This window comes from Osmia bicornis, chromosome 9, assembly GCF_907164935.1.
Source record: "Osmia bicornis bicornis chromosome 9, iOsmBic2.1, whole genome shotgun sequence".
NCBI lineage: Eukaryota > Metazoa > Arthropoda > Insecta > Hymenoptera > Megachilidae > Osmia > Osmia bicornis.
In genome coordinates this window covers 3,874,351-3,997,254 of record NC_060224.1, presented here as the reverse complement: position 1 = coordinate 3,997,254, position 122,904 = coordinate 3,874,351, and the positions used below count along the sequence as shown (strand labels likewise).

Here is a 122,904-nt window from a genome sequence, read left to right as displayed (position 1 = left end):
ACGAAAATTGGAATTTGGCAAATTGGAAAATTAAGAAATTGGAAATTTGAAAATTTTCCAATAGAAAAATGATTTTAGCAAGAGAATACCGTCGAAGATGATTATGTTTCAAAATCTGGAGCACAAATGCGACCTACCCGATAGCTTTGCCCTTATTCCATCGTTCTGATCACAGGTAGGAGATCTTTTACCGATTTACGAGTTAGATGCTGAGCTCGTAGGATCATCGAGCCCTTCACGATGGGCGGTCGTGTTTTTCCTTGCATTCACCAGGATCGACCACACCATCTACCTGCGTTTATAATCCGAAAGCATTCGCGAGAGCACGCACCAACGCTTGAAACATTAAAAAGATACTGTATCGACACCTTTGAAGAACACGCGAGAAAGGTTTCAGTATGGTTCTTCCTTTTGGAACCGCCCTGCTTAGCGGATTTCCGGTTGGCCTATGAATTTAATGACGCGCATCAGTAAAACTCCACTGGCGAACCACGTATAGTTAACCATGGAACCAGTGAAAGAATGATAATTTAACTTGAATTAATTCTTTCTGAAATAATCCACTCCTTCAATTTTAAAAAAGGCACCCAGTATACATTCTACATCAAGATGATACTAAATAATGTTATTCTATATATTCTCTTCCTGTCTCATTCGATTAATTTTCTTTTTCTGTCAGTTCCTTTATTTACTTCTTCTTATTTTTTATTTACCATCTAAATTCACATGCACCATTACTCCTTTTTTTAGGTCGATGAATATTTTGATTCAAGCTGGTAGAGAAGGCCGGTCTGCTGAATAAATCATGCAACCACAGCTTTAAACTTGAACGTATGGACTGAATTGCGTGAGTTTGTCACGTGAATGAGTTGAGACGAATATCGCTGACAGTACACGATTGATTTACGTCCACCGGTTTACGTGCAGAGTAATTTCGGCATAGCGAATTGCATAAGTAGCCATGTGCTTCTTTCTGCGGGACTTGCAACTTTTACCGACGTTACATTTCAATTCCTATAACGTATTGATATATTGTCAATTTATATCGATAAGAAATATTAATAATTGTCAATTTGTAATAAATAGAGAAAAAAGGTGGTATTCTGATATTACGACCCTTTGTTAAAATTGCCTAATTGTATTACAAGAAATTAACTCTAAACATAAACGAATGATATGTATGTACCTACCAAACAACCACAATGAGATCGGTAACAATCAATCTTGATGCAAAAAAATGCACAGGTGCAACCGAGATGTTCCTACACCGACAAATTTCAACGGGGCCGATAATATTTATCGCCTGATTCCAGTCGGCAGATTACATTATTTCGATGCTTAATGCGTTACGCCTCTGTCTGTTCGGTGGATCGAAGGGTTTCGTGTATGCGGTAGCAGAGAAGATACAAAATATTCGGTAGGGTTTGCCGAGATCTCTGCGCTAAATGTGCTGAAATAAAGCAATCTCCACGATCAGACAACGACAATGCGGCGGCATTTGTCTTTTATCCTCCCCTTCCATTTCCCGATTTCACTGTCCCCAACCCCTTCGAGTATTTTGACGACAGTGGCCACTGGTCACTGCCGGCGGGTCCAACTTCCTCTTCTTTGTCAATGCGAACCCTCCTGACAAGGCGAAGGTGGTAGTCCGCCGGAGAATTAATTGCTTCAAACAATATTTACGTTCTCTCGTCTATGAGATTCCTTCCTTTCTTTCAGCTTCATTTTTTATTTTTTATTTTCTTACGGACAACCGATTCACCGTCTCTGAAACGGAAAGGAAGATGTCGCGAGATTTTTATCGATTCGAAAAGATTCTCGTGTCTTACCTTCTTCAAGGGAATTCGCGATGGGAACGTAGAATCTTTGCCACGCGACTGCCATTGAAATTTTTTTGCCACCTAATTAAATTGTTTAGTGACCGAAGCTGCCATAATTGTTCCTAGTCATTTCAAAAATTTTAGTAAGAAAATTTAACTGAATATAATATTTGATAAATAAAATTATAATACGTAAGGGTTGAAAAGGATACGTTTGTTTAGAAGCTTCTCAAGGTTCTTCCGAGTTAGGGTGTTTTTCAACAAACTACTGCATCCCCCTACGTTTTGTGTAACGAATAAGGGTTGTTTGTTCGCTCATCTTCGATAAATATTGCACAACCGTGGCTAACACCGTGATGCTGTAAGTTTAATATTTACTGTAACTATGTAGCGCTAATCACGAGAGAATGGAAGGAAAATTTTCTTCTTTTCTTGTCAATGATCATGCTAATCATAGCTTGTGTAGGTACCTTAAAAAATTTTGGACAGAGTTTATTTTGGCATTGATGTTTTATGTTTTATACAGAAATGTACCTAATATTTGTTTATCCTTAGTTTCTGCTATAATCTTTTCTTTAGTTACAAGAAAGTATTTTAATAAACAATATGCTAGTAATGAAGGAATCCCTCAAAAACTAAAATGATTCTAGATATTCATGTTTATAATTTAATTCATTTGTAAAGAGTAATAAAAGGTAACAACCTAACCGAAATTATCATACATACTTCCTTATACCTAAATTTAATGTTATTGTGTAATATATGCTTTATGAAAGTTTTATGAAGTAATTATACAGACATCATTCAAGGCTAACACTGCTCGTATGTCATCTGCATAAAAATTTAACACACTTCATAATTATTACTCTTTAATTACTTTCACGTACACATATCTTCAAAAAAATTAAACAAAAAGATTCTTTTAATTTTTTTATTTCACCTGAGCATTTCTTGAAGGAATATCATTATCTACATGTCCGAATGGAGAACCTACAGATTTAATTTCGACAAATTCAAATTTAACTCTACCATGCTGCTTAAGGGTTAAACATTACTTCGCGAAGGGTGAATTTGCTTTTCTTGAAGATTGCAACGATCTAATTAAATTTTTCTTAATGAAAGAAAGTGTGATTCAGTGGCAATAATGAATAATCGAAGGAGGAACGAGAAAGAGAAAGAAAGAAGAGTCATCGTCGAAGAAAGGAGGCTGCAGGTTCTCAAATTGCAATGAAACCGGGCACCGACGCGTCGCGTGGGTTTCGTATGACGACCAGACCACCGATGACGATGCTGTTTTTCTTTCGCCCCGAATATACTTCATCCCTTATGATCTAACTTTGCATTTGACAGGTCACCGATCAACATAACGTAACCAATTACAAGGTAATTTCATTCGAAATGCTCAAGTAGAAATCATTAAAAGAAGAGAACACAAAATATTTGTATCAACAGTTTTGCAATACAATGTTGGAACGGGAAGGATAAACAATGAAGAGTTTATAAAATAATTATATTTCTCAACACATATTTCAGTCTCAAAGAAGAGCGCATTAATAAATTATAGGTACCTGACTTGCTTCACCTTATAATACAATCCTAAATTTAAAGAAACTTACTAATTAAAATACTACTATTTTACAAAATTTACAATCTTCCTATTATTTACAAGAATTTCTTAAAACTGTCTCTGTATGATCACCATCACATACGATAAATACAAAAGAAGAAGAAAAAGAAGCTAATGTTTTAATTGGAAGCATATTTTTGTTGAAACGAAATTCTATAACTATAGCTTATGAAACTGTCCATTCGTCACAATAAACGGTAAACAATATCAATCTGAGAATCACAAAAGAACCTAATACCTCAATTTTTCATTAATTTCATTAACACAGTTCGGAATATCTTAAAAATATATTTTCACGTGGGAAAATAATTCATTCTCATTGCAACAAATCGTACAGAGCTGTGATATAAGACTGTGCCATTTGAAGAGTTTCGTATTTGGACAATTGTCTATCGTTGCCCAAGGACGGAAGATAAGCCCTCAGTCTGTCGAAGGCTTTATTCAAATTCTGCATTCGTCTTCTTTCCCTTGCGTTTGCCGCCAGTCTGCGTTTCCTAACGATCGTCGAGTTGACGTATTTACCTCTTCTTCTGACACCACTGCCTCCGTTTCCGGATCCTACGTGATCTGGACTGTCGCTCATTTCAGCCTCGTCTTCGCTATCAGCGTCCACGATTCTATCTGAGAAACTACTAGAATTGCTGATCACACTACCTCGACACGATTGTGCCTTCTCGTGATCCGTTTCGATCTCGACATCCCCGGTTCCATCGGTGTCCGCGTCCATACTATTTACTTCCTCCGTTAGATCCACCATGTTCGTATTATGCTTCGTCTCGGTGCCCATTGCGGATTGATTCCTCTTCGTGGTGTACCTCTTGTTCAATTCATCCACCGAGCCTAGGATACGGTAGGTAACCGAAGTGGTGATCGTGTCAGGTTCAGATAGGGTGGTCGCAGGACTAACCGATCTGAGACTGGCGGTTGGACTTGGCGTGTGCCAGCCGTCACTGTGATTCCCGTCATAGACGATGCACTGGGGTACCGTGATCGTGCTTACCGGAGGGAGATCAGTCTTGCTCTTCGAATAAGGATAACTCGGTAAGTCCAGGTAGGTGCAGGATACAACTTCGTCTTCTCTAGGTGGGAACATGTATCCGTAACGAAACATCTCCTGCAATTCCATGGTACGTTCACTTGAACAGGTATGTGAACCTTCTTCGTCGATTCCTTCACTGTATTTCCACTGTGCCGTCACGGAATCACGATTAGATTATTCTGTTCGAACGTAGTCTTCTTAGATAGAATTCGCGATAGAGGTAGAATTCTCTTGATCGTTTCACGATGATTTTCTTCAGGTTCTCTGTGTGCACATACCGACTCGGCTGTCGGGGTGTTTCTGAAGTCGGCAGGCACAGTGGCGGGGAATTTATGCGTTTTCGGAGCGAGGCACCCTCGTGCAGCACGTGCCGTCTGACCAATGAACACTCGTCTGATGTCCCCACCACTTTTACCATGAAGTAGGGCCAACCAGGTCGGAGTATGCGAATGGCTAGTGCAACAGGTGGCATCGGCGCCTCCAACCTACACGATCATGTACACAGCCATTACGTTAGGCCCTTTCGAATGCATGTGTATGGACATGTGCGAGCTCTGTTCACTGCACATTATGCACACCTATACGTTCCACGCGAAGTTGGCCCAACCGTGACCAACTACCTGTTGGTTGATATACTTCATCGGTAATTCGTTGAAGATTATATTGAAAAATGGTATTCTTCAAGAAGCAAATTGTAGTACTTTGTTCGTTCAGAGAAAGTTTACTGGATAAATGTAACAATTTGAAGCACACTATGCATTTCAATTGAGGATTTAAATGGAATATCGAGATTAGTTGATTAAATTGTATGAAGATTTTTAATATATGGAATGTTTCATGGGCCACTTGAGATTCTTATCAAAGGCACATTTTTAATTAATTAGGAAAATTTCATTTCATTATTATTAGGCAAATTTGAATAATAATATTGAGAAAAATTGAATGGATGGATACCTTTAAGCAATAAGTATTGAAGGGATGATGGAATGGAACCGGCTGCAATGAGGAACGCGGTCCAACGCAAATTTACCTTGGGAAAAGAACGGATCGTATCTTGAAAAGGGTGCAAATACCTCAGGGGCGTAAGGTCCAGTTACATTTTTACTCGCTCAATTAGCGAAAACAGGTAGGATAAAGTTTGCGGCGAGCACGACGGTGGTCCGAAGCAACCCGATCTCTGTCATTCCCTTCGGACGCAGCCGTGTTGGATTTCGGGATCGCCCCGCCGTCGTCCTAAAATTCTTCCTAAGTAGCGACACGATAATCCCATGCTTAAAAACCTTTAGTACTTTTCATACCTTTAACGAGAACAATCGTGCGATCGGTAAATGCTGAATTTTTTGTCTCCCACGATAGATAGGATCTTCGGTACCCATTCTGTAAATTTAACGTCTTAAATGATTTGTAGATCAAGGTACAAAAAGTAATGTAAAAAATTGAATAATAATTGATAGGGATTTCTCAAAGAAATGTTTTTTGTTACATCTAAATAGTTGTGCGATTTTCACGCGAGAGTATTCGTCCGTCGAATTAGGGTGCAATTTAAAAATTGATTGCTTCCATCTATTATCTTCTTGTTTTAGAACGGAACTGGGACGGAACCAATAATTAGGACTACGAAATGCACGCTTGTCTGTGCCTATCCTTGCTCGGTTCACCTACAACATTATCTCGCTTTCGACCTTCTGTTTTCATCTTTTTGCTTACCTGCTTACCCATAGTGGTTGTAGCTGTTCAACCCACTCATCCTGTCTTTGCTCGTCAGAATCTTGCTAAAGAATTCCCAATTTTTCTCTTAATTGGTCTTAGTTAAATTTGAAATAAATAAATATCAAATTTTCTTAATAGCGTCTACTTTTCTAAATAAATAAAAAAAAAGAATTAATTATCAGTTGCATTTCTTTTCATCAGCAGTGTATTGATACCCAATACAATAAATTAATTGAAATCATTAATTAATTTCTTGTATTCCACAATTATAAGGAGTAGCATAATGAAGAAAAAAACAAGACAGAAGTTTGATAAGATGAAAAAAAAGGAAACTGAGAGAGACAAAAACTGAAGCAACAGAAGGCCTGGAGCCAAAATGGCCGAGGTAGGTCCGTGGTGAGGATGCGCCCTGGGCGTGAGTCGAGTAATTAAATACAAAATGTACTCATTTGTGAGCTCGGTGGCAAATAACATGTTACCCGGCAACTAGCGATAATTTATGAGAGCACCGTATGACGCTATCTGTCTGACCCTCCACGAAGTTAGACTACATGGCCAGGCCTATTCAATGAATATGCATTCAGCAATAGAGATGTAAGCTTTTGCAGACAAATGTAGGTCTAGAAATCGAATTATTACCATTTATTTCACCTCATCTCCTCCCATTTTCTCTTCTTTTCCTAGGATTTTCCATTTCATTAATAATTCATTAGACAGAGGTGTGTCTTCTGAAACAGTAAATTGATTTCTTGATTGATAACGAAGGTTCTGAAATTCTTTTCTTCTAATTTCTTGTAGTTATTGAATTAAATTTGTGATGCCAGCCACTGATGGCCCTTACAATAGTTGCTCCAATTTTGTTCATTAAAAAATCTCCAATCGGGGTGATCTAATTTTTCGCTATGCCATCATAACTGATTAGACGAATTGTGACAGCCATGACTCTGACACCTGTGTTCCTAAACAGAAATCACGTGCTATCAAAAACATACATCAAAAAGTTGTATACCACAACGAGCTAACCATTCATCTATGCTTTCCGAGTTGCCGTGTCTAGAACCAGACAGGAGAAGACTCATCGAAGCTTGTTAAGGGGTGCGTGCCGAACTGATTCTCAGAATACAATTACCACATTATCCGGTTCCGCTTTCAAATTCCTTATTTTGTCCTTTCTGGCTGAGCCGACATCGTTTCGTTCCTATTTATGTTTAAACACCATGGATTATTATTAACTATCGAATAACACAAGCGATTTTTATGAATTTATTTCTTGAAACAATGAAACAAAAAATTAAAAAAAAGGTCCATGTGAATTTGAAATATCACATTAAATATATTTGTTAAAATTTGGTACCTATATTCGGACATGCTATGGTGTCTGAATATTAATATAAAATAAATATAGAAGGACGACCACCAACGGGTCCGCCGATGTCTTCCGGATACAAAACCGATTATGGACAATAACTTTATTTTCCCCTGACTCCAGTTTCTCATACTTGGCGCGTTTGAACGTACCGACATGCCGCCTAGTTATTTGTGCACGCTCCGATATACCATTTCGGGAACGTAATCGCTAATCACTCGTCAGATTTCAAAGAAAGGGACAAAGTCACAAATAAGGACTAGTTTGGAAGTTACTTCGGTTTTCGGCTGCCGCTTCGACCACCTAACTATGCTTGTTGGCTGATTTTACGGTTTCTACGAAACTATGGATGGCAACTATCGTAGGGGTCACCCGTGACCGACGCCAGAAATTTCATATAATCCGATAATTGAAAGAAATTAAAGAAGGTTCAATGTACCATTAGTATCGTATTAACCTTAGAAAACCCCTTACCCTACTTGTTATTTTATAAAATATTGAAATAAACATGTTGGCGAAGTTTCTTACCAGCATCAATCGGTCAAATTTAATTCAGAAATCCCTCGCATCGTTACGGACGTAATATATGTATCGTAATATGGTAACAACCGTGTTGAACCAGCCCACAGGAAGGTAGTCTCGTAATTAACTTAAGCCTAATAGAGCGTTTAGTAGAGGATACTTTGAGGTAGGTCCATTGTATTAGCATAAATCATGGAGGCAAATCTCCGGACGGTAGATGAGCAACAGTTTATCATACTTCACAAATGAAGGGGTTACCACACTGTTATAAGTCGCTCGTAATTACGTCAGTAGATGTTCCCGAAGGATTTTCCAGCGTGACGGTCAGTCGTAAACGCGTTAAAATTTTTCTACGTTCCGTATACCTGGATATGGATCTACAAAAAGAAAGACGCTTCCTAATCGAATAAAGCCATACAACTAATGTTCAAAAGAAAATTTTTTAAAAATTACAATTTTTCTATATTTTTACTTTGAATGTATATAAAAATTAAAATATCATAAAAATCCTATGTTGAACGATGGACAACATAGATTCCATAAGTCAACTTAATAATCTTTTGCCATATTTATGGCAATGTTTCAAACTTTCCATTATACAATAGAATTTGAGTGATTTTGAAACGTCTAATACAATTTTAATTCCTTTACCGTGCCGACTTTCTTCCTTGATCTTCGGGAATAAGAACCGTGACCAGGTTCCAGTTTAATTATCTAAAGTTCTCGGCGGCCCAAAAACGAAATCAGTCGATGCAACGATTTTGATCTAAAAATGGGGGATTTTTATGGGTTTCGGGAAAGCTAGTATGGATATATGAGATCTTAGGCCCCGAATACCTATCCCTCTGCGTTTACCTATATTTGGGGTTGAAAACCCTTCCCACAGAAGAGACCTCCAAAGGAAGGGGCGGTGAAATGAAAATATATTTTTACGCCCCGAATTCACGAAAACAAAACGTTCGCTTCAAATCTGTACAAATAACATTTAGAAAAATTAAATGAAAGACAAGAGAATATTTGCAAATTTAAACGAGTGAAATTGGTGATCGCACACCTCGGGGGCACTTTTTAATAGTAACAAGAATGCAATCTTTAGAAACTACTGCAGAGTAGCGCTTTTATATTCAGGACCACACAGGTAGTCGGCGAGCATTAAGTTTTGCATACAGATACCGGCAACAATCATCGGTAACGCTATATTCAATTTTTATATTGAATATTAAAGCTGGTCCGCATCTTATTACCGGCAACTACTCCGGTGAGTGTTCAAATTTTATCCTCTCATTAGGATATAATGCATTGTAGCTAATATTTATTGATCAGAAATCATGAAGATTTAAGGAACAAGAGCATCTTGACTTTCATACGTTTCCATTGAAATCGTACGATTTTTCGTAGAAAGCATAATTTAAAAATTATCCAAGATGTGCATGCTAAATGTCTCACGCGTGACAAACGGAATTATATAGATCGAAGAAAATGATTTTGGCCACGACCGAAACCGCTCTGATTAACGTCAATGACGAGATAAATGGTTAAACGTCCTAACCTGTCCAAAATACGTAATACAATGGTGACGCGATACCAAAGATTTTTTGGCGCTACAGTAAAACGAACCGAAGCAATTCAACGCCATAGAAATGCTAACGCGCCTTAGAATTATCAAAGGAGCCGCTTTTGCCAATGATCTACCGTGTCAAATGGAACAAACGTTGCCGTATAATCTCGCGTGCCCACAAGATTCGTTCTTGCGAACTTTCAGAATGTTATAAATTAGTACATAGAACTACATCCTACGATTGTCTGCACTTTCCTTTCTTTCGACCCTCCCTTTTGTTTCTTCCCTCTTTTTTTTTGATAATTTAAGGAATCCGTTTAAAAGAAAATCTTTCAAAATTTTCTCACGAGAATTTGTCTCGAAATGTTAATTTTTTCTTTACGGAATATTAAATTACAAGTAAGAATATATTTTCATTGACTTTATAAAGCCATTCGTGACAGCGAGAAGTGGAAGCAAGTTGAAAGTTGCAAATTGCTATCATCTCTTGACTGGTTCGAAAATCACCGCGTTTACGCAAATTATTGCCGAAAGGAACAAACAATTTATCCTTCGAATTTCCATAATTCGTGGACAAGTAGCTCGAGCTTCTGTTTTCAACATCCACGAATAGTTTAAATATCAGCAATCATTTTAATTGCCCTATAACTATTCTATTATCATTTTTCCAATAGCATAGTTGATTAAATAAAAACCGTAAAATGAAATTTTCATAAACACAAGTGCATGCTCGGTTCAAGTGTTTAACCCTTTGAAGACTTTGAGAGATTCAAAAATTCATGTAATACACCCTTGGAAAATGTAAAGTAGCCAATGTGAATTTTAGAAACCTTAATAATGGCTATATTTTTTTAAAATGAAAAAATATTTATACTTTGCGAACAATACTAACCTGCAGTTTGAAATGACGTATCCGTGAGTAGACAAAAATTGTAAGAAGCAGGGAAGAAAGGAAGTAACGATGAAATTTTTCGTAGGCATAAAGGCATGAAAGGTCAGTTCGCGTGTTTAAAAAGCGTGACCATGGCTGTTGAGGTGGCGGCGGCAGTGGTGATGCTGATTATGGCAGACAACGATCGGAAGCAACTTAAGGGCGGGGAAACGGAATCGAGGACTAGCAGCACGCGCCAGCCACACGCCTCGAGTCTTCTTGGGCCTTTTGCCTTCATCCTCAGACACGTACACCTGGGACAGTTGGCAAGCGAGAGACAAAACCGGGCAATGTCTACTAGACAGTGTCTTCTTTTCTTCGGCAAAAACTGAGAGAAATAAAAAAAAGAACAAGTTAAATATAAATAATAACCAGAAACACGACTCGATGCACTTTTATTCTATTTTAAATAAATGAAGATATTTTAACTTATCTTTGTAGATCGTACAAATTGATTGGTCGCGGGGTTGATAAAATGGTACGTTCTTCGAAGAAATGGCCGACTTCGAGGTATACCTAAGTTGTTATGCAGTAAGGACACGGGGACATTAATAGCGGAAACGTAGTCACAACGATCTTTCGAGGATACATGATTTCCTTGGATGGTAGTTTGGCGGACGGTAGGTAGATTAAACCCTCGAGGCAGCGGGTGCAGCCTGCTTACCGTATGCTTCCCATATGGCTCGTCCTCCCTCGAAAAAGCGACCCGTGGAGGCTCGCGCGCCTCATTCACCCTCCCCTATTAGCTTACCTTCTCACTACCCTTTACCTTAGAATCCTCCTAGTAGGTGTAACCATACTTTCAACTAACAGATGAGATTATGCCAAATCACGCTGACATTTGCTGATCATAAGAATTATAGAATTTGGCTTAACCTGCAGGAAATCTTTAGAAGCAGATACAAAATTTAAATGTTTAATATTTCTACTGTTGAACTGTAGAAGCCATATCCATTGGGGCTGTAGGAGGAGGAAATTCTGGAAATTGGTAGTATAGAAAGAACTTCCATGACGTCTAATGATTGTCACATTTAATTAAAACTACCAAGTGTAATTTCTTGCTTCACTTTTGGACCATCTCGAGAAGCGGAAATTGATGGTAATGTGTTGAAAGGAGGAAACAGATAATTTAAATTACACCTTCGCTTCTTCACACGCTACATGACCGTCAATTTTATCTGAAATTAGTCGAATAGGATCGTGAGATTCATAAGGCTTAATTTAAGACAGAGGTTCAGATCACTCTGGATAAATGCGAGTTAAGTATATAAGTAAAACTAACAAACGCGTTATACCGATCACCGATCAAGGTGATCGCACAACCATCACTAGCAGCACCTCCTCCGGATGTGGGCGGCGCTGGTCTTCGATAGTCTCGTCAGACGTTATCGTGAATTACTCGTTAGTTCGTGAGAACTGCTTAAATTCCCTTTGTTGTCTTAAACCGGTTTATATTACAATTTATGCCGTGAAAATGAGTACGAAATTTCGTCCAGTTCCAGCCCGTAACTTCCATTCGAGTACACATTTCACCAGGAGGACCTGAAAAATGTTGACGTTAGAAACAAATTTTTGGATCGTACAGTGAAATTTTATTTATATATAATATATTTTTATCTGACCAATCTGCTAAAAACAGATTATATTGCATGTATTAAACTCCGTTGCTTTCCCAAGATCGTCTCAGTATCTGTCGTGTAGTTTCTTCTATTGGACAAATGACCCAAGATGTAAATCGGTAAAATAGCATAGGAGAACCTGTGAACTGTCATTGGTAGTTTTTGTTTGAGAAATAAATATTAGTCGATTCGATCCTCCGATAACACATCCGCGTTAAAATAGGTGCGAAGACTGTTTTTAAGACAACACTGCGAAGATCGGCGAAGGATTATAGAATTCTAGCTTCTCATCCCTTTCTGTTACACAAACCCGACATACTTTTCTATCCCTTTTCTCTCATGGGAATAGGCACGATCAGATTGTCAACAGTACCACGAGAAAAAGAAAAGGAAGTATAAGGAAATTTAGTGCTACCACTTCCTCTAGTGAGATATCCCAGTTAGCTAAAAAATGTCGCATCAAAAAACACGACCTTTCTTCGGAATGCATAGTCAATGAGAGGATTAGGTTCACGATAAGATTCGGTAAATTTCGCCTTTGGTTGCACTTTTGTTTGGTCGTCATTAGAAAATTTCTCCTTCGTCCTTGGATTACCATTTTTCAGAATAATTTCCCAAATGTTTTATAACAAATTCCTTTTAATATAATTATTTAAAAATGTATGCAATTCTCTATTGTCTCATCAGACATTACAAAATAAATTTATTTGCACTTACCAATTCGGTAAAATGGTACTAAAATAAAATATTGGTCTTAGGAAACCGTCTACCCAGAGAAGGGTTAAAAATGGTACCAAGGAAGCCAGAAAATCAGGTTCTATTAACAATAACGTGATATTTGAATGAATTTGCAAGAACGCTTACAGGTGTCAACATTTTCGATGAGACATCGGACACCGATGTCACGGTTCCTCTTGTTCTAAGTAGCCCGGGTGGTCCTCTCACCTCTTTTGATCCTATCTTTGGACGATCTCGGGATCAGCTTCAGCGACGAGCTTACTGCTACTTACTAAGGCGGTACATAGATGAGAAGCAGATGCCTGAGATGAAATCGTCTGCGTGTAACATAAAAGAATTACACGTCTCGTGAGAGTCTCGTGAGATTCTTGTAACGTACCTGACGGTGGATCAAAGGGTGAAACACGTGTTACAGAACCGTAAAGACTAATTAAAAAGTACAAGATAATTAGCAAACTAGAAGTAGCAATTACCCTCTAATTATATTATTTCAATTTTTAAAATTCATCAACTGAAGTTACTGATATGTGGCACCAGTCATCAAAGTGTTAAATGAAACCCCAAATGAGAGTCTGTAACATAAAATGAAACGGTGCGGTATGTTTAATTTCATGTACGATCACCGGTCATTCTTGTTTCCGAATTATTCTACCGCTTACCAGAATGTTTTTACAGCCTGTGCCTGTTCTCATCGCTGGTGCAGCTATAACCGTTTTTGAGGGTCGTATTGTAAAGTCATGCCGCTCTCGTGCGGTCACGTGCGCATTGAGCCATCAAGACAGATATATTGAGGAAGAGGCGGTACGCTTATTACAGACGACTCTTTCTCGGCCACAAATCAAATAACATTTTACTTCGGCTGATAGCCAGGTTACGTTGCTAAGAACGAAGACACGATTCCTTTTTTTTAGAGATATCGATATGGTTCAATCATCATTTTCATTGATAATTTAGAAAATCTGTAATAGAGCTGTAGATATAGAACTTCTACTATTTGAATTTCTTTTTAGATCTTTTGATACTCTTTAGCTCTCCTCGATTCGTGCCGATTCTTTTTTATTTTAAAATATAAATAATTAATAAAAACTTAAGTCTATACTGGTAGAATTATTTTTAATTCCGTGTTCTCTTTCATTCAGATATAAAGACTCTGCAAGAAAACAAATTTTCATAAAAAATTACCTGAAATTAGAAAATAAAATACAGTGTGCGTTAGGTGATTGGACTACCTGGTTTTATATGACGCGTGTGGTAGAGTTCCCAAATAATATGGATGCCGAGGAAGGGATAAGCCAGCAGAGAAAATTATCCCGTCAGGGTAGAAGGTGAAACGCGCGTCTCGCACTTACGTCCGCCCACGCCTGCAACTCGTTATGACTCTAAAGATATTCACAATACGCGTTTCGTGACCCTGTCAGCGTTTTACCACCTTTAGTATCTTTAAATTGTAATCTGATAATAGCAGACCGGGGCCGTGATGTTAACTGGATTGGATTTTAACAAGACACGGTTCCTTTCGCGTCGCGCGGGTAAATTAGAAAAAATGAGAAAATAATTGCTGATGATATTTTTACTGTCAGTTAAGAGAGTGGCGTAAAACAAATTTTTAATAATGTATACCTCTTGTACAACAATCTTATTTTATTCAACTTTGGTAAAATAATTGTAATTAAAATAAATTTCTATGTTACTGTATTATAATTTATGATCAATCGATTTAAAATCGAAGGATGAAAAAGATTACAGTAAATTCCCCGCCTTCCGACGCATCTTCAGCCGTTTAATCTAATAAAGCAATTAATAACTAATAACTTAATACGCTTCATCTTGGAAGAAGTCCGTAATTACATACTCTTTAATTACATGTATCCTATGTTCGATCGAATCGGCGTTATTTGATTATCGTCTGAATTAACGAAGAGGCGGAACTGTTTGTTTTTGGGACACTGATGAACCTCCGAGAAGCGAAATTTATAACACGAAATCTTGATCGACGTTTTGGTGATCCATAGAAAAAGAAATAAAACAAATTTGATTTATTTCGATTATTTCTAGTGAAATTAATTTTCTTTTAATTATATATATTTGATGATGATATTATGAATGTATATTACATTTATTCAAATGTTGAATTCAAGATTTACCAAATAAAATCACTGTTTCGTGTAATTATTTTCGCAACTGTGTTATTATAAGGCACGCGACTATAATTATCTCAAATTATGACTCGTGCCCCCTGTTTTCCATACACAAATCAAACACGTGTGCAAACATTTCAAGCTATTGAAAGAAGACAATTTTTATTAAAGAAGAAATAAATAACTATAATATTCTAATACCCAATTTTGGAAAGCAAAGATATGCTTCTAGTATCATTTAATGATACAAAATTCTGCGTTGCAATTTGACGTTCCAAAAGGCACACCAGTATAGATGAAGAAATACCTTTGAACCTTTCAACACCTCTTATATAACAATAGGTGTTAACATGATACCGACAGGTGGAATAAAGAAAAACTAAATAAACCTTTCATCGTTTTCATAACGATCAAAAATCGAAGACTCAGGGGATCGAACCGAAAAAGTAAAAGGAATCCGCGATCGATGGTCGTATTCCAAATAACATCGGTAGGTGATGGCGATGCGAATCGTCTTGTCAAAGAAGGTTCTGTATAAAAATCTTGTTCTGGAACGTGAACGTGCCGGTTCAACGTGACTCGAAGCACAACACTCGAGGATCAGGAGGAGTTCGATCGATTCTCCTTCGAATTTCTAGCCGTACCCTATATATTTAGCATATCCTCCATAACTGACAGCATGTTATTTCACCAACAAATAATACGCAAGAACCATTGTGTATCCGGCGAAAGAGCACTTGAGATTGGAGGGCACCCTTAAACGCTTTTAAACACACGCGGAACGGGACGAAAGGGTGTTGGAGGGCGGCCAACAGAGAGCCGAGGACAGAGGGTGAGCACGGCTACGTGGAAACGTGCGGTCTCGCTACCTGCTAAATTACTACAACCGACAAGCAACCAGAAAAGAATACTTTTCTCCTCGGCCTCCAATTATCGCGCATCGAAGGATCTGGCCGATGACCAAGATACACTGCATCCAACCACTTGTACGACACTCGTTTTTTTTCTTAAAATTCTTGATTTTCAGGTATCTCTATATTACAAATAAAAAATAAATGAATTTTAATTGAAGTATTGTATCTGTAATTAAAATTCGTCCATGCAACCCTGTAGGGCCATGGGGGAACCAGTAAATATACTACCATTGCTTATATTAAAAATTTTTCTCAGGTAACAAGCAATAAAAAAAAAAAAAAAAAAAATCGATAATTGATCCTAATAGTCAAATATGATAGCCATTAGTTAAGTTTCAAGTACAAAGCTCGTATTGCATCTCCGATTTCTGCTACTCGCATCGAATCACGGATCAAAGATCTCATCCCATCGTTCAAACTCTGTTCACCTTTACCTTCTTCGTGTTCTTTTCTTTCCACTTCTTTACCATCCACCGAGATTCTTCGTCTCTTTCTATCCTATCTTAACCAAAAGGTTCCCACGACTTTTCGGCTTGAACCACTATCGCTTCTTCTTTCTTCTTTTTCATGGTATTACCTTTTTCAATAAAAACAACAGAATTTATTTAATATTAAAAATGAAAGATGTGAGAGCAAATAATCACTAAAATTTAAACGATTTAAAAATAATTCTCATATATAAAACATTAACAATACATGTCAGACGAAAAGATAAATCTTTATAACTTCTCAATCCCTTTTATGCTAATTACTTATAATGGGGGACTATCATACTTAAATTATGATGTATCTGAAAACGAGCGTCACATTAGGGTATACCAGTCCAACGAAAGGGATTAGTATTAGCATTATTTACTAGGCATTAGTTTGTAGTCCGACAAGAATAATACGTTTTAATTCAACGAATCGTGGCTGTCGTCTTAAGCTCGTTATTCGCGCATATATTTTACAAGATTAGGATTCATCAAAACTTTCCTAAGTGGCCGGTATCGTGATTCAAGCTTTGTGACCTTTTCGTTTCGTCGCGACGATTAAAAGGGCCAAGAAAAAGGAAAAGAAAAATGAAAAGAGGAGTCAACAATAAACCGAGTCATCACTTTACTGGATGAGCCAACTAAACAGAGATAAGCGGATTATGCTGTTCTCGTCGTATCGAATGGAAGACCAAACTAGAAATTGCAAACTGGTCTGCAAAACTTCTGCTGTATTATAGGATTATCATTAATCACTCTGACAAAATAGTAATTTTAAATCTACAACTTCAACTCTTCAAGGTTTATGATTTTGTTAAATTGTAACATCAAAGAAGAAATGTATAATATATAGGTTTATATATTATAAATAATATGAAAAATATATGGATTACGTCTGTATTTGTGTCAGAATGTTGTATATTGATGAATCTAAGGAAGAAGAAAGGAGGAAGGAAGAAACGATTAACTTTCCCAAAGTCTGAAACCACTATACAGTGCCAGACCTACGTCGAAGTTGAGGAAAGTCCGTTAATTGACGCCAGAAGGAAAAAATTGATTTCCAGAAGCCTTAAACGACCGACATTTGAAAATAACTCTCCAAAATCATGGTGGCCTGAAACCTCTCGAGCAATTTGTATTCGACAGAACAATTCATAATCCTTGTACTCGAGAATCTCTCGAATGTAAACAAAAAATAAGTTACCATTTCGTAAATTAAATCAGCAAAAAAACGTGTTAATTCATTTAAAAAAGACAAAGACAAAAAGAAATTAATTGAAGGCAAACTAAATAGAAAATAGCTCTAGCTATTTAAATTCATTAGGCAGTTAAATCCTCAGTCTTCCTTAACTAAATATCTTTCTCGAAAATTAGTCTTGAATGGTAAAACATCAGTAGCTTAGTGATTAGGATTAAGAAAACATTCTTTTGAAATAAGAAGGTGGCGCCGAAGAAGGATTTTAGTCAAGTCCAGACAGGTAAAGATGCTTCTGTCAGCAAATTTCAAAAACACTGATGAAGCTTGTTAAAAACACCTCCAAATCATTTGGAAAATTTATTTTGCAAAATCGACTATTTTCAATTACTGCAAGTTTCAAGATGCATTTTTTAAACTTCTCAAAGATACCAGTAATAAAAGATAACGACAGAAGAGTAAGAAATTAAATTCTGAAGAATAAATAATCTCCACTAAAGTAACTTCAAGTGTAATTATTTAATTTCTTCATTCTTTCTTAATTTCTTCAATAGATGATCGTCGGTAAATTACGAGACATCAAAGTGAATAAGGCTAAAGAAGAAAAAAAGGAAGAAAGAAAATGAAACAATCGCTCTCTTTTTGAAAACAATCCGTGTATTGAAAACAACGGTAACAATAGACCTTCCGCCTAACTAAAGAGTCCTCGTAAAACAACAGTTCATCGAAACTAGAGGAAAAGACTGGTGGAGAAGAAAGAAGCAAAAAGAAGAGAGTATGGTTATAACGTAACAATGTGGCACCCTCCTGTGTGATAGAGTGGCTCTCAGATCGTGAGTAAAATTTCATTTTCTTCCTACTGTTATGTTGTTGCCGCTATTCGAACATTACTATGTTCTCATTTTTTAATTACATTATTAAAATTGTTGTAAAACATTTATTCTAAGGTGCAATGCAAATTGAATTGAAGCGAAGATGATCACGAATGTTCTTATCAGAAAACATTTGTAAATTTCAAATCGAACGGTTAAAATCTTTAGCTAATACGTGTGATGCATACACGCATGCAAGACAAATTACACGGTACGCATTGGCGACCTGGCGCCCCACATTCTGACGCTTGCCAAATTTCAGCGTTCAGCGAACAGTTCGCCAATTCCCAATGATTATCCACTTAAATTCCGAAGTCGCGAGTAATTATGCGAGGGTGCGAGGGTCAATTTGATAATTGCATTATTCCGTTACAAATAATTACCACCTTTCCTCGATGCAAATCTTCGGAGAAGAGCTTTCTACATTTTTCTACCTTTAATTGCACTGCATTCTCTTCTTACTTTCTCCGGTAACCACACAGGTTGATAATATTCTTCTGAAAAGTTCAATAATTAAATTTAAACATCAAATTTGAAAATATCAATCCTAATCCTTTATGCTCACCTTTTTTAAAATAAAATTGTTAGATTAAATATCTTGAAGTTTCATCAGTCTAAATTGGTACATTTTGTATATGTGGTAATTTTATATAGTCATTTATTAATTTTATATAAAATATAGAGAAAATGAAAGGGCAAGTAAGACCAACTGTGTTCGACTGCATGCAGAGGTGAAAGAGGGGAGAAGCACGCGTCTGCCACGCTCCCCGTGTATACACCTGGGACCAGTTGGCTAGCGAGAGGAATCTCTTCCACCCTAGGAACAAACAATGTCCAATTATTAACAAATTATGATTGCGAAATTAGAAATCTTCCGGAAATATAGAAACGAGGTGATTTTTTATTACAACCAGAAACTCCTTGCTATTGATAAGGGTGTCTAATTCGCAATATTCTACGCGAAATGGAATATTTTCTTCTCATTAAAATAATCAATAAGATATGTTAAAAACAAAAATATTATCTTATGAAAATTTTAGGTAACGGCTTAGGTTTCTTATTTGTAAATCATCAACACATTTTGTTTTTCTACTTCTGTATGTAATAAGGCTTGAAGGAACTCGTACGATATCGCGGAAGGAAGTGAAATTTATTCGGCTGCGTGTCCCTTCAGCTTCAACGAAAGACCAATCGTTCGCAGTTCCTTCCTCGCAACAAGTTTTAAGGCTTTTATACATTGTTCAAGATAAATCTCTTATGTTGTTATGAAAGGATTTAAAATACTAGTGTCGCTGGTATTAAAGAGTGCCAGAAACATAGAATCACACATAGCCGAATTACAAAGAAGAAACCTCGGCAAAAGAGCCGCTAATTAAATGTCTAAGATAAGTAAACGAGAATGCCGACAGGAAGCTGGAAACAAGCGGAAAACCTAGAATAACATTAAAATCGCATTAGCTACCGCAGCCACAGTTTCCGGTCCATTTGAAAATACGTACTATGCACGTGTATCTATTTGTAATAAATGCAATTTTTAATACTTTTGTTTTTAACATACCTTCTTTTTTATTTTAAGTGAAAAAGCTTGTTCTCTATTTTGAAACTATATAAGACACGGCAGATTAATCTGTCATAGTTTCACATAGTTTTATAGGGATATTAAAGAATCTCCTCTGAGTAAACAGCTACGCTAAAGAAGAAATAAAAATAAGCAGCAGCCTGGTGCCGGTTTTGGCGCTCTCTAAAACGCCTGAGCCGATGATCACATTCCAGATAACCCGGTTAACCCTTCTAGCCCATTATTATAATATTTGCCAAGCCAAAATATAGTAATTGCTTATTTGCTCGGGCCCAATTACCACAACATTCACACACATCCATGAGTTCTTCATACTAACAAGATATCTGCGCCACTCGTACCGTTCATAAAAATTCATCCACCACTTTCTCTCTGTAAAACCAATAACAATATTAGCACAAAAGATTTAAAGGATTCTGAATTTCTTTTTTACTTCATTTATAATACTTTCATTCAAATGAAATCTAAAAGATTGTTGCGTATAATATACTTTTATTATACTGTATAAAGTTTATAAAACAGGATTCTGGTTGTTTAAAATGTTTTATTTTATAAAGTCGTAAATGAAAAATGCATAGCTATATCATAAAATAAAATATTATAGTTGGAAAAGAAATGTCCAAATTTGTATATACATATTTCTTATGGTTTCCATAATTTTAAAAGTCCATCTTCGCTATAAGAACATAGGAGATTCTGATGAGGATGATGTGTTAGACCGATAACGTCTTTTTCGTGTATCTGAAACCGAAACAGAATTTTAATGTAGCGTACATAAAGCCCGGAAGGTAACAGTACTTACATTAAGAGTTCTTTCAAGTTTTCCCGAAGACGTAGAGAAACAGTAAAGCACAAGATCTTCACCAACACAGTATATAAATTCACCACGGGGACTTACAACTGTACACACAAAATCACCCCCCTCTCGTTTACCACTGGAAAACGACCTCACTATTTGTCCTTGCATATTCATTATAACTACTGTGTTCGAACGATTACACACGACAAAATGTTCTGGATTTCGTGGAAGAAGATGTATGCTATTTACAGTTAAATCTGCAGCCCCTAAAGATTTATATGTACCTATACACTCTGTTGTTTTTAAACTCCAAACTTTAACAGTTCCATCTGATGATGCACTAAACAATATAAATAATAAGTAAATAAATATTTCTGAAAGAAAATTGTTCAATAATTGAATAAAAATTATACCTGATTGTATTATGTCCATCTGGAGAAAAAACTACTTCATTTACAAAAGAAGCGTGTCCCCGAAATTCTTTCAAAGTTTTCCCAGATTTAAGACCATGTATCCTATATAGGGTACACAATAATGTTAGAAGTAAATTTTGACCGTAATTTGTTTCTTTTTTAACAAACTTTTAATAACCTTATAGTAGTATCAAATGATGCTGACAAAATTTGACTATTATCTCTACTGAACTGAAGACATGTAACACCCTTAGAATGTGCCTTTTCAAACCTCCTTAAGCACTGTCCACTCTGTACCCTCCATACCTTTATTTTTCCATCTTGCCCACCCCCAGCTAACATTTCGCTGTCGCGGCTAAATGCCATTGATAATACTGCTTGTTCCATCATCATGAAATTATCCTGAGCTTGATATTTCAAATCTTTCCTGATTTTACCAGTTGTGAAATTCCATACTTCAATAAACCCGTCGACAGAACCAGTAACTAAATATTGACCATCGGGCGAGAAACGTGCGCATTCTACATGAGATTTTTGACCAAATTTAATCTGTTTTGAAAGTTGTGTTGGATATTTTTCGTCTTCTTGATCGCGCACCGCCGCCTTTCCTCTGAATAAATCTATGGTAGTACCAGGTGGAAGTAAACCCTGATGCTGTTGCCATTTTAGTGCCTGGCCTAGTAATGCAAGTAATCTACTTGATGGCACTACTGATACTTCACCAGCAAGAGCTGTGGCTATATAGGCTCTTCGTTTTTCTTTTGTACTTCCATCGGGATATGCTTCACGGGGGTCGAAATATGAACGCGCGAGTAAATTTTCTATGTAGAATAATATTATGTTAGGAAAAACATGAGTAATATAAATTTATTTTCTTTATTGAAACTTAGGTTACCACACCTAAATGAATATATCTTTCAGGTTCCTGTTGTTTCATCATAATCATAGGATCTGTTTGCCTCAATAATGATCTAGCTGCTCCTAATTCCCGTAGTTCAATTAACTCCAAAACAACCTATATTAAACATATCAAATATTTAAACTTCATATATTTTTTATGATTTTTAACAATAACAAACCTGTTCATATAAATCAATAAGCTTTTTATCAGGTAGTTTTAACGACTGTATAGCTTTCAGTACTGTATCCCAATGTCCATTGTTTATATCTGCTACAAAACCATCTACACTGTCCACTGTATTCAGAGATACACCAGTCTCTTCCTATAAATATTCATATTTATTTGTTTCTTAAAAGTATTATGAATATGTACTTTTATACAATACCTTTAAATTAACATACCTGTAATGTTTGTAACGTTTTGACAAGATTCGACTCTTTAAGATATTGCTGTATCAAACGAATCACGCTAAAATCAAATAAGAATTATAAGTATTTAGAATAAATATAAGGAATTTTGTTATTAAAAATAAGATAGTTACTCAGCAGATTCAATTTCAATTGACATCTTCTATAATATTATGAATACAGAGCACTGTCAGGTTATGTTATGCAGATAAACCATTGAGTTATACTGAACTATAATAAGTTATAAGCTATAGTGAATTACTGAGTTATACTATCTTTCTGATAATACTTCAACACGGTAGTTTCCTTAGGAAAAATGGCGATGTATAGCATCGAGCATAGGGGCTTCCCTGGGGAAAATGGCGATACTTCATGTTTCGAGTAAAAAGCGCCTGAAACCTGCAACCCGCCCAGCACCGACGACTGTACCGACCCCTGCTGACCTGACGTTCAGTCGTCGGTGCTGGGCGGGTTGCAGGTTTCAGGCGCTTTTTACTCGAATTTTTAAACGTTAATTTAAACTGGAAAACAAAGCCGCAAACGCTATTTCGTTATTCTTGATTTTCGTCTTATTTTGATCCCTGGAATCACCCCTTTTAAAATTTTACCCACCTGTTGTCGAACACCCAGTATATAGAGCTGTAATCGCCCACAACTTACTTTAAAAAACACCTATGCGGGAAAATTTGAATTAATATTTACTTTGTTATTCATACTTTTTAGTTATATACCGAATTTTATAATATATAATAAAAATTCATAATTATACTAATTATATTAGTTTCTTCTAAATTATGTTTTTGATATTAATATTGTCAATATTAGAGTTTTGAAAATTCTTTCTTCCACTATAACGCCATTTTACCTACAGAAACATACTGTGCTCAATGCTGTACTCTAAATTAACAAGTAATTTATGATAAAATGAGTGAAAATGTACAAGGAACATTTGTATCGGAAAAAATTTCCAAAATCAGATGGAAACACGAAGATTTTGAGGAAGCTAGCAATTTTTTAACCGGTAGTTGGGATGATCCGGTAAGGTTATTTTCCGCGGACCTAACCTATCGCTTCCTTGTGTATATATATAATAAGCTCTTTAACAATTTATAGGATTAAAACTTTTATATGCTTTAGGTAAATAAATTAACTCATTGGACATTTCAAATGAATGATGATGGTGAATCATATCCAGCAGTAGTTTCTTCATATGCTATCCTTGGAGATGTGACTGAAATAAAGGTTTTACTTATTTCATTAAGAATAAAATTATTGTTTCTATTTACTAATATCTTATCAATTTTATAGTTCATCTCAAAAGATTTCTTTGTGGTGTCAACATCTATAGGTACAGTTAGACTGTTACAAATTCATGAAAATCCATATTCCCAGTTTAAAGAACACATGTCATGGGAATTCATACATAAATTTCAGTGAGTTCCATTGACAGAGATTAAATATTATATGTGAAATGTATTACATTAATTCTCCTTTGTAGAAAAACAAGTGATTATGCATCTTGCACTGCACTATCTACCTTTGAACAAGATATAGTTTCAGTTGGAGAAGATGGGAGGATTAATCTTTTAACTGCTGGTCAAGAATTACCAGTTAGAGTTATTGGTATTATAGAATTATAATTTGTGTGTATGATATTGTAAAAGTAATTTTATTTATATTTCTATATATTTTCTAGATGAAGCTGATAGTTGCTCTATATATTGTGTTGATTTTTTAAGACACAATGAGATACTTACTGGAAATTTAAGAGGACACATGAAGGTTTGGGATTTAAGAAATGATCAAAATCTTCCTGCTACAACATTCATGCTCTCTGATCAAACAAAAGTATGATATCCTTAATCATATGTGGCATGAATTAATTATGCACTAATAAAGAAGTACACATTTTTTTTATAGACAGAAGCTACTAGTATTGCTCATCATCCTACTCAAAGACATATTGTTGTTGCTGGTGGTGGTGATGGTAGTTTAACAGTGTGGGATTTAAGACATAATACATATCCAATGTCTCAACTTAATGCTCATGCTAAAGCTGTTAGTGAAATACTCTTCCACCCTGACAGACCAGAAAATCTATTCACTTGTTCTGCTAGTGGTGAACTATGGCACTGGAACAATTCTCAGCATTCAAAACTAAGTTTAGGTAGGTTTAACATATAGAAGAAGATTGATTACATTATTGTGAGTGTAATTTATGTTGAAATATTACTAATATTTCAGATCCTACAAACACACATTGGTTAAATACAATTGGTACAAATGGTAAAGTAAATGTAACATCTCTGTGTAGCATTATGCATAAACCAATAAACAGTATTGACATTGATAGATCAACATTACTTTTTGGTTGTGATAATGAAGCAATGTATATTATCAGAGATGTAACTATTTAATACCTAGTTTATTTGAATTATATTTTTTATAATTGTAATATACTAAAAAGAAATAAATATGTTTTTTACCTTAAACGTTGTTATTTATTATTAACCATTATTATTAGCTTATACTTTAAATTTAAAATTATCTGGCTTAAAAAGTGCATTTCTTATGCATTTATAGCTCCATCTATCGTTGATTTCCGTGAACACGATTACAGGAAGCTTTTAGACGGTTAGTTTGCCATTTTGTGACGCCTTGTGTGGAAGTTCGTAAACAGATTTTGCTTTGCTTGCCTGCGGAGGGACAAGAATTATGTCAAAACGGAGGATCGAGGTCGTGGATCCGTATGTTAAACGGAAGGCGTGAGTGCTTAATCATATTTTCAATTACACTACTTCAAAAGTTGGATGAAATATTTTGCCATGTGCATTGTTACAAGTTATTTCAATCCAATCGCGCATCTCATTAAACAAATCTTGCGCTTCTTAAATAATCTTTATAAAAGCATTTAATTTATTTAATAACAATATAACGAATAAATGGAATAAAATTAATGTTGTAAATTTGTGAAATTACTCTTTTTTTCCTGTTGACTTGTTTGGTCAACTCATCTCTAAAGGTTCTCAACTAAATTTCCTTTTTACACGAATATATTATACATTAGTATCGTTGAAGGATCCTTTATAATTAAGAGAAAATAATTAAAACGTGTATATTATGATTATTTACGGGTACTTACAAAATATAGGTAAATACGTTTTATATTAGCTGTACATTTTTATTGGAGTTCCTAACCAATTAAGTGTTCTCAACTTTCTTTTTTTTTCTATGACTGTCTTGTAACTAGCAGTTAAATCATTTTTAAATTGTATAGAGTCATAATTTTATGCAATGGTATATGTTTTGCTTCACAGAGATGGATCAACAGTATCTAATAACATAAGTGTACCAACAACAGCACCAAAAAGTCAAGTTCAGCTTAATCCTTATACTGGACTACCTTACACACCACGATACCATGAATTTTATAAAAAGAGAATTACTTTACCTGTATTTGAATATCGTGCTGATTTTATGAGGTTATTGGCACAACATCAATGTATTGTACTGGTTGGAGAAACAGGGTCAGGTAAAACTACACAGATACCACAATGGTGTGTAGAATATTCAAGCTGTATTGGTAACAAAGGTGTTGCTTGCACCCAACCAAGAAGAGTAGCAGCTATGTCTGTTGCACAGAGAGTTTCAGAAGAAATGGATGTTGCATTAGGTAATATTCATTTGTATATCCAAAGAACCTGTAATTTAATGTGAATGTAATGTTAAATAACATTCATGTAATTTGTATGGTGATTTTTTTAAATAGGTCAAGAAGTAGGATATAGCATACGTTTTGAGGATTGTAGTTCTCCAAAAACTGTATTGAAATATATGACTGATGGTATGCTTCTTCGTGAAGGCATGTCTGATCCCATGCTTGATGCATATCAAGTGATATTGTTAGATGAGGCTCATGAAAGAACTTTAGCCACAGACTTACTTATGGGTGTTTTAAAAGAAGTGATTAAACAAAGACCAGATCTGAAACTTGTGATTATGAGTGCAACACTGGATGCTGGAAAATTTCAACAGTATTTTGATAATGCACCTTTAATGAATGTACCTGGCAGAACGCATCCTGTTGAGATTTTTTATACACCTGAACCTGAAAGAGATTATTTAGAAGCTGCTATCAGGACTGTTATTCAGATACACATGTGTGAAGAGGTAGCAGGAGATTTACTTTTGTTTTTAACTGGTCAAGAAGAGATTGAAGAAGCCTGTAAAAGAATCAAAAGAGAAATGGATAATTTAGGTCCAGAAGTAGGTGAACTCAAATGCATACCACTTTATTCTACACTGCCTCCAAATCTTCAACAAAGAATTTTCGAACCTGCACCACCAACAAAACCAAATGGTGCTATTGGCAGAAAAGTAGTAGTCTCAACTAACATTGCAGAAACATCATTAACTATTGATGGTGTTGTGTTTGTGATAGATCCTGGATTTGCAAAACAGAAGGTAAGAATGTACTTTCACTTTTAGCATTTCTCTGTAATATTTTGTTAATAATTTGTCTTCTATCACTTTTTATTATATTTTTTAACAGGTATATAATCCCAGAATTCGTGTAGAATCTCTTCTTGTATCACCCATCAGTAAAGCTTCTGCCCAGCAAAGAGCGGGTAGAGCCGGTCGTACCAGACCTGGGAAATGTTTCAGATTATATACTGAAAAAGCATATAAAAATGAAATGCAGGATAATACTTACCCTGAAATATTAAGGTCCAATCTTGGGAGTGTTGTATTACAATTAAAGAAACTTGGTATTGATGATTTGGTGTGTTACATGCTTAATTGAAACATTTCATCTTCTAGTACTATATGGTAAACGTGTAATTAATTTTGTATTATGTTTTTCCTTAAAGGTTCACTTTGACTTTATGGATCCACCTGCACCAGAAACTCTTATGAGAGCTTTAGAACTTCTTAATTATTTGGCTGCATTGGATGATGATGGAAATCTAACAGATTTGGGAGCTGTGATGGCAGAGTTTCCATTAGATCCTCAGTTGGCGAAAATGCTGATTGCATCGTGTAATCATAACTGTAGCAATGAGATACTAAGCATTACCGCCATGCTGTCAGGTAAAGTATTAATCAAAATGTTGTATTTTTTAAATAACGTAATTAGGTGCAAATCTCTTGCGTTTTTTATTTTTTGTACCTAAAATAATGTTAATACAATAAAAAGTTAATTAATAAAGTCAGGATCATGGTAAGGTAACGTGGTTTTATATTGATGATTGATATTGTATTAGTCCCGCAGTGTTTTGTGAGGCCAAATGAATCAAAGAAAGCCGCGGATGATGCTAAAATGCGATTTGCACATATCGATGGAGATCACTTGACATTGTTAAATGTATATCATGCTTTTAAGCAAAGTAAGTATTTGTGGATTATTTTGAATGATCTTGTTAAAGCATGTAATTTTTTGTTATATTGAAACTTCAATGCTTTCTTTCCTTCACAGATTTCGAAGATCCACAATGGTGTTATGATAATTTTGTCAATTACCGATCTTTAAAAAGTGGCGACAATGTCAGGGAACAATTGAGCAGAATAATGGACAGATTTCATTTAAAACGTACCTCAACAGATTTTACATCAAAAGATTATTATATTAATATTAGAAAGGCGCTTGTGAATGGTTTCTTCATGCAGGTACCGTTTTTAATTATGTTTAAGAATAAATTATATAATAGTCGTCTCAAACATGTACTATTAATGATTTATACAAACAGGTCGCTCATTTAGAAAGAACTGGTCATTATTTGACTATCAAAGATAATCAAATTGTACAACTTCATCCGAGTAGTTGTTTGGATCACAAACCAGAATGGGTAATTTATAATGAATTCGTACTCACGACCAAAAATTACATCAGAACAGTTACTGATATCAAACGTAAGTTGTAATTTTAATAAAATGATATATAAATAATATAAATGTTGTAAATTGTTTTAATTGTACTTGAAACTTTTTATTTTGTTCATAGCTGATTGGTTACTAAAGATAGCACCACAATACTATGATCTACAAAATTTTCCACAATGTGAAGCAAAGAGACAACTGGAAGTGATTCAAGCGAGGCTAGATTCAAAACAATATCAAGAAGGATTCTAACCTTAATATCTTTTAGATATCTTCAAAAATGGTGTCAAACAATCTGTAATATGTGGTCGAATCATTTTCGGCATTATGTCAAACACAGTTCTTTTTCAAACATAAAGCCGAGAACATACTAAATGTTGTGAGATATAATCAGAAGAGTAGTGTCGTCTACTCTGTATTTTCACGTGACATGTAAAGAAAAAGACAAATTTTACTGAACATTTATAATTTTGTACAAGCTTCAAAAACTTGTACATTTTTTAGGCTCAAGTGCCGAAAAATTTCAATGTTTGTAGACCTCATTCTATCTTAACATGAAACAAATGAAAATTGAGATTTATTGTGCTAGAAGGCATGCGGAAGGCATAGTTGATTGATAAATGATTTATTTATGTACATTAATGAAAAATTTAGCGACTAAGTAATTTTACCAGTAGAATTTGTTGATTGACGTTTGCACACTTGAAATGTAGTACTAAAGATAGATACAAATAGATTAATTTTTGTATTAAATGTTGAATAAGTATGACAGACGAAACGTATACAATGCTTGGATAATCGAAGAAAATGATTCTGCATAATCTTTGAAACACATTGTATATGTTTGATGTTTTTCCTTCAAATTAATTAATACCATTTAACGAGTTATACGTTTCACGTTTTTCAAGTACACACGTCTAAAAGGATTATATACTTATAATTTGATTATCATTATAATGTGCAAACAATGTACCACCTTATGCAATGTTTTTCTTCTTGTTTTTAATCAGTATAGTTTTGCTTTCATCATTTTACATGAAGAAAATTTATTGCAAATTGAAAAATACTTCCATTAACGAAAGAAGCAATTATTATGAAATAAAAAATAGTCATAACTTGTAATATGAACGATATTTTAAAAAAACTATGTGATAGGTTTGAAAAAAATCAAATTATTGAATACTTATTTATGTATACTAGCATAATAGAAATTGCAATCCACTATCACTGTGAAGGTTTATAGTATTTCAAGTCATCTTTACAAGCGTATAAATGAATTAAGCTTAATTATTATATGGTTAAACAATTGACGATATCTGATTTAGAACACCAAGTGCGTTAAAAAGTTTGTTAAATTGTTTAGTTTGTTTCTTTAGAACTGAAAAAACCTTTAAGTAGTTTGAAATACTATTATGCTACAAAATTGATTTTCTTAATGAAAGTGTAATCTTATTGTTTACAGTTTTTTGCTTGTTTTAACATATTAAATAATAGTTTGTTTTTGTAAATAAAAAATATGCAAATATTAAGAGAACATGTAAAATCACAAGATTTCTGATCGCGAACAGTTTTCATTGTATTGTATCACTTCATTCCAATAAAATAATGAAAATATGATACGATTGTGATAATTGTTAATGTGTACATGGCTTTAATTTTCAACCATCAAATTTATGCAACATTATTTATGAATATAAATAAATATTATACTTGTAATTTTAAATTTTAATTATTGCATCATGTTTTACGTAAGCAACTAAAAATGATTACCACGATGCTGAGACGTAAAAGAAGTTTGAGGATCACTGAGAAAGCACGAGGATCGTCGTGTTTCATCATTTGCCGATTTTTATGAAATTAAAAGAACCATGGCATCGTTTGTGGTACCGGCTGCAGTAAGATTTACTCGTGTCACGGTTGATAGTTTACACAATCTAAATAAAAATATTTTATTTAGGTGAGATTCCATGTTGAACAGTTTGTTGCAATGTTAAAATGTGTATATGTTGTACACGTTTTGTAACTTTTAAGTAGGGGTTAGATTGTTTAGTAATAGTTATTTGCAATTTTGAATATGTTGTAAGCAATAATATAACAGATAAATTATAATATCAATGAGTAATGTAGTTTGTTTAATTTTTTCCAAAAGGATAAGGATGGTGTAATCACAATATTTTTAATAATTTAAAGGTTATCTCAGCCATCCTATATTTCTTGGCAGAAACAAGAATATAGCACAATAACAGAACAGAAGAAACCTGAAACTGGAGAATCACAGTCTCCAGTAGCAGAAGGTACAGAAAATGAAAAGAAATTAAAAGCAGATCTTGAACTTCTCAATAAGGAATTAACAGACCTTAGAAATTACAAAGAACAACTAGAAGACAAATACAAAAGGGCACTAGCAGATGGAGAGAACCTTAGATTGAGATTAACAAAACAAATTGAAGATGCAAAACTATTTGGTATTCAAGGTTTTTGTAAAGATCTCTTAGATGTAGCAGATATTTTGGGTAAAGCTACAGAAAGTGTACCAAAGGATGAACTTACAGAAAAGAATCCACATTTAAAGACTTTATATGAAGGATTAAGAATGACTGAAGCACAACTACACAAAGTAAATCAGAAGTTATTATCTATTCAACTGTGTTTATGTGAAATATGTATTAAAATCTTTTGTCTTTTATAGGTGTTTAAGAAACATGGTTTAGTTTCATTAAATCCTTTGAATGAAAAATTTGATCCTAATCAACATGAGGCACTATTTCAACAGGTATGAATATATCATTTATATGAGTCATGATTCATAAATTAGGTAGTCAGTAACATGTAATATATTTTTGCAGGAAGTAGAAGGTAAAGAACCAGGAACAGTTGTAGTAGTATCAAAATTGGGATACAAACTACACGAACGAGTAGTAAGACCAGCACTAGTGGGTGTTGCTAAGGGATAAATTGCGATTTTATGCAAATTGATTCAAATTGGATTGGATGAAATCCTTCAAAGGATATCAGTGACCAATGCTGGAATACAAATACTGTAATAAAAATTGAAATGTAAAACACTTACCAAGTACATGAATGTTAAAATATTGATATTGAAACTAAGCAAAGTATACAAATTTTACTAGATGCAAATTTGTTTTCATCAGTAGACTACTTATTTTTTTTATGAAACAAAGAAAAATGTAATATATATTAAAATTTTTCTTTTATTAATGAAAATAGATGTATATGTAGTTAAACAAATCATTCCTTTTTTTCATACCATGTTTTGTATTTATTACCTTTCTATATAAAAATATAAAAAATTATGTTAGATCTCAGTAGAGCATTTGCACTACAATCAATTAAATAAATATAGTATCATATAATCAGAAATAAATATACCTTGATGAATGTCCAATCATTAAATACATCTAACATCTCTCAAAAACTTTGTACAAATCGGGCAAATTGGCTATCTGTAGTATTGTCGAATCATGTGCAAAATGTTTAGGAGGAAGTAAACTCTCTTTAATTGCAGAATATAAAACATGTTCTGTAATATACTTCCAGTCGTGAGAATTATGTACAGGATTCATTTGACTGTAATATTTTGCCGTTTCTCTGCAAACCGTTCGAAAACATGGTTGTTCTGCCGACCATTCTACCTCAGTAGCTAGACGCAATATATAAAGCGGAAGACCAGCTTCGTTTGGAAAATATTTTTCTAAATAAAGGAAAAAGAATAATGAATTTAATGATATTTGTTGAACATCAATTGTGAAAAAAATCTTACCTAGTAATACTGGCAAAGATTTTAAGTTTCCCTGCTTGTCTATAACAATAGAGAAATACTCCTTTAACATATCCACCTTTTCCAATAACAATTCCTTAACACTTGTAGCTAGTTCTTCTTTTGGTCCATCATCCTCTGTCCACCCAGCTTCTTCTGTATTTAATCCTAATATTGCTAATTCGTATAAAGGAATTGCTTCCTAAAAACGAATATAAATTGACACATAATGGTACTACCTTTATTTATTGTTTTACTTACTGAAAATTTTATGACTCCATAATTCGCAAAATCATAAAGCATAATTTCATAAAAAAGCTCCTCCCTAAAAACAGAAAAATACAATTTCTCATAATTATTATTGATGTTTTGCAAATGATATCTTGCCGATACTTACGCTAATTTTTTCGTGTCGCAGAGATATAAATTAACTCCACTTTGAATGAGAGCAGACGACTCATCTATACAACCAACAAAACTTAAGCCTGCTAAAATTTCCTTCAGCCCTTCATGACATTCATTTTCTATTTCTTTGCGTAATTTTAATACACTTGTTAACTTTACTTCTCTCCTAAAATTGTTTATAGAATACGACTTAAACTCACGTTTACTCTCAACATCATCTTTTTTATTATCAGTCTCATTTGAAGATTGTGCATCTGTGCTTTTTATTTCATCAAATTTATTTTCGTCAGTTTTGTCAACCTTTGTTTCTTCTTTACGCGTAATAGTTTCTTCCTTCTCTGATACGGTATTTTTATTTCCGAAGCATTTGTACACTTGTTTACGCGCTTTGTCCGCGATTACATCAATGCATTTTTCTTTTATAGAATCATTTTTATTTTTCATAGAATCATTTATTATATTTTCGTTAAAACTGTCATTTGTAATTTCAAAAATTTCGTCTATATTATCTAATCTGTACTCGTCTTGTTTATTGTCATTTTTAGTTGTAGAAGCTACGTTAGAAGTAGTAGGTACTATTAACTCTGACGATGCAGATGGACTTGTATCATTAATTATATGACTCCATGGTGTAGATTTTTCTGTCTCTTTCACTTCAATTGGGGTTGATATATTTTTCTGCTTTATATCACCTGCATTTGATGTTAAGCATTGTATATTATCTGTTTCTTTATCTAACATATAATCATTTGGAATTGATTCATTTTGCGCGACGTTACTTGTACGATTATCAGACGGAATAATATCAACATTCCTAGCATGTTTCATCGCCGTATGAATAGTAAAATTAAATTTGTCTAATTTCTGATCAGATGAATCAGTTCTGATCATTTCTTGAGGGCGAATTTTTTTTGTTTTATCATTATTTTCTTGCTCATATTCCGGCAAAACTTCTTTTAAAACTTCTTTAGTAATATCTGCCTTCGGTAACCGCGCTTGCACATAAAACGTTCTGGAGGCACTGTTTCCAGAAAGTCTTTCATCTAAACTTTGTTTTATTTTTTCAATAATAGCATTTTCATGAAGAAATTTAACTTCATGTTTTGTTGGATGTACATTGACATCAACATTCTGTGGTTCAATTTCTAAAGATATGTAACACCATGGATGAGTCTTTTTTGGAAGATAGAAAGTATAAAGCTCTTCTAACATTTTACGGATTGCTGGAACAAAATAACTATAAAGCTTGATGTGGACATATAAAAATAATCTGTCTTAATATAATGAAACTTACAAGAAGATTCTACTAATCTATTATTGATGAACAGCAGAAGCATCATCTTTTTATTGGTACAATTTGGGTTTGTTATTAAAGCATGCAGTTTGAATTTATGGGCTTTATCTGTAAGTTCCACTTCTAATAATTCACGAAAGACAGAGTTACCATACAATATTCTTACATTGTTCATTTTAGTTGAATTATGTGGTGTACGAACCTGCACATTAAAAAATATTAATATAATCATATATATTAATATTCAGACAAATTTAAAATTATTCTGTATGTATTAAAATACCTGAGGTGTTATTTCACCATGCTTTTTCAATACAAATCCTACATTAGGATTATGTACCGCATATTTTGTAACAACATCTGTGATTTTGTTGAATTCCTCAACTGGATTTGATAATGCCTTTCTTCGTGTTGCAACATTATAAAACAAGTTTTCAATCATTATTGTGGTACCTTGATTTCCAGCACATGGTTTAGGTGGTGCTTTAATTTTACTATCAATATATGATGCCCTAATGTAATAGAAAAGTTGTTAGGAAAACTGCTACTACTTAAATTGTAGACAAATATTTAGCTTACATACTTATAGGCACATTTTTCATCTGCAGTTTTTGTTGTGATTGTTAAAAGAGCTATGTGACTAATGCTTGACAAAGCCTCTCCACGAAATCCAAAAGTTGATATTGATTGAAGATCCTCAAATGTTTGTAATTTACTTGTTGTAAATCGTTCACAAACGATTTCCATATCTTCTTTTCTAATACCAGTGCCATTGTCTTGAATCTGAAAATAAGATTAAATACCTAGTTAGTATAATGATATATTTGCTTTGATTTTTGTGTAAAATACCTGTAATAGTTTTAATCCGCCTTCTTTAACGATAATTTGAATATTAGTAGCTTTTGCGTCAAGACTGCAATGTTAATAAAAGTCAAATTATAACACAAAAGAGATATGTGACTAACGGCACATTACTGTACTTGCGACTAACCTGTTTTCAATTAATTCTTTTAATGCATTTGCTGGTCTTTGTACCACTTCACCAGCTGCAATTCTATTTACTACGACTTCATCTAATTTCTTAATTTTTCCTGGTGTTGTCATATTCAATAATACTATGTCTAGAATTTGATAGAATTCTCTAGAAGTGAATCCTAAATTTTATGTTCTATTACACAAATCATCATCGATAATGTTTGTAAAGTGAATGATGTAAAATAATTAAATTTGATGTAAAAAAAGGAAGGGAATAAACAATTTTCTTTAAATCAGTTTTGTATTATTAATGGAAATACATTATATTGCGTAATTCTTTTAAATCCTACATGCGCGCCAAGTTTTTAAGTCTCAAATATATATCAAGTGAACGATCAGAGCCAACTTAAATAATAATATAGAATATCTCTAATTACATTGTCGTTTGTTGTTGTATGCTTTTGTAAACAACATGATAAAAAAATTCTGGAAATTTTCATAAAGAATCGAGAAGATTCCTACTTTAAATATTGATTTTAGTTCATCAATAACATCAAATTATGATTTACATTAGTACCACAGTATATACTTGAGGTCACGAGAGTCCATAACTGCGAAAAGACCAGTTTTTGTACTTTTCTGCGCATTGTCGCTCTGATTGGCGATATCCAGACGAAGTGGAAAGCGATTGGCGGAGAGCTCGCTGCGTTCCCCCACCATCTTCCAACCTGCGCGTCTTAGTTATGGACTCTCGTACTTAATTATGGACTATAGTACTATTCACGATCTAACTGAAGTTATTTTTACATAAAATATTCTCCCAGCATTGCTAATATATTAACATGTTTAGAGCTAATAAACTTCATGTGATGTAGGTTGCTTTTAATTTAGGACATACATTTAAAATGTGTTATAAAGATCTAAATATATAATATACCCAATACGTTTACGCAGTTATTTTTATAGCGATCATCGAACTACATACATATCTTGAATTCATATCTGCGTTCTGATGGACCTATGCGTAAATTTGTTCAACAGACAGATCCAGAACCTTCTGCATCGAAATATTTAATTGCATATTTATTAAATGTTAATATAACATCAATATCTATTTGTATTAAAGTATTTTTCAAAAGTCTGGCTGTTAAATATTAAAAAGTAACATTGAATTCACATGTTCCTTTCATAAATAACATCCAGTTTACGTTTTTATATAATTAAATATAGGTAAATGACTTTCGGGGCAAATAAGAAAAACTTGGACGCGCTAATTATAACTGCGGACTTAAATGTATTGCGTATGTTCCAGTATCTTTCTGCGTTTCTCGAACGTTCTTTCTCTTTCTGTTGAAACGTTGAGAATCGTTTCGATATATTTATCCCCGTTCTCGATGCGTCGAGAACTCTGAGCCAATAAGAGTCCGGCGTTGAATCACGAAGCTGCTCTGATTGGTCATCTACCGAAGCTTCTCGAAGCGCGAAATTCAGAGTATTAAAGGGTGCGCAGCGCGCCTCTGAGAGTCAGAGTGAAATTGTCAAGCGAACGAGTAACATTGAATTCACGACTAGTGAATACTACGAATACTACAATTTATCAAGGCGAACAAGAAGTAAACGAAACATTAGGTAAGTTTCCTGTGGATTCATCGTGGATAAGTGAATTTGTTTAAATAATTTGACAAGTTATCAAATTCAAGTGCGTGGATACTCGGAACGTTTGTTGAACGTTTAAAACGTGTTGAAGTTATATTATATCGACGGAATATCGACATTGGAATTTGATTGTTTTTATAATTTGAAAATGCAGCAAATTTTTAGTTGAATTTTGGCTTCAAATTTGTGTTGTTGGATTGCTACGATTTTAGTTTACTGTGAACTTAACTAAGTGAATAGTGAAAAGCAACGATACGTATTTTCGGAGATAGCGATTACGGTTATTGCGTCGTATTGTTTCGAGTATTCTATTGCATTTGTAGAATATAATTTTGCTATTAAATAAAATTAAATAGAAAATTTGAAAAATGAGATGATTTTTAACTGGTTTTATTTTTTGTCTACAGCAAGCAAAAATGTCGAAAGCTCCAGCAGTTGGAATCGATTTGGGCACAACCTACTCCTGCGTGGGTGTTTTCCAGCATGGAAAGGTTGAGATCATCGCAAATGACCAAGGAAATCGAACGACACCGAGTTATGTTGCCTTCACAGACACCGAAAGGCTAATTGGTGATGCGGCCAAAAACCAGGTCGCTATGAATCCATCAAACACCATCTTTGGTAAGTGCACTAAACTACAATTTCAAAATCTATTTTTTTTTTCTATCACCTTTCCCTGCTTATTTTCCAACACAGCAACTTTTGAATTCGTTCTATTTTCGTTTCTGATTATCGATAATACATCGTTACGATAACGTTTCTAGATAAAGATACAAAATTATTTTACGCGTGTTATGTAATTTAGAAAATTATAGTACTCTGTTGATCCCCGCCTCCTGTATTTTGAAATTTCTTGCGCATCAGACGTGTTCTATATTTAAAAACATATATCGCTGTTGTTTGCTCACATGCAGACGGATAAATTAGTCATCTCGCGGCGTTTTTAACTGACCTTGCACAACTATATACTCCGCATTCATTCATAATGCATCCAAGCATATCCAATATCCATAGATCACCTACCCAAACAATTGTTCACCTTGATGCAAATGATATCGATTACTAATGAATCATTATTTTCATCTACAGATGCCAAGAGATTGATCGGTCGTCGCTTCGATGATCCAGCGGTACAGAGCGATATGAAACACTGGCCGTTCACGGTAATGAACGAGGGAGGAAGACCAAAGATCAAGGTCTCGTACAAGGGTGAAGAGAAGGCATTCTTCCCTGAAGAAGTGTCTTCGATGGTTCTGACGAAGATGAAGGAAATAGCTGAAGCGTTCCTAGGAAAGACAGTCACGGATGCCGTGATCACCGTGCCAGCGTACTTCAACGATTCACAGAGGCAAGCAACGAAAGATGCGGGTGCGATTGCTGGACTGAACGTTTTGAGGATCATCAACGAACCCACGGCGGCAGCAATCGCTTATGGCTTGGATAAGAAGGCTAGCGGGGAGAAAAACGTTTTGATCTTCGACCTGGGAGGTGGTACCTTCGATGTGTCTATCCTGACCATCGAGGATGGCATCTTCGAGGTGAAATCTACAGCAGGAGACACTCACCTCGGAGGAGAGGACTTCGACAACCGTATGGTGAATCACTTTGTTCAGGAATTCAAAAGGAAATACAAGAAGGACCTCAGCGTGAACAAGAGATCGCTCAGGCGATTGAGAACAGCATGCGAGAGAGCGAAGAGAACCCTGAGCTCATCCACGCAAGCGAGCATTGAGATCGATTCTCTCTTCGAGGGTATCGATTTCTACACTTCCATCACCAGGGCTCGTTTCGAAGAACTTTGTGCGGATCTGTTCAGGAGCACGTTGGAACCGGTGGAGAAGGCTTTGAGGGATGCTAAGATGGACAAATCTCAAATTCACAGCATTGTACTAGTCGGTGGATCGACCAGAATACCAAAGATTCAAAAACTATTGCAAGACTTTTTCAATGGCAAAGAACTTAACAAATCTATCAACCCCGACGAAGCCGTTGCATATGGTGCGGCTGTACAGGCAGCTATCTTGCACGGCGATAAATCTGAGGCTGTTCAAGACCTACTGTTACTGGACGTCACACCACTGTCCCTGGGTATCGAAACAGCTGGTGGTGTAATGACTACTTTAATCAAGAGGAACACGACCATCCCAACAAAACAAACGCAAACTTTCACCACCTATTCGGACAATCAACCTGGTGTCTTGATCCAAGTATACGAAGGAGAAAGAGCCATGACCAAAGACAATAACCTTCTTGGAAAGTTCGAACTCACTGGTATCCCACCTGCACCCAGAGGCGTACCTCAGATTGAAGTCACATTCGATATTGACGCTAATGGTATGTATCATTTTTTTAAGCTACCAACTTTTAAATTATGTTCACGGTATGTTAAACGATTCCTTGCTATTTTTTCAGGTATCCTAAATGTTTCTGCCGTTGAGAAATCGACTGGAAAGGAGAACAAGATCACAATCACGAACGACAAGGGAAGATTGTCGAAAGAAGATATCGAGAGGATGGTGAACGAAGCGGAGCAATATCGTAACGAGGATGAGCAACAACGAGAGAGGATAATTGCGAAGAACGCTTTGGAGTCGTACTGCTTCAACATGAAGAGCACGATGGAGGATGAGAAGATCAAAGATAAGATCGATCCATCCGACAAAGAGAAGGTCCTCAATAAATGCAACGAAGTGATCTCGTGGTTGGACAGGAATCAGTTGGCGGAAAAGGAAGAGTTCGTGGATAAACAGAAGGAATTAGAATCCGTCTGCAGTCCTATCGTCGCGAAATTGTACCAAGGAGCTGGCGGAGCACCTGGAGGTTTTCCAGGTGGTGCACCTGGCGCTGGCTTCCCGGGTGCTCCTGGAGGAGGTGCCACTGGCGGTGGTGCTGGCGGCGGACCAACCATTGAAGAAGTCGATTAAATACTACCACCTCATCCTCATCGTTATCTACAGCACTGAAACACACTTTCTCATTTCCGTTTAGTCATTTAATACATATTTTTATACAGTCATGATTCACCATCTATTTTCCTATTTCTAAACCAGTGATACACATTTTGTGAGATAAGACTTTTCGTGTAAGAGTATTTTTAATTTAATTAAAATATACGTATATAATTTGTTATATAAAACAAAATAGAGTAATTACTTTATCATCCCAATATACCCCATGTAATTTTAATCTTCTATAATTTTGTTGTTTCCTCTTGGTAGATACTTCAAAAATGTTCGGGTTTGTAGAACTGGACGAGAATAATCAAGTATGTGGTGATAACGCTGATAAACTGAAGAAATATTTATACAAAATGAATATCGCTTAAATAACAAAGTATATATTCGTGATACTTACTCTTGTAAGCAGCGAATTATCCATTTCAAAGAAATCGCAGGCTGTAAATGCAATACGATGTTGTTGCAATTGCAATGAAAAATCATTAATTTCGTTTCTGACACAGTCTCGTTCAAAGTTTGTCCTCAGCAGATTTTCGATTCCAAAACCATTTAAATTTAACGCAGTGTTATCGCCACATATTTCTAATTGTTCCGGTTCCCTGTTTCGAAAATTATTGAAAAATGCCAGCTTGTTGAATTTCGTTGAATGTTGAACGTTCAAAGTAAATTGGTTTATACATAGACCAATTTTATTTATCTCTCGATGAGTCAGCGTGCACACCCAGCACATTATAACGAATTGCCCTCCGTAGATCATCCATATTATGTTATTTATTAATATGAAACCATTCTTCTTTTCCGCGGCACTCATATAAATTCTGAATAATTTTGCAACTACCATTATGAAAGAATTTGTGGAACATATCAGTAGATCTATGCCATAGATCTCATTTACCGTCATTATTACAGAACATATTTCTGCAAAATAAATAAATGTACAGGATTTCGAAAAATTAAGATATATCGTTGAAGCCGGAGTAGCTAAAGGATTAATACTATATACGTGCCATTGTGCAGTCTTCTGATTCTTCTTATTTTCAACGCAGTCCAATGCATACCTGATCCTTCGTCCAATTGCTCGATCATCTCATTGATCGCCCTGAATCTCTGACAGATCATGTACACGATTATGTCAAACACGAAGCTGTTTCCCAGTGTCTGTGAAATCGTGTAATAAAGCAACAAATCCGAAGCAAAGATCTGATCCGGTGCAGTGAAGTAATAGTAGAGAACATGGACGATCAATGACACAGGTCCAGACAGACAAACCGTCAGAACAGCCAGGATCTGTCTGATCTTCATTGATCCATCGTTGATAGACACTTCTTTTCCAATATGTAGATCCAAAAACTCGAGCTTCTTCATCAATTCAGGCCATTTGTTGTAATGTTTTACCAAATGGCCGACGTAATAGTACGATGCTACGTGACACATTGTCTCGTTCATCCAGTACATAATTTCGAACAATTGACTGTGGAACACTTTACCGAAATTCACGAAATCCATCGTGCTGAAAGCGACGATCACCGAGCATAAGCCAAAATGAATAACGCGAAGAATGATTGTGATTGAATTTGGACAATTTTGTGGTCGAGCCACTCCGACACCCAGTAACCAGGTGGTGTACATTATTGGGCGCAATTTCTGTTCCGGTTTCGAGACGTTCTCTTCCATTCGAATAGTTATTTCTTCTTCCATCTTCGTGTTTCTTTTTAAAACTGACGAGTTTTCTGGAAAGTAGCTCGAATAATCTGTTCCGTGTTGAGTCTTGATATTGATCATGTACGATGGTACTTCATAAAGAATAGATGGAAATTTTAGGAATTGAAAGCAATTTTCATATTGCTCGGTGTGTCTGATAAGATCATTCTTGGGGGGTGATTTGTATACACACAAAAGGGTTTGATAATAGGTCCGATATATGTGTGTGTATATATCGAAAAACGAGCTTTATTTGCCCAACGACTATATTACAATTTTATTATACAGTAAACATTTAAAATGGGATAAAACGATAACGTTGAAACATCGAGCATCATCATTCCTTTAGTTTCTTTTTAGAAATCAGACGGCGGGTCGAGTCGTATAGTTTCAATGCAATTAATCGTGATTCGTAAGAACAATAATAATGGTAACAACGATAACGATGATGACATTGATGATAATAATGATGACGATGAATTTAGGCTGGCTGTCATATAATTATCGACGATACGATCTCTTTTGTGTAAACAACGATATCGTTCGATCGCGATCAATTTATTAAATTTGGTGTGCAATTTTTTGTTAAACGTGCTTGACTTTTTTTTTCTGTAAAATGATGAGACAATTGGTCACTCGAAGCCTGGTCCATATCTGCATGCTGTTGCCCTGTTAAGGAATTTCAATAATTAGCAAAATGAAAATAAAAAGAAAGTATTGAATTACAAAAGCTACGAGTTTCAAATTTTAATTATAATTAAATTTAGTTTAATTAATTCTCGAATGGTGATGGCCAGATAAATTATGATCCGATTAAAATTACTTACTATTTCCAAATAAAAACTTTGATATTTATATTGGCATCTTTTTATGTTTGTTTTATAAAAAATTGTATGTAGATGTGAACTAGACCCGAGGACTCAACAACATAGAATCGGATGAACCTTCTGAAGACTTGTCCCTACTTCTTTGTTGCTCTTCTTCTTTTGTCTCTTTAACGTTATTTTTTTGGGGGCGAGGGTAGAGCGGGGTTTTCATCAATTTATTTCGTTTATTATTATTTATTTGATCGGGAAAGGCAGCGTAATTATTCGAACACGAGACGTCGATACACGTTTTGTTCCTTCGGCGTGAAACGCAACACAGCCCCTCGTGCATGATCGCTTCTTACGTATATACACGTATATATTAGAATATGTATATATAGAATATATATAATTTGCTTTTAACGATTTCTTGTTTTTTTTTTTTCTTTTTATCACTACAATTTACATTTGGCGAGCCGAGCGACTCGGAAGGGAAAAGAAAACCGTATTGAACGACGTCGATTCGCGTTAATGAAAAAAATAAAAAAAGGAAAAAGCATATTCCAGGCCATCGAGGTGCTACTGTATTTATCAATGTACTCGGATGTACTCGTTGTAATTGAGGGTAAGAGATTGATTTGAAGGTTGATTCGCGACATTTCGTGATTGCGTGGCATAGAATCCCTAATGAAACGAAAAATAATTAATCGGGTAATTTAGTTAATGAACCTCGAACGATTAATAAATAATTCTTTGAAAGAAACGAATATCCATTTGGTTTCGCGACTGTGTTCCGGCTGGATTGATTTGGTTGTGAACCGTGAAAAGCGACGGAAAAGGGATGACAATCGGTTGTGCTCGACGCAGGTAAGCGAGATAATGAGTTCGCAATAATCGCAGCACAGTTATTAATATTTCTTGCACGATTTTTGCGATCCTGGTGCCCGACGATTCGTTTCGTCGCGACACATCCAAGCACCAGCTTTATATTTTTCACCGTTTCTCTGATTTTCTCTTTTTCTTTTTATTCTTTCAATAATTTATCTAAGATTAAAGGTATATTTAGCCTCGACCCACTCGAGAATGCCCTGCCAATTGCTTTTTCTATCGCAGAAAATTCCGTTCGAGCAAACGAAACTTGTATCTTCACGCAAAACAAACTTGTAAGTTGATCGATTTATCTATTATCATTTTCAAACAAGTCTCAACAATGTTCAGATTGATTTTACTACTGTATCTGACACATTGATAGCTTATCGTAAGTTCATTTCTATGAAGTGTAACAATTATCAATCGAATCGGTAAAATTTGTCATAAAATTCCAAAGGGTATGCTATGAAATTTTCGACAATCAAAGTGTTGAGTGATTGTATTTTTCACATTGAATTCTCGATTTTTCTCTTCATATTCGTTCAAGATTTTGAATTATTTTCTTCCTTGATTGATATGTGATCAAATGCCTTTGTACCAGTAGAAACCTGTTGATCGTTAAAAAGTTAAGATGAAATAAGGAATCGTAGAGTTGAATAGTGCACACGTTTAGAGTCTACTGTTTCTTCGTAAAATGATCGTTGATATAAGAAAGAAAGGGTTGATATTTCATTGATATGTAATAATTAAATCGTAAAAGTAAGATCCCTTATACCGAACATCGTACTGTAAACTGTTCTCTGTCTATTCTCTATCTGTTCGTTCGAATCGTTATAAAAAACTCTACACTGTCGAACCAATGACTGTTAAATGCTTAAAAAATTTAAGCCGTAAAAAATCATTCTTTTCCTTGTCCGCAAAGTGGCTCGACCCGCGAAACGAATTAAAATTTATTCTTCGAGCGAAACATCTTTGTTATACAATGAGTTGAAACTCGCATTTGATACGTAATAATCATTATTCGAGCGTTTGCGACTTTAACAGACAAGGAATCTTTCGCTGCTGGACCAGAATTCCCGCGAATTCCCTCTTAACCCTTAAATGATACAGCAAGCGTCAACCTTATTCAGGTACAACATCGTACACCTACGCGAGGGTGACAGGTGTACTCCTGAACGTTACGTATTATTTTCAAAGCCAAACGTTGCTCGTTCGACTGAAAATTTTCTTGTTTGCTGAAAGCTGGCTCCAATATGCGAGAACCATCCATAGCTAGGTAATAAAAACATATCTTTTAGAATAAATTCTAGGCCATCGCGCGTGGCACAAGCAAACATCAGCGTCAACAATTCGTCTCGTCGTTAATCCATACCCGTTTTATCTAAGCACCCTTATGTGACAGAGCATTCGTGTATAATCTTGCACGTCTTTCAATGTTTTTTAGGCGAGCGACGTTCTCTCCCTCTTTTTTTTTTTTTTACCCATTTAAACATCAATTAAACCGTGCTGTTACGTGCTTTATACGTGTACCGTGTTCTCTGTTGGCGATATTTCGTTTCACTTCGATTCGAGTCTCGTGGATCGTTTTCATCTTAACTACACTTGAAAAATGTCACCGGTTGCGCGCGGTGCGATGTTCGTTTCGAAGATGGACGTTGTCGAGGTTGTAACCGGGGATTTTTCACCGAATCTGTTCACATTCGTCGCCGTGATCGCTGTCGTCTTTGCCGTCGTTTCCTCGGTCGTGTCCGACGTTGTGGGCACCTGCTGATTTATAAAAATGTTGCGATCATGAACTAAGTTTGAAGCCACCTAAGGGTGGCATTTGATTTTTCGATATTGAGATATTTAGGAGGAGCTCGTATCCAAAAAGGAATTTTACTAAAAATCTTGACCTTTTACCGAGAAGTTATTTTCTAACGTTACTTTGCTTATGCGAATAGCTGGGGCGTAGGTGGTATCCTTTGAAGAAGGTACATCTACCGACTGCTTGAATAGCTCAGTGGTTACGATGGTTTTCAAACGGAAGATCCTACTCTAAATCTCTCCTCAGATTGTAAAATAAAATGCAAAAAATTCTTCTTTATATCCATTCAATGAAATGGAAATTCTACGTTATAAGTCTCCTCATGATACCTCGTTATAAAACACTTCCTTCCCTTCCTCTACAGAGGGCAACAATTCATCGGTGGAATGAGGTGTCCTAGGACTAGGCGTAGGCGCGACTTGTTGTTGCTGTTGCTGTTGTTGCTCCCGTTGTTTAGCCAGCCTGAGTTCCTGAAGAGCTTGCCGTTGTTCCTTCTCGTTTCTCTCCTTTTCGAGTCTTCTCGCGCTGTAACTACGAGCCGAGGATGTCGAACTGTGAACCGAAGTTAAGCTAGGACGACGAGAACCTAGTAGAAACAAGGATAAAATTTCAGTTCGATCACGAGGAATACAGGCTCTCCTTCCATTAGTCTCTTTCGCTATACTAGAGGGTTCGATTAGCTAGGCTCTGAATTCGATTCAAAATACGGAATCTAATTTGCGTCTGCTCGACTAATACCAGCGTGGACACTTTCGTTTATTCTATTTCTCGTCGTCTAAGGGGCTATAACACTGTGCAACGTTTAATAAACTATGAAACTTTGAATGGTTGAACTGTTCGAATAGAAATTCATTAATTCGAACAATTCAATTACTCAAAATTGAAATCCGAATTCTACTGGTATTCGAATTTTCGCAACAGCCCGCTCGTTCAACCCTTCGTTCGCTAACTAAATTGATCGTAAACGGTAACGCAAGCTCGACGATTACACCGAAATTCTAATCGTATACTTCGTTCTTGTTTCGTTCTAACTCTTTCGAAACCGATGGTGGGAAACCGTCTCGGGTCGCGAGACGAGTGGAGTCAGGGGTGGTTTGGACGATTGAAGGAAATCAGGGGTGCAAAGTAACGTGTTCGTAAAATTGAAGAAAGAGGAACGTACAGTGTCGTTTTTTTCTTTTCTTTTTTTTTTTTCGTACCGTGTTCGAGTGATTGTGCAAATTGTAAGTGTAAAGAATCTGTGTCGTGTCAAGTGCGCGACAGATGCGTTCTCTTCAGCGTGCAATAAGCGCACACACACACGAAAGCGAGCGTTAACGAGTATCCTTTTCGAAGATTATTCATATTAAAAAATTGCCAATTTAAATAAAATAAAAAATAAATTGATTTATATTCGATAACGCCCAAGTTTTGTTCGCGACCAAGTATCCAAGCTGTCTAACTCGTATGCCAATTCGTTTCGAGTCGTAGTGATTTCTCGGTAAGACCTTGATGCTGAATATTAAAAAGAAAAAAAAAGAAATCAATTTGAACAAGATTCGCGAAATTATACAAGGGATAAGAGTCATCGACGCGTTACACGTTACCGGTGTAGTCGAGGGTGCAAACATTCGTGAGTACGTCTTAAGTGTTTCTAATTCAGGGAGCTCGTTAGGAGTTGTTATCGATTGACGAAAGGTGAACAGAAAACACGGCCAAACAGAGACAGAGCGACAGTACACACGCGTGCATATGGTTGCATACACAGAGAACGAGGATAGTTTGTACCAAAAAGCAGAAAAGCATCGCTCGAGGCGTGTATGTATATTTGTTGTTCGATTTTCAGCAAGCACATCTATAGCAGATAAAATTCGTGTATTATTTTGGCTGTCCTCCATACATTCTGCACGGTATAATAAATCAATAAGTCCATTACCATTTTGGCATGCAAGCGAGTGAAAATTAAATATTCGTTAATGGACAATGATAATACTTAAAAACCCTGTGTTACGGTACATGTGATTTTCATCCTTTTTATTAAGAATAAAAGGGAACTTAAAATTGCCATTTCCTACGTAAATACACGAATTTTTCACTATGATTATTAGCCAGGCAAAGCGAGGATCGGATAATAATTCCTTTGATCAAGCGTCGAGTCTCGTAAGCTCGCCAGATAGAAAGCAAAAACGGTCAAGCAAAAATTGGTAAGTACATATTCATTTCTTTTTTCTTCTTTTTTACTCGCTGTCGGTTTTCAAAGCGACATTTAACCGAGCAGCCAGCAAATAAAGCCAGCTAAAAACTTGGCAAGCTTAATTGGAAGTTTCAAGCGCCGTTTTAAGGGCGCGAAGCTGACACGTCTCATTAAAAATCGACGTACAAACCATATACATATAATGTTATTTAGCACCCGAAAAGCTTGGCTCTCTCGCATGCGAACTGACGCTGTATTTTTTTTTTTCTTCCATTTCTTTTATCCTTAATTTTATTTTTTGCGTGCGTGTGCAGCGAGCTAGCTAGTGCGTAAAGATTTCGTGTCTCTCTACGTCTTACCAGAGAACGTTCGTTCGTTAACGAGCAACGAAATCGGCCGCTGCCATCTTGCTATCTCGTAACACACTCGTGCAGCACTTTATATATATATATATATAATATTATATATATATTGTTAAGATACACATTAGAATCGTTTCACGTGACAATGTAGCATTTTGTGTTCGATTCTCGAGAAGCCACACGTATGTGTACGTGTACTTATATTTTTTGACATACTTGAGATGAATGTGTAAAACACACGATCGACAGGTGTGATACAGATATATGCTTTTTCTCTTCTATATTTTTTGAGGATTGTTTTTGGGTAGCACCGTACACGGCCATCGTCGGTGAAAATGTTGAAAATCGTTGCGTCAAAGGAAGGAACAACGTTTTCTATTTCGTGGGCGAAAACGATAGAGAAAGAAGGGTGGGCTGTTCGTGTCCGGTTAGGAAAAAAACGATCAAACTTGGACGTTTACGTTTCCCTTCGTTCTTCGAACGGATCGATCCGGTCTAAATCGCGATCAATGATCATCGATCGGTTGAACGACGGGCAAAGAAAACGTCAGGAAACGTAAACTGGTCGGGTGTAGAAAACTGGGTGCTAAAAATATCAATAAACAACGACTACACAACAGCGACAATATTCGAAGCACCACCACCATCTTCTTCTTCGTCATCGGTGTCGGGGAGGATGACAAATAATAGTAAAAAAGGATAGAAAATACTCATACGGAGAACTACCCAAGTGTTATACCCACTTATTAATGAAACTTTGCCAGCTTGTAGAGCTCGTCGAGTTGAACACGCCTATACCCCGTTTTGTGGGCAGACGGCTAATTGTTTAAAAGATATTAACAATTACAGTTAGTTACTACTTACATTGAGAAATATGACAAACTCACTCATACAACTCGCAATCTAGAAATCCACGGTTCAAATCCTTGGTTCCCAACTTTTTTTTTTAATGATAATTTGTCTCTTTTTGAATAACTATTACATAAAAATTATCATAAAAAAAAAAGAATTTGTTGGGAACTAAGGGATTTGAACCGAGGACCTTCAGATTGCGAGTCATGGATCCGCTCCGTGGTTAAACACATGACTCTCAATCTAAAGGTCCTCGATTCAAATCCTTGGTTCCCATTTTTTTTTTTTTCTTCTTTCAGCTCGACGAGCTCTACAAGCTGGCAAAGTTTCATTAATAAGTGAGTATAACACTTGGATAGTTCCCCTTGTCAGACGGGTTTATAAAAAAGAAAAAGAAAACCAATTAATAAGAAGTAATTTGACGCAATCAATGGTTAATTTCTAAATCATCAAACGTTGCGTCAAATGTTCAGAATCATCGTGTTTGGTAGATGAATGACGAAAGAAGAAAGAAGGAGGAACACGGTTATTCGAACGGATTATTCGAACGAGAATCAGAAGAAGAAGAAGAAGAAGAAGAAGAAGAAGAAGAAGAAGAAGACAGGGAAGAGAGAAACGGACACAGATAAGTTTTGGTGTAAACAGAGTATGTGTGAGAAAGAGAGATAGAGATAGAGATAGATGCAGAGAGGGTTATACAGAGAAGAGAAGACAGAGAACGAAAGATTTTTTAGAAAGAGATCGTTGATCGTCTACCGAGGCCGTCGGACGATCCCTCAGCAACGTCGCTAAGGGTACGTCGATGCTTGTTCCCGCCTTTGGTCGCCTGCAGGTGACACGATATAAGCAAGATGGCGGCGGCACGTGCCGCACCTGCTCTCGACGCTGGTACCAGAGGACCACGGCTACCACCGCTGCTTGGCCTCCTGGTGAACGCGTACGTCAACGGTCCTCCGGTGCTGCTTCTTTGACTGGAACGCGAGGATGGTCGGCCTCCGTGGAGCGTCAGTGGGATACCTGTTGGATCGTTTCGATTACATCCCCCTTTTTCTTCCATCCAAATCACACTGTTTACGCGAGTATTTGGTCCTTTTTCTTGTTTTTTTTTTCTCTTTCAAAGTATCGTCTCGTGGTTCTAAGACTCTCTTCAACATCTGGATTAAGTCTGGATTATGTTAGAACAATTTTTTATTAGCAGTCTTTGTAAAATTACCCTTCCAACTGATCGATGACAAGATATGAGAGGGTTGATTTTGATCGAGGGAATTGATCTTTTAAGAATCTCATCAAGGTCTTGAGTAAGTTTGGGGTAAGTTTGAGTTAGGTTTGTGAGTGATTAAATAGTAACTTGCGACGAAACTGAGGAGAGGAGAAACTGAGCTGTAATCAACGAGGGATTCGAAAGAGTACGGAAGGTTCTCCGGAATTTGCTCCGGTTCTCCAAGGAAAGGATACAGAGTGGAAAAAATTGAAAATATCCTATAAGAGATGGTAATTTTTGCAAGCGACGATTAGGGCCGTTCGAGGTTCTGAGATTCCTTTCAAGGTCCATCCGAGCGAAATAGGGCGAAACGAAAATAGAAGTCTTCGAGAAGGAGGTAGTTCTTCATCGATACTTAGCGTTATTGATTTTTCAACGAAGAGGGTGGCCCCTTTAATGGGATATAAACGCGGTTGAAGTTACCTCCGCAGTGATTATAGGCATATGAACGAATAAATTATAACGAGATCGAACGATGAATTCGTACAAGATTGTTTGTTTTCCGATCCGATCAATCTGTTGCTCACGAGTACTCACCTGTGTCGCTGGAGAACAGCATGGGCGGCGCGTGATTGGCGTTGGCATAATGCCGTGGCCTTGAGTATCTTGCACGACTGAATAATTTGAGCACGAAACATATCATTGCCGTGAATATTGCTATTCCGGACGCTATGCAGAGTAAGGTTGGGATATCCGTAGTTATCAGCACCAGATCTGCCAACAAATCACGATTTCAAAAAAACTTTCATCTTACAATTGTACGTTGTATTAGGTCGACCTAAAAATTTGTGCCATTTTTTAATATCCATAATTATACTTAAAACGAAGAAACGACACAAATCTTTTAGATGATCTAACAGTTTTATAATTAAAATTTCTAAGAACTAAGTATCGTAAATCGTTCAGGGAATAGAAGTTTGACAATAATTTGGCACAGTGTACCTTCGGCGCAGAACACCTTTTTGTTAGGCCTGGACAAGGCGACTCTGTGATAACCCTCTTCGCAGTCGCACACTGCATTGTGCTGCACCTGGGTGCAGGTCGAGTGCTGATCCGCAAAAGTGCAAGTCGCGCGATAGAAGCATTGCTCTCCGAGTTTTTTAGCTGGAAAACCGATTGAATAGTCACATTTCTTTGGTCGGCCTTAAAATTCAAAGCGAATATTCGCTTGAAATACCATCTAGTTCTATGAAAACCGAGAGAGAGACGAGTTTAAAATAATCGAACGATTTCTAAAGAATCGACACGGAGTAAAACATGAAACGTTCATTCACGGGGGAACAATTCAAGCCCATCGACGTTTGTTTTCCTGCGTCGGAGAGTTTTCATATCGGAGTAACCTAGTTAAAGGTACAACAAGGATCGGGTAGAACGCTTTTACATACGTTTGGCACATCCTTTGCTAGGCCCAAGACGAACTGGATAGAATTTTTCGCACTCGCAGTGGCCAGTGACCGTGTCGCAGAACACATGCTGCAGTTCCGGATTGCACGAGACATCGCACGGCGAGCCCAGGTACTGTCCCTTTGCTGAAAAACAGGATAAATCAATAGCTTTTACTAGATTATGTACGATACTACACATGTGTACGTTGTTCTTTAAATAGAAAACTTTGCTTCGACCTAATCAAACGTAAACGTTTTAATAAAACATGGAATCAAATATTTCCTTTCTGGTGTTTATTTTCAAACTTTGAAGTTTGATCTTAAAGGCTATCTTTCTAAGAGTAACATCGTGTGAAAGTTAAGCTTTCGTAGCTTTAAGACTGAAGCTTTAAGATTCACCCCTCGAAGCTCTCAAGATTAAAGTGGAGAAGTTAACAATTGATCTCTGATATTATATCTCCTTTATTTCCTAAAAAATGTAATGACTCTCGTCAATCAAGTAAAAACAAGTTGAAACATTAATTTAATAAAATCTAGTATTTTCAATTGTTATTATATCGCACTCGAATACAGGTGTAGGTCTGTTTCAAAGCATTATTTCATTCCTCGATACGGGTCTTTGTTACTCTTTGACATGCAGCTACTCCCTCTTGTCGCTGGCGTTTGTTTGTCCTGTCATGAATGCGCATACATTCTGAACGATTAATGAAGCAAAGAAGCTATTGTCGTGCATTCTAACCAGGCCTTACTAGCTCGCATCAAAAAGACATTCGTTCGATATTCCTGTGCTTCTTTTCCGTAAACGACCATCTAAAAATACCTATACCCGTCCTCGTTCGATATCTTATAGAAATTTTTTCCCCCCAGCCGCCATCAACTTATTGTTTTAATTAATCGCGGGTATTCGAAATTAGGCAATGCGCCAGACGAGGGTGGCTATCGATTCACCTTTAATTATCCCGTTGTATATCGTTTATTAAATGTTTCCTGGCGTGAGCCTGCATTTAAGGAGGGCTCGTAACAACGATTAACTTTCTTGGCAAACGTTCAGAAGCGTATCGTTCTCGCGTGTAGCCCAATTAAGCTTTCCCGAGGTTAAGCTTTCTCTGCGTTACCCTGCAATAAGTAGTTTTGTCTGAAAATTGCCTTCTGCCATTAAGATTCACCTTCTTCCGATCGATCAGCGAAACTGCGGCACGCTGAATGGGGGTGGTGGTGCTCGAGTATACTACGTCAAGTTAAGGATGAAATAAAGATTCGTGGATTTTCTTTTTCTTTGACCTGATTCCACGAGTTCGACGCGTAATCAATGGGGTCAAACGATTTACACTTAGCGACGTTCTTGTCCGGTTATGGAGCTGTTTCTCGAGCTTTCTACGGTGAATGAATCGGCATGAAAACCGGGATGAATGACGCACGGGATTCTCTTCTTTAACCCTCTTTTTCCTCACGTTCTCGTTTTCCCTGCTGGTTTAGTAGTGCATAGGCGAGGAGAGAGAGAGAAAGAGAGAGATCCCTTTGAATCTCACGCAGCTGCAGGCGGTGTGCAAACTCCCACATGCGGACACCGAAGAGCTTGCAGCATCCATTAAAATCAATACCGGCAGCGTGGTTGGCGCGAAAATCGAGAAGGACCAGTTTCTCTTCCATAACACGCTCGCGCAAGCGTACTCGTCGACTTCAACGTATAATATTTGTTTTTCTTTCGTTCAGTTCCGGTTTTGTTTCCTCCACTTACGCGACGAAAAATAGTAACTCGAGATTTGACAATTTCGAAAGAAGCTCTGATATGATCTCTGTGGAAGAGGTTCGTCTACGATAGCGATACATTGATCGATCAATTGCAAACGTTCTGATAACAATGGCGATGATAATAAACTGTTTACCGCTCGACTGAAGCTTCTGGAGCAAAGTGTTTACACGTTCGTATCGAGCAGGCGCGAAAAAGGCAAGGCAAGTGTTTCGAGGTACACACGCGTTTGTTCGATCGTCCTTGTTTCGCGAGAAAATGAGATAACGCTCTTCCTGTGAAGAGCTCCTATCGATTCTAAAGCAAACTATCGAGCGCTTAATTATTCTGCAAGCAATCTACCCATTTCTATATTTCCTTTACCAATTTTTATATCGCAAAACCGTTTTTGATCTTCGTTACTTTGGACAATTTTATAAAATTTCAAACATAAGCTTCAGTACCTATTCGGCTGCCTATGCGAGAGTTAGAGTGTGCCAATTAGGTCAAATTAAAATGTGATTAGCTCTGAAATGTTCGTCTCCGTTTGAACAATAATTTCAACACGTCCGATATTCGTTGAACAAATATCTCCCCAAAAAATCACTATCATGAGCAAAACTTTAGCAGGGGTGTCGCCACCCAAGTGTACAGGTTCCCTGGTACCGAATTTAGGTCGACAACGACTGGGTCCAGCCTTTTCGTAGCTAGCTTTTCCTCGTCGCGTTTCATTCTGAATTGACAATTAAATTTTGATAATGATAAGCAAAGTCGTAAATTAGACCCTTAAGAAGCGGCATTGATTGTTCTAGGCTTCTCTTGCGAAAGGTACATTGACACTTTATCAGATCCTAAGTTTCAAGCGTATGTGTCTCCATATATCATTTGCTAAGCTGCTGATTCGATGATTGGATTTCGTGTATTGTGCAGAGGTGGAAAGATGTTCAATGGAGCGACACAGGGATAATAGGGCTGGGTACTTTGCTCGTTCCGCTCGACTTTCTTAACAGTAGAGGATAATAACTGAAGTAGTTTGAGGTTTTCTATCATTTTATCCCTTTGATCTTGACTTTTTTCGTTTGCTTTCTTTCTTATTCGATGCTACATGAGTCAAAGGAGAGAAGTACGTATTAGAAAAGGTGGACATCCTTCCAGTTCTGCGCAGAACTTTCATATCCTGAACAATCTTGCAGACTCCCTAAATCGCCATCTCTCTAGCTTCAGCTGATATTAGGGTACCTATCCACTGGAGAGTAAAACTTTTGCCGGAAATGATCAAGAGTGTCTCGCAATGGTATCTGACACTCACCCGCAGTGACGTTCTCCTCGAGGTAGTCCTCCTCGTCGTCATAGAGATCGTCTTCGTCGTTGATGTAACTGGAACCGTGCACGTCATCACCTGGCAGTAGTTGATGGGTCAGTCGATCCGGTCGCGTGTCGCAGCTGCAGCCGGATACCAGGAAGACCAGGTAAATAAGCAGGAGTAGCCAGGAACGGCAGCAGGTCAGTCTCAGGGCGGAGGGAAGTGCTCTCATCGCCCCCGCGGCGCGAGTCAACCCCCGAAACCGACCACCGGCGGCGCATCGACATCCTTTTCCGTCGCCTGCCCTCCCCCCCTCCCCCCTCCCGCCCTCCTGCACGCCCTCTCCTCTCTAATAAACGCCTTATATCGCGTGCAACTTGTCCTTGCAAACTCGCCAGTCCACAAGATCCACGGATTTCACCTATTTGATCTAACCTCGTCTCGATCTCTCTCGACGAGATTTTTTATTTCACACACTCACCCACGCACACCGTCTATGGCAACACATCGCACGCGCGTAAAAGGCTCGGTTTACCCGTGGTTGGCTAAACACGGCCAACGGAGGACGACTATGACCGTGGTGAGAAATCGTGGTTCTCGTCGGACCAGTGCTACCCCGTTCACTGACGCCTTCCTTCCGTTAGCCGGTCGACCACCGCGACTGCAGCTGCGCGATGCCACCCGTTGACCCCTTCCTTCCTCCCCTTCGTGACGCGTCGATTCAGATCAGGGCTGCTCGCGTCCTCTCGTCGACCGACCTACCACGGTGAAGGATTATTGGTTTGTTACCTTTCTGCACGGTTACCTTGAACCGAAACCGATTCCCAATTACACGATCGTAGAAAGGGGATGAGACGGTTCGTCTACCAGAGGGATGGTTGTTGTGGCGTCGTTCCTTTTTTCGGGGAGTGGTTCTTGGCAGACTGGGACTTGGAAAGGTCTTGCTGCTTTCTCTTTATCGTGAGTAATTTTAAAAGGATCTGGAAGGATTTTTGTGCTTCGTCTTAAGGGGTGTATCGATAGGCGAACGGGGTTGGAATTTTGAAAAAAGAATTCATCGAAACCTTAATTTACTGCAAGGACTCTATTCTCGATTTGTACGAAGGTCTTTTTAGGAAGTCGCAACGATACTGTAAGAGGGTAGAAGGGGTAATGGAGGTTTGTGTATCGTATTGGAAGAAGTCATTTGGCTTCGTTCGACGTTGCTATAGGATACGAGTATCGACGACAGGGTGGGCGAGATTGTTGTACAAAATCTAATTGTGTATTCGATTACAAATCTTGCAACTTATCGTTAGTGGACAGAAGCAGTCCCTTCGGGTAATAAGCATTGGCTAGAGGTAGATCCTCGGAATATTGTACTCTGAGCAATAACTGAAAAAATAAAACGTCCTTCGTTATTTTCCAGTTTGATAATTTTGCTGAAACAAAGACACGAATGCTGTGAACGTGTACGATAATCATGATTCATACGCGATTTACTCATGCCTGTTCGTTACAAACTGGATAGAAAATTAAACGAGGAAATTGTTCGGCTTATCGTTCCGTGTGCGCTTTTGCGATTCGCGTCGCAGCGGAAGTGAGGCGCCACATTTATCTCGCTTCAAGTTCCATCACCCCGCTTTTTCCTCCGTTGTATTTTCCACAACAGCGTCGCGTGACCCTTTCAAAGCCTACCTTCTTCCATCTTTTTCTTCCGATGTCTACGAATCAGAATGTACGTTGCCATTGTTGCACCTGTCACGATTATAATCGTGACCACTGCTAAAGTGTCAGCCATCGTGGAGACTGAGTTCTTGTTGTTGCTTTGAAATGCCAGATAGCACGGTGACTCTTGAAACGGAGAAGGATTATGCAATGGATAGTATTTGATGATAAAAATAAAAGTTAACTCGAAAGAAAAATACCCATTTCGATGAAACAACCAACCGAGGACGAACGATTGCCAGATGGAACGACGAAGCATAAACTTCTATTACCATTTGCATGATTACACCGATAACACTGTGGTGCATAATGTCGAGCATCCATTAGAGTATTATTCGTCGCGTTGTGAACAGTGAATCTGTAAATAATATTCCATTAGGTAAATGATTCTCAAGTATTCGTTAACGATACTCACCCATCTAGACTTTTATCACTGGGATCCATCAAAAGGATACAAACGGTAGGCAGGTCGCAATCGGGTCCCGACCAACCGTAAGAACACTCACAACCGTCGCCCACGCAAACACTGTAACCATTGCAAACTCGTCTACAAGATTTCACGCAGCTGTTGTTGTCCCGAGACATCTCGAATCCATCGTGACATCGACACTCGTTCGGTCCCAAGCAATCTCCGTTTTCACAGTTATTCTCGCAGTACGGCACGCAAATGGTATTATTCGTGCGAACGAAACCCTCCAAACATTGGCAGACGTTCGGCTCGACGCAGGTGCCATTGTTACAAGACGAGCAAAACGGTTTGCAAAGACCTTTCTCGTCTTGCAGATAGCCTTCGTTGCAAGTGCAAACATTAGGAGAAGTGCAGCTGCTGTTCGAAGCGCAACTGGTCTCGCAAATCGGTTCGCAATTATTTCCGACATCGTTCATCGTTGGCCCGTATCCTGGATAACAGGTGCAAACGTTAGGCTCGGTGCAGGTACTGTTCGATCCGCAGGGTGTCTGACAGACGGGTTCACAGGTGCTGGAATCGTTATTCGTCGTCGGACGATAACCGGGGTTGCACTGGCAAACGTTTGGCTCGATGCATTTCCCGTTGATGCATTTCTGAATGCAGATCGGCTCGCAGGCTGGCACTTGTTCTCTCGTGGTGTTGTCAGGTATCTGACAATAATTTCATTCTGTGAAATATTAAATATATTAATTTAATCTACTTTAAGCAACTTACGTCGTTCTCGATTGGCTCGATCGCTCGGTATCCATCGAAGCAACTGCAAGTGTCCGGCGCGATACAGGTTCCGTAAGGTTCGCAGAGATTCCTGCAGAAGGGCTTGCACACGTGTTTCTCTTCCTCCGGCCCGTTGAACCAGTAGCCATCGTTGCAGGTGCAGACTTCTGGAGTTGTACACACGCCGTTCACGCAAGCTTTCTCGCAGATCGGTTGGCAGTTATATTTCGAGGAGTTCAACAGTCCGTAGCCATCGTCGCAGCTGCAGCTTTCAGGCGCGATGCATTTACCCTTCACGCAAGGTTCACTGCAGATCGGTTCGCAGACGTTCTTCTCGTTCGCTCGATAGCCCGGGTTACAGGTGCAGGTGTTTGGTGCCGTGCAAGTGCCAAACAGACAGTTCTGTGTGCATTTCGGTACACATCCGTCGCCGTTGTTCACGTAGCCGTTGTTGCAGATGCAAACGTTCGGCGCGGTGCATTTACCGTTCTCGCATGGTTCCTTGCAGATCGGTATACAAGCGGAGGTCGAGTTCTTCGGATCGGCTAGCTGGTAGCCTGATTCGCAAACACAGACGTGTGGCGATTTGCAATAAGCGTGATTACTTTTATTGCAATTCTCGTGACAGATCGGCTCGCAGTGCGAATCGTCATAGATCAATCGATAGCCGTCGTTGCAGGTGCATACGTCCGGTGCCGTGCATTTGCCATTCTGGCACGGTTTTCTGCAGATCGGTGTGCAATTAAAGGTTTCCTCCCTTGAATCGGCTATCTCGTAGCCTGATTCGCAAATGCAGACGTTTGGCGCCTCGCAATAAGCGTGCCTACTTTTCACACAATTTCTGTGACAATCCGGCTCGCACTGTGACTCGAAATGGGACAATTGATATCCTTCGTCGCATTTGCACGTCTCAGGTTTTACGCAAACACCGTGTTCGCAGCCCGATGAGCAATGCGGTACACAGGAAACGTAGTTCGATTCTTCGTAACCGTTGCAGCATCTTGTCTCCGTTTTCCAAATGACTTTATACTGAAAATCATGTTTCTTTCTAAAGATTCTTTTATATAGGGGGAGTTACTAGGGTTATCTCAAGTTCACCGGCATTGACTTTGATCGGCTCTGTATATTTATCGACATACTGAAATCATCGGCTATTGGATTTTAGCAAACACCCACCAAAGCAGAGTGTATATATCTATTAGTGGAATAAAAATTTGTTATATAGAGTATTGCTGAAAGTCGATGTTGGTGAAACAGATGGATATATCGTGTCTTTTACTTCGGTCCTATAGTTGAGACGCATCTTAATCTTATAGAAAAGTCCCCAAAGTCGAGCCTTGTAGGTTTCCACATAGGGTACTCGTACGGGTACCTTTTCACTGAAAAAGTTTGATCCTCGGATAACACGAGTGTTCTTCTCGATATAAACCCTAACTAATATCAGCTACTTTATCGAAATAATTAAATTAAGAAACGATACAAAAATAATGTAAGATGCAATCGTTACCTGACAGATATGTCGCACTTTGTCGGATCGTATTTTCTGTTCGATAGAAAGGACCCGTTCAGAAGGACCACGTTTAGAAGGATGATACAACCGACAACGAATTGCATGATTGTTTCTTCTTGTCTTCGCGCACAAACGGTGGCAAACTGACGATAGTTGGGCACATCATTTTGTATAAATATCTGTCTCCCTCCAATTATGTGCTTCGCGTTATCCGAGCAAGACAGGATGCCAGATATGAGAATTTGTAGCTCTTCCTGCTGATTTACGTTTTCCAAAAGCGTTTACTCGGAATTTATTTATTCGCGGATGGAACTTTGGTTGCGATAATGGAAATTTGGTTATACAGGGTTGTTCGCTATTCTTTATTATCACATTTGATTAGTATTACAACGATAACAAGATAAAAAGAAAAACAAAAAACGTTAAAGATTATTGTCTTCTTCAGGTAACAGAGAAGATTGACCCAGCATCGAAACGGTTGAAGTGCTACCTGCGTTTTCAGACATGAATCTCTCACAATTAATATTATGTATTCTTAATTGATATTATTAGTTATTAAACTGCGGATATTTATACAACACATGTTTTGTTAGAATATTTGTAAATTGCACATGTTTTCTGCGTGTAATCTATGTTGTTACGACACAAATGATTCACAACATTCTTCCATATATTATTCATATTTTGATATGTTGTAATTGCACAAACATCCGCATATCGGTATCATTAATTACCCAGTGAAAATCTTCGTTTCCGGTGTTTTCGAATTAGCAAGTAAATCGTCGCGACGCTGGCCGTCGAGATCGTTGCTACTCCAACTATTCCAATTACGGTAACATAATTCAATTTACTTACACGTTCTGCATGTACCGCATGGCAGCCTAAATCTATCAAAGAAAATTATTAAGCATCAAGTTATATGTCCAAGTGAAAAATGTCATTTGTACCTGTGCTGATTAGACACGCAATCGTGTCATTTTCGGCGTTATCGCTCCTATATTTTCCAAAGCATAAACTTTCGTTACTGATTTCTTTGAAACAACTGTAGGTGCATAATGGGCTGCTCGCGAACACGTAATCTATCGTTTTGTTCACATGATCCACGACGGTCCTATGGAAAAGAAAATATTATAAAAGAAACTGATTCGAAGAAAGTGAATTGAATTTTTGATATTTACATATTTAGGTACTCTGTATCATTATCCATTTCTAGGATACAGAACGATGGTTCCTCGCAGTCCAACCCATTCCAACCGAAATAACAATCGCAGGTTCTGTTCTCCAGGTTGCAAGTCCCATGACCGGTGCAATTACTTTCGCAAATGCTGATGCAGCCCAGCTTGCCGCCATTTTCAACCGTGTTATCCATCTCTTTGATAAAACCAACGTTGCATTTGCAGTCACCTGGTGCAACGCATTCACCGTTCTCGCATTCTTCGCAGAAAGGTTCGCAGACGCTTCGATTTTCCATTTTGTGGACGTAGCCTTCGTTGCATTCGCAGTACTCAGGCGCAACGCAGCTTCCATTTTTGCACGAGCTGCAGAAAGGTATGCAACTTCCTCTCTCGTCGTTTTCGTAACCCTCGTGACAAGTGCACACGTTTGGAGAGGTGCAGTTACCGTTTCCACAATTGATGTCGCAGATGGGCACACAGGTGTATGCATTTTCCGTGCAGTTGTTACGATTTGGATCAGTACAAGGTTCATAATACGACTCTTCGGAAAATGCGTATACGTAGCCATCGTTGCAGCTGCACTGGTTCGGTGCATTGCAGAATGCATTTATGCACTTTTGCTCGCAGATCGGTTCACAAACGTGAGAATCATTCTTCGACGGTTGATAGCCATCGTTGCAGCTGCACTGGTTCGGTGCATCGCAGAATGCGTTTATGCACTTTTGCTCGCAGATCGGTTCACAAATGTTGGAATCATTCATCGACGATTGATAGCCTTGATTGCACTCGCATTTATTCGGTTCGCTGCAGTATGCATTGATGCAATTTTGTTCGCAGATTGGGTCACAAACGTTCGAATTACCCTGCGACGATTGATAGCCTTCGTTGCACTCGCATTTGTTCGGCGCATTGCAGAATGCATTTATGCACTTTTGCTCGCAGATCGGTTCACAAACGTTAGAATCATCTTTCGACGATTGATAGCCTTCATTGCATTCGCATTTGTTCGGTGCATTGCAGAATGCATTTATGCACCTTTGCTCGCAGATCGGTTCACAAACGTTGGAATCATTCTTCAACGATTGATACCCTAATTGGCATTTACATTTGTTTGGTTCGCTGCAGTATGCATTGATGCAACTTTGTTCGCAGATCGGTTCACAAACGTTTGTATGATTCTTCGATAGTTGGTAGCCTGAATTGCAACTGCACAAATCCGGAGCAATGCAATAACCGTTCACGCAGGGTTCCTCGCAGACGGGTTCACAGACTCCCGTGTTTTCTAATGAATATCCTTTGTTGCAAGTGCAAATGTTTGGTGCAGTACAAGTTCCAAATGGGCACCCATTGTGGCATACTGGTTCGCAAACGAATTGATCGTTCGGGTTCAATTCGTAGCCACTGTTGCAGCTACAAGAGTTGGGCGCAAAACAGAAACCGTTCTTACAAGGCATGTCACAAACGGGTACACACTGATGATTTAAGTCTCTGGATAGTGATTGATAGCCTGGATCGCAAATGCATGTGTTTGGACCGCTGCAGTAACCGTTCACGCATTCCTTCTCGCAGATGGGTTCGCAAATGTTTAGATCGTATGCAGATTTTTTATATCCTGGCTGGCAAGTGCAGACCCCTGGTTCGCTGCAATAGCCGTGGACGCAGGTTTGCTCGCAGATCGGCACGCAGGTTGAGTTCATAGCAAAGTATTTGAACTTTTGGAAAAATAAGAGCACCTTACCAATTAACAATTTTTTATCCCTATTTTTATTACATATAAAAAGAAAAACTTACACCTTCGGAATCTTGATTTTTGTAACCAAGTTGGTACCCCTCGAAGCAGGTGCAAGTATCAGGCGCTGTGCATTGTCCGTACGGTTCACAGGGGACCTGGCAGTAAGGTTCGCAGACGTGTTTCATCGTCTCGTCTCCGCTCAATCGGAAACCCTCGTTGCAAGAACAAACTCCAGGAGCTGTGCATGTTCCATTCACGCAAGCTTTCTCACAAATCGGTTTGCAAACATATTTCGAATCTTCTAGTAGACCGTAACCCTCGTAACAAGCACAAGTCTCGGGTGCTATGCATTTACCCTCCACACATGGCTCACTGCAGATCGGTTTGCACAGTACGACCCCAAGAACATTGTCAGCTCGGTAACCTGGATTGCAGGTGCATGTAAATGGTGTTTCGCAAGTACCCCATACACAAGTACTCGGGCATATAGGTTTGCAGGTGAACTTATTGTCAGGATCCATTTCGTAGCCATCGTGACAAGCGCAAACATTCGGTTCGACGCAATCGCTGTTCACGCAATCGACGTCGCAGACGGGTTTGCATATCTTCGAAAAAAATGAAAGATGAGAAGAAGAGGTTTGTTGGATACTGTTTTGTTTCGTAATAATTGATACGCACTTTATCCTCTGAGACTATATACTTGGATATAGGAGTGTAGCCATCGTCACAGGTGCATACGTTTGGACGCGAGCAATACGCGTGTCCTTTTGTGCAGTCCATGTCGCAAATTGGTTCGCAAATAGTCTCGTCCTTGTTCATCCGGTATCCTTTGTCACAAGTGCAAACATACGGTGTTTTGCACGTTCCGTGAACGCAGTTTGGACAGATCGGTTCACAAACGTGATCTTGTGTCTCGGACTTGGTGTAATCCACGTAACATAAGCACGTGCCGGGCTCGGTGCATTTAGCGTTCACGCATTCAGGATCGCAAATAGGTTCACACTCACCCTCTTCTGTCAGTTTAAAATTTGTGCAACAAGCTTTCTCTGTACGATACGCGGTGTAATACTGAAACGATTGTTATTGTGTTTAAATTGTTCGACATATTTCTTGACGTTCGAAGGTGCAACCAAATCTTTACCTCTACCCTGTAATTCCATCGTACTTTCGTTTCGTAAAAGATACCCCATTTGCTGACCCGATATGTCTCGCTGTATGGCACGTAACGAGACGCCTTGTAGCTGAGAATTTTTTATTAGTTTTGGATCAGAAAAGAACGTTCAAGCACATATGATTAGTTATCGATCTTACCTGACCAATTTGTTGCAATTTGAAAAGTAGGTCCACGAACTGATTATCCGCGCGCCGGACAATACGAGAAATATGATGAGAAACTTCATCGTAAAGTTCTTTTTTCTTCTCGTCACGCGTGATGTTTCAATTAACAGATGATAGAAACGCAACTAAATCGTCTCACGAAGCTGTTACATCGTACAGACGTTTATTTCTCCTTGCCCCTCGTCAACGCAATCATGTCCTGTGTCATCGGAAATGAAACAGGATGTTAGGTGATACCATTTCTCGGATAATAGAAATTTTTTCCGAACACGCATCGCCAACGTGCACCATTTCTTTGTCGAACGTTATGCACTTTATTTATGAACAATTATACAAATTGACCAATGCTATCTAAGATCTAAACAATAGTTATCGACGATACATATCTCGTTTTTATAAGGTACAATTTCACTCGTACAGAAACCCAACTGGCAGTCATACAATTTCTTATATAACCTACTTGCACTCGAACGAAGTGTGTCTAATCACCAACGATGCATCGATCATAATTAGGCACTGAAATTATTAAACGAAAAACTTTCATATATTAGACGAATAGTATAAAATTTAAAACGTGTTAAATAAAATTTTATTATACTACGATAAAGATTAATAATAAAAGAAGAAAGGTTTATTTAAACTGGAACACATCTCTGTCTACCCTTAACGCCAGTTTCCTTCCTGTAGCCAAGATTACAGATACAGAAGTTAGGCCCAGAACAGACTCCGTTCGGGCATCCACCGATGCACACAGGTAAACACCTGGTTCGTGTCACGTCGTTAGGATCCATCATGTAACCGCGTTTGCAGCTGCACTGATTCAGACCAGTGCACTCACCGTTGATGCACGGCATCTCGCAGATGGACTCGCCCATCTGCGACGAAGTCTCAGGGACGCACCTTCTGCTAGCCAGGTCCATCACGAATCCACGATTACACGCGCAAGTATCAGGACCTACGCATTCACTGTTCGGCCCGCAGCTGTATCTGCACTGGGACGAAGGTTGAACGGTCGGTCGTGGTTCGGGACACCTTCCGGTGTCGGGATCTACGTTCAAACCGTAATCGCAGATGCACAAGTCCGGACCAACGCAAAAACCATGAGAGCCACAGCCGTTTCTACATTGGAAGGACATCGCGGCTGGGATACACTTGCCGGTATCTGGGTCAACGCGATAGCCCAGATCGCAGGCACATCGATTAGGACCTACGCAGGTACCGTTTGGTCCGCAACCGGATCTGCACTGAGAGGAAGTGCTGGATAGACTGGTCAGAGGGAGACATTTGCCGTTCGAGTCGCGAGAGAAGCCTATGTTGCAGTTGCAGACTCCTGGAGCGACGCATTCACCGTTCTCGCATCCCTGAGGACAATCCGGGCTGCACTTGTTGGTGAAGTCTAAAGTATAACCTGGTCTACAATTGCAGACACCTGGAGCGACACACTCGCCGTTGCTACAACCTTGACGACACTCCGGGACACACTTGTTGGAGGAGTCGGTGGTGTAGCCTTGTCTGCATCTGCAGACACCTGGTGCAACGCACTCGCCGTTCGCGCAACCTTGAGGACACTCTGGAATGCACTTGTTACTGGAATCGAGAGTAAAGCCTGATTTACATTTACAAACACCTGGAGAGATGCATTCGCCGTTGATGCATCCAGCAGGGCACCTCGGTACACAGGATTCCCTGTCTTCTGGAGGATTGGTGTACCTGTAAAATGCGTCAATTTGTTAATTAAATTATGGTCCACTGATATTTCAAATTAAACGAAAACATTAAAGAAACTTTACCCTTCGTTGCAACTGCATACACCCGGAGCAGTGCACTCCCCGTTACGGCAACCATTCTCGCAAGCAGGTACGCACTCCTTCGATTCAATCCCGGTGCTTTCAGAGGACGCCCGAAGCACGTATCCCGTCTTGCACCTGCACACACGGGGCGCCACGCAGTCACCGTTCCTACAGCCCCCTGGACAAATCGGTTCACACTCGCCGTTTACCTCGTCGTAGCCTAGCTTACAGGCGCACACGTTCGCCGAGAAACAGTAAGCATCCTTCTGGCACGGTCTATCGCAATAGGGCATGCAAACACCCTCCTGCGGGAACCAACCTGGTGAACAGGTGCAAACGTTCGGCGCGGTGCATCTTCCGCCTAAGCATCCTTGAATGCAACGAGGCTCGCAGCCTCCGGAAGTCATGTTACGCTCGTAGCCATCGCAGCAGTCCAAAATCGTGATCCATCCGTTAGTCTAACAACGAATTGTGATTGCAAAATGTAATTTATTTTTATTCGAAGCTCGAGGTGCATCTAAATTTTACCCTGGGGTACTGTTAACTCTATTGCGTGGTACAACTTGGTATCAATGGTATATTTACCGGCTCGTCCTTGTTGGTAGAGGGAAGGGTGTTATGAGGGAACTGTCCAGTGGAGTTCAACGCTAGTGCATCCGCATAACTGAAAAATAGAAAAAGAAATACGAAATTCGTCAGGATAATTAAGAACATAGATTGTTCGTTGCATGTTCACATATTGCAATTAAAACGACACGTTTGATGAAAATTTTATTTATTTATTTAACGTTACTCACGGTATCCTTTTGTAACAAAGTCCTGCCTGAATGGTACTGTTGAGACCTCCGCTTTGATTCGGTCGATGAGATCGATGGCCACCTTTGACACCTTCGATCGCCAAAGTGTCTACCGCGAAGAGCGTTAAAACGACCGAGCAAATGATCAGTGATTCTCTCATCTTGAACGCACGAGCACGAACGAACAACTGAATTCTTATTTTCGGTACGCGCGCGATGACATCTTCCCCGATAACATTGACGCGACGGGGTCATAGCAGTTACCATCGCTTTCCATCAGACTGCGTAGTTGTTCGCAGAAATGTTTATGAATCGCGGCTGCATCCGAATGTCGAAATTGGCTGAGTTCACAGAAATCACTTCAGCTACACGGCTCCTCTCGTTTTATTTTTTTTTTTCTTTTCTCCTTTTTTACGACCTAGCTTCTTGGAATCCACTGCTAAGGAAGGGAACATTCGCTTCAAAGATACGTTTGAATTTTGATAAATGTCTATTATTATCAGTTACGACTACTGAAGCGTGTATGACGAAGATCGAGAGACCAGGGTCACCGTGGGCTTTCATCGAATAGTATCCAATCCCGAGTTCACAGTAATCGCTTGGACCATTCAGTTTTTCTCCTTCTTGTTTATATTTATTTGTATCTTCGTTTTTTCGTAATCAAGGAAAGGAACGCTTCTTCGAGATAGTCGTAATTTTGATAAACGTTTATAATTATCAATTACAAGTACGCATATAATAAACCAGGGTCATCGTGAGCTTCGATTAGCCACCAGTCGACGTGGGTTCACAGTACTTTCATCCTTGCTTGTATCCCTTCTTCTTCTTCCTTTTCTCTTGTTTAGCTTTTGGTTATCAGCGACCACGGAAGGGAACATTTGTCTCACAGAAACGTAATTTCGATAAGCGTTTCGTTATTATCAATTACGACTCTGTAGAAACGTACACGACGAACCTTGAGAATCCAGGGTCACTCGTGAGCTTTGATCGAACGGTCTTCGATCGATGATTGAATTGGCTCGCCTATCGAGGCAGAATCGAGCGTGACTCGAAATCAAAAGGAAACTCGGTATAACTTGACAGGTTTCTCGAGATGAGGTACGCGTTTCGAAGTTTTCTTCAAACGACGGGACGGAAACGTTTCGAAAGTTCCGTTTATTGCTAGTTTATGTAATCCGTCGATATCGCTGTTCTCTTTACAAAGGATGCAGCGTCTGACTGATAAAAACGACCCAGCCGAGAGTCCGCCAACCGCGACGGTCACTCGATTGCCCTATTTTTAAACTACGATAAAAACTGAAAGCTTTGGCCTGGTTGTGATAATTGGAAAAAAAGAATGATAGGAGAAATCAGTGATCTACTGAGAATAAATTAAACAATTTTTAGAAGATATTCCGAGTTCTATACGCGATAATATATCGTGGTAAAATTCAGTACGGTTGGATGAGATTATCTTCGAGCTATTCCAATTACGAGCTATCTATTTTTCTTCATTTTTTCCTTCTCCCCGCTGTTTCTCGCACGTCATGAGGAAAGAACGCGTTGTTCGCCTGACATAAATTCGTGATGAATTTATTATTATCGATGATGACAACGCTTCGTAAGTGCAGCCTTAAGTTTAATCGGAACACGACTCGCTTATCGCTATCCGATGATACGAAATGAATATTAAGCGTAAATCTTATGAATTATTTTAAACTTACTCTTCTTTGGAATACAAATTCTTTGGTATACGTATCATCTTATTTACACGAACAAAAATCAAACTTAACCCTTAATTTAATACAACAAACATTCCACTGCAATCACGAATAATAAGAATCAACCCTCATCTGCAGTTGAGAACACACCCCCGTTTTGAATAATCCATCGAACGACTGGTCCCCCTGATTTTTTCATTTTGCAACTTAGTTCCAGTCGCCGTTCGTTTATGGTGTAACCTGTGTAAAAAGCTCGCGTGTTCATGGTTGACGTCGTCGGGGGCTCGAATGCAAGTCGATTGACGTCAAAGAGAGCGAGGAAAAGTTGTCTCGTCGTGGTACACGCCCCGTTGGATAATATAATCGGCGCCGTTAACCCAGGGTCGTTTTTCTACCCGACCAAGGAACCGATTGCAGTCACGTTCAGCCTTGCACGCTAAACGAGCCCGCGTAAGGTCGGAAACCAGTCCGGTTAGATTTTTCCTACGAACCCGTAGACGAACTGACTCTTTCACATCCGCCTTCGGAATCGCACGCGAGCTTGACTCGAACAACGACGAGATAAGACACCGCTTTCTTCAGTGAAATCCTATGCGTTGACCTGGTGAGGTCATTGATGACTGGTACCGGACTTGTCAATGACATCATCCTCCTTACCAGCGAAATTATTCAACGTAGAAAAACAAACGAAATTATTGAACCGGATTATCGAGTTGATAATTGGACGAGGTATTACGTTAGAAATGTTCAAGTGAAAGATTGCACGTTTCGCGTGATTAACGCGCTGACTACCGTGGAGAATCGAAAAGTAATACGATCGTATCACTCGATAATTCTAATTACAGTGTGTCTAACGAACGTTTGCACCGTTAGTTAACCAGTTAATAGATATTATACAATACTATAATTTTCTGTACGAGACACGGTTTTCACTTTGCAAAACAAACATACCAAGTTTCTCCTACGTTCAATACATTAGGGTCGATTTATAATTCACACCGACGATCCCTTCACGCGTTTTTACGACAGTGTAAAGGGCTCGATTGCAATGGGATTTCGTCGTAAACGTGTTCCGTGTTCGCGTCAAAATCGTTCTGTAAACGAATTCGTGTCGACGGTGGTCGGTCGTAATGATCGTTCTGCAGAAACTCTGAAAAAGAAACAAATAAAAAAAAGATTTCCATCATTTCTCCAATATTTCAAAAAAAAGGAAAAAATTGTTTTGCGAATAAAACTAGGAAGAAAACTCACCGCGTAGATCACCGGTTACACGAAAACCGATCGTGGCAGATCCGTTGGCATAGTTGCTCGAAGGATCGATACTGTTCACCGGAAATACCGTTCTTGGCTCCGAAGTGGACGCAAACAAGGGGCTCACGTTTGGAGTTTCTGTAATTTCGACAGCACACACGTACAATGGTGCATCGTTGTATTGACACGATTCGGTATGCAGAATTTATAATAGAAATTGAATGCAGCAACGAGGGAAAGGGGAAAACGCATCTTGATAAGATATTCTAATCCTTTGCGAGTAATTCGCACCTCGGTCATAGTTCAAGATGGTTAACGAGATAGGATGCGATCCAGGTTAAGGACGGATGGAGCTATACTCACGAGGAAGAGCAGCCATGACTATCGAGGAGATCCTCGTTGCACTTGGGTTCTCTTGATTCTTCGTCTTTGCTTCCTCGTAAATCGACAACCTGGCTGTTTCGAGCAGTTTCGAACGCATGTGAAGAATCATCACCACGGCTACCGAGGTCAATCCCAAAGATACGATCGAAGCTACCACGATTAGAGCTATGTCCAGGGGTATCGGGGCTGGCTGAACGTTGTCTACTAGAGATCAATAGCTTAAGGTTCATTTTGAACGTTCACAATTTCACTTACAATAAAGTGAAACGTTTGAACGTTCAACATAATCTTTACCTTTATGAATATTCTTAACGTAATCGGTCTTAGGAGGTACGATATCAACGTTGTCGCCGATGTGTCCCAAGAAGGGATTCTTCATCCCGAATTTCCCTCGTTCCTTTTCAACGTTCCGTCTCCGTTCTGGGACGGAAACTAAAACGATCACAGGCCTGGCGGTGCTCGAGTTGCCCTCTTCTCGTGTCCTAATTTTCATCTGATCCGAGCTCGAGACGTTCGTCGCTTCCGGGCTGCTCGTTCTGCCAGGATTAACCGTGGTGGCGAGTGTCTGGTAACCGGCTACACCTTCGATAACATCCGAACAAAAGGAGAATCTTTTGATTTGTGATCGTTACGTAAACGCGTGATACGTTTGACATTAGAGTTTCTACGAGTTTCTTTTCGCGCCGTCTTCCATTTAGCCGACCATCGTTTGCCTAGACGCGCTATTATGTATTTAGGACCGAGACTTTCGTCCAACGTAGTTGCATCACGCGAATAAATATCACGCTTCGAACAGAATCTCTTTATTTATTACCTTCTGTCGGACTTTCCGTCGTTTGCCAAATTCGAGAAGGATCCCCGGTATGATCGACGATCGTGAAGTTTACCGGTTCCTTGTTCTCTTCGTCAAGATTCTGTGAGTAACTATCGTTCATCGCGGAAACGTCGTTCCCGATGCATCGACCTGTTTCGGGGTGACACGCGTTCGGTGCATTCTTGCATTCGCATGGAAATGCACATTCAGGACCCCAACGATCATCTGGACACGACTCGTTACACCTGTAATGGAAAATAGCAATTATGTACTACCGGTTGATTAAGTAGTTTCAATCATTATATAGTATCGGATGTTTATGCAATATCGTAGAAGTCAATGGAACCGGCCGAGTCAACTAGAAACATTAAGTTATTTTATTGGAGTTATTTCTTCAGTGATAAACAAGTGCTTTCCTGTTCTGCGTCTAATAGAAGTGAGTGAAGAAAACTTTTTCTCTTTTAATTTTAACTATTCTTATTAACGATTGCAACACTAGTAATAAGAATTGCGATAACAATTGCCGTGACTATTATTCAATTAGGCGGAATCGTTCTGTTAACCCAGATTTAATCTCGTTCGACAGTACCAAGCGTTCTCTTGATGATAGAAAGGAAATCTATGCACTGCAGACGCAGCCTTGCTTACGTTTGTCCACGTAATCCTGGCGGACACGCACACAGTCCATTTACGGGATTGCAAGGTACGTCCTCGGTGCAGTTGCATTTCTCTTTGCACAGCGAGCCCCACGTGCCTCTTGGACACTCTGTAACACGATATCATCGCTGTAAAGTTTCTTCTGCAAAAAATCACAAATACAACTTAAACATTTGTTCAAGTTGAAACATGTTTTAGTGAATTTCGAGTTCCTGCAACATTCTTCGCTTTCGCTATGATGCACTTTCGATCCGTGATGTAATCACGGAAATTTCCTGATAATAAATGCGTTCTTTTTTTTGTAATATCTGAAAAATCGATGTACAAACAGAACGTTGAAAGGGAGAAAAAATGGGCGGCGTCGAATCATCGATTTCAAAAAAGGAAGCCACGTTCGCGTGAAATTTATTTGCTCGCGTTCTTGCGACGGAGGAAGGTCGGTCTGTTTCGTCGAGCGTGAAATTTATCCTCTCTGTTGCGGAATTTCGTGTTTTTCTTTCCTCGATCACAATGACGAGACGTATTTATATGGAAATAATCGATTGCATTGATTTGTTATTTAATCATTAAAATGTCACAGGGGCGAAGGGTGATCGCTTGCGATAATTAAAAAAAAAAAGAAAGACCTTACCGATCGTACAGTTATCTCCGTGATATCCAGGATCGCAGTAACACTGGTTCGGAGAGACGCAAATTCCCGAGTGACATTTTTCGCAAAGTGGCAGACACCTGATGCCTGTCATGCTGTCACTGCTCGTGATCATTTTATAGCCTTCGCAGCACTCGATCACTCCCCTGGTCTTCCACTCTGTCTAGAAAGTGAAAACAAGATTATCCCTCTCTAAGGGTGACACGAACGATCGATTTTCACGGAATCTACATCAACTTATCCTCGTTATTTTTCTGTTCGCTAACTCGATTAACATCGTCGTTGCTACGGGACGTTCGTTCGAATGGAATAGCTCGTTGAATCGTGAGAATTTCGAGCAGAAGTTAATGCACGATGGTTAGGAGAACGATCAACGAGCAGAAATTAGGCCACGTAAGCCATCGAGCAAGCCCGTTCTGGCAGCGTGTCTAGTGGATCTTTGGAAATGGTCCCATTTTCCTCTGGTTACCCTCTGCAACTGGATGCGAATCGTTCGGATTCTCGTGTAAGAACGAAAGTGCTTGTTCTCGATGAAAAATGAAAGGTAAAGTAACACGAGGTGTTTCCTTCGTAATAAGTTGTAAGCAGATACGCGAGATAAAATCGAAGTCTAACTTCATAAATTACGTGTCTGTCATTCTGGTCCGTCAGTTTCATGCAAAAAGGTTGATATAATTTTCAGATAGACAAATCATAGCTTTTGTTGCTAAATTGTCCGCTCACCTTATCTTATTGTACTATTAATTAGATAGAATTGATCGTTTGACGCGTGAAACGTCCATCCGTTCTTATTGCATTTCTTCCGGGAAAAAATTCGTTTGTTTCTTTACTACCGACATTACCAGATAGCGGAGTGTGATAAAGTCGATTACCGTGTACAGGTGACGCCGTTGATCACCACCGGTCTAATGTTGCAATTAACGTCTCTGAGTTTCTTATTTCATCTGGCGGAGGAGGAATTCGTTATGCAAGTAAATTGCCAGCGGATTAATCACTGGTCGCTTATTACGCACGCAATACGATCGCGAATCGAGTTCAAGCGATATATTCTAAGTGTTAGAAAAAGAAAAAAAAAATGAAAGCGTTCGAACACGATTCGATCGTAGAATTAGAGAAAGGAAATCTCTCGTACGATAAATCATAGATATCTTCCCTTGTTCCTTCGTCGAAGCTGTTGAAATATCTGATGAAGTTACTTTGCTTTCACGCTGAAGAAAAACGCGTCATTTGAAATTCTGATGGCGAACACCGTTTCGTTAATGTGTCAATTAACGATATCGCGCCACGATTCCGGCGAATCTTTCAACATCGAGCAAAGTCCATTACGCTCGCGTTCCAACGTCGTGTCGAACGTTTCAGCGTCGACGATATCGAATGGATGCCGATTTAATCGATTCCTCGTGTCGTGAAATACTTGTTTTCATAGATCATTCAAAGCACGTGATCGTAGTTGGACGATTTCCGTCTTTCATGTAAGTTTTACCAGGATATTTCATGCTTTATTCCCTTAGTTGGGTATTCAAGTTTCTCCGAACGTTATGGAGGTCCACCGATCTTCGATTTATACAAACTCTTAATTAATCCAACAGGGTAAAGGGATTTTTTTCGTTTATTCGAACGACGATTTTATCCAGGTTGTTAAGGACTGCACCAATTCAGCGGGGATATTAATATCTACGATTTACGTTTGCGTTTCCCACGTGGCTCTATTTGAGAAACACTTTTACCCATGATAATTCCGCCTCGTTCCATTGCGATCATTCGTAATTTACCGTTCGAACGAGTTATCGCGTAACCACGGTTCTCTGACACATGCAATGCTGTATTTTCCTTAATGGTAAATTGAAGGTAAATTGAAGTGAATTAGAATTGACGAGAATATTCGATATTATCTATATAATAATCCAATTTACAACTGGAAATAGTAGTGTACGAGCCAGAGAACAAATTTAACGTGGAACTTTGGCCCTTTCAATTTCAGACAAATATTTTCGTGTCTAAAACGTTCTCGTTACTCTTGTTACACAATCGTTGACAAGTTCGATGGATCCGGAAGAATTAATTAAGACAGCTGTGATTAATAACAACGACAGTAATTGTGACAATATTTATGATACAGCTAGTAACGAAAGTGGCACGAAGGTTCTTTTACGTAACTATTTCTTGTTTTCGGATTCCAATTAAATAATACTCGCCGACTAATTTTTCTGTAGTAACAATTCTCTCGTTGTCTACGATTATCGCTGTAAATGCGTAATTGCCTAAAAAATTATGCAACTCCGTTTTCTGTCCGTAGAAAACATCGAGCGACCTCGAAACGTCGAACGACCGACCACGTCTTCGATTCTTAATCCGCTTCTATTTCGCGGTATCCTTTTCTACGATCTCGTTTCATTTTCACAGCGGGTCCTTCGGATCGTTCCATTTTCTAGGATATCCTGTAATACCTTTCGAACAACACGTACCGTTTCTTCCTATCATACGATACCTACATTCGTACACGTCATTCCGGTCGTCTTTGCGCGTTTTAAAGCATCATAATTCTACTTTGCAACTCGTTCAAGGACTATTCTCATTGTCTCGGTAATGCTTGGATTACTATCTCTGGTATTGGCTAACTCGAGCTGTTCTTGATAATATTCACCTTCTCTTACGTTAATTTTAATAGCGTTCGAAGACTAATTAGCAACTATTATAACGGATACTATGAAAGTCTCGGGAATCTTATTCAGCGATCAAACGTTTCGATCGGCGAAAAGTCCGCTCGAAAGTCCTTTTTGCGGTGGTACACGTTCTTATTACGTAACAAGCCGGTGTAATGCGGAGCAAAATACATCGCGATGTTCCTACGCAATAAATATTAAGTCTGCTCTAACCGTGAGAGACTTGGGCAACGTTTATATGGTGTGCGTTCGATGGTACCATAGCTTTCTCATAGGAATATGGTTTATTGTCAGCGCAACGCGTGACCGTCTGTTTCTTAATCGCCGTGGTATCTTTCTGAAAAAAATTGCAAATTCTAATTTGAAAGTTTATAGGACTCCAAATATGAACAGCGAAGTATCTTTACGTTGCACGCATGTATTTTCGTGGGCGCGTGTGTTCCGTGCGATTTGCGATTTTCTATTTCAATCCGGCCGTTCTTGCGTTCGTGTAGCAGGCTGATTGCGAAACGAGACGTTTAGGCGAGACCTCTTTTCTCTTCCGGCGATTTATTATCTCGATCATCAGCCAGCGTGCATGTAAACACGGGCAGACTTCGAAACAGGCTTCGATACTCGTCGATCTAATTGAAAAATTACTCTGTCGATACGTTTTCTCAGGAAAAACACTGTCTTGTTACCATTTGTTCCTTTTCAACAATTAGAACGCGAACACGTTACGAAACGCGTCTCGAGTAGAATTTAAATTCATTGGAAAATTCAATTGCCATTGTACTATCGTTATGAATAAATATAGAATTTTTTAGAATTTTCTTGAAACAACTTCCTGAACACCCTACGTATGGTTTCTCCTGCGTCCCTTTTCACCCAGTCACCGCATTTGCATGAAACATAGTACTCGCTTTCTTCCGGTAGCAATTGATTGCTCCACGTGTGGATGTAGATCGATCAGGTTACATAAGTCCTCTTTTTACCTGCCGATCGTGTACATTAAACGGCTACCGAAATCGTGGTTAAAATTGCGATCGATCGGTAGATAAATCGGAAAACAGAAATCAGGGGATCAATTGATTTATCGTAGCTCGACGGTAATTAATCGATCGATGTAACGGGACTATCGTATGAATTAATCATAGTAATAGTAATTATCTTTATCTAACCAGGTTTGTATCTTCGTTTCGATTCGAAGTGAACGCTAGTTACCCGCTTCAAAGCGTATCGAATCGTTCCGCTCTGCGTTTAACTTTCGTTAATTACGCTCCGGGTATTTGCTTGCAAATCCTCCGGGCTTGCTGCAATTATTGCCGGGAAAACGAGGAAAATTGTATTATTTTCGCAAGATCGATAGATAAGATCATCGTGTTTGAAATTTTCTTTAATCATAGCTATGTTGAATTGCGAAGATTGAACGGAAGATAAGAAATAGAAAATCTTGTCGCAACCTGGGTTCTCTTTTTAAAGAATTTCATTTTAGAAAATGTAATTGTATAGCAATCAGAACATTCCTTTATTAACCAAAATAATGCCATTCGAAAGAGTAGATGCTCACCTTTACGCGATATCGTTGCCTCATCTCGGTCCGCGTCTTCGGACACCTGGGTGGGATCTGTAGACACCAGGTGAACGTATTCACGATAACCGGCTCTGTGTACGTTTCCATCGACGTGACCGTGTAACTGTAATGTTTGATCAATTAACTATCTGTTTCTCTCGCGATATCCTTATCGGGCCCGACCGGAAAGCGTAATAAACTAACGAGTCTGGGTTACTGTCAAGGTTTCTTTGCGAAAGTGTTTCATCTGTCCTCGATAAAAGAGTGCCGCGAGCGTATACCAAGTCTAAATACTATTCCAACTTTCGTCTAACGTTTCAGCCTAATTTGCATCTTCATACAAAAGATTGGGTACTCACTTTTCCATTTTTGGACACACGTTGTCCGCTGAAAACACCCTCGAAGAAGACATCGTCAGCATCAAGAGTAACTTCCAAATAATCGCGACACTCATTTCCACTCCACAACCTTGTATCATCTGTAAGAATTCGCGTTACATCGCCATCAAAGATAGATGCAACGAAAAAATCTCTACTGATCCACGATACTTACTTTTATTAAATATTATTGTACAGTTAAGGTAGAATCTATTTAGAATGATGATTTAGTAAATGAACTGAATGAACGTCGCCATCGAACGAGCAAATACGACGCCTCCATCGTCTCGAGTGCCATTCTTGCGCCGGAAACAAACGGAAATATCAGACGTTAAGCGGTCGTCTCTAACTGCAAAAGTGTCCTGTTACTATCGGTAACGCGAGATACGAGACGAGTAGAATATATTACGTGCTTATTACGCGAAGGAAAAGCGTTCAAGACATTCCTCACCAGTTACCATTTTACTCGATCGCGAGCAAACGAAGGTTTTACCCATCGAATGAAATAGGAAACATTATATTTTATTTTATTGTCCTTTAACCGCTGTTTCACAAAGAGAAAGGAACAAGGGGTATCGTATACTCAGACGTTCCTACCGGAAATTGCGTAGCCGATATTTGATGTAAGAGGGACAGACGGTCCCTTTCAAAGGACGTTCTTCACGACAGGAAACGCTAAGTTGCTCCAATTGGCTTGGCTGATTTGCTGCGCGATATACGAGCGACGGTTCATCAACACACGTCTCGATTGTAAATAAGTCGTCGATGGGTCGTACGATTCTCAAACAATTTCACCGACTGATAAATAAAAAAAATAAAAAAGAATGTTTAAAATGATTACAACAACTAGACTTGGATATAAATGATCCAGTTTGCTCATAGAGCCCTAATGACACTAATGATTTTCCTTTCACACAGATGAATCTTTCGTAACAAAGTACAAATATCCTTGCGAATATTATGGTTATTTCCACTTCAACGTACCGTGAAATCGATAATGGAACTAATACACCACCAGACGGCTGGCACTTTCAGCCGCATTTAATGTCACCGACTAACGCTCTATACTCCTGGCTTGAGTAACGCCACATGTGGTTTATAATTCAATCTCCCGTCTCTTTTTTTTCCTTCGCGTACGATAGAAAGATCAGGAGAAACAATTTCAGAACTTCCAACACCAGCTGTCACCATCGTGAGAAATTTCTCCCTTTTGAATCATGACGTGTTTCATGAACGAACCTGATGTTGGAAGAGTTTGAAATTCAAATAGAGATTCTATCTTCGGACGATCTAAACTTGGAATTTAGATTAACCCGAGATATTAGCACGGATCTTAATTATCTTGATCATTTCAGCAGCTTAAGCTTTGAGGAGATACTTGAATAAATTCATTCTAATCCTAGGAAGACTAAATCATTTTTGTAATTACATAAATATACAAAATTTGAGAAACTTTTACAGGAGTCAAATATAGATTCAGAAATCTATAATTATAGATGCGTAATCGATATTATTGGTCACGAGTCTGTGGCTTGAAACAACTTTCCATTTCTCCCGTTTCACTTTCGGTGGGTTAGGTCTAGGTTAGAGGAAGCCGACAACTCGTTACAGCAGAATGCAAATGTACCAGGGTGCGAATTGGTCGAGAGAATGACTTAATTTCACTCGCGATTACGAACGCGTGACGAATTCTATACCGAACACGTGCGTTCCCCAGCGATTTGCCAAGTTTTTTTTTCCAGCAATTACGCGTTATACAAGCAGACAAATTTCGTCTGACGATGAACCGAAGGAAACTCGGCCACGATTCCCCGGTGTTACGCGAATGATTCTTTTGTTCGGATTCGGGGTTACCAAGAATGGAAGATCGAAGGCGTCGGCTGGAAGAAAATCACCTCTGTTCGCACGATTTTCCGTGCACAGGTGATGAGAAAATAATCATAATAGACACGCTAATTTTCGCCAAGGAACCCGTAATTATCGCGCCTTGGGAACGTCGATTCCTTCTCGTACGCCCCGAAGAATTTATCACCGTCTAGCGTAATTAGTTCTCGCAACATTTGATGACATAAAACTATCACAAAATAGCGCTTACGTTATATCAATTTAAAGCTTGAAGCTCGAAGAAAATGACTACATAAACGTTTTATCAAAATTCTTACTGAAATTGAAATAAATATTTCCATACCGATATCGCTATCGAACATCGTGAACTTCGATGAAGCCCTAATTAATGTTGTTAGGCCTCTCACATGCCCAAGATCAAGCAAACAAACACCACTATTATCAACCCTTTCCCTAACAAAACTAAACAGAAACAAACATCTTTGATCACACCGGAACAACGGGATGGAAAATCGCGGAAGCTTTTCCTTTCGCTACAAAACACTGAAGCAACTTTATGTACCGTGATGACAAGGACGTGGGAGGATATCGGATCCTGGACGAAGCAGCCAGTAAAGGAGATGTCAGTGACGCTTTCACAGACCGATTCACAACTGGCTTGCAAGTCCGTAACGAGCAATTGGCGTCACCGTCACTCGGAATGCACTTGTGGCACAATGAACTCCGACCCTAGCCGTCGACCACGACAACGACAAGTAGAACGCCGACGAAGGTGGGGTATGGAGGATTCCCAGAGGGGGTAGTGTACATTCTGGGCCCTCGAACCTTGCGAAAGACAGAGAACAAACTACCATTCGAGTGTTCGAGGATATCCTGTAGAGACATTGACACTGTCCGGTGAATCGTCGTCGAAGCGTAAACGAAGTTCACGACCTACGTCCATCTTTATGTTTCTTTTAACGGCCCTTCAAAAAAGGGTACCGACGTTAACTGGCAAGGATTGAAGCGTCTCGTTTGCTTAGCAAAGGTCTGGGTTAAATGATGCATTTCGTGTGTCGACGTTTAACGAGGGTAATTATAAGGGACAGACGGTTGAAAGGGAACAAGATGTTCTGAACGTGGAGTAGCACCTTTCAAGAATTAACTTTCGCAGAAAATTGTGAAAAAAAAAAAAATATTAAAAATCGTATATACTTTTCCCTGGAATTCTACGCTTCAGTGATTTACCGTTTATTGAATAACATCCAATTAAATGGTATCAAGCTAGCAATTGAAATTCTCAGTTTCAGCGCATCTTGCATCATTTTCAATCATTCGCGCAGTGCAATTATTTCCAAACGAATTACGTTCATGAAATACGTGGAATTCCACGGCTTGTTTTATGGAGCAGAGCAGATGGCATCTTCCGAAGAAGAACGAAAAGACCGAGTTCCGTGGGCTGGGTTACGGTACGAACAGAACCGAGCGTAATGGGATGATTGGAAGGGCAATTCATGGCGTTCCCTCTTGTTCTCCACGCAATAGACGTCGACTACTCGAGCATTTAATCCCGTGACGAACAACATCCGATGAAATTGAGTAATTAATGATTGCACGGCAAGAGGGAAAGAAATGGGTGCCGTTGGTCGTGTCGTTTGTTCACCCTTTGTTAGAATCGTCGATTATAGCAATGATTTTGTCCAAGTCCCGTGCGTCGCCGACCTTCTGGATGGATGGCGTGAGGAACGAGTGGATGATCGAATAAATTTCTAAGTCCCTGATTTGTCACTTTGGAAATTTTAAGTCCCAAATTTCGAATCTCAACTTTCCAAGTCCCAAGTCCCAAATTCCAACTTTCCAAGTACCAAGTCCCAAGCCTCAACTTCCACCTTTCCAAATCTTGAGTCCCAACTTTCCAAGACCCAAGTCTCAATTTTCCAAGTGCCGAGTCCCAAGTCCGAATTCTCAAGCCTAAAAAACTGATTAATTACTCCCGTGGATGCGTTAAACGACCCATCCTCCGTTTCTAAAAATACTATGCATTGAATTTCCTGTTAGCGACGGCAACGTAACACGTTAATTAGCGTGAAACGCTTTTAATGACCGCATGGGGATTGCTGTCTCGACATCCAGTCAGCATGTCGATTAATCCGTTCCACAGGTACACTCCGAAAGTGTAGAAATTCATGCAAAAGTACTTCCAGCTTAGATTGACATAGTGGAGACGTAATGATATCGCGAATAATTGCATAGGTTGTTGCCTTTTCCGCGAAACATGCTCGCGATCTCAGGCATTTCATGCTTGCTGCTCGATTTCAAAACTATTTGCGTCAATCAACAATTATACACTCGCTGTACCTACTTTGAAATTAAAATAATTTAAATAACTTGCCGCTGTTATTACATAAAATCTACCACTTTTAAACAAACCCCTTTTCATTGAATAAAAGAAACTTTCCTTATCTTACGATTTAAAGTACACAGTACATCATTTATCATCTCGGTTCGTCTTCTTCAGACCAGAATACAATTATCCAGCGTTTTCTCCGAGAAACGTGGAATAAGAAATACGCGAACTAACGTTGTAGGACGTTATTAGCTTCTACAAGCAACGGGCACTCGTTCACGGTCTATTGTTCTCGTCTGGCAAAGAGGTTGGTTCTGTCGGGCTAAGCATTAATCGATACTCGGGCTGATTGTTTTGTTCTCGTTTCTCAAAAAGGAATTCGTTTTGCACGACGAACGTCTCTAGCTTCGACAAAAATGATCGGGATGAAGGGATACGAACGATTATGGGAAATTTGTATTCGCGGGACGTCGGGTGTTTATACCTTTACGACGTCAGCTAGGTTGCCCTGAATAGTTTCGAGCAAGCACCGCATCGTTGAAACCGGCTACGCGAGTTCCGATCGAGCTATCTTACGTTCTTCCATAAATTTTCCTCCCTGACCAGGATGTGTCAGCGTGAAAGTTTTTCTGCGACACTTCTATATTTCCTGTTTCTATCGGGCACCATCAAAATTCTCTTTTACCTCATAAATTGCCATTCGAAAACGTGCGTTGTTCAACGTCGTAGGACCTACACTGTCGGCGAACTCTGTTTTGTGTTTTCTTTTTCTCAAAATGATGCAAACCTCTTGTAATCCGGCTGGATCGTAAGATTATGAGCCACGAATCAACGGGACATGGAAGTACGAGGCATTACGTAACGATTGCGCCAATGCACGTGGCGTTGTCGTTGTTTACCGTCCCCATGAACATCGGCCCGGGAAACGTTCAATTAATGTCCCTCCTCGTGTCACGGCTTTGTACGATTTGGACATAAGGGAATAGAAAGTGAACGGGTTGCATAAATCCAGCATCGTATGCAGTGTCTGTATTTAACCCTGAAAAAGAATTTTCAAATTGTCAGGAACGAAATGATTTTTATAAAAAGGAAGAGAAAAGTGGACAAATGGGTCAGACCTAGATTGACGATGTTAGATGGAAATTTGTCTGCTCGCGAAAGCGGAATTTCTGTGCCTTCTGTTTGAAACGGATCCTCTGCTTCCGCTTCATAAATTCGCCTGTTGTTTACGGAATACATAATTCCGACTTTCTTCTTCCTCGTGCCGTAAATACGTCCAGTTCTCGTTTCAAATCGAGCCTGGATCACCCGATTCGATGAGAAGACACCAACCGCGATTATCCCCGACACCGGTCGATTCCGATCACCGTTCGAGCGTGTTCTCTAAAAGCGCACATCGACAGGTACGCGTTTATTGCGTACGTCCATCGTTGTGCAATGCTCTTTTATTCGTCTTTCTCCCATTTTTTTTATTCATCGTAGAAAAACGATCCGCAAACCTACTCGATTACATAAGTTTATGGGCGCTCTCATTCAATAATACTCTACTTAGGGTAAAAGTACCTCGTTCTCGTTACCTTTCGAATCGAATTTATAGCCCGCAACGAATTGCCGGTACATTACACGATTTGTTCTTGAAACTTTTCGACAACATTTTTCCACCGATCGAAAATCGAATCACGAATCGAATGAGTCACGAAAATTCGTGAATTTCACCGGTCGCTCGTGACGAAAGTATGGGCTACGCAAACGAAAGGTTAAAAATATATTTCAAAATGAAATAACCTTGAAATCGAAATTGATGACTTAAAATTCATCCGTATGAATATTAACGAGCCGACTAGCCTGATCGCCGCGAATATAACAATCAAGAGAACGAATACGTAATTTTGAATATAATTAACGCCTTGACGGTCACAGGTTTGATGCACTGAAAGATTTCGATGCAACCGGAAGTGATCTTGATGACCCGATCGGTTCCACGGTATTTCCTCGATCGGTTTTCTGTCGCTTGCACGCAAGCGCGTTCTTCGAGGGCGTGTGTTCGTACGTGGACGGTGAAAGTGGACGAGAGGCATTCGTCGAATCATTGTGCAGACGTTTCGCGGAAACCCAAGACTTCCCGGTCTTCCGATTATGCAACCGGACGGACCAGTTTTCGGCCGCTCGTGAAGGTGCGCGAAATCGAAAGCGAAAGGGTCGCGATCGAATCGTATTTTTCCCTCGTCTCGGTCCATTGGAGAACGAACGAAGAAAAGAGCTACCCTTTAACCTGTCGTAGCCTCGGGCAACGAAAACCGAGCTGGCAATCGCAACTGACGAACGAGGCGTGACTCGTCGACCCTTTTCGTGATTCGAGAAACGTTTCGAGACCTTCTAGTCGGGCAAATGCAACGCTGGTAGATACCATCAACGAAATTGGTTAATTAACGATTCAAGGTAAAAATCTCGATAAAAATATCGAGAATTAATGTCGGTTAATTAAGTTATATAAACGCGGATGAACTTTGTTCGTTTGCACGAATCGTTGACTCTTGAGTTTCTGCTCGCGAATGTGAAGATTTTCTGATAAATTTATCACGTGCAATCTTTTTGAGAAATTTGCGCGTTTGCCAGCAGAGAAATTTTGTAGGCTTTCTTTTTTGCCAGCGTGGAGAACGCGTGATCATTGGAATCCTAATCTGATATAGGGAGCTTCGAACCTCTCGTTACTCGGGGTTATTTTACAAACGTACTTGAATACAAGTTTTCACGGATTCATCATTCGATCGGTGGTTCGTCGATCATAATATTCGAGTCGCATCGGTAGCGAGCGGGGAAGAGAGATAAGATCGGGACACGTTTGAGACGGGTCGAATAAAAGCATCGTGGCACGTTCGATGATGCAATGACTGTCTTTCGTGCTTGGCTTCCGCATCTTCGGGTTACGCAAGTGGGTGAACCAGTTTCTGGACAGACCACCTTTGTGTAATTATGCCCGGGCATAACTGTCCACGCAAGAACAATAACGTCTCTTGTCGTTCCTGCCGTGAAAGCTGTCATCCTACACGCTCTGACAATTCGTACGAAAGTTGTAACTTACCAGCATCACCTGAAAAATTTCACAAGGTGTTGTCAGTAACGTATTAATGTTTTAAAATGAGATTTTTGAGTGGTATCAGATTTATGAAAGAATTATTAAGAGAAAGATTTTCTGTTACGTCGTGAAAAGACAGTGATTACACGGCGCAGATTCGCGACTCCTTTAGTTGGGCAACTCTGGTAAACCAATTCTGGGTTTGACCGTCAAACAACTTTTATCCGATGGTCGGGGTCCTGTGAGAGCCGTGAAAGTCGGAAATAATGGGTTCCCTCGCCGCAGGTTCTCTTTGTGGACGGCGAACAATAAAAAAAAGCGCCGGTGAATCGCTTCGCCTCTTGGTGAATGAGCCACCCAGCCTCCAATTCCCTTTTGTCTTTATAAAACTCTCGTTTGCTTTTTTTTTTATGAACCCTTAACTGGTAACACAGGGTCAATGATTTTGTTTTAATTACAAACACTTTCGAGTTAACGCATTGTTTTGGGATTTTGCACGATCGACCCAACGTCACTCGTTACGAAACGAAGTACGTCATTTTTGGGCCGTGTTGCAAATACCTTGGGCGAAACTTCGTTAAGAATTCGTTTATTTATTTCCTTATGTGTCTTACACAATACTAGAAAGATAAAAAATAGTGTTCGCGTGTAGAACAAACGATTCGAAAGAGTAACGCACGCGATCGATTGTATCGTATAAAATCGTACTAACGACAACGAAAGAATATTATGTATTTGTTTCTCATGAAAGTTTCAACGATGTCGAGCAATCGTAATAGATCAAGTTTGGCTTACAATTGAAATGCTTTTGCCAATTACTGAGAACACCGACGAAACGAAATAATAACATAGCTCAGGATACGTACGAATTTCCAAACAAGATTATTCAGATTTCTTTGTGAAACTCGATTCGTTGGAATGTTTAATACTCTTAATGCAATAAATGATAAACAAGTACAAATATTTACACAATGGACGAGGCATCTTCTATTGTTCTGTCATTTATTCAGAACATTCTACAATTAATGGAGAATTGAAAGGAAGACGGTCGAAATTTATGACTTTACAAATTAAAAAAAAATTATTTTCAAGTAAAATACCTGAAAAGGTCATGAGTCTAATTACCAATCTAATATTAATTTTCAATCATCCCCTTTTCCCCTTTTCCTTCAGCGCAATGCTCGACCTAATAGCAGGGCGCAGAACGATTCACGCGCTGGTACGCGAGCTAGTTGCTTAATTACGTGCTGTGTAATTACTTCATTAACCGTTAAATTAATAATGAATACTTACAAGAAAACACGTGGCTCGAGTGCAAACACATCTGTGTCATCGAAACCTGACGCGTTTCACCTGTGCAACAACTTTATTACACCTGCAGAATATCTGTAAGATATCTTGGCATGTTTGGTCATTTATTTGGTCAGTTCAACTCGAGATGATCGAAGAATATCGATCGTCTCTTGATGAGAGAAAGGGAAAATGTTTTCAAACGCTTCAGGCAATCGAGTGCCCTATTTGCGTTTAATTCAAGATTCTAGACTAAATTCTCCTAACGAAGCATCGAAATCGTTAGGAGAATCGCAATGATTCCTTGGAGAATCATCGTCGTTCTAGTGGGAACAGCTGCGTTGTAAAATCCGCTTCCATAGACCTGCAGACCAGCTGTTTCGATGCTCCGTTTGCAGTAATCGCCATCTGAAAATTCAGACAAATCATGGGTTATTTTTAAGCGAACGAGTGGTGGGCATGTACCAAACTTTGGAACCTTTTATTTGCTAGGGGTTCAGTCAATTTATAGAGTTAGAATGCTTGAAATGCACTTCTGGTCTGCTTGCTCACCGCTCGAAAGACTATACTACTTATTCCATACGGAGTCCGCGCTCTATCCGTCTGACTGCACTACTCAATCTACTTCACTTATCCCCTTTAGTTTGTTTTCTGCCCATACGCTTTACTATCTGTTTTTTGCTCCTCTTTCTTCTACTCGTATTTTCACCATAGATAATTTACTTTATCCACAGTGATGGTTTACCAATTAATCGCGGTAATTACACGCTGCACGATTTATAATTAATACCGTTCAGTTCCATATCATCTATTTCGTAATGGTTAATTTTCATCTGAAAAAATGTAAAAACCTATAAATCGAGTATCCATGGATAGTAAAAGGATGCTCGTGATCGATTACGTGGTTTCAAACGAAATGGAGACGAGAGAAAAGAGTGGAAAAAAAAGAAAAGGGAAAGAGAAACAGGCTCGTACGCAATATCGCGATCGACAGAGAAATTATACAACCGTCGTGTTCGCAGTCTCTTTCTCCTCGTAACGCGCGAGTCACGTACGTTTTTCGCTTTCCATCGCGATTGCTTCTCAGAAACTCGAACCTGCGACAATTTTCCTCCTCCACCCACGAATTGTGTCATGTTCGAATATCACGAGCGATCGTTGAACGAAGGATTCCCGATGACGCGAGTCGAAGCGGAAAAAACATGGGTGCTCTCGTTACAGTGCGCGCAGATGTTTGCAAAGCGCAAGTTCGAGGCGGATTTCGAGGTGCAACGTGCAATGGAAACGAGAGTGGAATCGTCGAACGTGTCTCACGACTTCGCAGTCTCTCTCTTTTTCGTTCCCTTCGCTCGTCTTAAGTTGTCTTTGTTCGTCGTTTTGCACCTTTAGGTTCGCGTTCATTCCTCGTTCTACTCCGATTTCGCAAGTACAGTCTCACGGGGCCAGGATCGGACAAGCGGCTTTGCATTTTATCACGGAAACCACGGATGAAAGTGACGTTTCCTGCGTCAACTCTACGTGACGAGGGTGAACACTTTCGGTGTGTCAGGTGTTTGCGATACGAGTTAACGCTTCACCGATGCCATCGATAGGTGTGAAAACACTTAGAGCAGTATTGCAAATTAATTTCATTTAAATATTGAATTTGGACTTGAAAGTTCTTCATCCCCTGAAGGGACGAGAGTTCAATGAAACGCGTGGTCAGCGAATAGAGCGATCAATCAGAGTCACACCTGGCTCTGTTAGATAATCTTCCAGGTAATTAACCGCAGTCCATCCTAAAGCATCTGGAACACGCTCATTTTTTTTCTCTTTACAAGAACCCTAGCGATTTTACGTAACGTTTCTACGCTGTTAGTTTGGCAAGATCTGTTGGCCGAAGAGAAGACTCGTAACCCAGGCAATTCTAATAATTTCTCCGTACACCGGGGATCGTAATTCAGTCGAATGTCGTCACACGATGAATATTTGTAGCGTTCGACGGTAACTGGCACGTGGGAACTGCAACCTTCAATCTGTTACGGTAGGAAATTGCATAATTTGTAACAAGTTACGATGAAAGGTATCGCGCGAGTAGCTCGATACACGCTCGTACCGATCGCTTGGTGTCACGTGAATCGGTTCCTTGTTTGCTTCGAACTAGTATCGAAAGGGGGAAAAACCGTATCGTTTTAAAACGGCGATCGGGACGCGGAATTGGAAAGTAAAACGGCTTGTCGTCGTGATATAAGAAAACGGAAGTCTCCGAACGAGCTTGCACAAACTCCCTTGCTCATTAAGGGAACAGATGCCGCTTTTTCAAGAATTCATTTACAGATTAACTTCGATTTATTTAATATACCATATCGAATGGGATTTTTGAATCGACCAAAGTATCGTAATCCCTTAAGTATCTCTGATCATCTAACGATTATTAATTTCATTCCCGTTCACCGAATGACGCCTCCATCAATCGACTTCCAAGAAACTGACTTCTTTAAATCTTTGATACCGTTTCTTCGATTACGTAACATCGTAATTATTTCTCGCGATGAAACGGAATCGTAAGGGGTTAACACGCTCTATGATTTGTTTGGATAATCGAGTTTCTTAACAATGACGCGCGCTACGAAGAGGTTGGACGGATTTGCACGTGCAGCGAAAGGAACTGAATACACACGACGAGTTTACACGGGAGGGTAGTGAAAATCGTTTAGAAAAATCGCTTTCTCACCGTACGACCAGCCTACTACGTCTCCGGTTCTCAGGTTCTCCGTTCTCAACCAGTCTTCGAGAGGCCTGAAGTACTCCCTTAGCGCGGACGCGTCTAATCTGTCCTCGCCGATGGCTTCTTGAAGCGTTTGCTGCCAAGGGACCGACGAACCCCTTTCCATGATTCTCCTGAAAAATATAATAGAATCATGTATACCTTCCGTAACCTTTTGACGTCGTGGAATTCGTGGAGTACAAATTTCCACTGATTTAAGATCGAAATCATTAGAAGACTGTCAGAAATTTTTCCGTGACGGGAAAACGACATGGAGCAACGCGCTTGCTCGACCATTTAAATTACTCAGCTCGTAACTCGCAAGCGCGTTGTTTTGTCTTTAACGAGATCACCGGCGGCGCTTTCTAGCCGCATCGTTGCAACAGCTTGTTCAACCCGCACAATGAAAAACCTCGAACGAAGCCGTAGAGGAAAATCGGCGGGGAACTGAAATGGGAGGAAAATAAAGACGCGTAACGAGCCTTCTCTTACAGCCGATTGCGAACGCCCCGCGCTCATGCTAATTAGCGAACTATCTTTGGCAATCGGCCGTGTTCCAGAGAGGCGTTCGAGTGTGCATCAGTCGACTCTGTCATAATTCTCCTCCCGACTAAATTATTAGGGTCTATTAATACTCATTCACAAATTTAATTGTGAAAGGAAATTGAAAATGTTTCGCTAATGACCATCTTCCAAACAATACCACTGTTTCTCCCTTTAATTTTCATCTCGGCAGAAATCTCTGCATAATTCCAGCACGGTCTCTCGCGGCATGCCAGCAAGTACTTTGAGTAATAATCTCGTTAAACTCTGTCGAAGATAATGCACGCTTTGATCCCGACCAGCTACTCCCACGTGTATAGAAGCTTGCTGTCTGTCAGTTGTTACACTCGTCACTGTCATCTTCAGGTTTCCATTGGAACGAGTTGTTTTGTCGATAATAAATCATAATAGAAGCTTTGTATATCGTCTTCAGCCTTTCGGTAACCAGAAAAAAATGATTGCTCGAATAATATGGTAATAAAAGAGCGAAAAGTGTGCTGGGATTTTACGAAGTTGTTTTATTACGTGGTTCGGTTTACGTTCGGGGGGAGTTTGTTATCCGAGCTCCTCTTGTAACGCGTCCTCTGTCCCTGTTTTCCCGTTTCCTTTGACGAAATATCGTCAATTCAACGAATACATCTCGCTCGTAATCCCGACACGATCCTCGTTACATAAAGCGAATTCAATCCGCGATTTATCCTTTTGTGTATTATGACAGTATTGCTTGAGGTTTAAGGGAAAGAGGGATTGAAAACCTTTCGATTGAATAGCCGAGCCTCTCTTGTATCTTGCATAAGAAGGTACTTGGTTATCGATGATTGTCATCGTTATGTGGTAACTGTCAGTGTAATTCTAGGCTGCTACGTTGGAAATTCTACTGTTCTTCATTCCATGTACAGAGAATAAAATTCTGAATCCTTGAAAGTTATGGATTTTAATATCTGTTTATAAAATTTTGAAATTGTAAGTGTTGATTATCTAAGTGTGCAATAATTACACGTGAAAATTTTCGTCCAACTTCCGGTTTATATTTAATAAACGTTAATCGATTCCATAAAGCAGAATCAAAGTGACAGCATCCAGTGTTGCGAAAGACAGGAAAGTGGCGATTTCGCCGAGGTGGCGAGCACCGGAAATTCTGAGGTCGATATAAATTGCATCGAGGGCATACCGAAATGTTCTTACCCGTCTGGTCGATTCCCACGGAAGGCGTGGCACCGTCTTGAAGGAACCGGAAGCGAGCCACGGCTACGTGGCTTGCATCCAAATGACTTTCCAAAAAAAGAACTCGTTATATCACGTTTTAATACCGGTGACCGTGCACTTTTCACTTTCGTGAAATCGATTCTTTGCCTCTACCACTTTTCCTTATTATTGTTAATTGTTGTACGATCCTTACGATTGCTCGACTCCTTAAATTTCGTTCTCTCTGTTTATTCTAAAAACTTGATAAATAATAATTAAAAGAGAGAAAGGATATTCGTCGCGATGAAGACTTGGCCAAGAGAAGCTTCTCTCTCGAGTTGCCATAGCGATATTGATCGTTCGAAATTTAGCTAAGGGATCGTAGTTATTCCAGCATCTTGGAGTTCTCGAAATTTCACGAAACCTTAACCAATTTATGGACAAACTCTCCTCGAGACCCATAGGTGTTTTCATAGGGGAGACAGCATTGTTGTCGTTTAATGATTTACATTCGATTACAGGTAGAATCGAGTCACGAAACGTTTCTACCGAACCACGCTTCGATCTACGTTTTAAGAACGATCTTTGACACCGGCTTTGTGGGAAACGCGTGTCATTTGGCTCATCGGTTTTGCACGATACAAGCAGGTTCTGCTATTTGCTCGCTACCCAATCGAGACCTTGACAGGCCCACAATGGGATCTTGAGTGCGGTTAACATGGTAAATAGTTCGACATGGCAATTGTTTCTGTTATTATTGGAAAATAGCCTGTCTATTTTATTGCCTAACCCTTTCGATTCCACGTGGCCGTACTGCATCGACGTAAAAATCATTGCTCGTTAAGGTGGTTAATAAAATTAAATTAGAAATTCCGTAATCGAAAATTGCGAGTATTTTGGAAGCGACGTCAATTTGTCTGTAATGAAATTCCTGTCGATCGTGTGAAGCATTGGATCGAGAGGGTTAATTCGATCCCATAGACTTTCGAAACGCATCGCTCGGTCCGCAGGCGTTCAAGGCCGGATCTTCGATTTGCATGAATCCCAACCAATTTCTGAATAATCACGGCAATTAAATGTTGATCGACTACTTCATTATGGAATCCTGATGAATTCGTTCAGGCCATCACTGAAATATCGCTTGGATCATTGCCGATCCTTGAATCTCAAATGAACCGGCGCGATCTACAGGAATATCCGAACCGTTTCTTGCCTCACCAAGTTTCACGCTTCCTTTTTCATTGTATTCAATTGCACGATCTGCAACGTGTTTTTACGTCGTGTTACAGTCACGGTTTATCCGATCGATAATTACGGATATTACCGCGATGATTATTGAAAACACAGTGTACCGAACGTTATTGAAACACTGCGGTAATAACGTCAATTAACCTTTTCGCGTAAATGATGTCTATATCAGTAATATTTTCAGGCTTGTACATTGCAATTGTATGTTTATTTAATATCTGGACCCCCATGGTAGTCGACGTGTTAATTACAAAAGAAGGTAAGTGAAAAGATTAAATTGAAAAAGCAATTGTATTCTGAATAATTGCAATTATAGCGCCGGTCATCAGTAAGCCCTGCAGCATTCACCGTGTTAATTACACAAGGTAACATGTGAAAAGCATAAAAGTAAAACGTCCATATTCTGAATAATTGCAATTATAGCGTCGGTCACTAGAATGCCCTACGGCATTCAACGTGTTAATTACTCAAGGTGGCAAGTGGAAAGTTTAAAACTGAAAAACGCAACTGTTGTATTCTGAATAATTGCAATTATAGCGCGCTAAAATAAGTTATTAAATGAAAGATATTTCAGAGATCATCTCCACAAAAAAAAAGCCATGTGCCAAAGGATTATAAAAAGAAGCAAAGATTTACATAATATTAAAAAAGATTATGTAAACTCTTGTTGTATGAATAATGAATGATCCTGTCGTGAACGGGTTAACATTCTCATCATTTACCAGCGTAAATTGCAACTCGACCGCGACTTATGACATAAAAAGATGATTAAAACATTGTTTTATCGGTCGTGGAACCAATGGACCGATGCGTTTCAGGAAGCTGCAACTCGACGCCGAGAAATCTTTCTCTGGATATATCCCACCGTCGCGTTGCCCCCCTTTTTTTTTTCTTTATTTTCTTTTCCGCGAGTAGAGTTACACGGCCCATAAAACGGAAGTGCAACGCGTAACAGGCCAGACAGCCGCGAGTTTCTTCGTAACACGGCTCGTACACGCGTGCCGCGTGTTTTTACGCGCAAGCCGCAATCGCTTTCGTAACGCGTCCGCAACGCGCCACTTCGAGAGATCGTCCTTCGATTACAGGAAGTCCGGCCTTTGGACGACCGCCCGCTAGATTTTCATCTATCGATCCCCCGCGAATATGGCCACTGGAAACGAGCCTTTTCGGTTGGAAAATCGAATCATCCACGAGCTTTTGCTCGAAGATAATGCTCGAAACGGGAGCTGGCATTTGAATTCTAATTTTCTTAGATTCTTATCGTTTGACATTATTATTGACATTCGAGTATTTTTATTACAAATCGACGAAACTGGGGATTCAGAAATTTTTTATGCTTCCTTATAGATGAGTAGAATAAACAATTGCAATGTGAAAAAGTGCAAGGCGTGCATCGAGACCAGATGGCACGATACGAGCTCGCAATTTTACAGGTCAAAGCCGATTTAAGAACCGTGGCAGAAATAATTAAATAAATTCACGGGGCATAATTCCGTATTGAAAATGAAAAAACCCTGTCCATGGAATTTTCCACAAGTCGGAACATTCATTTTCCCCGCAGTCGAATTGGAAAATGAAACGGTTCCATTCCGAGTAATTACAATTATAACACGCCATACCGCGTATTTCCATTTTCACTGTGCCATTTAACGCGTTAACGAACATCTTATGCAACGTTTGAAAACCTACGAAACTCGATTAAACGTTGTTTCCCGCGGAACAGAAATAAAGAACAACGTCTTGACGCCATCTATTGCGTAATTGTTTTACAAGCAACATTTCATTAACCGTGGAAGCGAACGTGTATTTATACTTTAAACAGGTACCACGTTTCTAAGTGGCAACGTTAGATACTCCCAAGCGATAGAAGCGATTTATTATCGCCAGCTTCGTATCCTGACAGCTGTATCGATTTTAATTGCTCTTTCGCGAGATTTCTTAATTCTTCGCGGGGGGGAATCGAACTAACCGGCACGTGGCCGCGAGTTTTATCGATCTATTTCTCGTGATTTTTTTCTCATTGGAATCGTTGCTAGGCCGAATCGAGGGACGGAAAATTGGCAGAGAAATTGCGGAACCGAATAAAAGGTTTCCCTCTCGTTGACCCAGATTACGTTTACTAGATTGTCAAGGGAGGCGATCCGATCACCGAGCTCGATATAATACGGCACTCGATTGTATCCTGCACACGATATTTCTGATCAACTCTGGACACACATGTTCTATCATTGAACGAAGAAGAGGGTCATCGTTTTTTCAGACTTTTTCAAGATTCTGGTCAGACCTTGAAACTATTCGTATTACTGATTCGATTCGACTTTTCTGACATTACATTAATTCGTCGGGAAAACTTTTCTGCATCTCTGTTATTAGATTCCGTCAAGTTTTCTCGTCCTAACCAAAAGTTGAACTTTCGAAGGACGTTGATAAGGGTATTCCTATTTGGAGAAGCAAATTGTTGATTGTAAGATTGAATAATTCTTTGTGAAGAATTATTTATTGTCATCGAACGCCCACCGGTCGCGATTCCGTTGTAAATCATTCATGATTTACAGCCGATGGTCATCGCATCTCGTTTTCCTTGGCACTCTCGTATCGAGGTCCATCATCGCGAAATAGATACAACGGCGCAAATCTTCGTCGACGTTTAATAAAAGTGCCGTTTCACGACTCATGGAACTTCAGCGAGTGAAAGTGTAGAGAGATGTAATTGTTTAACGATTACACATGAAGAGGAATGTTCATCTTAGTCAGCGTTTCTATGTATAAATATACATTTCATTAAAAAAGTGGGTTAAACTGAAAATGATCTATTTATATATAGAAATCAGGCTAACTTAAATTCAAGTAATCAATCAATATAAATTAATTTGAAAACTGATACCTATAAAGTGTAATGCTTCTGAGGTGGGTTGAAATGCACGTAATTTCTTCGATAGAAGTTAGCTAACTTCCCAAGACATTTTATCGATTCTATAAATTGAGGACAGGCTACACTGAATTTTTAATAAAGCTTCTTGCAGAACACGAACGGGAATTCCAATTTTGTTATACGATCAGATATCTCTACCGTGTTGTTTCCATAATTTTATGGATGACAATAAAATGAAGAAAAAGAAGAAGAAGGATCGACACCAATGAACGTGGCAAAAATTTGGCAAAGGTGGGAGAAGTCCAGTTTCGATTCTTCCGTGCCACGATTTCAGTCTCCTTTTACGGCCTGATTTGTTAACCGTCTCTGAAACGTTTCTCGAAATTTATAAGCCGACATTTATTCAGGGTTAATGCGACACCGATTGCAACATCCACGCTGGTGTATTCAAATAATCTTGTCGCAACGTTCGTGAGAAATTGAGGAACTATCCGATAATGTCAAAGATTTTTTGACTGTTCGTCTCACATTGTGTAATCATTCGTCTGTGTAAGGTGCCGATGACGTGACTTATCTTAACAGGATCACGATATTATTATTTTATCCTGATCGAGAGTAATTCTCCTCTGTCAACGTAATGAGCACCTTGACTACTATGGAGAATGTACGGTTAAATTAATTGAACGAACGAAACGTGCATGTTATGAAAGAAACTTCTGTCGAAATATGGAACTATATTAACGTTCTTTAATCCATTTACTCTGTATGTTGGATTTAGATGAATAGATCCAAGTTATTTTGAACACGTTACATTATTTCCCTTTGAGAAGATTGCTTTAGAATTTTTCTGTTAGAATTTCCAAAGGTAGAGCTTTCAAAAATAAAATTGCCAAAATTAGAATTTAAATACTAAATTTTCACTGTTCACGAAAACAACCGGAAGATAACAAAGAACCAGTTCCCAAGTAAATATCTGAAGTATGTGAAAACATGAGGACGAAAGGTCCTGGCCTATTTTTAGAGTAATATTGTAAAAGGAAGGAGAGACTGTCGGTGCTTCCATGATTCTTACGGACTTGAATTAGCCTTGAATTTCAACTAGGTCAAAAATGTCAGAAAACTTTCAAAGACGCGTTTTCGCGTAGAAACCCGGTTGGATGCCTTCCGCCTGACTTAACTTGACTAAAACATATGATCATTTGAATTTCCAAAAATCGCGTGGAAAATATCAGCGGTGCAGAATATTCATCACTATGAAAGAGAACGCGTGTTCGAACAGAAGTATCCTTTTGATTTTTTAATTTATCCTGTCACCTTGGAATACTTAATTGGCACGTTCCAACAGGAACTCGATCGTTTTCATAATTTATTATGTTATTCGAAAATCGAAACCCTTCTTCTTAATTATTTCTTTCGTAATTTGTCACGCTTTAAATTTTATATTTCTGCGACTGCGCCGCTGGTATATGATTTATACGTTCTGCAATATAAATGATATATAAGTTTTCGACATTTTATAAATGATCTTCAGATTCACAGAAATATCGAGGCGAATTTGTTTCATCATCGAACCGCTTGATGGATCGTGCGTAGCAAGTGTTGTCATTGAACAAATCGTTGATTTCACTTTATCAGAATTATTGGTGCAATTGCACTTTCGCGAGGAAGCTTTTAGCGATTGGAACCTTATCGACGTTTCCCTTATGATACCAGCCGCAAATACGGCAGGGGGTCATTAAATAAATGAATAAACATTCGAAAAACTTCCGTTTCGAAATTCTGTAGAAAAAAAAAAATTGTTTTTACATACGGCAGAAAAAAACGAGAACATGTTACATAAACGTTTAAAAACATCCGTGGTTCGAAAAATGAAATGCAAGAATGTAGTCGACATTTTCGTCTTAATCGATTTAATCTAAACAATTTTAATATGGATTTTTTATCTTTACTATTCAAAAGTTAATTTTTGATGATCAGAGAGATATGAAATCTTGCATGTTTCGCGAAATTGTTAGAATCGATCGGAAGGGAAAGTACAGGCGCGTTTCGTAAATCCTCGCTTTTTCTATCGATTATTTAATCGTTCATCTCGCTAGATCGACTTTCTATTGAGATGTTGTTTACCATACGAATGCATATGACGGTTCTACGAATTTAATTCAGTGAACTAATTGAAGAATGAAGAAATTGGATAATTGCCACTACAGTTGTACTGCAATTAAATGAAGCAAATTGGGGTATTATCTTAGGAAACGAGTTCTTCATACTTTTAATAATCAATATCACCATGTGCCAGGCGTGTGTATTTCTACTGCACTATTTCGTGATAATTGGCCCTGCAAACTTAGTTAAATAATGAAAAGATAGAAATTCTAAATACTGGTGCTGTTGTTTTAAAATTAAACTCACGTTTCCATTCAAGTTAAACGACACTTTAATACAGTGGTTGCTGGCAAGCGACACTTCCGTTCTTTTACCTTCTTTTTTTGCGAGATCGCTTAAACGTGCGCCGTTTCGCTGGTTTGAAGTACGATAAAAAGGGAGCTATGGTATCCTTCGATGCATTTATCATCCCGTTGAGAAAGTTATTTACTTTGCTAACTGGATAGATGTAACTAGTTCTTGGTAGAATTGCTCGAGGACACTTCTGCTGCAGGATGGAGTTAACAGTAGTTGCGAGTGTTTTTTCACTCCTATGGATCGTTTTATCATAATATTCACTCACCCTAAGATTCTTCCAGCTTCCGGACTTCTGTAGAAGTCGCACCTGTGCAGGGGTCTTCTGGGATCATCGACGTTCCTCTGGCCAGCCGCCTGGCAAAGAGCTCGGTACAGTTGGAATTGAAGTACACCCGCCACGAAGTTCCTATTAAACATAAATAAAATTAGAATAAAATTTGCCAGAAAGCAATGGATGACGACGGACTTTGAGTTAGTAAACGACTCTGCTCCATCGCTGGATGGAGGGGTTTAATGACCCTGGTGGCTACTTTTTGCGAATCTTGAAGAAATCACGACGTTCATTCAAGGCCAGTGTCATCGAGGTCGCTTAGGATGTCTTTTAGCGAGATAGCAAGCAATGCTCTTCCTCGACTCTTCTTCGTTCGAGAACGAAGCGAAAGAGAAAGACAGAGATCGGCTGTTCGCCGTTTCACCGAGACTCTTCATCGACGACGACCTTTACGTAATAAAACGCGAGACTATCCCTCCACGCTCGTCTACTTTCCATCGAGAACAGGCTGTCCTGAAAACTGTTACGACCGCGATTCGCGAAAGCGTCGGAATGTCGTCTGGATGATCGGCAGTTTCATAACGATCGTTAATTACACACTCGGAAGGTTTTAGTGGTTGGAATTTTGGTTGCCTCTCGCGTGAAGAAATATCGCTTTCGGTTCTTTTACCGAAGCCTTCTCTTTTCTTTTTTTCGCGTGCGGAAATCAATCGCTTTCCTTGTTCGATCGAGGAAATTCTGCAGAGGTTTGTTATTGTTTGGTATCGAGTATCGCGATTGCACCATCAGGACATTAATTCCGTTTAACGAGGAGAGATTTGAAAGGACTTAAACGGTGTACCGTCGTGTTCGTTTCATACGTAATGAGGCTTGAAAACGCGTCAGCTTCGCTTAAACAACTTATCGTTTAATCGTGCACCATTAGCGTTACCGATCGCTATCGTTACTTTGTTGAAGACTTTTACATCTTGCGTGAGAGAATAGCATCTCGCGTAACACCTACTTTGATAGATATTCCTTGTACATTTGCTTTGAGCGTCAATTATTAATAGGCTGCCTTTCTGTATTGAGAGCCAAGATTAATAAAATTATTATTTTTCCTTCTCTGTAATGACTAGCAATAGAAAATGAAATATTTTTCTACTTAAAGAAGGATGGAATTAAATTGCAAGAAATAAGGATACTATTGCCTTTCCATTCACCAAGGTTCTTCTTATCAAGTTCCTTCTGCGATCCATCGATGACGGAAGGAAAATGAAATGTTCGTAAGGAAAGAAGGTGAAATTGAACGGGATAGAGAAAAAAGGATAAACATATGAATTTTATCGATTGACCTTTCAGTTCTACCTACGCGGATAGCTCCGATAGAGATCCATCAGAAAGAAGCTAATTTCCTGCGAGGTGCGTACGATCCAAGGCGAGAAAAACGGCTTCGATGATAATTGAAACCAAGGTGAAGCCTTTTCCGTGAATGGCGATGTGATTCATTGAGTCGTGTCTATGCAACATTTACAGGAAAATCGATTGTTAGAAACGGTCCAGCGACTCGAGGATCACGAATGATCTAAGGATTTTGACCCGCAGTCTCTCGACTGGATATTAGATAAGAGTTTGATCAGCTTCGACGAGATTCTACTTTCAGATCCTGCTTTGAAATTTCTCAAACCCTTTCAGGACCATCGTACAATGAAAATCTTGTATAACAGTGATTCTTAAACGTGTTACGCAAGGAGGAACAGAATCCTTTAAAGAAAGAGCCCATCGAACGTTCAGCGATCGGGCACTTTCACGGTTCCCCAATTGTTTCCACGATGGTGCATACGCATCGTACGGTACCCGCCCGTTACGTAATAGCCAGAAACAAGGATAATATTGAAATAAGACATTTCGCCGGGTTGGTGTTCTAGTAGGCGTACGTGGAAGAAAACGGAACCGGGGTCGTTGCGGAAAAATGGAGAGGGAAATCGTGACGCAGGACCGCGTGTCTCATGAAAGGGAGTAATGGTTGCACCCACGAGATTGGCAACGGATAAATCCTACCAGAAGGAGAGAGAAAAAGAGAGAGCTTTACGTTAACGTGTACACGTAATCGAGCCTGATCGCCTCGAGAGGAAGGACGAAAACGGAACGGTTAACGGAGAAAGGGAAGAGGATCGTTGCAACGATCCAATTTTATCGATGTACTGCCCAGGGCGATACAACTTTTGGTTCCGATTAAAATAAAAAATAAATTCTTACGAATCGACCCCGTTGCGAAAATTTGATCGGTGGATCGAGTTTCAAAGCCTTTCGAATGAACCCTGCAGCGATCCATGCAATGAACTTGATTAGAGGGAGAGAAACTGGGCCTGAGAGGCAGGCATTGTAATTACGGTGAGATAATTTAAGCGCCGACACGTTGGAATGCGAATTACGTGCAGCCGGAAGTCAAAGTGCCGGATAAAGGACGGGAAAAGATCGATGCAACGAGACTGGGAAAATTTTAGGATACCCTTGTTTGTTTCTTGCATCACCTTTGAAATTGAAATTTTTTAATAAATCTAACAATGTGAATATTCAAAAGTAGATCGACCAAATTTTAATTAACCCAATTCTTAATTAGATCCTGTTTAAATCCAAGTACCAAATCTAGGAACCATGAACTATCCAACCACCCCCCAAAAAATGATAAGTAGAGTGATTACACTTGAATTGTTTAATAAATAAAATGTGTCGTAGCGGAGGGTATGGAAGTCGAATATCCGCGTAACGATGGAAGCGGTACAAGAAGGTTTGTACAGTGGGGATCCCGCGGACGAAGAAGAAAACGAAACTGTTGCCCAAGGAGAGGGACGTTTTCGAGAGGCGTGGGGAGGAGAGTCGTGTGTCCCAAAGGGGAGTGGTAGCCGATCGTGGTCGTTCTACGCGAACAAAGAGGTGTAACGTGGGGGGTACGCGAGTTGGGCCCGGGTGGCGAAGGCGAAAGTATGCCGCGTATATAAGGCGACGAACCGACGGCAATCAGCATCCAGTTCACTTCTGGACGCACCTGGAATATCTCGGAAGCAAAAATGAGAATTCTGGTACGTGCTCGTGGTAAACACGCAACGACGAATCGACGTTGAAAACGGGACATCCAAAAAAACAAAAAGAAAAAAAAATGAGAGGACCAAGTGTCGCGGATAGAAAGCTTTTCGTCGCCGAGTGAACGATCTCTGCCAAGGGAGTGTATCGCGGTTTCATTCTCCACTAGTTTCCGATACGGGACCGTTGCTTTCCTTTTCTAGGGAGTCGATGATTACGTGTTTAATTTTCCGGAAATTGAAACGGTTCCCATTCCATAATCATTCGATCGCGTAGTGATTTCTATTGTTTGAAAATTTACGAAAATCCTCGGTAAATTGGGTCCTCCGAAATTGAAGATTTACCGCGTTCTAGATAGAGTCTCTTTCGACTAGAAATTCCGGTTTCTCGAATCGTTTTCGGTTTTCGAACGTGACTGGTCTAACTGACGTCCTGAATTGTGCTTTCTAGGTCTACACAACAGCGATCGCCCTGCTGGTCTCGGCCGTATGGGCCGACGAAGCCCAGAAGAACGAGAAAGTAGTGGAATCGCTGGAGGATAAGACAACGAAGAAACAAGAAAAGCGCGGCCTGTTGGGTCTCGGTTATGGCTACAGCTACGACGGTGGATACGACATCGGCGCAGGAGGTGGACACGGTGGTTTGGAACTGAACGGTGGATACGGACACCTGGGATACTCCGGTGGCTACGGTGGACACATATTGGACGCTGGACACCACGAACACGTGAAGACCGTGACCGTCGTGAAGAACGTAGCTGTTCCGTACCCCGTTGAGAAGCACGTGCCTTACCCCGTCGAGAAGCCGGTACCGTATCCAGTGAAGGTTCCAGTACCACAACCGTACCCCGTCGACAAGCCCTACCCAGTCAAGGTCCTCGTGAAAGTTCCCGTCCACGTACCACAACCTTACCCAGTGGAGAAGAAGGTACCCTACCCGGTCCACGTGCCCGTCGATCGTCCATATCCCGTCAAAGTTCTGGTACCTCAGCCTTACCCAGTCGAGAAGCACGTACCGTATCCGGTAAAGGTTCCGGTACCACAACCGTACCCCGTTGAGAAGCCGTACCCAGTGCCAGTCAAAGTTCCGGTCCATGTACCAGCACCCTATCCAGTGGAGAGATTGGTCCATGTGAAGGTACCCGTCGACCGTCCGATCCATGTGCCGGTGCCTAAACCCTACCCCGTGCACATCGAGAGGCATATACCGTACCCAGTCGAGAAGCCAGTGCCTGTAGCCGTCAGAGTACCAGTCGACAGACCGTACCCTGTACCGGTCGAGAAACCGTACCCCGTCGCCGTGAAGGTACCAGTTCCGCAACCGTACCCAGTTGAGAAGCCGGTGCCCTACCCCGTGGAGAGACCGGTGCCGGTCGAAGTTAAGGTTCCGGTAGACAGACCGTACCCCGTCCACGTGGAGAGACCAGTACCCTACCCGGTCGAGAAACCCGTACCGGTCGCCGTCAAAGTTCCGGTAGCTGTTCCAGTTCATCATCACGATAGCGGCTACAGCCACGGCTACAGCAACGGCTACAGCAACGATTGGTCAGGCAACCATGGTTATTCGTATCATTAATCAGGAAAATTGGAATAGCGCTGCTTTGCTAGCCGATCGGAGCGTGCATCGGTGACCAAGCAGTCCAACACTTTTAGGTAACACAGGGAAGAGAGAGAGATAGAAACGTAAACGAGTCGGAGGAGGATGTTGATGGTACGCGACGATCCACAACGGCCTTCTTCTTGTACCTGGATCGGGCGACGGGGAGGACTTCCGGCGGCGAACAGAGTCACTGTCAAAGGCTGCTCTCTTCGTACGGATGGATCGTATCGAGTCCCCGCAACACAGCGACGCGTGTCACGGCTTCGAAAAAGGACCGGGCAGATCCATACTCGGAGGCTGCCTTTAGTGACCTTCGCTCGAAAACAGCTCGCTTATCTCATCTATTTTTTTTTTTTACCGATATAGCAGAATACATGTATTTTTGTACGAACTATAAATATTAATAATTGTAAAGAATACACACAACAGTGTTCTTTCTGATTCTTCGTTCATCAATTTTCTTTCTCCCTTCGATCGAACGTCGCTAGTTCATTGATTTCCACTTTCATTTTCCGAATCGGTAGCCATCGTTATGGATTCGCAATCCTTTTCGCAAGTTCGTGAAAATTGTACAGAGAACCTGTCACGATCGAATACTCGCTTTCCTTTATTTACCATATATTTTTCCCCTTCAATTCAATCGACAGAAATAAATGCATATTTCGCTTTCCACTTAAAACTTTCTTCGAGCCGACCATGCGTGGCCATTCGTTGGCCAAGATTTCATCGTCGACGGAAAATCGGATGGTGCCAGTCGCGACCTAGTTCGTTCGCTGCCAAACCCCTAGCAAATCGATGCTCTTCATCGTCCCCTTATCGTCCATGTATCCTCGTAATTTGCACCGACGCTCTGCTCGATACCACCCTGCCTCTTCGACCCGTTTCTATTTTTCGCGAGAACCAGCCATCGAGGAGGTCTGTGTATATTGGAGAGCTTCGACGAGAAACGAAGACCTTAATATTTCTTTCAACTATACCAATTTATTTGATTTATTCCTCGACGAGTGCCAATAGAAACTGCCTTTTTGTAAGATCTCTGAATAATTATTACCTTCATCTATCTATCAAAGGAAAAACGATCGTCGAAGATGTAAAAACCTAGTCCCCCTTTTGAAACGACCAAACCGGAAGCTTTAGCAATGACGCTTCGGAAACGTTCAATTACCATCGTTACGTGGATGAGTTTGTTAGGCAACCCTGTGGATTCTATATGATTTCAATTCCTGTACCGTGATAACTTGCCAACAAAGAGTGGTGCACGATCCTCATTGATTAATTAGCGAGCAAGGAATCGCGCACGTGGCCCTGCATTCGTTAGAATCTTCAATTAAGATCGCACCGAGTGGTGTAGGTTCTTTAGGAAAAGGCGACGGAGCGTGTCGAAGATCGTGCCTCCAAGTTTAATTCGTCCACGGTTAAGTTCTAAGCTACGACCCACTTCGACCGTGCCCAACCGGCTACTTGACTCGCGAACCGTGGATTTACGTGCTCGTCCATCGGACCAGCTAGCGATTGTTACGAAATCGAGTCGCACGCGACCGAGGCTGAAAGTGAGAGACCTCCCTTCGCCTTCCGACGAGAAAAAGATCGTCGTGAGAGAAACTCGCGCCTTTGTTCTCAGTGTTCAACGATCCCTTTCCCTTTTACGCGTTTTTAGATAAACGAGCACCCTTTGTTCCTTCCCTTCCTTGGTTTCTAATTGTTCCGAAATGCGGATTTCAAATTTGGAAGCAGGTGCTTTTATAAACAGATTAACATTACAGGGCTACAATTGTAAGGTATTTTTTAAATTTGACAAAAAGACGAATGTATAGTATTTAAATTTCAAAAGATTTTTTTCTCTGTGTTTGAATTATTGCAGCGCCTTCGCGCTCTGGTGGAGGCGTCCCTTAACTCTTGCTTTCGACGACAGTCAATAAAGAAGCAACGCGATACTTGCGATAAATGGTAAAACAGAGAAAAGGCGTGTTTTACCATTTACCATAAGCCTTTCGTACCAGAAGTAGTGGTATTCCTCTGTTAGATGGCGCTAAAGATACATTCAATTGCATTGACTGCAATGCAGTTGCATTTAGAATGTAACTATCGATAATGAACAGCGTTCGATAAATTGCAAAACGATATCTCGATTCTATTTAAATGTTTGAAAATCACTGTCTTCGATACAATACTCGTAATTGCTTCATTTGAAACAGAGTATCTCAATTATGATGTACAATTATGATTCTACTGAAGAGTTGATTACTATGCACGCGTCGAAAGCGAAGATGGGAAACTATGCTAAACGCGCGTGCCATGTAATTATACAGCATTCCTCAAATCGAGATCGCCGTCTCGCTATCAGGTTACTCATCTAAAACGCATTGCGTGTCAATAAACCATTAAGAGGCAACAATTACTCTAAATTGCGAGTTTTCTATGTTTACACATAGTTGGGAAGACTTTTTATTGAATCTCCGTACGTTCAACCTTGCATTCTCTTCACCTGCTGCAATAAAGCAATTAAACTTTCAATCAGATCTTGAAACTTTAAATTCACACGTTAAAAAATTCAACTCTCCTAAATGTAAATTAAAAACTATTCAAATAATCGACAAATTCAGAAAGCGAAAATGAATTTCAGAGTACAAAAGACAAGGTATATAAAATAAAATTCAAAGTAAATCTACTTTTCACGATTCCAAAGACATAAAACCATAAATTTTCATTATCCTCGAGATGGTACTCTCTCTCCTTGACTCTGACTACGCGCATGGAAAAAATTACCATGTATAATGCAATGATCCTTCGAGTCTCTCTGGTACGAAGAAAAAAAAAGTGAACCAAAAGCAAACGGGATCAAACGTATTCACGGTCTCGTAATCATCGCGTGTTCACCGTGAAATCTCGGCAAAACGGTTTCTATCAAACACGATAATTACAATTTTCACTGCCAACCGATGCTTGACTCTTTCGACTATTACGTGTACCTTTGCAAATTGTCCACTCTGTTTTTATTTGTTACAACAGCGCAGTTTCCATCGACACGGCCGTGAAAGTTCATCTAAAGATACTCGAGTTTCTGGTCGTTTCCCGGAAGACTGAATGTTGCTTAATGATCCTTCTGTTTAACATTGAAACTATTTAATTTCTCTCGATGGATACGTTCGATTTGCTGTTCCATTTCCATTACGGTATAAAATACCGGACTATAAAAATTGGCATTTACCTGGTAATAATGTAATAAGGTAAAAAAGTAAGAAGTAAGAATCCGCCGAATTTCAGACTCGCCCGGTTTGATTTCGCTTTCGAGTAGAAATCGCGAAGCAGACCGGTCAAAGAATCCTCTCACCCCATCATGAACGAATTTTTCGCTTTCGGTTTGTGCCTGACTAAAAGACAGATCAAAACACGATCCACATTCTTGATGGAATGCTTTGCAAGGTTACCAACAGGAAAAACTAGTGTTAGACTTGGTGTCGCTCTTTTCACCCGTACACAAACTACCTCCATCGGAGATCAAGTTCTCCGAACGGATTTATCTGCCTCACAACAATATCACGAAGAGTTTCACTCTCTTCGAGAATGCATGAGATGCGAAAGTAAAACGGGTTCCCTCTTTGGTGAATCCATCGGCGTGTGCAGCCTACGGATCAGCATCAAGAAACTATAAAAGCTAGCTAATCCACGCGACTGATTTACTTACATCTAGTCCAGATTGTGCACCGTAAGATCTACACCTTGAAGAAACCTCAAGATGGGGTACAGGGTACGTTTCAGAACCGAGGAGATTCGAGTGAGATTGATTCGGTGTGACAGTGAAGCTTCAAGTTCATCGTAGACGAAAGTGTTAACAAATGTTTTACCCGTAACGAATTATTTTTTGAAAACTTTTGTGAATAGATTTTCACTTATTTTATAGAATAATATGGCGATCTTCTTGATACTCTTCGTGGCTACAGCCCTAAGTTCACCTATTAAGGAAGATGAGGACCCTTCTACTGGAGAGAAATACAAAATCACGACGATGAGGCCAACGTATATGAGACCTCAAAGAAGTTTCTATCCTTCTGAAGAACAATTGAGTGACACTTCAGAGGACAAGGACAAGAGCGCGGGCTCATCAGAGTCTGTCGAAAAACGCTGTGAGTATATGTTGAAAATGGACCTTAAGCTAAATTTTCACCGGTTAAGCTAAGGACACTAATTTTAGACGACCCTTACCACGATCACCCGTGGAACGAGCACCTAGAGACAAGCCACTATGACAATCTTCCTGTAAGAGGCGACCTGGAAGAGGCAGGGACGTTCGCTCACGACTACGACGGAGGTGGAGTACCGCTCGGTGTTCCTCACGACGGTCAAGTTCTAGATCACCACGTTCACGAGGACGTGCAGAAAATGGTCACAGTTATAAAGAAAGTAGCTGTGCCCTATCCAGTTGAGAAAACTGTCCGGTACCCAATTGTGAAGAATATACCATACCCAGTCAAGGTACCAGTAGCTCAACCCTATGCAGTCGAGAAGAAAGTACCGTATCCTGTGAAGGTTTTCGTGAAGATGCCTTTCAAGGTACCCAGACCGGTACCTGTTGTCAAAGAAGTACCGTATCCAGTCCAGGTACCTGTCGATCGGCCGGTACCAGTGAAGGTTTACATACCAGACCCGTTCCCAGTTGAAAAGAAGGTTCCTTACGAAGTTAAGGTACCAGTACCTGAACCGTTCCCTATCGAACGCAAGATACCGGTACCGGTGAAAGTACCTGTACACGTATCTCAACCCTATCCTGTCGAGAAAGTGGTGCATTATCCCATCAGAATCGAGGTGGAGCAACCGATACCTGTACCGGTACCTAAACCTTATCCAGTACCGGTATCCAGGCCGGTACCTTATCCGGTTGAACAGCCAGTACCGGTGGCTGTGAAGGTCGAGGTTCCTAGGCCGGTACCAGTGCCTGTCGACAAGCCAGTACCGGTCAAGGTGAGGATCCCTGTACCTGCACCCTATCCTGTCGAAAAGGAGGTACCGTACACCGTTGAGAGACCGGTACTCGTACCCGTAAAAGTACCGGTCGATCGGCCCGTACCCGTTCACCTGACAAAGCCTGTGCCTTATCCTGTCGAAAAACCCGTTCCTTATCCTATCAAAGTGGCGGTCCCTGTACCGGCACATCGTGAAAATCTCCAACATCCGATGGAACATTACAATTGGAAACGATGAATCGTGATCGAAGATGAATGGTAGGTTAATTGTTTCGTTAGGATGCTTGTGTAGGCGTAGAGTTGTTATTTAAATTCCAAATTGATATGTAAATTTTTGGATAAGAATTTAATTTAAGAACGAAGATAGAAGAGTGTTGAAAAGTTGAGGCATATCTCTACGAGCATCTAGAAACTATTGCGAAGTACAATTCACTATTTTTGTATTTTAATGTTTAATTAATGCTATTTATATAATGGCAAGCGAGAGAAATCTTGGAATGTGTTTCAGAAAATTTTGAAAGTTTTCAGAGAAGTTCTATCTTAATTTGTTAGTTTATAAATAAATAGATAACGCCATCTTTCTGATTGTCAGACGTTGGTTTACGGTGAAATGCATTTCTCGGGAGAACTGCATAAAACTGCAACGTGTATCGACAATTTAGTTTCAGTTTGAGTGCGCACGCGTTCCGCGAGAGGTTGTGTATTGTAAGAAAATAAATGAATTTTATCAAACAACAATTCCCTCAATTAATTTCCACCACAGAGTCAATAGCAGAATAATTGTTTCTCGCCAAATTCAATTAGTTGTTGTCGCTTGAAAGCGAGATTCAATTTGTTCGAGTCTATTGACGTAAATTAAGGAAACTAGAATTGTGAAATCTACAAGATGCTAGATTTATTCTAGACACGATTACTTTCACCCTTCGCGTAATTGCTTCGCTACAGATATGTTTATGGTAATTGAATTATGCTAATTAATATCACTTGCAATTTTGAGTCGTCTAAAAAAGATTTCATTGAAATAATACTATGAAAGCTTCTAAATGAAAGCTTTGTCAAATTATAATATTTGATTAGAATAATGAGCTAATCAAATGAATATTCTCGTAACAAATGTGAAACTTATATAATAGAAAATTTTAATTGCCAACTTAGTATTATAGTATTATAATTTCGAATTACCAATGTAAAAATGCTATTTAGATTCTGAGCTATAAACCGGTACGTATAGCACGCGTTGAAATTTCTAGTCGGCGATCAAAGCCGAAGAAGAAAGCGGCGCGTTTAAAATGGCAAAGCAGCCAGAAGAGAACTTTTATACCGGTTTCGGTTTCACTGAACTTGCACGAGAAACTCGATGGTTCGCGTGATCGATGAAGAGAACCGGAAAGAATCAAAGAACGTGAGCAGATTGTACGAACAGTGTCGTTCTATATAATAAATCATTGCCGGTGGAATTACGCAGGATGCGAAAAGGACAATGGTAATAAAAAGAACGTGGCAAGTGATGATCGTTTAACATTCTGTTCTACGAACGAGTTCCACGTTAAATACAAAAAGGAACGTATCTTCGTTTGTTCCAGAACAAAATAGCAGGGTTTGTCCGGTTTTATGCTTGTCCTATAGAAAGTGGCTGTTCACTTTCATCTGTCAAACGTGAATGCATCTTGTTCGTGAGATTAATGAACTAGAACCTTTATAGCCCTGAATCGAGCATAATTTTTTATCACCACAGGGTGATGTATAATCAATTATAAAATAACTTGGATTATTAAACTGAAACTATCCTGATGAGACACCAACGATCAAGGCCTAATATTATAAAACAAATCAGAGTTCAGAGAAGTTACTAGAAACTTCGTGGTTGCTAAAAACGCAAGAGTATTTCCGTGACAATAATTCCCATACCTTTTCTGAATTTCTTTGCGGCAAACAAAAGCGACTTTACGATCGGAATAATAAACTCCTTGTACGGTTCTCCACCGTTTCCGTGATCCTCGACTCTGCTCAGTTAATTTCTATGAAGAACAATGACCGTTTAACCGCGGATAATTGTTACGAACAAGGTAGTGCAAGTCTATAAAAGTTCAGCTGGTTGGACCGGCGAAAGTCGTCCACCGTGTATAAATAATACCAGAGCACCATTGACTTGGATTCAGTGCATCTTAATCTATCGTCGCGACTGGAAACGTCTCATCATGGGACGTCTGGTTGGTACCTTGATACTTCTTATATGTACTTTGAAAAGTTTCTGAAATACGCGACTAATTAGACCCTTTGTCATTTGCACTTTTGCAATTTTATTCCAAATTATAGCCCTGCCCAAAATTCCAGTTACTAATTTATGTAATCAATTTTCTTTAGGAACAAAGCATAGTGGCGTTAGCCTGCCTTTCGATGGTCCTAACGTGTTCAGCCACTCGTCGAGAGGACCTCGAGAGGGCTGCCGAGCTCGCGGTGGAAAAGGCAGCCGAGAGGGCTGCAGAAAGAGCAGTTGAGAAGGCACTGGAAAGCGGAAACACCACCACGGAAACGAAAACCATTCGGGAATCACACTCTACAGTGAGGAAGGCTCCCTATCGCGAGGACTTTTCGTACAACGACAAGTTCGACAAATTCAGTCGCTCATCTTCGATAGAGGACGAAAGTGATCAAGAAGACGACACGGAGGATTGGAGCAAATATCCTTATAGAAGCCTCAGATCAAGACGGTTCAGAGGATGGTTAAGTAGAATCGACGACGAATGGAGAAGATTTCCAAGAAGCGAATCCTACCAGGAGATTTCACCATGGCAGAAGGCAAGAGTGATAACCATAGTGAAGAAGGTACCGGTACCAGTGACCGTCGAGAAGAAGGTACCGTACCCAGTGTACCAACACGTACCGTACGAGGTGAAGGTACCTGTACCTCAGCCGTACACTGTCGAGAAGAAAGTACCGTACCCCGTTAAAGTGTTCGTGAACGTACCGGTCGAAGTACCGGAACCGTACACCGTTGAGAAGAAGGTACCGTACGAAGTGAAGGTGGAGCGACCTGTACCTTACACAGTCGAAGTACCTGTACCTCAACCGTACACCGTGGAGAAAAAGATACCGGTAGAGGTGAAGGTACCTGTACCACAACCGTACGCTGTCGATAAAGCAGTGCCTTACGAGGTGAAAGTGCCGGTTAAAGTTCCTCAGCCCTACGAGGTGGAGAGCAAGGTACCAGTACCTGTCAAAGTAATAGTAAACCGACCGTACTCGGTTCCTGTACCTAAACCATATCCCGTAGAGGTGGCGAAACCGTATCCAGTGCCTGTCGATAAACCGTATAATGTACCGATTAAGGTACCCGTCGACGCACCGTATCCAGTACCGGTAGAAAGGCCGGTACCGGTGCCGATAAAGGTACCTGAACCTAAACCGTACACTGTTGAGAAGCCTGTCGAGGTGGAGGTGAAGAAACCTTACCATGTACCGATCAAAGTAGCAGTAGACAGACCTTACGAGGTATACGTGACTAAGCCGGTGCCTGTACCGGTAGAGAAACCATTTCCTTATTGGGTACAGGTACCGGTACCTGTGAACCTTGACTGGAAAGGAGGTCACGGGTTCAAGGACAGGGAAGACTCGAGCTGGAATCAGAAATCTGAAAGGGGTTACAGACGAAAGGAGCCAGATAGATCGCGTAGACCGTCGAGGTACCTACAATAGTGTTTGTAATGAAAATTGTTTCGTAATTTGTTATTTATTTCGACTGAATCCCTGGAAATAGATATTCAGGGTTTTTAATATAGGAAGAACGTTTGAAGTATGTAAGAATCTATTTATAAGTTTGAATCGATGGAAATAATTATTTTCTTTTCGACAAAAATAAAACGTAAAATTTGTATACTTTGTTTTTTATCCTTTCCAAAATGTTGCGTGATTTGTGTACTCCTTGCGTGGCTCGGTTTATTTTTTCACTTTGAAACAAATTCCTCGCGAGGAAGCGTTCGCTCATTAACATCTTCATCGCGAATTCTCGACGCGTTCTACCGTGTACGGAATGGAATAGGAAATAATAACGATAAACTCGCGGAAATTTCGCTCGTACACCTTTCGCCGATCGCGAGAAAAGCTGAGAACCTCGCGGAAAGATTATTCGATAGCCAGAAATTATAAATTCCCGCTTAATACCAGATATCCTTCTTCCGGTCTTGCAAAGCGGTTTGCCTCGATCAATATCAACGTTTATCGATATCTGATTATATCAGACTGATAGTTCTACGGTTGCATACAATTACGTTTTAACATGTTATCCCATGATTGTTCCTGTTTCATTTTATACGGTTCTATCGTTACAAAACAATCAAGCAGCGTTTCACTGTACCTCCACCTCGACGCTTCCTCGCCATTTCACTTTCATAAGACTGTAATTGATATCTGAACTCGCAATTAAACGTTCCACGTACTCCACAAGCGTAATAATTTTAAAAAAATTCTACCAATCGAATTCCAATTGTTTCTTTTCTCTTTGAAATCGTTCGTTTCTAAAGAAACACAGAATTCTACAAAAAGAACGAACAACAGACATCGTGAAAAATTTCTCCGATCCTTAATGCAATTAAGGTGCATCGACGCGTTGCAACGACTAGGATCTACGCGATCGATCTCGAAGTTTGTAGTTTCATCCGGATCGTATATCCCTCGATTGATCCCCTCTATTCGATCATCTCCTTCTTTCACCGCTTTTCATTTTCCTCACCCTCCCGTCCCGAGTCCTCTTCCTTCCTCTAGCTTTCTTCGTCCGACCAAAGGATCTCGTCGCGGATCAGAGGACTCGGTTGAGATTGTAAACGTCGCAGTCACGCGCACGTCCTTCCGGGGGGACCGGATACGGAGGGGGCACTAGTCCTGGCGAGAAACTTTGAGATATGGAAGGAGTTGCACTTTTGCGAGACAAGGACGGAACACTTAGGTTCCTGACTGTTGCAGAGAGGTCCGGGGAGTTTGAATACGAATTTACGAGATCAGTGGCGTAGAGCACTATCTTTTTAATTTTGATGAAATATCTTGGTCCAATAACAAGTCGATTGGTGTGGGGGATCACTGAGGCTGACGTCTCAAATTTTTAAAACAAAATATACTGACACTATTCGAAGGTTGCCTTTGATCAGAAGTTAAAGAAAGTTTATGATCGCACTTGTTTATAGCAGGTGTTTTCACAGGAAGATAGATTTCAAACGGAGTAATAATTTCTCACGAGATTAGCTTCCTTAGTAGCAAGAAATCAATCGTGAGATATCCTGTCCCTGGATGCGAAGGGGTTAATGGTTTTACTGGTCTCTTTGCTTAGTGAATGTAGATTTTATCCTTTCTACTGTTACGACATTTCCAATCTTGCGTTACCAGAAACTCATCGATTACCTAAGTATTGAGACATTTGATACCATGAAATTTTGTTCGTTTCCTGTAAATACACCTCCAAATTATTCCTACTCTCACTCAACGAATTCTGTGAATTTTTTATCAGTTGATATTTACACTAAATACAGTTTCTTCACGTCGTTACGCGTTAATCGGTCGGTCGTTTAACGGGAGACGGCAGGAGGCGGTAGTCGGTGAACAGTCGAACACCTTTCCTTTCACCCTGGAAGAGGATCCAGGCGTGTGCTACGCCAGTGAACGCTGTTATGGAAGCAGCATGTCGGCCTGGGCAGGATTTAGAAAAATGCTATAACGTCGCGAGCCAGACGCGAGCCGTGTGTTTCACTTTTCCGTGAACAGAGGGGCTCGCTGGCGATCCATGGTCGGGGGAAAGCGGGCTATAAAGACGGTGGTATCTTGGGGGGAAGTATCCAGTGAGGTCTGGACATCGACCAGATATCGAAGTGTCCGTAAGACATGAACATTTTGGTGAGTACCGTGCGTATCTACCCTTCGCGGACTTGGAAAAATACTTGCGGAAATTTTCGTTGTATCCACGTTAAAACTATAGATCTTTAAAATAAACAATCGGGAAAGTGGTAATTCTTGTTAAGAAGATCAACCAAAATTATTTCATCCGAGACTTTGTTTTCTAAGAATTTTTCAAATCAATTTCAGGTATCCACGATATTGCTGGGCCTGCTGGCCACAGCTCTCTGCGAAAAAGAGACGACCAAAGACGTCCAGACCGAAGACTCGACCGCGGAGAAGAAACAAGAAAAAAGAGGATTGAGTCACTACGAAGGAGGTGGAGGAGGTGGAGGAGGTGGAGGAGGTGGTGATTACGGCGGAGGGCATGAGATTGCTCTGTCCGGAGGAGAGGGTGGTTACGGTGGCGGTTCCGAGGGTGGTTATGGTGGCGGTTCCGAGGGTGGTTACGGAGGCGGCTACGAAGAAGGTTACGGTGGTGGTTACGGCGGTGGTTACGGCGGTGGTTACGGCTACCAGGAGGGTGGAAAAGTCAAAGAAATCACGATCGTGAAGAGCGTGAAGATACCCTATCCGGTCGAAAAGAAGGTTCATTACCCAGTGGAGAAGGAAATACCGTACCCAGTCAAAGTCCCCGTACCTGAACCATACCCGGTTGAGAAGAAGATACCTGTACCCGTGAAGGTTCTGGTCAAAGTACCTGTACATATTCCTCAACCTTATCCAGTGGAGAAGAAAATACCGTATCCAGTTCACGTGCCGGTAGAGAGACCGGTACCTCACAAAGTCTACGTGCCACAACCGTACCCAGTGGAGAAGAAGATTCCATACCCAGTCAAAGTACCTGTACCACAACCGTACCCGATCGAGAAGCCGGTACCGTACCCCTTGAAGATCGTGGAGCACGTACCGCAACCGTTCCCCGTCGAGAAACCGATACCGTACCCGGTCAACGTACCCGTCGAAAGACCGTACCCGGTCCACGTACCCAAACCGTACCCAGTGCCCGTCGAGAAGCATGTACCAGTACCAGTTGAAAAGGTGGTGCCCTATCCAGTCAAGGTACACGTGGAGAGACCAGTAGGAGTGCCGGTAGAGAAGCCAGTACCTGTCGAAGTTAAGGTACCCGTACCAGCACCTTACCCGGTAGAGAAGCACGTACCATACCCAGTGGAAAAGGCGGTACCATACCCTGTCAAAGTACCCGTCGAACGACCGGTAGCTGTTCCAGTCACGAAACACGTGCCTGTACCTGTGGCCAAACCTGTGCCCTATCCAGTTAAGGTACCGGTTCCTGTGTCGGTGCACAGTGGTCATGGCGGAGGAGGCTACGGCGGAGGAGGCTACGGTGGAGGAGGCTACGGTGGAGGAGGCTACGGCGGAGGAGGCTACGGCGGTGAGGGCGAATACGGGGGCTACGAATCCAGCTACGGGGGTCATTAATGGGAGTAGGTCGCCATCAGTTTGATCGCAAACCGTCGCGTTGTGTAGGTTCTACTTCTTCAAGATTGAACCTGAACTTCTGACGCGAATCTAAAGGGATATATTTATTGTAAATCATCGTCTTTCGAGAATGTCGCTGCACTTAGGATCTACGTTAGGCTATTTAGAAGAAGGGGGATTCTCGAAATGTTATGTGCTTTAGTCGAGCGATTCACGTAGATTGTAGCATGTTTTGATACCCTTTGATACTCGAGTACCTAAGAATACACACATTGTATGCGTACACGTTGTATTGTACAAAGAATTCTCTTGGCGTTCGCGGGCTGAGCAAGGGAACTTTGCTTGGCCCGACGAATACCACCGTGTCTTTCGCTTCTTTCTAATAAAACCAAAGAGCAAAATCAATGGTGTTTCAATTCGTAACCTGTTCCTCTCATACAAGAATCATATTCCACCCTCGAATAGCGGGGAATCATATTCTGTTTCAATAAAACATTGACTCTAGTTTGTATCAAGAGCATGATAGTAGGATTACGTTCTTCTTGGTTTCGTAACGTTTGTTTCCCAGCCGAGGGGAGAGCGATAAACGCGGAACACTGGCGATATCATCTTCGATTTTACTTTCGCGATTCACGGTAACGCAACGTTACGCCCGTAACGAACGTCAGTTTCCCGGAAAAGTTCGAAAGTAAACGGGCAGTGTGCGATCGTTTCCCTTCTCTTTATCCTTCCTTGCAAATCCGTTAACGCGGAAGCGGCCCAGTAATTAACACGCAACAAAAACAGTTCAGCAATTAGTTGGACATCGGTCGAAGAAAGGGAAACTTTCATTCCACCTGGCCAACCAACAAACTGCCCGGTATATGTAATCGTTTTCGATTACTTCCTATCGTGCCAGCCCGAAAATTTCATCGATTACAGAGATTGCTGCACCTGAACGTTCATGGCGAATGGATATAATTGATTTGCAGAGTGAAAGGTTTGCTGAGAAAATTACTCACCGTATGTAGGGGATGTTAGCTGGGATATGATATTTCGCACCAGGGTCAAAATCGTCTTCCGATCTCAGGACAGGTGGCTTGATTCCAGAATATTGTTCTTTCAGACGATGCCAATGACAATTGTAGTCCTCTCTAGTGACGTAACCACGGAAGACGTCCCATCGCCACCTATCCATCGCGATACTGAAGGGTAACATCACTAATTTGTCCATCGCCAAAGCAAACAGGTAATTAATATCCGCGGTTGCCTCGTCGATGTAATTGTTGGCCAACCCTAGGGTTTGGAGATGGCGAGGGGTTGCTACGCTGAGGGCGACAGCTTCACCCACTGCCTCGTGAAATCCTGGATCGATATTCAAATTATTTTTCTTTACTTTTAATTTTTACATTTGAGGCGTCAATTTCAGGTGATCCCCATAGCAGTCGACGTGTTAATAATAATTGATATATTTGTTTATTGCAATGATTTTTTGTGGGATTCTATAAGCAGGCGTAGGCAAGGTCGCAGGCATCGTTCAAGATTTATTTTCATAAAGGCGACGTTGGTTAGGCGAACGACCGGCTTGGCGGAACGGTGAAAGCGCGATTATACCATAATAAAAATATTTTAACGATCTCGCGTACGGTGTGGAGAGTACTCGGACAGGAGGCTCGTACTCGCGCAAATCTACCTCGAGCGTGTCGTTCTCGCTCTCGCTTTCGCGCTATTACCTGTAAAAGTTGGCGTGGACCTCCTACCGGAAGTGGAGCGGACCGCTTACGTAACTACCGCGTGTCGTTCAGCATGGAATCGCGTGTCGTTCCCTCTTTTATATTTCTCGTTTCTAAACAGCTTTATTTCGTCGATTCGTTTCACGTTTTTGTGGCAGAGAAAAGCGATGCCGCATTGATTTCTGGATTGGTGCTACATCCGTTTCCGATTCGATAGTGTTCGAATACTTGTTTCTTAACACGTTAACTAGTATGGGGGACACCACTGACCAAACGTATTTTATTGAAATAATAAAATATTTGCAATAATAATACCGTACCTGGATTGGCACCATCCCTAAATTCTCGTGGCAATCCATTGTATCTTAGGAAATACTGAATATGGGCCATTTCATGGTGCACCGTGATCAAGTCTTTCATGGTAACCTTGGTACACATCTTGATCCTGATACAATCAATGGAATCGAGGGTAAGAAACAGCTGATCGTTTACCAGTCACGTACAATTAAATATCCATGCCATTGCTACCTGTAATCCAAGCGATTGCAAAAATCCCATGCAGAGGCTTGGCAAATCAGAGGTCGATCTCCTGGGTCTGCCACTATACTTCCGGCCCAGAATTCAGGTGGCATGGCGCTCAGGTTCAGGGACAGGTAAAATTCTTCCGCGATTCGGAACATCTCGATGGGTGTGTAACCCTAAATAAATTAACAATTTTACGATGGTAGAGGAAAAGGTTATTTTATAAATGCGTCCTAGCATAGTAAGATCTAATTGGAAACGAGAAACCAATTTACGATTAATAAATGTGTTCTTCCAGAATTTTATTCTGTACTCGAGAAACTAGTAATTTGCGTTAATTCGTGTGTGAAAGTTGGATATACAGAAAAACGGGACATCAACTCTGATCTTGTACGATCGAAGAATTTATAAGCATTCCTTGATAAATTCCATTTTAAATGGATAATGAAGCAAAAAGAGGGTTTCGATGGAAATAGGTGAGTGAAATACCTACTTTTACAAATCGTCGCTTACTTCATCATTACTTTCAAATTGTAAGACTTTACTTTCGACTTCACTCGGAAACAATAACCTGGTTTAAGTGAACTTATTTGATAAGAATTATATAATGGCTGTTACCTGGGCTTGCATTTCCTGCGTGACATCCACGTATTTCTTCCCTGGATAAGGTATCGTCACGTCGATGATATTGGTCCACGATTGTGCCCAAATATTTCCTATCAATTTTAATCATACCTATTACAATATCTAATTTATTTCTCTGTATAATTAGATTGAAAGTATGCTACCAAGAATATGAGCTGGAAGAGGAGCATGAGTGCCGATCTTCTCAGGTCCGTACAAATCTCTCAGTTTCCTTCGAACATACGCGTGTAATTCTTCGTACAATGGTCTTATCATTTCCCAAACTTCGTCAATATCTTGCTGCAGATTCGGAGACTCGTAAGGGAACATCCAGTACTCGGCTGCGTCGGTGAAATCTGTATAAAAATTTTCCTAAGCTGAAGCAAAGCTTCCAAAAGTATCTTTTTCTACCATAAATAATTAATCCTGTGCGACTCCTTAAAATTTTTCAAATATTCCTTATTTAACTTACTGTTCAACCGAGCTGCTTCATTGTTCAAACTCACGAGTTGGTGATAGAGATCCTTAATCCTCATACCGCTGCGTCTCCTCCATTCCGTCCACACATATTGCAATTCGTCCCAATTCCGGCTCTTCGCCATGATTTGCGATACATCTATAAAATAGAAACGTTTCTCAAACATATTAACAATCGTCCATCACGAACGACGACTCGTAAACCACAGGAGGCAATCAACGCACGAACACGGAAGTTTACGATCTTCGGTACGACTCTACTTGCTTTACGGTTCATTTACTCGATCGACACAGCGTTTGCAGAAGGAACAAACGCGTAACACATGGTCATAGAAAAAGTTGTAATGCTTTTTAAGGATGCCGTTGTGTCCTGAAATTCCTAATGGAATTTTCACGCTAAGTTTCCACGCCCACGGAAAATCATTCTGTTACGGATCGATGACGCCAGAAGGACGAACACGTAACGCGTTTTCATTATGAAATGAAAAAGATTTTCTCCTATACTAAGGATTTTTGTCCAACCTATTCCGACCCGTGCATAATTGCGCCAATGTTCGCTTCTGAAAAGATTAATTACCTGGATACAAGCGTAATCCACACCGGAAGGGATCGTTGTACGCGCAAATGTTGGCTTCGTTGTAAACTGCCAGCATGTCATTGATCACACGATTGTACTGAAAATACAAGAAATGAACAAATAAACGATCGAGGGAAATTTCATCGTTAAATTGTATCCGTTTCCTTGTATAAAGAAAAAGAAAATCGGGATCTTTGGATATGTACGTTCTTCCTTGTCGTTTCCGCGGGCAACGTTCGTTCAACAAGTTTTCTTTCGGCGCGTGTGAGCAAGGGAAATTTCTTGCTGAAAGGATACTTCCTATTTCACCGACGTTACGAGATGAATCTATTGCTCAGTCATCGAAACGGAAATAACTGTGTGAATGGTTTCGTTTTACTATTCATTTGCTACATTAGCAATTTCAACGAAATGGTGTTGCTTAAATGAGAAATTGAGAAGTCAAAAATATTCAATGAAATTTCACCACTTTCTTCGTTATACCATAATGTAAACAAGAATTTAGTTTATATTTTTAACTTGTTTCTTATGCAGAATCATACACCTTCTCATTTGAATTATTTATGGAACACTCTGTATATGGAAAGTTTTATTAATTTTATTTAAATTGTTACGGTGAGAACGCTTTCCTTCGCCAGCATTAATCATCTCTTACTCTTTTGCTTCTAATAGTATTATCCACATAAGAAATTCATATAGGTACTTAGATTACAGATTTAGCTTGTATAATGTGAATATGTATCAAGATACTTCTTATCTCGTTTGAATAAGCGATCATTGAATGCATAATCTGCGTACTACTCTAAGCGGTGAACGCCTAATTACTGCCACCTAATGATCTCTTCGATTACATCAAAGATTTTAACCTCTAAAGTGAACTGTATACATATATTGCAGATGGTATCGGATGCACCGATTATATGATAATTAATGAATCATTTACCCTATCTAATTGATCTGGGGGAAGAGCAGATGGTCCAACGATGGACAGATATCTGAGACGTCTTCTGATCATAGGATCTCTTATATTATTCCTGTCAATCTTTGATATCAGGAACCAGGCCTGATTTTGAAAATCCGCGTATACCCTTTGCGATTCCAACTGAAAGCATAAAAGTTTCGAATCGTTAGTGAAATTTTTCCTTCTTTCTTTTGTAATGCAGGTCGTGGTTGAGTCTAAAGCTTAAGGTGGACGAGAAGGTGGTAATCTATTCGAAGGCGATCGTTGGTGCAGAACTGGTTCGAAGTGCAAATCGACCAGTGACGAGTTTACCGTTGGTGATAATACTATCTGTATCCTTTCCGTCGATTACAGAGAAAGCCATGTTGGAAAGGAAAATGAGGTGAAAAGCGAGGGAGAGCTCTTGAATTGAAAATCACAGACTACCGACGGCTCCCCAGAGACATTTTTTTTTAAAATGACGACAAAGTTGTTGTAAACAATCGCGACTTGCTCAACAAGTAATTTCTCGCGTGCCACGTGTCCCGTTGCGATAGACGAGTTTCGCGAAAAAGAAAAAAGAAAAAGAAAAAGGAACGTGCCATGACTAGCCAGCGATTGTCATTAGCATCACGCGACCCGCCTAGCGGATTTCGCGTTGAAGGCTGAAGATTTCCGTTCTCGTCGTTCGACCATTCTGACTGATGCCTCGTTGCGAAATCGTTCGGGATATCGTTACAATGGTTGGGAATATTTCCCGCGGAGGTGTTCGGCCTCTCGCGGACAATGCAGACCGCCCCTCGTCAGAGAAATCCTCGTGTGCACGCGAAATCGCTACTCTTCTACTTGCGGGGACAGCTCGATGACGTTTCCATGGTCTCACGAGCCGATTCGTAGAGCAGGTCGAGGTCTGTCGACAAGTTTCATCGAGAAACGTCGAACGATCGTAATGATGCTCATTGCAGACAATTGGGAAGACGATTGTCTTTCAATTTGATAACTTATTGTTAGATCGAACGATTAGATTGCAAATTGTCTGACAATGATTTGTTTCGTTTCATTTACCCTAATTAAAGAATAAATATCAACGATAAATTCGGTGAAAGTAGCTTTAACGATAAGAAACCTGTGGGTTCTCTTTCCAATTTTCAAGCCCCAAATTTTTCCTATCGTGTCACAATGAACCCATGCGGGTATTTCGGCTACAATTGCGTACAAATCCTCATTTTTTGTAACAGGTGCATAGAATTTTAAAATAATCTGTATTTACCGCCTGCAGCTGGGTATATTCATTTACATCCGTTTCGTAGGCCCATTGCGAGGCAACGTTTGCGCTGCACCTTTCGGTACCCAAAAAGTCCAACCTCGCTAAAATATTTTCCAAGTCTGCGTCGGTGGGTGGAAGCCTACTTCCATAATTGTCTCGAGAATTCTCCCTCAAAGGGGGTAAGTCCAGTTGACCAGCAACGACCGAAAGTAGAGTAAGAAGAATCCAAGCAAACATCATCTGAAAGAAGGATAAAAAAACGTTGCGAATTTGTTCGTTTCCGGTCGCGTTGAATATCGAGGACAATAAACCGAAAAAGCTTTTCCAAAGCTTATCTACTCGGTCGTACGTGGAAATGTTTTTCAGGCAAATTATTCAACTGAAAATTAAATTTCTGTTCTTTTCTCAAATCAAAAGCGAAGATTTTTTTATGAACATTCGCGTTTCGTTAAGTGGAGATTCAGTCTGCCAATTTAATATCTACCATTACAGCGTAATTGGTATTATATTGTTTTCATAAATCATGCCACGGTATTACGAGCTGAAAACGTTTACATGCAATTCATTTGTTGGCTTCACGGTCACGTGTTACGTCTTCGAGTTACGTATTTCCTTGCAGCATGAAAGGCTGTTCATGCAGAGCAGTAGGTCATCCGCGATCGTCTTATAGATCCTTCGCCCTTGAACATTAGATACTTCACGCGATTCGATTGTATTTATGTTAACGCGAATGAAATCGACTCGTGAGAAACTAATTTGTCTGCTCTGATATTCAGGGCAAGTTTGCATGCGTCATTAACACCTTGAAATCATCACCTGTGTATCTCTGTATGATACAGGTGATAGTTTTTCACACTTCACACTGTTGCATTTATGAACTGACATTTTTCTAACGTTCTGACAGTAAAGAAAAATATAATTAAAAAAATTATCAATTGCTAAGAATTAAGCGTGTATATCTTCATTGAAGTTCTCTAGGAATTAAAACATTAATATCCCTTTCAAGTATTTGTTCCTGTTCAAAGCTACCCTTGAAACAAGAAAACTCGAGGTAATCCCTTAGGTTGTTCCTCCATTAGACCCTGGAAATCTCAGCTATCAAGCAAAAGCCACGCACTTCCACCCTCGTACAATTCTCCAACTAGCAGTTTCACTGATTCATGCATCAACCCCTGCACGATTCAACCAGTCCCTTTTTCACCCTCGTCAAAGCTGACCCGGCTGGACGTTCGCTCAGATCCCTTTCCCTTCGAGTGGATTGTTACAGAATAAACGAGTTCCAGCACAACTTGATAGTCATGATTGAAACAGGGTGACTTACGAGTCTTTCCACCCTCTGGTGTACCAAAGGGTTTCCTCTTCTGATCAACACACGGATCGCGACGATACACGATGAAACGCGACGGCGACGACGACGACAACGACAGGTTGTTTCGTTCTGGCGTCGTTAAAAGTCTCGTGGCCAAAGCCAAGTGTACATTTATCCATGTGAAGCAGTTCGAACGCGGGAGGTCATCCGTAGCAAGAGGTGGGGATCCCTGCACACCTCATCGTCTTGTCGTCGCTTCGACGACGTCTCGACGTGTGGGAGGATCTCCTGATAGGAAGGGAGATATTCCAGGATAAATGTGGGGGAAGTTGACGTGTAACTTAGGATTGATAAAATGTCCGATTGTGGGGGATGAAACAAAGCTTCAGTTACCTACAGGTCGAATTTTGATTGAATTTACAGAAAAATAGGTCGAAGAAAATCGGAGCCTATCATGGTTTCTGATTACGAAAGTTTGAAGCTCTCACGTTGACAAGTGTCGTCGTCGACCCCTCTCAATGAGTCTCATTGTCTGCGAACCTACCACGCGCCTCAACATCTCGCAACAGTTTAAGAATTCGAGGTCTCTAACAAATCTAAATTTTCTGAAAATTTACTAATTTCTTACTTATTCAATTTACTAATTACGACCGAGATTGGAAATTGGAAAACCATGAATGAATACATAACACACGGGTTCTAATTTGCATATGATAAATGAATTCTACGAAAATGAAATCAACAAAAAAGTAGAATGATTCGATAGGTCGTTAGATGATTCACGATCCACGAGCCTAATTACGTAATTATCTTTGAGAGGTAATCTCATCGATGCCGCTTCCTGCTTCGCCCGGCCTACCTGGCTTTCCTGAGAATTCAAGCGCCATTGTGTCACCGTCGCATCAGCCTTTAATTCAACTTGTGATTCATAATTTTGCAAGTTTTAATAATGCTACGACGGCTGTGGGAAGTTGCCCAGGGTAGAATTGTACATTTACACGTTGCTGTTAATACTCATTGTTCGGCGTAGCTTTTCGACGCGATTAATCGCGATCTTCCGCCGTCGACTTGATATCTTTTTAGCGATAACGGTGATTCAGAATTTTACAGATTCTTTTAATGGTGTTGTGCAACGAGCGTTTTATAACGATATAAAATAAAAAAATAAAAAAAAACACGAAGAGATCACTTCCTATCTCATTTATTATTTTACCCGATGTTGTTTTAAGATGACAATAGCGAACCGTGGGAAAGGATGCAGAGCGAAATCATTAATTAATATTCGCGTCGAGCATTCGTTCAAGGCGATCATCAGCTGTGTGCACTTGTTTTCACGCGGTCGATCGAAGAATGTATCCACGTGCGTAATCTGTACATGGCAGTGACTAAACTCCACTCATTGATCGACAAGAAAATCGTAAACAACCGCACCCTGGTACCGTTCCATCGGGATGTCTCACGATGATCTGGAACGCACGTGACTGTATCTACTTAGACCTTGACTGATGGCGAAGATTTGCCTCGGCGTATTTTATTCTCTAACTGGTTGTCTGTTTGCGTAACACACGATCGAGGATCTCACGATTTTTATTTTTTATAGATTAAATCAAGGGATAGTCCCGTATTGAAACTTTTTTGTAATTAATTAGGAACGAATTCCACCTGATATCAAAAGGCAAATAAGCGATAGTCGACTTGGGAATCGCGAAGTAGAATTACGTTTCACTCTCACATACAGTTAATTACCAGGGTCTTCGCGGAGGAAATTGAATTAACGGGGCGAAGGACACGACGAATTCAGGTTTCAATGCCGCGCGTACTAGATGTATCTACGCAATCGAGACGCGGGTAGTTTTTACTTGAAAAGCGCGCCTCCTATTCTCCCAGCGAACAACCACGACAATGCTAATCCCATCGGGAGATAATGGGTGCACAGGTCCCACGTACTGGCCGCAATTCTGAGTTCAAGTACGAGAACGTTTACAGAACGCAGCCGTGCGTTTCTTCTTACTTTTTTGTCGGACGCCGATAGATCATCGTCTTCGAGATGAAGAAACATTTTTATATTTTATCATAATTTGTCACGTGGTTATTTCTATTTCTTGTTTGAGGTCTGAAAACAGAGGATTTGGAATTCATCTTTTTAACGATTGAAAGACATATTTCTTTTTCAATTCCATATCCTGTCGATGATTCTTTCGTTTCTTCAAAGTTCATTGTTACCATCAATGAAATTAATAGTACAATGCGCTGTTGTTTATAGAGGACATTGTTATCTTTGCTAAACGTCGACCTACTTTTTTATTTCAATTCGTTCTATGAAGTGGGCTATTGAAAGGAATATCTTTGAAATTGTACAGCATTGATCATTAATTGAATGGAAAGTAAGATGAGAATTCATGAAAATTCATTCTTATCTTTAGAAAATAGAGAATAATTCGTGGACACGATACCGATATTTCCTAGCGAAGAATACCGTTTGTAAGTCGCGAGGAGATTTATTAAGCGTTTTCACTGAATACGGAGAAACGCGAGTTTCAAGGCGATCTTCCTGCTTCCATTTTCGTCGTTATTTGAAATTCAAATGAGCAACGCGCTATTTATCCACGAACGAACACTGCACCGAGACGGCATTTCGTTGTTTCTTTTAATTGTAACACGAGACAGACGATAATTAAGCGACTTAATCCTCATTGACGCTCGACGAAACACTATGTTTCATCCACGTCTCTTTGTTCTTTTAATCCACTTTTTTTTGGCAAATTTGTTTTCTTTTGAGAAATTTTGCAAGCTTCCAAGAATTTTCCTTCGTCTATTACGAGTATTCAGAGCTAGCGTGTATTTCGAGTTAACCGGAAGTAGAGAACATGTGCGACACATCTTTCCAATTGCCAGTACCGTGTAACACGCTGGTGCTCACGACTTTTCGGTATGTTTTCTCCGTATTACGCAGTCATTACTAGGATTGCGTATTGTCAACTCGTGTGTACTCGCGATTGAGTAAGACTCAACCTTCCTTCATATCTGCGTTACGGTAGTATCGAAGAAAACCGAGGAATTAATAAATAATTAACGCTTGTTCGATGAAACAAGGTTCATCAAAATCACTCCTGATTATACTCAAGAACGTGAGATAGTGTCTTGGATGTTCGTCGATCGAAAACCGACGATACAGAGCCGGTTAACGCGATTAGAATAATTATACTAATCGCCGATACGATCAGTAGAAAAGTAGGGAACGTTACTTACAATGAAATCGCGTCAAGTGCGTATTCTGCGACGTTGCGTAAGGAACTGAGCTTGATGAAGTAGTCGAGGACACAGGTAGCCAGCCAAAGTTTATCATTCGAGACACTGGAACCGTTTCTTGCTTCTGTTTTGACCGTGAATCTCAACACCGATGTATCTTCAACTTCTTTACCCTTTCCCTTCGGAATTTATATTCTTTCCTTGTTTCCTTCATCGTGGGATATTCATCGCAAATTGTTTCTAATGTAGGTTATTCTATTTTCGATGACAAATCTACAATGGAACACTGTTTTCTTGAATAGACGCTATTTTATCAATCGAAAGGATT

At 39.8% G+C, this 122,904-nt stretch overlaps 16 protein-coding genes across 33 annotated transcripts; 7 read left to right on the top strand and 9 right to left on the bottom strand.

The window, feature by feature from the left end:
* Positions 1-3,511: 3,511 nt before the first annotated feature.
* On the bottom strand, positions 3,512-4,772 carry LOC114879020 (protein atonal). The gene has a single exon (XM_029193488.2). It carries the CDS (start codon positions 4,571-4,573, stop codon positions 3,764-3,766), a length of 810 nt encoding a protein of 269 aa, XP_029049321.1. The 5' UTR covers positions 4,574-4,772; the 3' UTR covers positions 3,512-3,763.
* A 15,801-nt stretch (positions 4,773-20,573) lies between these two features.
* Positions 20,574-22,875, bottom strand: LOC114879011 (WD40 repeat-containing protein SMU1). The gene is made up of 8 exons (XM_029193468.2): positions 22,756-22,875; positions 22,616-22,682; positions 22,393-22,536; positions 22,214-22,328; positions 21,492-22,134; positions 21,314-21,415; positions 20,904-21,240; positions 20,574-20,842 (listed from the first exon to the last, which is right to left on the bottom strand). The coding sequence occupies exons 1-8, from the start codon at positions 22,779-22,781 to the stop codon at positions 20,744-20,746; spliced, it is 1,533 nt and encodes a 510-aa protein (XP_029049301.1). The 5' UTR covers positions 22,782-22,875; the 3' UTR covers positions 20,574-20,743.
* A 582-nt stretch (positions 22,876-23,457) lies between these two features.
* On the top strand, positions 23,458-25,113 carry LOC123988097 (nucleoporin Nup43). Its single transcript, XM_046286943.1, has 7 exons — positions 23,458-23,659; positions 23,759-23,863; positions 23,930-24,054; positions 24,120-24,244; positions 24,318-24,469; positions 24,542-24,788; positions 24,866-25,113. Exons 1-7 carry the CDS (start codon positions 23,546-23,548, stop codon positions 25,036-25,038), a joined length of 1,041 nt encoding a protein of 346 aa, XP_046142899.1. The 5' UTR covers positions 23,458-23,545; the 3' UTR covers positions 25,039-25,113.
* Positions 25,114-25,180: 67 nt separating this feature from the next.
* LOC114879030 (putative pre-mRNA-splicing factor ATP-dependent RNA helicase PRP1) lies at positions 25,181-30,129 on the top strand. Its single transcript, XM_029193499.2, has 9 exons — positions 25,181-25,386; positions 25,939-26,294; positions 26,391-27,085; positions 27,174-27,404; positions 27,493-27,712; positions 27,886-28,008; positions 28,098-28,288; positions 28,369-28,531; positions 28,623-30,129. The coding sequence occupies exons 1-9, from the start codon at positions 25,337-25,339 to the stop codon at positions 28,748-28,750; spliced, it is 2,157 nt and encodes a 718-aa protein (XP_029049332.1). The 5' UTR covers positions 25,181-25,336; the 3' UTR covers positions 28,751-30,129.
* Positions 30,130-30,252: 123 nt separating this feature from the next.
* Positions 30,253-31,747, top strand: LOC123988098 (grpE protein homolog, mitochondrial). Its single transcript, XM_046286944.1, has 4 exons — positions 30,253-30,455; positions 30,689-31,115; positions 31,188-31,271; positions 31,345-31,747. The coding sequence occupies exons 1-4, from the start codon at positions 30,367-30,369 to the stop codon at positions 31,450-31,452; spliced, it is 708 nt and encodes a 235-aa protein (XP_046142900.1). The 5' UTR covers positions 30,253-30,366; the 3' UTR covers positions 31,453-31,747.
* On the bottom strand, positions 31,704-35,549 carry LOC114879029 (DNA mismatch repair protein Mlh1). 2 transcript variants are annotated; one of them, XM_029193498.2, is made up of 10 exons: positions 34,967-35,549; positions 34,825-34,888; positions 34,559-34,758; positions 34,259-34,487; positions 33,976-34,177; positions 32,674-33,904; positions 32,538-32,601; positions 32,280-32,478; positions 31,889-32,210; positions 31,704-31,789 (listed from the first exon to the last, which is right to left on the bottom strand). In XM_029193498.2, the coding sequence occupies exons 1-9, from the start codon at positions 35,077-35,079 to the stop codon at positions 31,918-31,920; spliced, it is 2,595 nt and encodes an 864-aa protein (XP_029049331.2). In that variant the 5' UTR covers positions 35,080-35,549; the 3' UTR covers positions 31,704-31,789; positions 31,889-31,917. The 2 variants fall into 2 exon arrangements, with proteins under 2 accessions (XP_029049331.2, XP_029049329.2); XM_029193496.2 differs by lacking the exon at positions 31,704-31,789 and having other exon boundaries at positions 31,804-32,210.
* Positions 35,550-36,459: 910 nt separating this feature from the next.
* Positions 36,460-39,747, top strand: LOC114879031 (heat shock 70 kDa protein cognate 4-like). Its single transcript, XM_029193501.2, has 4 exons — positions 36,460-36,579; positions 37,014-37,227; positions 37,696-38,940; positions 39,019-39,747. The coding sequence occupies exons 2-4, from the start codon at positions 37,023-37,025 to the stop codon at positions 39,528-39,530; spliced, it is 1,962 nt and encodes a 653-aa protein (XP_029049334.1). The 5' UTR covers positions 36,460-36,579; positions 37,014-37,022; the 3' UTR covers positions 39,531-39,747.
* Positions 39,748-39,807: 60 nt separating this feature from the next.
* On the bottom strand, positions 39,808-41,261 carry LOC114879034 (putative gustatory receptor 2a). 2 transcript variants are annotated; one of them, XM_029193510.2, is made up of 3 exons: positions 40,571-41,050; positions 39,961-40,481; positions 39,808-39,895 (listed from the first exon to the last, which is right to left on the bottom strand). In XM_029193510.2, exons 1-3 carry the CDS (start codon positions 41,016-41,018, stop codon positions 39,830-39,832), a joined length of 1,035 nt encoding a protein of 344 aa, XP_029049343.2. In that variant the 5' UTR covers positions 41,019-41,050; the 3' UTR covers positions 39,808-39,829. The 2 variants fall into 2 exon arrangements, with proteins under 2 accessions (XP_029049343.2, XP_046142898.1); XM_046286942.1 differs by lacking the exon at positions 39,808-39,895 and having other exon boundaries at positions 39,928-40,481; positions 40,571-41,261.
* Positions 41,262-41,464: 203 nt separating this feature from the next.
* LOC114879033 lies at positions 41,465-54,100 on the bottom strand. 5 transcript variants are annotated; one of them, XM_029193504.2, is made up of 7 exons: positions 53,819-54,100; positions 50,781-50,924; positions 50,338-50,499; positions 49,933-50,109; positions 48,891-49,151; positions 45,077-45,333; positions 41,465-44,707 (listed from the first exon to the last, which is right to left on the bottom strand). In XM_029193504.2, exons 1-7 carry the CDS (start codon positions 54,042-54,044, stop codon positions 44,537-44,539), a joined length of 1,398 nt encoding a protein of 465 aa, XP_029049337.1. In that variant the 5' UTR covers positions 54,045-54,100; the 3' UTR covers positions 41,465-44,536. The 5 variants fall into 5 exon arrangements, with proteins under 5 accessions (XP_029049337.1, XP_029049338.1, XP_029049341.1 ...); XM_029193505.2 differs by having other exon boundaries at positions 41,465-44,704; XM_029193508.2 differs by having other exon boundaries at positions 49,008-49,151.
* A 777-nt stretch (positions 54,101-54,877) lies between these two features.
* On the bottom strand, positions 54,878-62,657 carry LOC114879027. The gene is made up of 15 exons (XM_046287162.1): positions 62,431-62,657; positions 62,261-62,360; positions 61,798-62,187; positions 61,179-61,724; positions 59,391-61,099; positions 59,160-59,323; positions 58,947-59,099; positions 58,789-58,841; positions 58,210-58,466; positions 57,982-58,081; positions 56,703-57,731; positions 55,935-56,638; positions 55,720-55,877; positions 55,490-55,645; positions 54,878-55,186 (listed from the first exon to the last, which is right to left on the bottom strand). Exons 1-15 carry the CDS (start codon positions 62,517-62,519, stop codon positions 55,107-55,109), a joined length of 5,688 nt encoding a protein of 1,895 aa, XP_046143118.1. The 5' UTR covers positions 62,520-62,657; the 3' UTR covers positions 54,878-55,106.
* Positions 62,658-62,747: 90 nt separating this feature from the next.
* LOC123988096 (platelet endothelial aggregation receptor 1-like) lies at positions 62,748-65,350 on the bottom strand. The gene is made up of 4 exons (XM_046286932.1): positions 65,045-65,350; positions 64,833-64,911; positions 64,248-64,705; positions 62,748-64,167 (listed from the first exon to the last, which is right to left on the bottom strand). The coding sequence occupies exons 1-4, from the start codon at positions 65,203-65,205 to the stop codon at positions 63,093-63,095; spliced, it is 1,773 nt and encodes a 590-aa protein (XP_046142888.1). The 5' UTR covers positions 65,206-65,350; the 3' UTR covers positions 62,748-63,092.
* Positions 65,351-66,723: 1,373 nt separating this feature from the next.
* Positions 66,724-77,636, bottom strand: LOC114879028. Of its 10 annotated transcripts, none has more exons than XM_046286933.1 (11): positions 77,499-77,636; positions 75,267-75,440; positions 75,074-75,192; positions 74,712-74,838; positions 70,482-70,662; positions 69,842-69,959; positions 69,194-69,438; positions 68,674-68,961; positions 68,359-68,583; positions 67,996-68,133; positions 66,724-67,894 (listed from the first exon to the last, which is right to left on the bottom strand). In XM_046286933.1, the coding sequence occupies exons 3-11, from the start codon at positions 75,190-75,192 to the stop codon at positions 67,755-67,757; spliced, it is 1,581 nt and encodes a 526-aa protein (XP_046142889.1). In that variant the 5' UTR covers positions 75,267-75,440; positions 77,499-77,636; the 3' UTR covers positions 66,724-67,754. The 10 variants fall into 10 exon arrangements, with proteins under 10 accessions (XP_046142889.1, XP_029049328.2, XP_046142891.1 ...); XM_029193495.2 differs by having other exon boundaries at positions 75,267-75,390; XM_046286935.1 differs by having other exon boundaries at positions 68,359-68,580; positions 75,267-75,390.
* A 5,275-nt stretch (positions 77,637-82,911) lies between these two features.
* Positions 82,912-122,666, bottom strand: LOC114879032 (angiotensin-converting enzyme). Of its 3 annotated transcripts, none has more exons than XM_046286931.1 (13): positions 122,577-122,666; positions 118,022-118,258; positions 116,755-116,913; positions 115,812-115,908; positions 115,230-115,373; positions 114,922-115,113; positions 114,752-114,849; positions 114,140-114,309; positions 113,932-114,056; positions 112,901-113,243; positions 94,948-95,088; positions 86,342-86,508; positions 82,912-84,036 (listed from the first exon to the last, which is right to left on the bottom strand). In XM_046286931.1, exons 2-13 carry the CDS (start codon positions 118,256-118,258, stop codon positions 83,891-83,893), a joined length of 2,019 nt encoding a protein of 672 aa, XP_046142887.1. In that variant the 5' UTR covers positions 122,577-122,666; the 3' UTR covers positions 82,912-83,890. The 3 variants fall into 3 exon arrangements, with proteins under 3 accessions (XP_046142887.1, XP_029049336.2, XP_046142886.1); XM_029193503.2 differs by lacking the exon at positions 122,577-122,666 and adding an exon at positions 119,340-119,507; XM_046286930.1 differs by lacking the exon at positions 122,577-122,666 and adding an exon at positions 118,574-118,903.
* LOC114879035 (proline-rich protein 4-like) lies at positions 97,930-99,997 on the top strand. The gene is made up of 2 exons (XM_029193511.2): positions 97,930-98,015; positions 98,467-99,997. Exons 1-2 carry the CDS (start codon positions 98,004-98,006, stop codon positions 99,589-99,591), a joined length of 1,137 nt encoding a protein of 378 aa, XP_029049344.1. The 5' UTR covers positions 97,930-98,003; the 3' UTR covers positions 99,592-99,997.
* On the top strand, positions 104,828-108,272 carry LOC114879021 (titin-like). The gene is made up of 4 exons (XM_029193489.2): positions 104,828-104,834; positions 106,160-106,219; positions 106,623-106,786; positions 106,941-108,272. Exons 1-4 carry the CDS (start codon positions 104,828-104,830, stop codon positions 108,270-108,272), a joined length of 1,563 nt encoding a protein of 520 aa, XP_029049322.2.
* Positions 110,445-111,899, top strand: LOC114879036 (proline-rich protein 4-like). The gene is made up of 2 exons (XM_046287003.1): positions 110,445-110,456; positions 110,646-111,899. The coding sequence occupies exons 1-2, from the start codon at positions 110,445-110,447 to the stop codon at positions 111,897-111,899; spliced, it is 1,266 nt and encodes a 421-aa protein (XP_046142959.1).
* Positions 122,667-122,904: the final 238 nt, after the last annotated feature.

Bases quoted from the DNA above. Each gene is read 5' to 3' on its own strand.
- LOC114879020 (XM_029193488.2), bottom strand. From the start codon at position 4,573: ATGGAATTGCAGGAGATGTTTCGTTACGGATACATGTTCCCACCTAGA.
- LOC114879011 (XM_029193468.2), bottom strand. From the start codon at position 22,781: ATGTCAATTGAAATTGAATCTGCTGA. The intron at 22,683-22,755 runs GTAACTATCTTA...ATTTGATTTTAG, and splicing joins ATTGAAATTGAATCTGCTGA to CGTGATTCGTTTGATACAGC. The intron at 20,843-20,903 runs GTAAGTACTGTT...TTTCGGTTTCAG, and splicing joins AACTTGAAAGAACTCTTAAT to ATACACGAAAAAGACGTTAT.
- LOC123988097 (XM_046286943.1), top strand. From the start codon at position 23,546: ATGAGTGAAAATGTACAAGGAACATTTGTATCGGAAAAAATTTCCAAA. The intron at 23,660-23,758 runs GTAAGGTTATTT...TATATGCTTTAG, and splicing joins CCGGTAGTTGGGATGATCCG to GTAAATAAATTAACTCATTG. The intron at 23,864-23,929 runs GTTTTACTTATT...TCAATTTTATAG, and splicing joins GAGATGTGACTGAAATAAAG to TTCATCTCAAAAGATTTCTT.
- LOC114879030 (XM_029193499.2), top strand. From the start codon at position 25,337: ATGTCAAAACGGAGGATCGAGGTCGTGGATCCGTATGTTAAACGGAAG. The intron at 26,295-26,390 runs GTAATATTCATT...TTTTTTAAATAG, and splicing joins AGAAATGGATGTTGCATTAG to GTCAAGAAGTAGGATATAGC. The intron at 28,009-28,097 runs GTAAGTATTTGT...TTTCCTTCACAG, and splicing joins ATATCATGCTTTTAAGCAAA to ATTTCGAAGATCCACAATGG.
- LOC123988098 (XM_046286944.1), top strand. From the start codon at position 30,367: ATGGCATCGTTTGTGGTACCGGCTGCAGTAAGATTTACTCGTGTCACG. The intron at 30,456-30,688 runs GTGAGATTCCAT...AATAATTTAAAG, and splicing joins AATAAAAATATTTTATTTAG to GTTATCTCAGCCATCCTATA. The intron at 31,116-31,187 runs GTAAATCAGAAG...TGTCTTTTATAG, and splicing joins CTGAAGCACAACTACACAAA to GTGTTTAAGAAACATGGTTT.
- LOC114879029 (XM_029193498.2), bottom strand. From the start codon at position 35,079: ATGACAACACCAGGAAAAATTAAGAAATTAGATGAAGTCGTAGTAAAT. The intron at 32,602-32,673 runs GTAAGTATCGGC...TTCTGTTTTTAG, and splicing joins TGCGACACGAAAAAATTAGC to GGAGGAGCTTTTTTATGAAA. The intron at 32,479-32,537 runs GTAAGTAAAACA...ATTCGTTTTTAG, and splicing joins ATGGAGTCATAAAATTTTCA to GAAGCAATTCCTTTATACGA.
- LOC114879031 (XM_029193501.2), top strand. From the start codon at position 37,023: ATGTCGAAAGCTCCAGCAGTTGGAATCGATTTGGGCACAACCTACTCC. The intron at 37,228-37,695 runs GTAAGTGCACTA...TTTCATCTACAG, and splicing joins TCCATCAAACACCATCTTTG to ATGCCAAGAGATTGATCGGT. The intron at 38,941-39,018 runs GTATGTATCATT...CTATTTTTTCAG, and splicing joins ATTCGATATTGACGCTAATG to GTATCCTAAATGTTTCTGCC.
- LOC114879034 (XM_046286942.1), bottom strand. From the start codon at position 41,261: ATGGAAGAAGAAATAACTATTCGAATGGAAGAGAACGTCTCGAAACCG. The intron at 40,482-40,570 runs GCACGTATATAG...TTTATTTTGCAG, and splicing joins AATCAGAAGACTGCACAATG to AAATATGTTCTGTAATAATG.
- LOC114879033 (XM_029193504.2), bottom strand. From the start codon at position 54,044: ATGAGAGCACTTCCCTCCGCCCTGAGACTGACCTGCTGCCGTTCCTGG. The intron at 50,925-53,818 runs GTGAGTGTCAGA...CCTGTTTTTCAG, and splicing joins CGAGGAGAACGTCACTGCGG to CAAAGGGACAGTACCTGGGC. The intron at 50,110-50,337 runs GTACACTGTGCC...ATTTGTTGGCAG, and splicing joins AAAGGTGTTCTGCGCCGAAG to ATCTGGTGCTGATAACTACG.
- LOC114879027 (XM_046287162.1), bottom strand. From the start codon at position 62,519: ATGAAGTTTCTCATCATATTTCTCGTATTGTCCGGCGCGCGGATAATC. The intron at 62,361-62,430 runs GTAAGATCGATA...AAAAATTCTCAG, and splicing joins AATTGCAACAAATTGGTCAG to CTACAAGGCGTCTCGTTACG. The intron at 61,100-61,178 runs GTAAGTTTTTCT...TTTTTCCAAAAG, and splicing joins AAAATCAAGATTCCGAAGGT to TTCAAATACTTTGCTATGAA.
- LOC123988096 (XM_046286932.1), bottom strand. From the start codon at position 65,205: ATGAGAGAATCACTGATCATTTGCTCGGTCGTTTTAACGCTCTTCGCG. The intron at 64,912-65,044 runs GTGAGTAACGTT...TCTATTTTTCAG, and splicing joins CTTTGTTACAAAAGGATACC to TTATGCGGATGCACTAGCGT. The intron at 64,168-64,247 runs GTAAAGTTTCTT...CGCATTTTACAG, and splicing joins GTATGCAGTTGCAACGAAGG to GTACACCAATCCTCCAGAAG.
- LOC114879028 (XM_046286933.1), bottom strand. From the start codon at position 75,192: ATGATACAAGGTTGTGGAGTGGAAATGAGTGTCGCGATTATTTGGAAG. The intron at 68,962-69,193 runs GTAATAAATAAA...ATGTTATCGAAG, and splicing joins GACGGAAAGTCCGACAGAAG to GTGTAGCCGGTTACCAGACA. The intron at 67,895-67,995 runs GTGAGTTTTCTT...TTTCTTTTTCAG, and splicing joins TGTAACCGGTGATCTACGCG to AGTTTCTGCAGAACGATCAT.
- LOC114879021 (XM_029193489.2), top strand. The intron at 106,220-106,622 runs TCATCTGTCAAA...CCGTTTAACCGC, and splicing joins TAGAAAGTGGCTGTTCACTT to GGATAATTGTTACGAACAAG. The intron at 106,787-106,940 runs GTTGGTACCTTG...AATTTTCTTTAG, and splicing joins GTCTCATCATGGGACGTCTG to GAACAAAGCATAGTGGCGTT.
- LOC114879032 (XM_046286931.1), bottom strand. From the start codon at position 118,258: ATGATGTTTGCTTGGATTCTTCTTACTCTACTTTCGGTCGTTGCTGGT. The intron at 115,909-116,754 runs GTAAATGATTCA...TTGTATTTTCAG, and splicing joins CCCCAGATCAATTAGATAGG to TACAATCGTGTGATCAATGA. The intron at 115,114-115,229 runs GTAAGTTAAATA...ATTTTTATACAG, and splicing joins TGAAGCAGCTCGGTTGAACA to ATTTCACCGACGCAGCCGAG.